The 105,954-nt window shown below is 40.3% G+C and overlaps 3 protein-coding genes across 4 annotated transcripts in view; 1 reads left to right on the forward strand and 2 right to left on the reverse strand.

Moving 5' to 3' along the window:
- The first annotated feature begins 647 nt into the window (after positions 1–647).
- On the forward strand, positions 648–54,507 carry slc1a1 (solute carrier family 1 member 1). The gene is made up of 12 exons (XM_062066171.1): positions 648–896; positions 12,838–12,978; positions 13,121–13,213; positions 13,346–13,460; positions 22,719–22,761; positions 22,847–22,942; positions 26,233–26,417; positions 30,910–31,017; positions 41,037–41,159; positions 41,226–41,420; positions 43,153–43,287; positions 53,166–54,507. Exons 1-12 carry the CDS (start codon positions 791–793, stop codon positions 53,404–53,406), a joined length of 1,581 nt encoding a protein of 526 aa, XP_061922155.1. The 5' UTR covers positions 648–790; the 3' UTR covers positions 53,407–54,507.
- Positions 54,508–61,949: 7,442 nt separating this feature from the next.
- LOC133661290 (uncharacterized) lies at positions 61,950–65,845 on the reverse strand. Its single transcript, XM_062064424.1, has 5 exons — positions 65,781–65,845; positions 65,614–65,722; positions 65,311–65,496; positions 62,098–62,515; positions 61,950–61,978 (listed from the first exon to the last, which is right to left on the reverse strand). Exons 1-5 carry the CDS (start codon positions 65,843–65,845, stop codon positions 61,950–61,952), a joined length of 807 nt encoding a protein of 268 aa, XP_061920408.1.
- Positions 65,846–87,217: 21,372 nt separating this feature from the next.
- Positions 87,218–105,954, reverse strand: part of trmt10a (tRNA methyltransferase 10A) — a 23,381-nt gene continuing 4,644 nt past the window's right edge. The window contains exons 2-7 of one of the 2 annotated variants that reach the window (XM_062067040.1): positions 105,240–105,414; positions 105,097–105,168; positions 99,157–99,231; positions 93,768–93,917; positions 93,585–93,690; positions 87,218–87,572 (exon numbers count right to left, since the gene is read on the reverse strand). In XM_062067040.1, the coding sequence (XP_061923024.1) occupies positions 87,403–87,572; positions 93,585–93,690; positions 93,768–93,917; positions 99,157–99,231; positions 105,097–105,168; positions 105,240–105,414 (748 nt within the window). In that variant the 3' untranslated portion in view covers positions 87,218–87,402. The remainder of the gene's footprint in view (positions 87,573–93,584; positions 93,691–93,767; positions 93,918–99,156; positions 99,232–105,096; positions 105,169–105,239; positions 105,415–105,954) is intronic. The other variant, XM_062067041.1, reaches the window with a different exon arrangement.

The following is a 105,954-nucleotide window of genomic DNA, read 5'->3' on the forward strand; positions in this document are numbered from 1 at the left end:
GTGGTTAGAGTGTCCGCCCTGAGATCGGTTGTGAGTTCAAACCCCGGCCGTGTTATACCAAAGACTATAAAAATGGGACCCATTACCTCCCTGCTTGGCACTCAGCAACAAGCGTTTGGAATTGGGGGTTAAATCACCAAAAATGATTCCCGGGTGCGGCCACCGCTGCTGCCTGCTCCCCTCACCTCCCAGGGGGTGAACAAGGGGATGGGTCAAATGCAGAGGACACATTTCACCACACCTAGTGTGTGTGTGACAATCATTGGTACTTTAACTTTAAATTAACTTAACTATGGTTAAGGGACACTGAGCGAGATGGTGGTGCTGTTGTTATGTCTATGAATGTATCCCTGGCATTGTAGTATCAGGGCAAACTGTTCATGTGCTTTTGCTTTGAAAGTTTGATGAAGTTGCAAACAATTTGACATGCGATTGGTTCACAATTCTTGTCCCCCCCCCCCCCCCAAAGACGTCATAGTGAATTTGATATTGATGTCCAATATTCATTTCCTTGCTCTACAAGGACACCTTGTGAGGGGAGGTGTGACATGGCGCTCTCCATCATTCCCTCCCTCCCTTCCTTTCACACACACACTCGCAGGCGCGCGCTCACACGCACGTGCATGCGCACACCCTCCTCCTTCACAGCATCCTCAGTTGCGTCTCAAGGGTCGCTGCGACGCATCTGTTGGTGACATTCCCACTGCAGCCTTCATTTGACTGTATTTTTGTACTCATACTACTGCGGGGCAGAAGGGAGGTGTCCTTCTGTGTTCTCTGGCCAACCATCATGGACGTGATGGCCAACAATGAGCGGCGGCGAAGACGCTTTCATTTCAAGGGCTTACTGAAGAAGAACTGGCTCCTCATTGCCACCATCGTGTCCGTGATGCTAGGTATGCCACTTTTCTACATGCTTCTTGGGGTCTTTCTGTCAATGCATGACTGAAGGAACACGCTCCTTTGTTGTTGTGTGTGTGCTGTGTCAGCTAAAGGAGCGCATAGAACGCTCAAGGAGTCGATGAAGATGAAGATGCAGATGGAGCTAGAGATGCAGACGCAGACCACGTGACCGGACTGAAGTGACAATGTGTGCAGCATATACGTGCTACTCGAGCGTTTAAAACAAATAAAAACAAATATATAGGCCTATACGTAATCTAATCAACATAATCAAAACAAACAGAAAAGTTCCACTCGTTTGTGCATATATACTGTATGTATATATATATATATATATATATATATATATATATATATATATATATATATATATATATATATATATATATATATATATATATATATATATATATATATATATATATATATATATATATATATATATATATATATATATATATATATATTATGGAGTGTTAGACTGTACGTAAAATATTGGAAAGAAAAGTTTTCAAAAATCTTAAATATACAAGAAAAAAGAGCTGCGATGGTATAGAATAATAAATAAGATTACCGACAGCAAAGATAAATGTCTACGTCACCAAGATAAAAATATAAATAATGCAGGAGAAAAAGCCACATTTTTATATTTTACAGATTTACAAAAATGCTAATGATACAGTGGATCAATAAAGTTTGTCTAAGTCTGAGTCTAAAAATTCTAAATTTTATGATCATAATGAATTATCATTACAAAATTTATTTATGACATTTTGACAACAAAAAAACATTATAATATTTTGTGAATAAAGTCATAACATTGCCAGAAACCAGCAGGCACAAGACATTGGAACAATGTTGAGTGAGAACTTGTTGAATTAGGTCCTGATGTTGAGCAACTCAGACTTAACGTTGGAAGTGAAGTGAAGTGAATTTTATTTATATAGCGCTTTTCTCTAGTGACTCAAAGCGCTTTACATAGTGAAACCCCAATATCTAAGTTACATTTAAACCAGTGTGGGTGGCACTGAGAGCAGGTGGGTAAAGTGTCTTGCCCAAGGACACAACGGCAGTGACTAGGATGGCGGAAGCGGGGATCGAACCTGTAACCCTCAGGTTGATGGCACGGCCACTCTACCAACCGAGCTATACCGCCCCAACATGCTTTTTGACGACGTTGATTCAATGTCAGGTTGTAAAGTTGATTTGGCCATTGAATTTTGGTAATTTCCCAAACAATATTCTACACCACACATACAACATTGGAACAACATACTTTTTGACGACGTTGATTCAATGTCAGAATGTGAAGTTAATTTGACCATTGAATTTTGGTCATTTCCCAACCAATATTCTACAACACAAATACAACGCTGAAACAACATGCTTTTTGACAACGTTGATTCAATGTCAGGTTGTGATGTTGATTTGACCATTGAAAATTGGTCATTTCCTAACCAATATTCTACATCACAATTACAACGTTGAAACAACATGCATTTTGACAACGTTGATTCAATGTAAGGTTGTGACGTTGATTTTACCATTGAATCATGGTCATTTCCCAACCAATATTCTACAACACAAATACAATGTTGAAAAAATTTGTTTTTTGACTACGTTGATTCAATGTCAGGTTGTGACGTTGATTTGACCATTGAAATTTGGTAATTTCCCAACCGATATTCTACAACACAAATACAACGTTGAAACAACACACTTTTTGACAACGTTGACTCAATGACAGGATGTAAAGTTGATTTGACCATTGAATTTTGGTCATTTCCCAACCAATATTCTACAACACAAATACCACGTTGAATCAACATGCTTTTTGACGACGTTGATTCAATGTCAGGTTGTGAAGTTGATTTGGCTATTGAATTTTGGTCATTTTCCCAACCAATATTCTATTTTTTTGCAAATAATAATTAACTTAGAATTTCATGGCTGCAACACTTGCCAAAGTAGTTGGGAAAGGGCATGTTCACCACTGTGTTACATGGCCTTTCCTTTTAACAACACTCAGTAAACGTTTGGGAACTGAGGAGACACATTTTTTAAGCTTCTCAGGTGGAATTATTTCCCATTCTTGCTTGATGTACAGCTTAAGTTGTTCAACAGTCCGGGGTCTTTGTTGTGCTATTTTAGGCTTCATAATGCGCCACACATTTTCAATGAGAGACAGGTCTGGACTACAGGCAGGCCAGTCTAGTACCCGCACTCTTTTACTATGAAGCCATGTTGATGTAACACGTGGCTTGGCATTGTCTTGCTGAAATAACCATGGTAACGTTGCTTGGATGTCAACATATGTTGCTCCAAAAGCTGTATGTACCTTTCAGCATTAATGGCGCCTTCACAGATGTGTAAGTTACCCATGTCTTGGGCACTAATACCACCCCATACCATCACAGATGCTGGCTTTTCAACTTTGCGCCTATAACAATCCAGATGGTTATTTTCCTCTTTGGTCCGGAGGACACGACATCCACAGTTTCCAAAAACAATTCGAAATGTGGACTCGTCAGACCACAGAACACTTTTCCACTTTGTATCAGTCCATCTTAGATGAGCTCAGACCCAGCGAAGTAGACGGCGTTTCTGGGTGTTGTTGATAAACGGTTTTCGCCTTGCATAGGAGAGTTTTAACTTGCACTTACAGATGTAGCGACCAACTGTAGTTACTGACAGTGGGTTTCTGAAGTGTTCCTGAGCCCATGTGGTGATATCCTTTACACACTGATGTCGCTTGTTGATGCAGTACAGCCTGAGGGATCGAAGGTCACAGGCTTAGCTGCTTACGTGCAGTGATTTCTGCAGATTCTCTGAACCCTTTGATGATATTACGGACCGTAGATGGTGAAATCCCTAAATTACTTGCAATAGCTGGTTGAGAAAGGTTTTTCTTAAACTGTTCAACAATTTGCTCACGCATTTGTTGACAAAGTGGTGACCCTCGCCCCATCCTTGTTTGTGAATGACTGAGCATTTCATGGAATCTGTTCCCAATTTGCCTGTTCACCTGTGGGATGTTCCAAATAAGTGTTTGATGAGCATTCCTCTACTTTATCAGTACTTATTGCCACCTTTCCCAACTTCTTTGTCACGTGTTGCTGGCATCAAATTCTAAAGTTAATGATTATTTGCAACAAAAAAATGTTTATCAGTTTGAACATCAAATATGTTGTCTTTGTAGCATATTCAACTGAATATGGGTTGAAAATGATTTGTAAATCATTGTATTCCGTTTATATTTACATCTAACACAATTTCCCAACTCATATGGAAATGGGGTTTGTACAACGTTGAAACAACATGCTTTTTGACGACATTTAATCAATGTTGGGTTCTGACGTTGATTTGACCATTGAATCATGGTCATTTCCCAACCAATATTCTACAACACAAATACAGCTTTTAAACGTGCTTTTTGACGACGTTGATTCAATGTCAGGTTGTGACGTTGATTTGACCAATAAAATTTGGTCATTGCCCAACCAATATTCTACAACACAAATACAACATTGAAACAACGTGCTTTTTGACGACGTGTATTCAATGTTGGGTTCTGACGTTGATTTGACCATTAAATTATGGTCATTTCCCAACCAATATTCTACAACACAAATACAACGTTGAAACAACATGCATTTTGACAATGTTGATTCAATGTCAGGTTGTGATGTTGATTTGACCATTGAAATTTGGTCATTTCCCAACCAATATTATACAACACAAATACAACACTGGAACAACATGCTTTTTGACGATGTTTATTCAATTTTGGGTTCTGATGTTGATTTAACTATTGAAATTTGGTCATTTCCCAACCAATATTCTACAACCCAAATACAACGTTGGAACAACATGCTTTTTGACGACGTTGATTCATTGTCAGGTTGTGATGTTGATTTGACCATTGAAATTTGGTCATTTCCCAACTAATGTTATACAACACAAATACAACGTTGAAACAACATGGTTTTTGACGACGTTGATTCAATGTCTGGTTGTGACGTTGATTTAGCCGTTGAAATTTGTTCACTTCCCAACCAATATTGAACAACACAAATACAACGTTGAAACAACATGCTTTCTGACGAGGTTGATTCAATGTCAGGTTGTGACGTTCAATTGACAATTGAAATTTGGCAATTTCCTAACCAACAACGTGGATCCAACTTTAGACATCATGTTGTCTCAATTTAAAAATACAACTATTTTGCAACATTGTTTCAAAGTCTTGTGCCTACTAGGAAGGGAAAAAAAGTATTTTAGTGTTTTTAAATGTTAGAAAAAGACTCAAAACTGTAATGATTCAATGATTAATTGAGATGTCATAATACTGCCAGAATGAAGTTGTAATATTGCAAGAAAAAAGTAACAGTTTTATATCGTAAAATCTTGATAATGCGAAAATCAAGTTTTAACTATGAGATAAATGTTATAATTCTAAATTGTCAATAGGTATGAATGTGAGTGGGAATGGTCATTTGTCTATATGTGCCCTGCGATTAGCTCGCGACCAGTTTAGGGTGTACCCTGCCTCTAGCCTGAAGTCAGCTGGGATAGGCTCCAGCTTGCCCGCAACCCAAATGAGGATAAGCAGTATAGAAAATTGATGGATCAATGGAATTGTACGATCATGAAATCTTAGTATAATGAGAATCAGTGAAGAACAGTTCAGTTCATGGCTGTGACAGTGGCGTGTCCAGACTTTTTCTTTGTGGTGGCACAGAGGGGCACCAAGTTCTGCAGGGCTGACACCCATAAAATGGTCAGTCGACCCCAGGGGCAGCTGTAATTACTATGGTAGCTTACCACCCCCAGAGTGGTGTATAAAGAGAGTATGGCCAATTCTGTTTCAGGCAATATCGTCAATGATTGGTCAAAAGGCGCCTTGACTGCTACAAACTTCGAGCTGATGCTATGTGTTGGTGGCGGTGCTTCCTCATAATTTTTTCGACATGTATAAATGCCCTGTTGTGCAGCATGGGGCGCTGCTCTATCTACGAGAGATTTTACATCACTTTGCCACAACCCGGAAAGAAGAGAAGTACGGGAAGTGAAGGTTCTCAAACACTGGAGAGCCACTGATTACAGCAGTGGTTCTCAAACTTTTTTTGTCATCCCCCACTTTGGACAAGGGGGAGTTTTCAAGCCCCACCTGCCCCCATCGCCCCAACAGAACGCTAATGCCAAGCTTAACATTTTCAAATTTATCGAACATCAAGTAACATCAAGTTTAATACATTCAAACTCAATAACATAAAATCAAATCAAGTTCAATAATAAATAAAATAACTGTGCAGCTGTGGTATAACTTGCATCAAGTTCAATATCAAATAAAATAACTTGCATCAATTCAATAATAAATAAAACAAAAGTGTTATAACTTGCATCAAGTTCAATAATAAATAAAAAAAAAGTGTTATAACTTGCATCAAGTTCAATAATAAATCAAAAAAAGTGTTATAACTTGCATCAAGTTCAATAATAAATCAAATAAAAGTGTTATAACTTGCATCAGGTTCAATAATAAATCAAATAACTTGCATCAAGTTCAATAATAAATAAAACAAAAGTGTTATAACTTGCATCAAGTTCAATAATAAATAAAAAAAGTTTTATAACTTGCATCAAGTTCAATAATAAATCAAATAAAAGTGTTATAACTTGCATCAAGTTCAATAATAAATAAAACAAAAGTGTTATAACTTGCATCAAGTTCAATAATAAATCAAAAAAAGTGTTATAACTTGCATCAAGTTCAATAATAAATCAAATAAAAGTGTTATAACTTGCATCAAGTTCAATAATAAATCAAATAACTTGCATCAAATTCAATAATAAATGAAAATAAAAGTGCCACTTTGCAATCTTTGCCAAAAAAAAGGAGGACAGGGCAAGTGAACATGAGTTTTACAGTACTCCAGCATTAGTGGCTGCAATGAGCCTGTTTTGCACTGCACAGCTTTTCAAATCGGGGTTGCAGGCTTGACACTGCCACTGTTAAAACCTCATTGAGTTCGGGACTGAGCTGCCTTGACGCGAGTGTTTCCCGGTGAATGACACATTGTGTCCAATGCGCACTTGGCGCAACCCTCTTTATTAGAGCCTGCAGCCCGTTTCTTGACTTTGCCATGCGCGCCATCAGAGCAAAAGCCCACACAGTTTTCCCATTTAAGGTCGTGTTCTTTGAGGAAACTGTCCATTATCTTGAACAGCTCATCAACAGTGGCTCTATTTTTTATGTATTTGCAAAACAGCAAATCCTCGCACAGTGACTCGCCATTCACAAAGCTTCCGCTTAGCCCCGCCCCCATTAGTTACTGTTGCTGTCTGTCAAACTTTCGCTCCTACTTAGAAATGTAAAGCATACAGGAAAAATAAGTAATTTACATTTATCTATATAGCGGATTTCACAGACAGGATCACAAAGTGATTTCCAGTGTGTATAGAAAATGAAAGCATAGTAAAAGAAAAAATCAAAGAATATAATAATAAAAAAATTAAAAAAATTAAAGTGAAATTTCCTCCCGTTCCTCGCGCCCCACCTGTCATGTCTCTATTCCCCACCAGTGGGGCGCGCCCCACACTTTGAGAAACGCTGGATTACAGTGTCTTGTGCAAGGTAAACCTCTTGTGTTTTGTTAACGAGAGAACACACAGAAGCTAATACAAATAACAGAATGAGTGAAGAAATTAAAAAGATGGTTTGACAAAAACAGACTATCTTTGAATCTCAGTAAAACTAAAATAATGATATTTGGTAACAGCAGAAGAGAAAGTCAAACATATACAAATAGACGGACATTGAATGAGCAAAAGAAATCCCATTTTCGGAGTAATAATAGATGAGAAGATGAACTGGAAATCTCATGTAAAAATGTACAACAAAGTGGCAAGAAATAAGTAAATAAATAATAAATAAAGCAAAATATGTTCTGGACCAAAAACCACTATATATTCTCTACTGCTCGCCAGTGTTACCATATCTGAGTTATTGTGCTTAAATTTGGGGTAATAACTACAAAAGTACACTTATTCACTTGGCATGTTAAGAAAAAGAAAGATCAGGTAGAAAAATACACAATGAGTGATACAGTGATTACAAATATATTGGAGGCGGCCACCACAGTTGCTATACTTCACACACAAGTCGTCATTCCTCAGTGATTGTTGATCCAAAGCTAATAAAGATTTTGGCAAACTGAGGGTAATACGTTATTTTTTTGGTATTTTTTTACGTTTATTCCGATGTCGGTGCGTGTTAGAGCCTGCTGGTCAACAACACTGCAGGAATGTAGCAGCACAGTGCAGCAAATACGGCGGCAAAATTATACTTTGACAAAATAAAAGCCTATTTTATTGTAAGTTTCTGAGTTTGAGTATGCTTAGAACTATATATAGACATATTATTTTGGTTTATTTCGTCAGAAAAACTAACGTCAAAACGACAGCTCAGACACACACGTCCTTGGTAGTAGTCATGGCGCCTGTTTTTTAGTTGGCCATACTCTTTATACACGACTCCGACCACCACCAAGTATGGAGTGAATCTCCTTGTAAGAAAATTGCTGACATTAAACAATACTGCCGCTGTTGAGAATCGGACCCACGTCATGTGGCATAAAAGGCAGGTGCATAGACCATTATGCTAGCAGAGAGTTTTCGCAACATCCAACAAATTTAGCATATTTTTATTGTAGTTGTGTGTTACGGCTTGGATTAAGTTTGCCGTCAAGTTTAATATCATACACAACTTTTATTTTATTCTATTGGCATTTAAAAAATATGTATATCTATTCTTTATCCAGATTCCAAACAGACCGCAACTCTCAAAAGCCCACATTTTCAACAGAGGGCGGACCGGGGGGCGGGGTTAAGGGGGGAGGAGTATATTTATAGCTAGAATGCACTATATATATATATATATATATATATATATATATATATATATATATATATATATATATATATATATATATATATATATATATATATATATATATATATATATATATATATATATATATATATATATATATATATATATATATATAAATAAAAGAAATACTTGAATTTCAGTGTTCATTTATTTACATATATACACACACATAATACTCCTCTCTACTACTTGCCGTAGTTTTGAAGCAATGCATGATGGGAATCCGGATGTTGTGTGTCAGTGTATTAACGTGTCGGCTGGAATAAACACACGCTGAGCAATAGCTCCGTGCCTACCTACTTTATGGGTTATAGATAAACGTATGGATAATGGAGACATATATAATAGTCTCCTTCTTGTTGTGTGTGCAGTTGCGCACTGAGCTCCAAAAGCCGTAGATGTTATAACGTGACTGGGCCGGCACGCTGTTTATATGGAGGAAAAGTGGACGTGACGACAGGCTGTCCTCACTCAGGTCCGGCTGGAAATAGGGAGAAATTCGGGAGAATGATTGTCCAGAGAGATTTTCGGGAGAGGCACTGAAATTCGGGAGTCTCCCGGAAAATTCGGGAGGGTTGGCAAGTATGCCACTCAGTGCAGGGCACTGAGAGGAGACGAGCCGCACAGCCCTTTATTTTAGCAGGAAAAAAACTTTACAGACTCCTTCTCAATTTTTCCATATGTGCAAGACCAGAGGAAGAATGGAGATACCTGTCATGCTCAACAAAGTTTGGATCCCAGACAGAGGAAGACGTAACGGTTCAAAAACGTCTTTAATTATCCAAGTAAGGGCAAAAACAAAAACATTGGTGAGGAACCAGTGCCATGAAAAAACAAAGGGAACAAAGTACAAAATAGACTGGTCGTAAGAAGGCAGGCAAAAAGGCTGAGCACAAAAACAAAGTAACACATAAAACAGCAAAGACAAAATAATTGCTCGAGACATGGCAGGAAGAAGGTTGGTGTGGTCTGGACTCATGGAGGAAATTAATGACAGAACCAGCAAAGGACAGATGTGTGCAATCGCTATAAGTGATTAGTGCCAGGTATGCTCAAGCCTTCCCGCCTTCCTGGGCTGCCATGACAACTGGGGAAAGAGAGAGAGTATATATACAAGAAAGTGTTAACGTTGCATTAGAAATATTATAAAAACAAACACAATTTACAATAAAATTGTAATCTTTTGACACTGAAAATAGGAACAATCTCAATGATACAAGAATAAAGATCTAGTATTGCCCTTTCCTCCTACATTTAATTTGATGCATATATTGTACTAAGACAAATTCATGAAAAATATAATATTCAAAAAAGAAATTTAACATCATTAAAACATAATATAATTACAGTCCTGAAATGACAACAGCGAGGAATCGAACCCATTACCTTTGCCTTACAAATCAAGGACCAAATTTGTGCACCATGTGAGCCTATAAATCTAAGTAGAGAAATTTACAATTATATTCCTGTAAGTGATGGAGCAGGAAGCGACTAGGACTACTATTGAAGTGCCCCGTCATTCATTAATTGACATTTTGTATGCGCTTCTTCACGGAAACCTTGGCCCCCATGAATTGCGGGGTCCTACGCACAGCGCGTGTTCTGCCTATAGGGTGAGGCGGACCTGGTTCCCAGTCAAATCTGGCCTTCCATGTATTCGCTCGTCGATTTTAGTCATTTTGCTCTTACACGATTCTGAGGCTGGAATAAATCCAGCGCCCCTGGGAGGTGAAGCATTATTATTGCACCTGAAGTTTATTGCAGTGTACACCACACATAATAGTATGAAAATGAGACTCTCAGAAAACTATCAAATCTACCCTGATTGCCTCAATTGAGACATCTAGAAACATCCATTGGAATGAGGATATGGACCATAATGTCACTCTGAATGAACTATCAAAAATTTAAATGCACACCATTGCCTTGTCTGCTGGAGTTGAAGAGAAGAAATGAGCGACCACAACGGGAGGCGACCATGCATATCGACCATGTTTGGACGTCTTTGGACTAAAGGTCTTAGAACAATTACAACGATTTCGGCTGGTGAAGCTATCATTGAACTATGAGAATATTCAAAAGAAGGTACTGTCAGCTGTCACGCTCCCCCTCCCACACACACAAAAACACAGACACAAACAGCTGTCTAAGTCCCTCTTGACGCATCATGGTTCCACAAACAGTCTTCAGGCTTTACAACTCTTATCACAAATAACATCAAATTGGTTATAATAACAAGTGAAACAAACTTTCATCTACAGATTATTATTCACATCCGGCCAGCAATTAGACGCTGTTGCAGCGTGCAAACACACCTTTGTAGAAAGTCTGTGAAAACTGCCAAATTCCATGCTAACAGTAAAAAAAGTTGCTTCTTTTGACATGACTTCAACTATGTTAACATTGCTAAAAAAAAATGTGCATCATCATGGCGACACACGTCTATGTTCCAAGCACTGCCTGGACTGATACAGCCTTTTCAATTTTAAAGTGTTTTTCATGTACTTCAATGACACTCTCAAGTGTTAGTACAAGTCCATCTTCCATGATTTACATGCAGCCAAAAAAGACCGCTTCATTTATGACTCAAGCACTTTTGCCTAACTTACACGGAGTGGGCATGTCAGGTAGGCTGGATTGGAGAATCAATCAATCAAAGTTGACTTATATAGCCCTTAATCACAAATGTCTCAAAGGGCTACACAAGCCACAACAACATTCTCAAGTCAGATCCCACAGGAACCCCCGTTGGGTGACCGGTGCAATGGATGCCGAGTGGATACAGTTAATAACGTGAGGCAGCAGTGGATCCTATTGTATGAAGACAAGTCAGCAGCGCAGATACTTCACCAACTGATGCATAGAGCAGTGGTCCATCCCGGGTCCCAATTTGGAACAGCTAGTGCATCCTCTGTGGAAGCTGATCTGTGGTAATAACCTCTCCACGCAGGAGAAGGGGGCAGAGCAGAAAAGAGAGACGACAGATCAACTGGTCTAAAAAGGGGCCTATTTAAAGGCTAGAGTGTATAAATGAGTTTTAAGATGGGAATGCCTGCGATGAGGTGGCGACTTGTCCAGGGTGTACCCTGCCTTCCACCCGATTGTAGCTGAGATAGGCTCCAGCGCCCCCCGCGACCCCGAAGGGAATAAGCGGTAGAAAATGGATGGATGGATGGAAGATGGGAATGCGAACAAGAGAAACGGGCTTACTACTTCAAGCGCATAAAAACACTTCAGTGCAAACGGAAAAAGAGGGCCTATGGTGTGTTGTGGCCTGTGGAATAACTTCCACTTAAGATAGTTTATAAAAAACAAAGGTTAAATCAGGGGTCGGAAACCTTTTTGGCTGAGAGAGCCATGAAAGCCAAATATTTTCAAATGTATTTCTGTGAGAGCCATATAATATTTTTTTTAACACTGAATACAACTAAATGTGTGCATTTTTAAGTAAGACCAACATTTTTAGATTATAATAAGTCTCTCATTCTTTTTAATAACATTTTTATTCTGAAGCCAACCAATAATAAATAAAATACTTCCTACCATTAATGCGACTTCTTGAACAGGTGCGGTAGAAAACGGATGGATGGATTAAAATGCATGAGAATGTTTTATATTTTGAACGTTATTTTTAACACTGTGATTACCAGCGGAATTATTCAGGACTTATCCTGTTTAGTAATGTCAGCTAAGATTTATCTGAGAGCCAGATGCAGTCATCAAAAGAGCCACATCTGGCTCTAGAGCCATAGGTTCCCTACCCCTGGGTTAAATGGTAACAATAAAAGTTGTAATTTAAAATAAAATTGTAAAATGACAAACATTTGTACTTCAGTTGCTATGATACAGATGCATCCCAGTGTGTTTTTTGAAATCTTGTTGTATGACTAACATCATATTTTTGTCATTTGTGATGTACTGCGGTGGCAACAAACAGCATAGTGAATCTAAACATGGGGCCAATGCTAACTATGTTACAGGGATCAGTCTTGGCGTGGCGGTCAGAAAGTACGCCTCCCTGTCGCATCTCCACAAACATTATTTTGGCTTCCCAGGGGAGATTTTGATGCGGATGCTGAAGCTCGTCATTCTCCCGTTGATCATCTCTAGCATGATAACAGGTACTGTAAGCTGCTTTATCGATATGATAACACTACAATGCATACTGTTGGATTATGTTGTTGTTGTTGTTGTTGTTGTTGTTGTTGTTGTTGTTGTTGTTGTTGTTGTTGTTGTTGTTGTTGTTGTTGTTGTTGTCTACAGGTGTAGCAGCCTTGGACTCTGAGGTATCGGGCAAAATAGGACTACGGGCTGTTGTTTATTACTTCTCAACAACCATCATTGCCGTCATTCTTGGTGAGCTATCACATTGAGAATAATGCATTCTCGTCTGTCCTGGGTTAAACTGTCACCGCCTTAACATTTCTATTTATTCATTCTATCAGTCACAAGAATTTTGGAAACAGTTGGATGCTTTCATACTTGCAGGTATTATTCTGGTGATGACTATCAAACCAGGAGTGTCTCAGACAGCCCAGCACATAGACCGAGCTGGAACCACGCCCAACGTCACAACCGTTGACACGCTTCTGGACCTCCTGAGGTAAATATATCCAATATGTTATTATTAATCATTCAAAATTAGGGATATCCGACAATATTGTTTGACATAGAAATGTGATCTTGTTTTAAATTGTTTTTTATGCTGATATATATCGGCATGCTGTATCAGACTGGGCAGTGCTCTACAGAAACAGCTTGCTGCCAGTAGCCTATGTCTGCGACTCTGCGGTGTGAAATTGTTTCCAAGCATATAAAATCATCTATCCATCCAACAAAGTGGCCAGTGAATTAGACAGTTTGCCTACAAGAAGGAGCGAGGCAATGATGATGCTCTGCTGATGTTGCTTAAACACATGCCAGGGTTGTGTTTGTAGATTTTAATGCAGCTTTTAACTCCATGAATTCATACATTCTTCTTAAAAGGTTATCAGATTTAAATATTGAAAAGGGCCTGATGCTCTGGATCAGAGACTTTCTTTCTTGACGCCCTCAGCATGCGCTCATCATTAGAAATGGCTGCCCACTGGGTAGTGTCCTCTCACCTTTGCTCTTTCCAATGTTCACAACCGAATTAGCAATTCATATTAACAATAATAAAGTGATTAAATACACGGAAAACATGGCCTTAGTTGACCTGTCAAAGAAATCAGACTCTCATGGTGAGGCCTCCTATCTTGCCCACACTAAGGCCCTTGAAGCATTGTGTCTGGAGAGCCAGCTAGAAAATAATGTGTCCAAAACAAAGGAACTTGTTCACAGAAAGCGAGACGTGACAATACAAGCAGTTTTACCTGATGGCCAGCTTGTTGAAACTCTGGAAACATTCAAATATCCTGATACAGTCCGTAGTCATCTTAGCTTTTGAGAAAACACTGATTTTATATTTGGGAAATGTTCACAGCGGCCGAGGGCCTGCTCTTCTAAAGCAGGGGTCGCCAACCCGTCGATCACTGGTTGATCGTGAAAATATCAGAATTTTTTAAATTAATATGACATTAATTACACCCTCACTCATGTGACCAACAGATCCGTCAACAGGCACACATTTTAACCCCTGAACTCGCCCGCACGCCTCGCCTCTGTCTCTTCAGCTTTACATCCAGCCGCTCTCAACACCCCCAAGTGCGGCCGCACATTTTACCCGCTTGTCTCGCAGAAGCGTATGGCATGACGTGCACAAAAATCATCGAGCTGCAACAACGCATTAAGGCTAACTGCTACAACAATACAGACATTTTCTAGCATCCAACATCAAACAATTCTTCCGTCGACCACGACCATCATCACTCGCCTGCGATGGGAAGTTAACAAGCCAAATACGCGAACATAGCTCCAAAGTAAGGATTTTGTGTTTATTTGTTGTGAACACAAAAGTAAACATTGTCATGTGCAAAGGCAGTAATATATGATAAAACAATGCGGCAGCTAAAGAAGGACTTCCTCGTTTATCCCCTCTTTTACCATACAGGAAAAACTTGGCAGGTGAACAGCTGATTTTACTACTTCCGGTGCTGATTAAGACAATCATGTGACTCGTGTCCAATATGTGACCAGAATAAAAATACTACGGTGCTAAGACTATAGTGGCCATAAACAGTTAGCTTCTACAGCTGGGGTTCCCAAAGTGCGGCACAGGGGCCATCTGTGGCCCGTGACTCCTTTGTCATTGGCCCGAAGCACGTTACAAAAAAAACAAACACGAGCAAAAATTGGGAAACAGCAAAAAGCACAATGAGAAAAAAGAAATGTTGACATGTTGACAGCTATTAATAACAACACCAATATTTGTCTTTGAAAAAACAACACAAAAATAGAATAAAATAAGTTACACACATTAATATACATATACCGGTATACATATTAGGGTTGTCCTGATGCCAATATTTTGGTACCGGTACCGGTACCTAAATGTGTTTTGATACTTTTCGAAATAACGGGACCACAAAAAATGGCATTATTGTCTTTATTTTAACAAAATATCTTAGTCATACTTGCCAACCCTCCCGTTTTTAGCGGGAGAATCCCGATATTCAGCGCCTCTCCCGACAGAGATTTTCTCCCGACAAACTCCCGGTATTCAGCCGGAGCTGGAGGCCACGCCCCCCAAAAAAAAAGTCTGCCGCAGCTGCGATTGGACCTGACCCGCCTCCGGGTACAAGTACTGGAGTACCAATTGCTTGCCAGGGAAGATCTTCCCCAGGAAGCAAGGATTGACCTGTTTTGGGCCATGCTAGGGAGAGATGGAAGATTCCACACTCTCGTGCTTTTGATGAAAGCACTTTTGTGCGTGCCACACAGCAATGCATCATCAGAGAGGGTGTTCAGCATGGTTAGAAAAATAGTGACAGAAAATAGAAAGAGGATGGACAATTCAACCCTTAACAAAGCATTGTACTTTCAAGTACAACAATGAGTAGATGAGTGTTGTGTGTGTAAATGTGTAAATAAATGAACACTAAAATTCAAGTATTTCTTTTATTTATATATATATAATAAAAAAAAAAAAAAAAAAAAAAAAAAATATATATATATATATATATATATATATATATATATATATATATATATATATATATATATATATATATATATATATATATATATATATATATATATATATATATATATATATATATATATATATATATATATATATATATATATATATATATATATATATATATATATATATATATATATATATATATATATATATATATATATAGCTAGAATTCACTGAAAGTCAAGTATTTATATATATATATGAAATACTTCAGTTGGTGAATTCTACCTGTAAATATACTCTCCTCTTAACCACGCCCCCCTCCCCAACCACGCCCCCCCACCCCCCGATATTGGAGGTCTCAAGGTTGGCAAGTATGATCTTAGTGTACATTTAAACATATTTTTCTTATTGAAATTTTGTCCTTAAATAAAATAGTGAACATACGAGACAACTTTTCTTTTATTAGTAAGGAAGCACACACAGTAGTAAATAGATAGATAGATAGATAGATAGATAGATAGATAGATAGATAGATAGATAGATAGATAGATAGATAGATAGATAGATAGATAGATAGATAGATAGATAGATAGATAGATAGATAGATAGATAGATAGATAGATAGATAGATAGATAGATAGATAGATAGATAGATAGATAGATAGATAGATAGATAGATAGATAGATAGATAGATAGATAGATAGTTGACGCAGGGGTAGATCTTGCTTTGGCTTTTCGCTGAGACCAGGGATCTTGGGCTCGAAAAGGTTGAATATAGAAGTATTATTATAGTTAAATTATTTGCAAACGTGTATCTCAATCTGTGCACATGAAATCCAATTTATGTGCATGTGCACTGATGTGTGTGTCTGTATATCAATCCGAGTGTGTGTAATCAGATCCGCGTACGTGTGTTTTAAGTTGTCTGCCTGTTTCTAATCAGAAAGAACCCTCTATCGGCTGTCTTTTTTACACGTGACTTTTGTGACACTTCTGTCGTGTAAGATTTGAGCGAGCGCACCCAGATTTGTGAGCGTGTAATACTTGTGCACACACATTCAGAAGTGCGTGCGTGTAATACAATCTGACAACTGACAACTTAAAACACACGTATGCAGATCTACAACACACGTATGTGGATCTAAAACACACGTATGCGGATCTGAATACACACACTCTGATTGATATACACGCACACAAATTAGTACACACGCACGCGAATTGGATTACTCGCGCACAGATTGAGATACACCTTTGCAAATAATTTTGCTACAATAATACTTCCATAATTGGTGACCACTGTACTAAAGGTTTGCGTTCGCTAAAATACGTGGAAACTTGATTGCACACGCAAAGCTGATCTAATGCATTTGTGTGCAGAGGATTGCGTCTCTGAAGTGAGCAGAATAAGGAGCGCAGTCCATTTAACGTGTCTGTTTTTGAGAATATGCAGATTTTTTGCTGATCATCAGAATGCTCACAACACTGGGAAGAAGAAATGCTAATTATTACTATTATTATTTAGCACAGGCAGTGTGATCTATCAAGGCTCAAAATTTTCTGCAGGGGCTTTTTTGAGTCTTTGGCACATCTAAGAGAAAGGAGAAAGGAGGTAATTGCGCTGCGAAACCAGACGATGTGTTTATGTGTCAACAGATTCGGACTGTCAGAAATAAAAATCATTAGACGTACATTAAACATATCGTCTATTTTTTATGGTTTTATAGCTTCTGGATGACTTAAAACAAATGAAAATGATGCGTTTTAGTGTTTGCTGGCGTTCAATTTTTTTTTTAATGCCGTTTTTTTATTGAGAAAATGTATTATTACAATATATCTCCTATATGAAAACATATCTTACAGTATGCATTTTCTTGCGTTTGGATCATTCCAGTCATTGGCTGCACTGCTGTGGTGATGGTCCACTGCCTCCCTGCAGAGCCCACGTCAGAAGGCTAAAAATAGTTTTTATTGTCTGGGTTGCCATTCTGTATTGCAGAAAAGTTGTTAGAGATTGTTCATGTGTGCTGCTCGTTCAGTAAAATCGCACAACGTTTGGAAAGCATAATAACAAGAATGTGGAGGGAAATTAGTATTTCCATTGCCACAGCGAAAAGGAGAAGTACAAAATAGTCAGTGGTGAAAATATGTTTTAGAAGTGATTAATTATAGGAGGATTTTATGGCCTCGTAGCCATTAAAAGACGGACGCTTGTGGACTTGTCTTTTTGAACAGTTTGTTTAACAAAGGTAACCCAAATTATATTAAGTCCGACCAATCCAGGCATGGCAGCAGATACGGGTGTGCTGTGATCCACTATGCTGGCGATCCATTGGAGTGAGAGAGCGAGAGAGAGGCTTTATCTCAATCAATCAAAGTTTATTTATTTAGCCCTTCCTCACAAGTGTCTCAAAGGGCTGCACAAGCCACAATGACATCCTCGGCTCAGATCTCACATCAGGGCGAGATAAAACTGAACCCATTGGGCGCAGTGAGAAACCTTGGAGGGGTCCGTAGATGTGGGGACCACCCCCCTGGGCGACTGGTGCAATGGATGTCGAGTGGATACGGATAATAATAATTTATCTCCGAGGCAGCAGCCGGCTGTCCAATCACAAGCTATAAATAAGGGCAAAATCAGTGAATAACACAAGTGATGGCGTAAGTACGATGCACCTAACGTACATCAAAGGCCCACCACGTCTCTGCCTCATCACCCACACGCTTATCATCACCCACACGCTTCTCATCAAGGCAAGGCAAGGCAAGGCAACTTTATTTGTATAGCGCTTTTCATACACAAGGCAGACTCAAAGTGCTTCACAGACAACAAAGTGAAATGAAAGAAAATAAAAGCAAAATTAAAATGCAGACAATGAAAATAAAAACAGTGCGGACATTAAAAGTTAAAAGATTAAAAGATTTAGCTGAAAGCTAAGGTGAACATAAAAGTCTTCAGTCTAGTTTTAAAAGTAGTCAGAGTTGGGGAGAGTCTGACATCTTCAGGAAGTTTATTCCAGCTATTTGTTGCATAGTGACTGAATGGAGCTCTCCCTTGATTTGAGTTTACTCTGGGAACACTAACAGATTGGTCTCAGAAGATCTTAGTGATCTAGAGGGCTTATATAGTGGGAGCATATCAGTGATATACTTCGGCCCTAGACCATGTAGGGATTTATATGTGAGCAGGAGGATTTTGAAATCAATTCTCTGATGTACAGGGAGCCAATGTAAGGATTTAAGAATTGGTGTAATGTGCTCACATTTTTTGTTCTTTGCTAGAACTCTAGCAGCAGCGTTCTGAACAAGCTGTAGCTGCCTGACAGTTTTTTTGGGAAGACCTGCAAGGAGACCATTACAATAGTCTAGCCTACTGGTAATAAAGGCATGTACAAGTTTTTCTAAGACTTGAGCTGACATGAGCCCTCTAAGTCTGTTACATTTTTGAGGTGATAGTAGGCCGATTTTGTTACTGATTTGATGTGACTGTTGAAATGTAAATCAGAATCTAAAATAACCCCAAGATTTCTGGCTTTATTTGAGGTTTTCAGGGACAGTGATTGAAGGTGTTGGACGACTTTAAACCTTTCTTTTTTAGCACCAAAAACAATTATCTCAGTTTTATCTTCATTTTAGTTGTAGGAAATTTTGGCACATCCAGTGTTTGACTTGCTCAATGCACTGGCACAGAAGATCTATGGGGCGATAGTCATTTGGTGATAGTGCTACATAGATTTGGGTGTCATCGGCATAGCAATGATGGTCAATGTTATTATTTTGCATGATTTGTCCTAGTGGGAGCATATAGATGTTAAATACAGTCGGCCCCAAGATTGAACCTTGGGGGGACTCCACACGTTGGTTGGTTCTGATACAAAGTCATCACCCAAACGCTTCTCATCACCCACACGCTTCTCAGTACAGATGTCGCAACAAGTGCCCCACAAATACCATCTTCCTTCATATCCTACGTAAAATAATAAATGTGGACTTTGGTCACACAAACTCCTAAAAATTGCCATGAACCTGCTAGGACTGACACCAACATAAATCAGGGCCATATTTTTTATCCTGTAAAGTGTCTTTGAGTACTCTGAAAAGCGCTATACCAAATAAAATGTATTATTATTATTATTATTATTATTATTATTATTATTATTATATGTTTACTTTCATAAAAACAAGGCTTGGCGTCTGACATGTTTTGTTCATTGACTCATTCCGACATACATAGATGTTGCATATTTGTTTGGCGCACAATTGCATAAAACGATGGAATTTAACAAAAAATATGAATTGGACATCATACCCTACAGCAGACTTGGGCAAACTAAGGCCTGTTAAACTTTTCAATCTGGCCTGCCTGATATTCCCAAATATTATTTTTAGATCTTTAAGATTGAAACTGTAGCTGCCATTATGATGTGCAGTGATGTTTTGAAATTACCGTGAGTTTTGAACTATAAAAAGTATTTCAATGGTTGGAATCTGTGCTTTTGCATGATATACTAGTTACTATGGTAATCCAAATCACAGCACCTCAGAAGATGCACCAAGCAGTGTGGGTGGGGAGCGTTTCCACAGAGTGTTTCCAGAACGGCCAGCCTAAAATGCAAGTGTCATATATGACTAAGCACAAAGTTTAGTGATATATCAGATGTATCAGATTGCAGGTGGGGTGTTTTTGCCTTTCGCGTTCATATTTTGCGGTGTTTGTTTTATTTTTGTTATGTTTCGCTTGATTGTAAAATATGTCGATCGAGAGGGGGTGTGACGTTCATATGTTATCAATATTCAGTGTTTTATCGTTCATAGATAATATTGTAAATTCAACATTCTTTATTTTCATGTACATTCCACCTACAATGTACATGAAAATAAAGAATGTTGAATTTACAAAAAATTAAAAATTCCTTTCCTAGTGTTCAAGCAGACATTATTGTGAGGTTTTGTATTAGTGTTCTTAAAAATAGATATACCGGCCCCCAGACACATTTTTTTCCTCTAAATTTGGCCCCTGAGTCAAAATAATTGCCCAGGCCTGCCCTACAGTGTGAACGTAGGCCGCGATGAGTGACGATCCTGGTAAACAAACAGCAAGACGTTACATCCATCCATCCGTTTTCTACCCGTCAGGGTCGCGGGTCGTGCTGTAGCCTATCCCAGCAAGTCACATTGATGTCAGCATCTCCTACACGCCGTTTTACAGATCCCCTGCTGCCTCTGTCCTACCGTGTCAGTCCCCGCTGTGTTGCGCTTTCAAAATTAAATCACATGAGTTAAAGATTTGGAAAACAAATATTTTCTCCTCAGTGGAATAATTTTTGGGTGCGACAAATGCATCTCCCTTCAATGTTGAGTGGACATGTCTGCTCTTCCCCCCACGTTAGCTACCTGCGCATATGGTGAAAAAACATTATCATTGAAGTATTTACAGTATTTTCAACCGCTTGTCCCTCTCGCGGTAAACCCCATTTAACAATTGCATAATACAATGTTTTGTTTTTGTTTCAGATATACTTAACAAGTTACATCAGTTACATTTTCAAAAATGAATATGTCCAAAAAGGAGTACGAAGAAGCCACGCTCATATTTAGTATTACATAACACACAATAATATTTTAATTTGAGATTTTACAGCATGTATTTATTTGCAATGGTCCTCCTGGAAGCAGTTTCTCTTCGTTATTATTGCAGAGGAACATCTTGCAGTTGATGCATTGTATATGTTTTGCCCTTTTAACCTTGGTTTCACCACCTTTGGGCATGGCTGCTGTCAACCATGACTGGCATGTACCTGCCCCCATATTTCCTTTTTAACAATGTTTCTGGTGTGGAATTATTTTTTCAATTGTCAACCAATCAATCAATCAAAGTTTATTTATATAGCCCTTAATCACAAGTGTCTGAAAGGGCTGCACAAGCCACAACGACATCCTCGGCTCAGATCCCACATCAGGGCAAGAAAAAATTCAACCCAATGGGCACAATGAGAAATCTTGGAAGGGACCGCAGATGTGTTTCATACTCTTGACATTACCCTTTGCTTTGGTCAGGTTCTCGGTCATCTGTGAGATCTGAAGGCCAGAAACTGCTCTGCGTTCTCTGATTGGTTAAACGCTATCCTGTCAGACCTGAACCGCATCCAAAAACCATCAAAGAAATGAGCAATCACACAAAGTCACATTCTTGGTTTTGCTTATCATGCAATAGAATCTCAGCATACACATCAAAGAGGTCCATACACAACTTTGGTTTTCATTATACTTTGTTATGACTGCCGGTCTTATCACTTGGACCTAGACTTTATCTTTGCAAAATGCACATAAACGACAAACGACATGAATAAATAAGTATTTCACATCGGTTTTACAGTTAATGAAGAGTCTTGATCTTCAAGGCCGTTTAAGAGCACCAGTGACTTCACATTTAAAGTGGCAGAGCGCAAGCCGGCCTTGTAGCGCTCTTATTGTAAGCAAATTCCATATCTGCCATCAAGATGTCCGTGCAAGACCAGGCTCCCTATAAAACTGCGGAAGACAGCCAGGAAGCGCCATAATAGCCTTGATTGACAGGTAACACGGACTCTCAGGCTATCTAAAAAAAATCACAGACTGAGTCACCAATGTGTGTTCAATCGTACTAAACTGAATGAAAATCTAATATTTACCTAAAACTGAATTGTGCTAAAACTGGGGCATATGAAAACTGCTTAAACGTTTTCAATTTCTACATTTTAACCATTGTACAAGCGTAAAAAGAAGCTAACATTTTTATTTCCCATAAACAGAAACATGTTCCCTGAAAATTTGGTGCAGGCTTGTTTTCAACAGGTAAGCATACATAAAAGTGTGAATGTGATTAATGTCACATAAAGCTAATGTTTATATCATTGCTAATGTTTGGGTTTCACTCTAGTACAAGACCAAGCGCAAAGAGTTGGAGCCATCCAAAGTTTCGTACACGCACACGCCGACTCCTCCCCTGGTGACAACTTTCATGGATGCCATGGAGGTTGGTATGTCCATCATGCCACAGACATCATTTGAGCAATGGGGGCGGTTTTGGTGCCCTGCAGTTTTTACTATCCCAAAACAATGTTACACTCTATTAAATGGAGACAAGTCAAGCACTAGGACCAGGTGGAAAACAGCCACTCAAGCTGCAGACTTGTTTTCCTTCAGACTGCCCTCAAGCTCATCGATTTGCTATGCCGTTTCGTGCTAACGTGTGATTCCTAATAATTTAGGAAGGGAGTTTTTTGCTGTCCGCTACACATGCACTAAATTAGTCAGATTTCTTAATAGTTCGGCTCTAAAGAACCCATGGAAACACCTCAATCTGATCATGTTTTTAGAAACCGGACTTACACACCTGGATTATGTTATTGGAAACCAGGTCTCTTGAGTGGGTCTTTTCCTTCGGAATTAAAACTGCCTCCAGCTATCCGCAGAGCCTTCTGATTATATTCCGAGACATTTTAAAAATTTTGTTAGCATGATTCTTCGTCCGAAAATTCCTTCGAAACAACTCTCTCCCTCCTGCTAGTCTTTCTTTCTGCATCCGCTCCGAGACATTATTTGCGCAATTTAAGATGTTTAAGATTTAAGCTCTTTTTTGTATGCTGTCTGCTATTTCACATCAGCATAGCCATTAGAGACGTAATGGTTGTAATCTGTTCCAATATTAGTCCGCGTTTATCTTCCAACGTAAATTGTTCACATGTTGACAGTTTGTTCTGTCTGGGTCATGTGACAGAGTATGAGAATAAAATGGTACTATATGAGTATGAAATTGTAACATTACAAGACCGAAGTCCTAATACAACACAAAAAAGTTTATATGAGAATAATGTTATATATTACAAGAAGGGTGTAATTCTGCAAGAATGAAACGGTAAGGATACTAGACTAGAGTAACATAGCATGATAAAAGTCAAACATTCATGAAAATACAACAAAGTCAGAATCTTGCTCATAAAAGTTTGTAATTTTACAAGATTGACAATAATAACATTACACAAATAGTGGAATGTTGCATGATGAAAAGTAGGGATTTTTTGAGAATGGAAATGTACCATTCCAAGAATAAGAAAGTGCAGCATACATGTATGAGAATAAAGTTGTAACATTACAAGAGCATTACAAGAGCATAAGAGAATAAAATAAAAGTTGTACAATTTCTTGTGATAATTTTTTACAGTAACAAAAGTCATAATATTATAATATAATTCAGTCGAAATAGTACAAACCCCAAAACCAGTGAAGTTGGCACATTGTGTAAATGGTAAATAAAGACAGAATACAATGATTTGCAAATCCCTTTCAACCTATATTCAATTAAATAGACTGCAAAGACAAGATATTTAATGTTTAAACTGAAAAACGTTATTTTTTGCAAATATTAGCTCATTTGGAATTTGATACCGGCAACGTTTTTCAAAAAAGCTGGCACAAGTGGCAAAAAGACTGAGAAAGTTGAGGAGTGCTTAGCAAACATTTATTTAGAAAATCCCACAGGTGAACAGGCTAATTGGGAACAGGTGGGTGCCATGATTGGGTAAAAAAGCAGCTTCCATAAAATGCTCAGTTATTCACAAACAAGGATGGGGCGAGGGTCACCACTTTGTGAACAAATGCGTGTCCAACAGTTTAAGAACAACATTTTTCAACGAGCTATTTCAAGGAATTTAGGGATTTCACCATCTAAGGTCTGTAATATAATCAAAAGATTCAAAGAATCTGGAGAAATCACTGCACGTAACATTGAATGCCTGGACCTTGGATCCCTCAGGCGGTACTACATCAAAAACCGACATCAGTGTGTAAAGGATATCACCACATGGGCTCGGGAACACTTCAGAAAACCACTGTCAGTAACTACAGTTCGTCGCTACATCTGTAAGTGCAAGTTAAAACTCTACTATGCAAAGCAAAAGCCATTTATCAACAACACCCATAAATGCCGCCGGCTTCGCTGCTCATCTAAGATGGACTGATGCAAAGTGTAAAATTGTTCTGCGGTCTGACGAGTCACAAGACGTCCACATTTTCTAAAAACAACTTGAAATGTGGACGTTGTGTCCTCAGGAACAAAGAGGAAAAGAACCTTTCGGATTGTTCTAGGCGCAAAGTTCAAAAGCCAGCATCTGTGATGGTATGGGGGTGTATTGCTAATACACCCCCATACCATCATAGATGCTGTATTAGTAATACAGTATTATTGCCCAAGGCATAGGTAACTTACACATCAGTGAAGGCACCATTAATGCTGAAAGGTACATACAGGTTTTAGAGCAACATATGTCGCCATCCAAGCAACGTTATCATGGACGCCCCTGTCTATTCAGCAAGACAATGCCAAGCCACGTGTTACAATAGCGTGACTTCATAGTAAAAGAGTGTGGGTACAAGCCTGTAGTCCAGACCTGTCTCCTATTGAAAATGTGTGGCGCATTATGAAGCGTAAAATACAACAACGGAGACCCCAGACTGTTGAACAAATTAAGCTGTACATCAAGCAAGAATGTGAAATAATTTCACCTGAAAAGTTTAAAAATTGTGTTTAAATTCTAAGTTAATGATTATTTGCAAAAAAAACACGTTTCTTAGTTCGAACATTAAATATCTTGTCTTTGCAGTATATTCAATTGAATATAAATTGAAAAGGATTAGCAAATCATTGTATTCTGTTTTTATTTACGAATTACACACTGGTTTTGGGTTTTGTACTAAAAAAAAGTCACAATAGTGCAAGAATTAATTATAACAATGCTGTACCAAAAAAAGTGTTAACGTGCGCAAAAAAATGTACAACAAAGTTTAATTTTTACATGAATAAAATGTATTTTTACGACAGCGACATCCTCGCGTTGCGATGATCAGCAGTCAACTAAACCAGTGGTCCCCAACCACCGGGCCGTGGCCCGGTACATTTTTTTATTTTTATTAAATCAACATAAAAACACAATATATACATTATATATCAATATAGATCAATACAGTCTGCAGGGATACAGTCCGTAAGCACATATGATTGTATTTCTTTATGAAAAAAACAAACAAACAAAAAAAACACCCCCCCCCCCCCGGTCCATGGGACAAATTTTCAAGCGTTGACCGGTCCGCGGCTACAAAAAGGTTGGGGACCACTGGACTAAACGACTGCAGTTTACTGTCTAACAATGTCAACTCCACAAATGTTAAGTCTTACATTAGAGTGTGGGGTCTATTGTGTCAATTTGAAGAAATACTGTAACTGCTAATTCCTAGCTTGTCGCTAAATTGCTTTTCCGTTGCCGCCAGAACATCACCAAGGAGTACAAAATCATCGGCACATACTCGGATGGAATCAACGTCTTGGGCCTCATCGTGTTTTGCGTCGCTTTTGGCCTGGTCATTGGGAAGATGGGCGAAAAAGGACGTATCCTTCTGGAGTTCTTCGACGCCCTCAACGACGCAACGATGAAACTGGTGCACATCATTATGTGGTAGGCTACCTTGTTAAGTTGTCTCTATATCAGTGGTTCTTAACCTTGTTGGAGGTACCGAACCCCACTAGTTTCATATGCGCATTCACCGAACCCTTCTTTAGTGAAAAATAAAATGTTTTTTTTTTTTCCAAATTCAAGACAAAGTTATGTTTTTGCTAACACTTTAGTATGGGAAACATATTCTAAGTAACAAAAACTTAATTTAGAGTTATTTGGTTAGGGCCAGGGTTAGAGGGTTAGGGTTATAATGAGGCCATGCCGAATAAGGCATAAATAAGTACTTAATGACTAGTTAAGAGCCAATATGTTACTAATTTGCATGTAAATAAGCAACTAATTAATTGTGAATATGTTCCCCATACTAAAGTGTTACCATGTTTTTATACTGGTGCACAAAATGAACCGTGCTGAACATCACCTTGTTCAAAGAACAAAACCAACACAGTGCATAAACTCACAACAAATTACACACCTGCAAATCAGTCTGCCTTCTGCTGTTGCCGTATCCTTAATACGCCGATAGGGAGAAGTTTTTATTTACACGATGAGTCGGGTGTGTCTTGACCACCACCGAACCCCTGAGCCCAACTCACCGAACCCCTAGGGTTCGATCCAACCCAGGTTAAGAACCACTGCTCTATATCATAATATCTTTCTTTTTTTGTTTTTTTATATGGTTGAAATATTGTAAAAATAAAGAAATAGAATTTTAACAATAAAAGCCTCAAATCTTAATATTGCACAATCTTATGAAAATGAAATCCTTTTTTAAAATCTACATATTTTGGGACTATAAATATGAAATTTGGTTACACAAAAAAAAAAAAAGGTTTTATGAGAATGAAAAAGTAACGATACTCTTACTATTGTGCGCAATTAAAGTGGCTGTTTGCAACTTGCTCAAAGTACAATTAGTGGTTTAAGTAGGCTGACCATATTCTGAAATCCCAAAAAGAGGACACGTATATGCGTGCCAAGGCGGGCAGCACGCCAAGGCCGGGACTAGGTGAAAATTTGCCAATGATACTTGAACTTGCTTCATAAGTAATATATTTATTTAAATAAAGCATTTTTTCTCCTATGTTGACAGTAGTGTTGGCGCTAGGAATTTTCAAAATGGGGTCCCCGGGACCCCATCAAATCATACAAATGGGGTCCCACAGTACATTTTTGGAGTACCACTTTTTTGTAATCGTTTTGAAAACAAATGACAAATGTATGCATTATCCTGTTGTATCTCACATTCTATGTTGTGTTTTGGAAAAAGGTTGTCATAAACGAGCTCTCGCCCTGCACAGCTGTTTTGTGCTTTGTAGTGTCGATATGGGCTTGTAGATCTTTATTTGCCACAGATATACACGTTCCTGCTTTGCACACAGTGCATTCTGTTTCCCATGTGTCACGGCCAGGACCAAAACACAAATACATTTTCCGCAAATCATCCGTGAAGTTGCATTTACTTTTCGGCATTTCTTGTTTTCATGTCTGTCTCCACTCACTAGCTCTCTCGCTCTGCGCTCTGTGTCTCTGCCCCTCCCTCACAAATATTTCTGCATGCGCACCTTCACAGCTTGTTTTGCTTAACCCCTTCTTAACTTAACCCTAGAGTCTAGGGTCGGCAACCTTTATCACTCAAAGAGCTATTTTGACGAGTTTCCCAAATGAAAGAAAACATGGGAGCCTCAAAACTCTTTTGAAATTTAAAATGAAATATCACTGTATACAAAGCTTTTTTTTGCTTTGTGCTATGTTTAAACCAAGGGTCTCAGACACACGCCCCGGCCCGCACTTTAATATGACAGTTTAAAGTCAGTGCGGCCCGCGAGATTTACATGAATGGCGTTCAACAGATTCATAGTAGCCAATCCTCCCACTTTTCCCGGGACACACCCGAAATTTGGGCGTAATGGCACTGCCTTTAGCGCCCTCTACAGCCTGTTTAAACAGCGTACCAGCCCGGCCACATGTTGAACGCATCTTCTGCTTGCAAACGAAAGTGACAGCAAAGCTTACTTGCTCAGCAGCCACACTGACGGTTGCCGTATAAAACAACTTTAACACTGTTACGTTACAAATATGCGCCACACTGTGACCCACACCAAAAAAGAATGACAAATACATTTCTGGAGAACCTCCGCACCGTAACACAACATAAACACAACACAACAAATACCCAGAATCCCATGCAGCCCTAACTCTCCCAGTCTACATTATACACCCCCGCTAGCACCAAACCCATACATTCAATGATATCTAACGATAGCTATCTAAATCGCTATCATTAGATAACAACAAAGCTAATGCGTGTGAACAGACATTCCAAGCCTCACGCTTTGAGCGTGAGAGTCACGCAATTCAACCCATTCTCACGCTACACTTGACCTTTCTCACACTTTCTCACCATTTACTACTGTATATTTATTTTTATAATAGTACACTTGTTTCCCCCCAGCTCGCCGTACTTCGAGCCACTCTGATTGACTGACCAAAATAACTAATACCAGACCAATCCATAAATCTAGCCAACCACGGAATGCACCACGCATTGTAAACCAATCAGAAGCAACGTAAGGCGGGTCTTGGTGTAGCGAAGTAGTTCTCCTTTGCGTTGTGTTTTTCCCCAAAAGACGACACCCAGTCTTTCTTCCGGCTCAAACATGGTTTATTCTGGTGAAAACAATCATAGTAAGTCTCCAATCAGCCTTCTATATATATTTTAAACCTGCACAGAAATAAAACAAAACAAAACTTAACATAAATGTGTCTCCTTTAGGCCTACAGCAACACAGCTAGCCTGCTAATAAGTTAGCTGAAAGCTATCAAGCTAATTCACGGGGCAACCTACCGTCACACGGAAGAGTGCAGACGGACTACATGTACAGGCCTTAGCCTGGAAGTCTGCTGGGACTTATGACGTTCAGTGACCATAAAAAAATATAGGAAATCACAGTACTAAATTTAGAATAATAAAATTTGCAAAATAAAGAGTCACATTACATAATGTGTAAATGTAATAAATTAGACAAGATGACATTAAAATTAAATGACATTAAAATAAGAAGAGTAAGACAGTAAGCAATTGAGATCATAAATTACCTGTTAGATTGGCGTCTTTATCTTTTACACACACCTCAAAGAAGTGTTGTCAACTTGGCGACTTTCCCACTAAATCGTGTGACTTACCAACTACTCTTAGTGACTTTCTCTCTGAAAAGTGACTTTTTGGGATGTTTTGGAGACATGAAAGCACGTAACACTCTAATGTCATAAACGTTCAAGCAGCGCTGGTGTGAGCCTTTCCTCACAGGCGGTCCCCTGTCTACCGTATGTCTGCTCTTAGACAGCTTGTACTTTTAAGTGCAATGACAATGAAGTTCCATTCCATTCAAGTCAGAACAGAGAGGAGACGCAGACCCACTCTGTGCAAACAAGCCACTGTTTCTGAGATGTAAATGTAAATGTTTCATTACTGCCACCCTTCAAACAAAAACAAACATATCGTTCATGTAAATGAGCCAGTCAGTAGATTTGGTTTGTTTGTGAATATAACATACCCTTCTTCTTTTGATCAAATTTGATACTCTTAACATTTAACAATGTAGAACAAAGAAAAATACAACTAACCTAAGGATAAACAGAATTTACAGCTATAATGAAAATTAGCTCTTTTTTTTTCACTTTTTGTCTCCCACTACGTTGTTCTTCTCTCCTACAGCGTTCATTGTAATCAATTATGCAAATGAGGCAATGATATCATCCAGCAACTTCTAGCCACTTTTATGACAGTCAATATCTACTTTCCTTACTGAGGAGTTGGCAACACTGGACAGTGAGGACGGAGATGTAGAAAAAAACTAAATTTAGAACACATGCAGAGGATGAGACAGAAGAGCCAGCAGAGAAAACAGATTTACATTTCTAATTTCTGAATAATGAAGACTAGCATTAGGAGGCCACAGTGCAGGGAGAGCTGCCAGAGGTCTTAAGTATAACTCAACGCTAAAACAGTCCAAATCAGTATTAAAAAAAACATCATGCCACTTACGTCTCACGCTTTTCTTTTTTCTGAAAGTGTGGCATGTGAAAGCATGTGTTACATATGGGCGTAGTTACATCATGACGTGCTGAAATCTTTAAGAGGGCAGGACATACAGTGATGTTTAAAACACATTGGAAAGTTAGGGCCTTCTGGGCAGCCGCGTGGCTGTTGGAAACAGCTCCTTACTAGTTTTATTGCACAAAAAAGTTGTTGTTTCAGAGATAATAATATTGTTATTAAATCAGTAAAATGATTATAACAATTTGACAATCAATTCGATTTGAGGAGAATCCAATGTTAAAGTTGTATTATTGCACATCAATTGTTGTCATTTTTCATCAATAATAGTGGAATACAAAGAATCTCATTTGTATGTTGTGTCATGTTGTGTCAAATATGTAGTCAACAGGCTTTGCAAATGAAGCGCTAACCCTAACATTTGTTCTTCAGCTATATGCCGATTGGGATCCTGTTCCTAATTGCCGCCAAGATCATTGAGGTGGAAGACTGGGAGATCTTCCGCAAGATGGGACTTTATATGGTGACGGTGCTGAGCGGGTAAGACGTCCCCAGGATTTATGCTGAACATTTATTTATGTGTCCAATTGTCCCCCCCAGGGTATTTGAAAACTGCTCAAGCTGCAAATGCACCAGCGGAAACTAACATCATAGCGGTAAATCTAAGAAAGTGTGCGATCAGGACGGGTCAAGGGTTGCTGTAAAGGAAGGTGACGATGCTAATCTCACACTAAATGGAGTTACACGCAAATAAACTTGTAGACGTTGGAGGTTAACTACAGAAAAAATGGGATTTTGCGAGAATGAAATCGTAAAGATTGGGTTATGTCGTCATAACAAGACTTTTTTTCTTCCTAAAGAATAAAGCTGTAATGGTATGTAACATTTTCTCATAACATGACTTCTTTTTTTATAATAATAAAAAAGTCACTGTGTAGGTGTTTTCAGCAACCTCGTAACATTGAGCAAAAAAAAGTTTTGCTTTTACGAAAAGTTTCCTTTGTAGTTTTTTCTGAATAAGGTCATACTTTTACAAACTTTTGTAAAGAAATAGTCATGGTGTTAAAACCATGGTTATTTTCTTGTCATGTTGAAAAATCTGATGGACATTTACAAGAACATGTCTCTCCTACTTTAAAACATTGTTTCTCAACCATTGTTGGGTCACAAGCGGCCCCTACACCACTGCGGTCCGTATGGGTTGTAGCAGTACTCAGTTGTAATATATCCTCTGGGCATTCAATCAATCGCAACTGGACTGTTCAATTTGTCTTAGAAGACTTTTCGCCTCTCATCCAAAAAGGCTTTATCAATTCATGTTCATAGACTTAAATTGGTCAAATCTAGTCTCAGATTTAGATTAGTCAGATATAGTGTCAGACTTAGATTGGTCGGATCTAGTCTCAGATTTAGGTTAGTCCGATCTAGTCTCAGACTTAGATTGGTCAGATCTAGTCTTAGACTGGTCAGATCTAGTCTCAGACTTAGATTAGTCAGATATAGTGTCAGACTTAGATTGGTCGGATCTAGTCTCAGATTTAGATTAGTCCGATCTAGTCTCAGACTTAGATTGGTCAAATATAGTCTTAGACTGGTCGGATCTAGTCTCAGACTTAGATTAGTCAGATCTAGTGAATGTGAGTGTGAATGTTGTCTGTCTATCTGTGTTGGCCCTGCGATGAGGTGGCGACTTGTCCAGGGTGTACCCCGCCTTCCGCCCGATTGTAGCTGAGATAGGCTCCAGCGCCCCCCGCGACCCCGAAGGGAATAAGCGGTAGAAAATGGATGGATGGAGATCTAGTCTCAGACTTAGATTGGTCAGATATAGTCTTAGACTTAGATTGGTCAGATCTAGTCCCATACTTAGATTGGTCAAATCTGGTCATAGACTTAGATTGGTCAGATCTAGTCTTAGTCTTAGATTTGTCAGGTCTAGTCATAGACTTAGATTGGCCAGATTTAGTCTTAGTGTTAGATTGGTCAAATCTAGTCTCAGACTTGGATTGGCCAGATGTAGTCTTAGTCTTAGATTGGTCAAATCTAGTCTCAGACTTAGATTGGTCAGATCTAGTCTTAGACTTAGATTGGTTGGATCTAGTCTCAGACTTAGATGAGTCAGATCTAGTCACAGACTTCGATTGATCAGATATAGTCCTAGACTTAGATTGGCCAGATCTAGTCTTAGACTTAGTAGAAATGGTTGGATTTAGTCTCAGACTTAGATTAGTCAGATCCAGTCTCAGACTGAGATTAGTCACTTCTAGTCTTAGACACTTAGAACGCGGAACTAATATATATTCATATGAATAATTCCAATAAAACAAAGAAATAAGTCATACAATATTCAAATAACCCCCTTGAACCCTTCTCTGAAAATTGTTTGGTCCACACCGCGGTTTGTTCCTCCCATGTTTCTTTTTCATCCACATTCGAGGAAGCAGCCAAATTTGACAGAACAGCGGCCCACACCGATATTCTTTTAGGGCGCCCAGAATTCCCTGCCTATTATTGTGAAAAAACAACTGTTGAGATGCAAAACAGAACACAATCGCGACAGAAATGTATTTTAAAAAAACTGAATAGTCCAGTTGCGATCGATTGAATGCCTTCAAAATACAATTGCTGTGTTACGTAGAACGTCACGTCCGCTTTGCTTTGTCGTGGTGTAATTCATATGGTGGTCAACAAGCTTGAGCGTAGCATTAAATCAAGTAAGAAATGCGTTTATAAATGAAAACTTTGAGCTGAAAATACAACATTGCTGTGCTGTTCCAAGCGCTCAAATCGTTTTGGGTGATATTAGTTAGCATCAAGAAATTATCCTTAATATTGTAATATCTGTGATATTTGTGTGTGTGCGCTGTGCCTTTAAGGGATGGTGACATTGTGTGTGACGTGTGTGAGTGGAGAATGTGAACGGGTTTGTGAAAGAGTTGAACAGAGTGTGTCAGCGTGAGTTGTGGCTAACAGCAGCAGTATGTGTATTGTTGGGACCACTAACAAGTTACCGCTTGTTGATAAAGCGACTGAGCATGCATACTCGTCTGTGTCACTCTTCTCTAATGCGGGGCATTACGTTGGTGTCAGAAGTGCTCCGGTTTCAACGTTCCGCCCCACCGCATTGCTGGAGTGAGCTGGAGAGTGTGCGAGTGACATGTCGGATGCTGCATGTGTCGCTTGTGTCGCTGCTGAACGTTAACAAACATGGCGGCACCCATGCGCTTGTGTGAGGCGGCACTGAGGACGCTAAAGTTTTGGGGAAAAGGAAGCTGGGAAGCTTTAGAAAAACAGTTGGAGCTTGTGGCTAATAAAGCAGGCTGGACTGAGGAGGTGAAGCCATAGAGTTGGCTTTGTCACTGACGGAAGAAGCTGTGACCTGTTTGCTCCTGCTGAAGCCGTATAAGAGACTTGATTACAGGTGGCTGCAATGCAGAAGCGTTTTGGGGAGTTTCACTTTAGAGACTCTCTGCACTGTGAGTTTAAGTATCGTGACAGACTGCCGAGTGAATCGCTTTGCTGCCTTGCACATGGGGTCGAGAGGCTGGGTCGGCATGCGTGTGTCAGAATGCTGAATTCGATCCATAATTAACACGTGATCAATTCACCCAAGCTCTTAAACCGGATGAATTGCACTTGTGAGTCCTGCTTGCCCACCCCACAGCCCTTGCAGACGCGCTCAAACTCGCCATGAGAGAGAAATCGCCACTGTGGCGGCACTAGAAACATCTTCCCGCCCAGTTTCAGTGGCCTCAGTAATGCAGGGGGCGGCCTGCTCGGCCTCCACTGCCAGTCCTACGTCCAGCAGCAACTCCAGTGGGTCTGTAGACGCCAGGAGCAACTTCAGTGGGTCTGCTAATGAGTCTGCAGACGCCACCATCCTCCTGTCCAGGGGTCTGCCGACGCCACCATCTTTGTCAACAGTGGCTGATGCTGTACTGGACTGCAATTATCCTCCACAGAAACCAGGGCAGGAATTTTGAATCCAAGGTTTTCACTGCCCTGTGTGAAAGATTGGACATGCAAAAGAGACGACCAACCCACTTCCATCCGCAAAGTGATGGACTAGTAGAGCAGTATAACCACACCATGCAGCAGCAGCTTGCCATCCTCCCCGCCAACCTGGGACCAACATATTCCGCTAGTGCTGACTGCCTCCTGTTCTCCAGTTCAAAGTTTTACAAGCTGCAACCCTGCTCTGTGGATGTTAGGTCAGGAGATCCACACACCGGGACAGTTGGCATTTGGGAGACCACCAGCAGCACAGCGGATCGACCAGGATTGGAGTACGCCCGGAAGCTGCAGGATCAGTTGGAGGCGGCACATGCCTTCGCCCGAGACCAGTTGGAGAAGGCTGGGTTGAGGCAAAAGTGGAACCATGACGTGTGGACCAAGTGGCGAGACTTCAAGCCGGACGAGCTGGTCTGGGTGTACACGCCCAAAAGAAAAAATAGGACATTGCCCCAAGTTGGACAGTCATTAGGACACTACGTGGAGGGTGCTTGAGAGGTTGTAAGAGGTAGTTCATAAAGTCATAGTGTCCCCTATGTGCCACTATGAATTTATAGTCATATACAGACCGTTTTGCACCCTACAAGGGCAGAGAAGTTCCCCTCGCCAAATTGCACGGGATGGTCAACGTTCCCCAGGTTCCACCATCCCCTGTTCAGCCGCTAGTGCCACCTGTTGACGGACCTGAGCCAGAACAGGGCAGACCACAGAGAGAGAAGCGTAGACCGCCAAGGTTCAGGGATTTTCTTGGTGACTCCTTTAGGCAAAGAGCTTAATAAAAGGTAAGGCATTGTAATATATGTGATATTTGTGTACAAAACCCAAAACCAGTGAAGTTGGCACGTTGTGTAAATCGTAAATAAAAACAGAATACAATTTGCCAATCCTTTTCAACTTACAGTATATTCAATTGAACACACCGCAAAGACAATATATTTAATGTTGGAACTGAGAAACGTGTTTTTTTGCGAATAATCTTTAACTTAGAATTTAATGGCAGCAAGACATTGCAAAACAGTTGGCACAGGGGCATTTTTACCGCTGTGTTACATGGCCTTTCCTTTTAACAACACTCAGTAAACGTTTGGGAACTGAGAAGACCAATTTTTGAAGCTTTTCAGGTGTAATTCTTTCCCATTCTGGTTTGATATACGGGGTCTCCGTTGTCGTATTTTACGCTTCATAATGCACCACACGGTCCCTAGTGTGTGAATGTGAGTGTGAATGTTGTCTGTCTATCTGTGTTGGCCCTGTGATAAGGTGGCGACTTGTCCAGGGTGTACGCCGCCTTCCGCCCAAATGCAGATGAGATAGGCTCCAGCACCCCCCGCGACCCCAAAAGGGACAAGCGGTAGAAAATGGATGGATGGAATGCACCACACATTTTCAATGGGGGACAGGTCTGGACTACAGGCAGGCCAGTCTAGTACCCGCACTCTTTTTCTTCCAGCGACGCTGTTCCAACACATGCAAAATGTGGCTTGGCATTGTTTTGCTGAAATAAGCAGGGGCATCCATGAAAAAGACGTTTGGATGGCAACATATGTTGCTCCAAAACCTGTATGTACCTTTCAACATTAATGGTGCCTTGACGAGTCCACAGAACACTTTTCCACTTTGCATCAGTCCATCTTAGATGAGTTCGGGCCCAGCGAAGCTTTCAGCGTTTCTAGGTGTTGTTGATAAATGGCTTTTGCTTTGCATTGTAGAGTTTTTTGATGCAGTACCGCCTCAGTGATCGAAGGTCACAGGCATTCAATGTTGCTTTCTCCAGATTCTCTGAACCTTTTGAAGATATTATGGACCGTAAATGGTGAAATCCCTAAACTCCTTGCAATAGCTCGTTGAGAAATGTTGTTTTTAAACTGTTGGACAATTTCCTCACGCATTTGTTCACAAAGTGATGACCCTCGCTCCATCCTTGTTTGTGAATGACTGAGCATTTCATGGAAGCTGCTTTTATACCCAATCATGGAACCCACCTGTTCCCAATTATCCTGTTTAGCTGTGGGATGTTCCAAATAAGTGTTTGATGAGCATTCCTCAACTTTCTCAGTCTTTTTAGCCACTTGTGCCAGCGTTTTTGAAACATGTTGCCGGCATCAAATTCCAAATGAGCTAATACAAACCCTGTTTCCATATGAGTCGGGAAATTGTGTTAGATGTTAATATAAACGGAATACAATGATTTGCAAATCATTTTCAACCCATATTCAGTTGAATATGCTACAAAGACAACATATTTGATGTTCAAACTGATAAACATTTTTTTTGTTGCAAATAATCATTAACTTTAGAATTTGATGCCAGCAACACATGACAAAGAAGTTGGGAAAGGTGGCAATAAATACTGATAAAGTTGAGGAATGCTCATCAAACACTTATTTGGAACATCCCACAGGTGAACAGGCAAATTGGGAACAGGTGGGTGCCATGATTTGGTATAAAAGTAGATTCCATGAAATGCTCAGTCATTCACAAACAAGCATGGGGCGAGGGTCACCACTTTGTCAACAAATGTGTGAGCAAATTGTTGAACAGTTTAAGAAAAATTCCAGCTATTGCAAGGAATTTAGGGGTTTCACCATCTACGGTCCGTAATATCATCAAAGGGTTCAGAGAATCTGGAGAAATCACTGCACGTAAGCAGCTAAGCCCGTGACCTTCGATCCCTCAGGCTGCACTGCATCAACAAGCGACATCAGTGTGTAAAGGATATCACCACATGGGCTCAGGAACACTTCAGAAACCCACTGTCAGTAACTACAGTTGGTCGCTACATCTGTAAGTGCAAGTTAAAACACTATTATACAAGGTGAAAACCGTTTATCAACAACACCCACAAACGCCGTCGGCTTCGCTGGGTCTGAGCTCATCTAAGATGGACTGATACAAAGTGGAAAAGTGTTCTGTGGTCTGACAAGACCACATTTCAAATTGTTTTTGGAAACTGTGGACGTCGTGTCCTCCGGACCAAAGAGGAAAAGAACCATCCGGATTGTTCTAGGGTCAAAGTGTAAAAGGCAACATGTGTGATGGTATGTGGGTGTATTAGTGCCCAAGACATGGGTAACTTACACATCTGTGAAGGCGCCATTAATGCTGAAAGGCTTTTGGAGCAACGTATGTTGCCATCCAAGCAACGTTACCATGGACGCCCCTGCTTATTTCAGCAAGACAATGCCAAGCCACGTGTTACATCAACGTGGCTTTATAGTAAAAGAGTGCGGGTACTAGACTGGCCTGCCTGTAGTCCAGACCTGTCTCCCATTGAAAATGTGTGGCGCATTATGAAGCCTAAAATACCGCAACGGAGAACTCCGGACTGTTGAACAACTTAAGCTGTACATCAAGCAAGAATGGGAAATAGTTCCTCCTGAGAAGCTTAAAGAATGTGTCTCCTCAGTTCCCAAACGTTTACCGAGTGTTGTTAAAAGGAAAGGCCATGTAACACAGTGGTGAACATGCCCTTACCCAACTACTTTGGCATGTGTTGCAGCCATGCAACAAAGTTAATTATTATTTGCAAAAAAAAAAGTAAATAAAGTTTATGAGTTTGAACATCAAATATCTTGTCTTTGTAGTGCATTCAGTTGAATATGGGTTGAAAATTATTTGCAAATCATTGTATTCCGTTTATATTTACATCTAACACAATTTCCCAACTCAAATGGAAACGGGGTTTGTATTTAAAAAAAAATAATGTTTACCAGTTCGAACGTTAAGTATCTTGTCTTTGCAGTGTATTCAATTGAATATAGGTTACATAGGATTTGCAAATCATTGTATTCTGTTTTTATTTATGATTTCCACAACGTGCCAACTTCACTGGTTTAGGGTTTTGTACATGTGCTGTTGCCTTTAGGGGATGGTGCTGTTGTGTGTAACGTGTGCAAGTGGAGAGTGTGACCAGGTTCGCGCAAGCGTGTGTGAGAGCGTGTCAGCGTGAGTTGTGGCTCACAGCAGCTCTTGTATGTACTTTATGTGTATTGTTGGGACTACTAACTAATAACGGTTCCTGCGGTTGTGGGGATAAGCTGGAGTAACTATCAAATGCTTCCAAATGGCATGTGTTTCAGCCTCTGACAACCAGAGTTCAACTCATGGCCTGCTCATGGCAAAACTGCTTTTACTGACAGGTTACGCGGAGACTCAAAACCAGTTGCTTCGGGTAGACGGGACTTGTTAGCCTGGTAGGGTAGCCCATCTAGGAGAAGGACAACTCTGATTTAAAACCGCCGCTGCCTTGCGGCATACCCACTAGTGGGAAAGGCTTCGGGCGACAACCCTGAAGAAAAATCCAGAGTCGGAGCCCCTAAGGCAGTTCATTGTTGTTTTCTACTTCGTTCTGGCAGCTCCTGCAACAGCACTGGCCCCAAACTGTAGCAACCCTGACATGGAGAGGGGGGACATGCTACAATGGGGAACTGCTTGTCTTCCATATCGTTTCACCCAGGCTAGTATCTGACCACAAACTGGAGCGGACACTACATGGACCAAACACTGAGATCAATAGTTACTGGTTATAAGCGCCAGGTGTCATCGGTGGAAGAGGAATTTTTTGAATCCCACTGGACAGCTACTGCCCACCTAAATCTGGGCAGACCCCGCCAATAAGGTGTTGTCCCGTCAAGGATTGCCTTCTCATTTTGGGTGCATGGAGATTAGGAGACATCTGACAAGCAGACCACAATCATTGCAACAGGCAGTAACAAAAAAAGGCAGCTCTAAAACTGCGCTGTTGGAATGTTTGCACAAACCGGCCTCTCCGGACACCTTCAGGACATCAGGGACTTCAGGAAATCTGCCATCATCAACAACATGTGGACATTGCGACTTTACAGGAAACACGTCTGGCAGACACACTCTTCTGGCAAGGAAATAACTCAGACGAACTACACCAACACCTAGTGGGCTTCGCAGTGAGGAACAGCCTGCTGAATATGGTAAAACCAGGCAGCAAAGCCCTTGAGCGACTTCTCACTCTCTGCCCCAACACCACAGCAGTGCCCTTTACTCTTGTCAGCGGACATTCCCTAACTCTCTCTGCCACATGGATGCCAAGGACAAGTTCCATGACAAGCTTGCAGCCACCATCAGCAGTATCCCCAACAAGGAACAACATATTTTCCTTGGCGACTTCAATGCCCAGAGTGGGAGCCGATCATGATTCGTTGCACTCTTGCCTTGGACAGTTTGGCGTTTGCAAGATGAATGGCAACGGACAAAGACTGCTCGAGCTATGCACTTACCACAACTTGTGCATTATAACTCCTTCTTTAAGACCAAACCCCAACACAAGGTCTCCTGTAGACACTCTGACTCAAAGTACTGGCACAAGCTGCACCTCATCCTTGTCAGACGAACAGTCATCAGAAACGTTCGCTACACACGCTCACACCACAGTGGGGACTGTGACACAGATCACTCGTTGGTGTGCTGCAAGATCAAGCTTCAGGCCAAGAGGTTCCATTGTGACGAAAAAACGGTATTCCTCCTATTGATGTCAGCAAGATGAGTCAACCAGACCTCACAGATCAGAGACTCTGCCACGGAGAAATGGGGGATCTTGCGGGACACCATGCACTGCAACTCCTTGGCCATCTTTGGCAGGAAAACCTCGAAGTCACCCGACTGGTTTTAAGCCAAGTCTACTGAGATGGCGGCCCCTGTCATCGAAGCCAAACTCCGCCCCAGCAGAATACAAGCAGTCACCTAGCGAGAGAAATCTGTAGATCCTCCAGACGCTGTGCCAACGAATATGCTCTGTGAAAGCATCCAGACAGCAGCTATTACAGGGAACATCAGAAGGATGTACGACGGCATCAAGATGGCAATGGCATCAGAGCAGAACAAGACAGTTCCCCTTAAATCCACCACTGGGGAAGTCATTACAGACAAGGGGAAACAGATGAAGACATGGGTGTAACACTATTCCGATCTCTACTCCAGGCAAAATGTTGTGTCGGCCGCAGCCATTGATGCCATCAAGTACCCGCCAATCGTGGAAGAGCTCGACACCAAACTGAGCACAGAGGAACTTAACAAGGCCATTAACAGCTTGGCCTCAGGGAAAGCCCCAGGTAGCGACCAGATTCCCCCTGACCTGATTAAGACTACCTTATTGCTCCCTTTGCAGGAAGTACTCTGACAGTGCTGGAAAGAAGGAGCGAGTACTTTTTGTTCCTATCCGCCCGAACTGTAACAAATGACAGGTCTTTGGACTTTTCATCGGCGTCGTAACATTGTGCAAACGGAAGTTGTACTTTTACAATAAATGCTTCCCTCGTACTTTTTTCAAGATCGAGTCACACTTTTTTTAATACCGATATATTTTTTTTCGTAATCATGTTTTTGTTTTTGCAATGTCACCGTTAAAACGTGATATGACGAAACTTGACAAGTGTGTTTTCTCTTCAGCCGCGTGGAAATATAACGAAGTGACCAACCTGTCGTTTACATCTTGTATAACATTATATTCTCTCATAGATTATTAACACCACACTTTATAGCATAATCGTGTGAAATGTGTTTTTTGTACTTTTCCATAGCCTCGCCATCCACGCTATGATCTGCCTGCCGCTAATCTTCTTTGTCATTGTGAGGAAGAACCCGTACACGTTCACCTTGGGCATGGCCCAGGCTCTGGTCACCGCACTGATGATCTCCTCCAGGTTAGCTTCTTAATCTTATGACAAGAACACTGAAAATAATCATAATTCCAATTATTGTTGTTCCAGCTCCGCCACCTTGCCTGTTACGTTCCGCTGTGCCGAGGAGAACAACCGAGTTGACAAGCGCATCACGCGATTTGTGCTGCCGGTGGGCGCCACCATCAACATGGATGGCACCGCGCTCTATGAGGCCGTCGCCGCAATCTTTATTGCACAGCTCAATGACTACGCGCTGGACGTGGGGCAGATTGTTACCATCAGGTAAAAAGAAGCTAACCAATGTTGAAAGTAACAAGAGGACTTGTCATTTTGATGTTTGGCAAAATCCAACTTTTTAAACATTGCCTAACAAAGAAGCTAATCATTGACGTTATTTCATGTCACACAAGTGTAAAAAAAAAAATCAACAGCTGCCGATAGTAACAATAAGACACTTTATCGTAAGTTTAACCATAAGCAACGTATATAAACTGGTCATTGACATTCTTTCCTGTCATGAGAATGTAAAAAGTTAAAGACTGTTACTTACGAAAATCTACTAAATGCATGGAATCTTAACAATAAACAACAATAAATGTGCTGATAATTAATAGGTAATTTATTCGTGAAGTAACCCAAAACATGCATTGTAGGCTTAACAATAATCAACCAAACTCATAATGGCAATATCTCACTATTTTAACGTGTCTAATTGTCATGCAGGTGTAAAAAAGAAGCAGACTCCTGTAAATAGAAACAGCAATAAAACGCGCCACCGTCCTTTGAACAAGAATTGTTGACGCGGATGATGACGATATCTCACACAATGTTTTTCAAGTGGAAAAAAGAAGTTGACCAATATCATTATTCCTTGCAGTGCAAGTGTAAAAAGAAGTTTACCAATAAAACACTTGTGTCATTTGAACAATAAGCGACAATATTTATTTTAATGTGTTTTCAATGTTAAGTTAATTGTGTTCAAACCAATAAAACGATAAGCATACTGACAATATCTCACTTTTTCTGCATTATTTAGTGCTGCCCCCCATGAAAAGTTTTTCATTATCATGCAAGAGTAAGAAGTTACCTGGGGATGTAACCGTACAATATTGCAAAGTCTTCCCAATAATACAGAGACATGTGATGGTATGGAACAAAACCTTTGTGAGTGTAGTTTTTAGCATTGTAAATTAACTACATCTCCCAGAATCCTCTGCGCAGCGTGGTACTAGCAAGGTGGGGGCGCGTGTAAGGCGGAAGTGAAGTGTGTTCGTACTAGTGGGAGATAAAAGGAATTGTTTTTGGACATAAGATCTGTCCACAACTTGTTGAGTTATGTTGCTGACAAACAGACAAACAAGCCTAAGCCAGAACATAACTTCTTTGGCGGAGGTAAGAAAGTCTGCCTATTGCCAAACACCACTTTTCTTTCGAGCGTTCCTACACTATTATTTGCACTTGAAAATACTTGTTTGTAGGAATAAATATGATTACAACACTTTAACAATGTGTTTGTGTTAAATTGCATTAAGTGTGTTTATCCTAAACATTCCTGACACTTCCTTTTATACACTGTGGCATTTTTACCATTTTTTTTTTATTTTGGACATATACCGCAATAACATCATACCGTGGCCTCAATTCTGTGATAATATCGTACCGTGAGATATGATACCGTTACATCCCTAAAGTTAGCCAATGTTCTTAGTGAAAAAACTATAAAATGGCACGCATGCTGACAATCTCTCCCTTTTTTAAACATGCAAGTCTAATAAGTCCAATTATCACTGCTAAAAGTTGAAGAACGGTTTTTAAAAAAAAACAATGCATATGCTCACAATAGTAGCTTTTTTAAACACTATCCATTGTCGCTATTTAAGTGTAGTAAGAAGCTAACCTTTTCCACTAACAACCCTCATTTTCTAATGAATGTCATAAGAAAAAAACTATTTGTGGGTTGATCGATTGGTGCGTATTTCCTCTTCAAAAGGAGCTTAACCACTTTGTTTTTTAGCATCACAGCCACAGTGGCCAGCATCGGCGCTGCCGGGGTTCCAAATGCTGGGCTGGTTACCATGGTGATCGTCTTGACTGCGGTGGGATTACCCGCCAGCGATGTCACACTCATCGTCGCTGTCGATTGGCTGCTGTAAGTGCTTGCCTTCACACTTTTATTCAATGTTTCCGAAGGAAACAGTAAGAACTAAAAATAGTCAAATCAAGTGAAAACATTTTCTGTTGCGCAAGCGTAAAAAGAAGCTAACCTTTGTATTATAACGTTAGATTATGTGAAATAAGCATACTTATCCTTTGAGGACTTTTACATAAGTGGAGATGTTGACCGACAAATATTAAAAAAGGTAAAAAAACAACAACAACATAAATAGACATGTTACATAGTCACTGTAGCCTGGGAGGTAACTCTCTTCACATTGGTCCGTTCTGTTCTTCTTCTTTTATTAACGATATCCACGTCAGCCGTATTGTATTGTTCAGCAAGGACAGAGAGTTGTGTATCGCTCTTAATGTGACGTTGCGGTATCTTCCTCTTCAACGGCGAGCACCACAACCATGCAGGTAATTCCCCCCATCATTAACGATGAAAACGTTGACCATACAGTGTTCGACTGCTAATAAAGAGGAGTGTGTACTTTTATCGACACTCATTAAAATTATATGCTGATTATCAAAACGGCCACAATACCGGGAGGAGATGATGCAAATGTGTTAAACAGCACGCGCATTGTGATTTATCAACACTCAACCACCGTTTGGGAGCTCTATTTTGCATTTTATTTTAAAGGAGGACATATGATGGTTACATGTGTGTGTCCCAACATATTTGGACCCACACAAATAAGAAATATTACACATAATGTATATTCAGCAATTTCCTTTTACAATTTCATTGCTGCTGGATGACTTAAAGGCCTACTTAAATGAAATTTTCTTATTTAAACGGGGATGGCAGATCCATTCTATGTGTCATACTTGATCATTTCGGGATATTGCCATATTTTTTCTGAAAGGATTTAGTAGAGAACATCGACGATAAAGTTCGCAACTTTTGGTCCCTGATAAAAAAAAAGCCTTGCCTGTACCGGAAGTAGCGTGACGTCGCAGGTTGAAGGCTCCTCACATTTCCCCATTGTTTACACCAGCAGCGAGAGCGATTCGGACCGAGAAAGTGACGATTACCCCATTAATTTGAGCGAGGATGAAAGATTCATGGATGAGGAACGTGAGAGTGAAGTACTACAGTGCAGTGCAGGACGTATCTTTTTTCGCTCTGACCGTAACTTAGATAAAAGGGCTCATTGGATTCCACACTCTCTTCTTTTTCGATTGTGGATCACGGATTTGTATTTTAAACCACCTCGGATACTATATCCTCTTGAAAATGAGAGTCGAGAACGCGAAATGGACATTCACAGTGACTTTTATCTCCACGACAATACATCGGCGAAGCACTTTAGCTACGGAGCTAACGTGATAGCATCGTGCTTAAATGCAGATAGAAACAAAATAAATAAGCCCCTGACTGGAAGGATAGACAGAAGAACGGCGACGGCGTGGCGAAGTTGGTAGAGTGGCTGTGTCAGCAATCGGAGGGTTGCTGGTTACTGGGGTTCAATCCCCACCTTCTACCATCCTAGTCACGTCCGTTGTGTCCTTGGGCAAGACACTTCACCCTTGCTCCTGATGGCTGCTGGTTAGCGCCTTGCATGGTAGCTCCCGCCATCAGTGTGTGAATGTGTGTGTGAATGGGTGAATGTGGAAATACTGTCAAAGCGCTTTGAGTACCTTGAAGGTAGAAAAGCGCTACACAAGTATAACCCATTTATCATTTATTTATAAGATCAACAATACTACCAAACTCTGGACCTGTAACCACATGGTTAATGCTGTACCGCCTGGCAAAGCCTAGCAATGCTGTTGCTAACGACGCCATTGAAGCTAACTTAGCTACGGGACCTCGACAGAGCTATGCTAAAAACATTAGCTATCCACCTACGCCAGCCCTCATCTGCTCATCAACACCCATGCTCACCTACGTTCCAGCGATCGACGGCGCGACGAAGGACTTCACCCGATCATCGATGCGGTCGGCGGCTAGCGTGTCTGCTATCCAACTCAAAGTCCTCCTGGTTGTGTTGCTGCAGCCGGCCGCTAATACACCGATCCCACCTACAGCTTTCTTCTTTGCAGTCTCCATTGTTCATTAAACAAATTGCAAAAGATTCACCAACACAGATGTCCAGAATACTGTGGAATTTTGCGATGAAAACAGAGCTGTTTGTATTGGGATACAATGTGTCCCAATACTTCCGCTTCAACCATTGACGTCACGCGCAAACGTCATCATACCTAGACGTTTTCAACCGGAAGTTTCCCGGGAAATTTAAAATTGCACTTTATAAGTTAACCCGACCGTATTGGCATGTGTTGCAATGTTAAGATTTCATCATTTATATATAAACTATCAGACTGCGTGGTCGGTAGTAGTGGGTTTCAGGAGGCCTTTAAGGGGCTGATTACAATGAACAATTGATGCGTTTTGGTGTCTGTTGACGTTTCTTTTAAACGTTTTTATTTTATTTAGGAAATATATTACTATGATACATCTCGGCAAAGGAGTTTGAAAAGATGTCTTTCGCTCTGCATTTTCTTGCGTTTGAATCATTACAGATGCACGAATGCGCTGGTGATGTGATCCACAGCCTCGTGCACAGATTTAAGTGTCAGTGTGCGTTTGTTTGTGTTGTCTAGATTGCAATTCAGAAAAGGTTTTACAGATTGTAGATGCGTGCACACAGGTGCCCGCATGACGACAGGAATGTACAGAAAACAAGAGTATCCCCCTGGTGATGCCCGGTGTAGTACACACACAATCCTCATTTAAATAAGCCGGTCTGCACCACTTTTCAATTGCACACGCAGTCTTAGTAGATCACATGCAACAGGCCCACTAATAGCACACACTATTTATATTGTTTGCACACGCAGTCTTAGTAGATCACATGCAACAGGCCCACTAATAGTACACCCTATTCTTATTGTTTGAACACACAGTCTTAGTAGATCACATGCAACAGGCCCACTAATAGCACACACTATTTTTATTGTTTGCACACGCAGTCTTAGTAGATCACATGAAACAGGTCCACTAATAGTACACGCTATTCTTATTGTTTGCACACGCAGCTTAGTATGTGTTATTTGTGGTCATGTTGCTATTTTTATTGTTTGCACACGCAGTCTTAGCAGACACTATTCTTATGGTTTGCCCCCCCAGTTTTAGTAGATCACATGAAACAGGCCTACTAATGGCACACGCTATTTTTATTGTTTGTACACGTAGTCTTAGTAGAACACATGCAACAGGCCCACTAATAGTACACACTATTTTAATTGTTTGCATGCAGTCTTAGTAGATCACATGCAACAGGCCCACTAATAGCACACACTATTTTTATTGACTATATTTATATATTTATATTTTAATACCACACGCTAATCTGGCCCTACAATCATTGTAACTTCCACGATTAGTGTATGTTATTAATTACCTCTATGGCAGCACGGTAGTAGAGGGGTTAGTGCGTCTGCCTCACAATACGAAGGTCCTGGGTTTGATCCTGCGCTCGGGATCTTTCTGTGTGGAGTTTGCATGTTCTCCCCGTGACTGCGTGGGTTCCCTCCGGGTACTCCAGCTTCCTCCCACCTCCAAAGACATGCACCTGGGGATAGGTTGATTGGCAACACTAAATTGGCCCTAGTGTGTGAATGTGAGTGTGAATGTTGTCTGTCTATCTGTGTTGGCCCTGTGATGAGGTGGCGACTTGTCCAGGGTGTACCCCGCCTTCCGCCCGAATGCAGCTGAGATAGGCTCCAGCACCCCCGCGACCCCGAACGGGACAAGCGGTAGAAAATGGATGGATGGATGGAGTTTACTTAATTCCTTTAAAAAAAAACCTTCCCAAGTAGTTTGAACTGTAGGAATTTGGTGGATATATTTTCTTAACAATAGAAACGTTTTAATGTTCATTATTGTCAGGTAAGTGCAAAAAGAAGTTGACCATTGTCAGTTATAACAATAAAACATTTTTGCATGATTTGACCAATAAGAGACGATTAATATACTGACAATATCTGACTTTTTAAAACATTATTCAATTGTAAAAAATAGCTAACAATAATGTTGGTCTTCAAGCTATCGTTACGTTAAAGGGTTCATATTATGAATATTTTTCTGGACCAAAAACACTTGTTTACATAACATGCAATGGTTGACCTTTGGTCAAAATGTTGCATAGATTTTTTTTTACAGTTTTTAGCGCTTCTACATGGAGTCTACTGACAGATATAATTTCTAATTATTGCTTGGATGTCACTGACGTCACGTTCGGCTCACGTCCCGCCCATTAAAGTTGGTAGTCAAGCTAGCTCTGTTGTCAATGGCTACTAGGCACCATTTAGCCTTTCACAAATAAATAATGTCCTATGCTCGTGTTGTTTTCGGCTGTATGATCGTTCTAATCACGAAAAGGATAAACCTTTCTTCAGAGTTCTTGGAGAGGTAATCAAAAAGGGTGGAAGAGTGCAAGATTTTACAAAACAACGAGAAAAGCAGCTCACACTCCAGTCCAAGGGAGCAGAGTCAAAGAATGCATGAATTTGCAGTGATCACTTCATTAAAGGTTTGATATACCTTTAACGTTTAATTACCGCAACTAGGGCTGTGAATCTTTGGGTGTCCCACGATTCGATTCAATATCGATTCTTGGGATCACGATTCGATTCAAAATCAATGTTTTTTTCAATTCAACACGATTCTCGATTCAAAACGATTCTCTATTCATTCAATACATAGGATTTCAGCAGGATCTACCCCAGTCTGCTGACATGCAAGCAGAGTAGTAGATTTTGGTAAAAATCTTTTATAATTGTAAAGGACAATGTTTTATCAACTGATTGCAATAATGTACATTTGTTTTAACTATTAAATGAACCAAAAATATGACTTATTTTATCTTTGTGAAAATATTGGACACAGTATGTTGTCAAGCTTATGAGATGCGATGCAAGTGTAAGCCACTGTGACACTATTGTTCTTTTTTTTTCTTTTTTTTTACAAATGTCTAATGATAATGTCAATGAGGGATTTTTAATCACTACTATGTTGAAATTGTAACTAATATTGATACTGTTGTTGATCATATTCATTTTTGTTTCACTACTTTTGGTTTGTTCTGTGTCGTGTTTGTGTCTCCTCTCATTTACTCTGTTTATTGCAGTTCTGGGTGTTGCTGGGTCGGGTTTGGTTTTGGAATTGGATTGCATTGTTATGGTATTGCTGTGTATTGTTTTGTTGGATTGATTAATTTAAAAAAATAAAATAAAATAAAAAATAAAATAAAAAAAGAAATACATTAAAAAAACCAACGATTTTTAACAAATGAGAATCGATTCTGAATCACACAACGTGAGAACCGCGATTTGAATTCGAATCGATTTTTTCCCACACCCCTAATATTTACCATTGAAGTTTTACCTTAATATTATTTGTGTTTCTTAAACACGTTTTCTTCGAGTGTTTCGAAAATAAACAACTTGACGAGTCTAAATCAAAGCACATACACAATGTTGACACCTATAGTTTATATTTTCATAAACAATCATAAATGAATCTTTCAGGCCATACACAATGTTGACATCTGTAGTTATATTTTGATAAGCAATCATAAATGAATCTTTCAGCACATACGCAATGTATGTGCTATATTTTGATAAAGAAGGGGAAAAATATGTTACAACAACAACAACAAACAACATGGCAGTAGACGTGAACCTAAATCATGAAATACTACGTTACCTGAGCAAAAACGATGCATATTTATCCGGGAGAGTCTTGATACCAATTTCCTGGACCCAGCCACACACAAAGAAGTTGTACAGCTCCATTCTTTTCCTGTTTTGTAGCGTAACATGGCGTCTGGGAAACAATAGTTCCTAATGTTTGAGAATGCAACGACGTATAATCATTGATATCACTATGCAAATCTTTTTTTGATAAAGTATAAAAATCTCTTTCATTGCATAGTTTGATTTTGCTTTTTGCAGGAAGACTTAAACCTATTTTGTACTCAGATAGTTTGCGGGCTGCTTGCTGTACAACGGCCATCTTGGCTTGGTCGACCACCAATGTTTTTCACTTCCGGGAAGAAGTCACGTGACGGAACACAAGCAATTGTACTAGAAGTGGCAAGCGCGGAGGATTCTAGCATTCATGTGCATGTACAAGCCAGTCTGCTCCACAAGAGGATAGAGAAAAAGATGGAACTTCTTGAGTTAAAATGGCTTACTCACGCAAAGGTTCTATCATATATGGAAATATCTTCTTAGGCAAAATACGCCGCTAAAGTCTCAAATTCCAAACAGCTCGTTTGAAGCGAGTTTGGAAGAAGGCAAGATTGTTTTATAAATATCTCTGTCATGCTGCTATGGTTTGATTTCAATTTTCAGGATTTACGTAGATCCCAAAGACACTAAAACAGGTACCAATTACGTAAGAAAAGTTTTGCATAATAGGTCCCCTTTAACAATTAAAGTGTCAATATGTTGACTTACTTTTTAAGTGTTATTCAACCAAAAACAGCCTTCATTGCCATGCAATTGTAAAAGGAAGCTAATATTGACGTCCTTCCTAAAAAATAATATTTACTTTTACGCTATTATAATAAACATACATGTCAAAGCAGTATGTACAACCATTGTTGTTCACACCATCATTATGTTACCAAGGCGACGACTTTATTTATAAAGTCCTTTAAAAACAACTACAAAGGGTTGTACACCACAAAAAAGAAACAAAGTGCTAAAGTGCTACATAAAGTACAGGCAAAGGACAGACTTAAACATATCATTTAAAACAGAGGTCAAATATATAAAAAAATATCAGATAAAAAACAATAAAAGTTAAAAACAGTTCCAAGTCTCATGCTGGGTTAAAAGCCAGTAAGTAAAAATGGGTTTTAAGAAGGGTAACCAAAGAAGGGGCCCGTCTCACATGGAGAGGGAGATCGTTCCAGAGTTTGGGAATTTGATTTCGGTACCTCCAGGAGCAGTTGATCAGCTGACCTGAGGGACCGAGATCGACAAACACCACTAGGTCCAAATACTATTTTTCCGTTTTCTCATTATTAAAATTAAAACAATCTAGGGCCATCCAAGTCTTGATATCACCGAGACTAAGAGAGAGGTGTGTTTTTCCTTTGACGGAAAATACATTTGTGTGTCATCGGCATAACAATGAAAAGAAATGTCATGCTTTCTTCGAAAGTAAATAAATGGAAAACAGCAGTGGTCCTAAAATGGAGCCCTGTGGGAACCCACGTGTCAAAGGAGCAACAGAAGATTTTCGTACCAGCAACATTTACAGAGAAGGTTCTATTTGTTAATCCGTTGCTCTGAAAATGTCATTAAAACCACACCTCCTATTTAAAATGATAAAGACAAGAAAATACTTATTTAAAAAATGTAGGAGAGACAGCATCATGGGGGGAACCTGAGGGCGGACTCACTTGCTCAGACCGATTCAAAACAGCAGAGTAGTGAAAAGGGACAAAGGGGTCAGAGGTTGGAACAGAAATGAGAGCAACCGTATCAATGAAATACTCTGAAAAGGCATTGCACAACTCCGAGGAGGGTTCCAAACATGGCGTAAAGAACAGAGTCAATGGTTTAGTATAAAAGACAAGGGTCAAGACTATTTGAGGCAATAATGCTTGCTAAATGTTCTATTTTTGCCTCTTTTACTGTGCTCTGATATCGATGCCAGCAGTCCTTTGAAATCTGGATTGACAGCTGAAGCTTGTCCTTCTTCCACCTGCGTTCGGCTTGGCGGCACTCGCGTCTGACCGCACGGGTTCTATCATTTAACCAGGGTTCTGATTTCATTTGAGCATTTTTGATTTTTAAAAGGAGCCACAGAGTCCAAGACTGTCTGACAGGAGGAGTGAAACAATGCGCCGAGTTTCTCAGTGTCAGTAAAAACAGGGACAGAAGGTATACAAAAAACTGGTTAAAAGCAATAAGAAAAACTAACCGGCAGTGGAAGGGTTAAAAACTGGATAGTGACGCGCTTTAGCTGTCAAGCAATAAAAACTGGCCTGAAATATCACAGGCATATCGTCTGAGAGCACATTGTCACTCAAGTCCACGTGAGACACAGGTAGACCATATGAGGACAAGATCACAAACTGTGTCAGATTAAAAAAGTCAATACGGTTTAAAAAACATCCTTCACCAGTGGCTTGTCGGGACAGCATACACGTATATTAAAATCTCCAACAACGAGGACACGATCCTCGCGAGGCATGATTCCTGCTAAAAAGTCTGAAAAGTCATTCATGAAGTCCTTATTATGTTGAGGCCGGCGGTAAAAGGTTTAGTTTTTCAAGTGCAAAAGAGAGTTATTCATTGACTTTAATGACAAAAACGTTCTTCTTTGTCACACACAAGAAGCTAACATGTTATTCTCCAAAAATATGTTTTTCACGCTTTTGTTGATAAATGATGGCAGCACGTATGTTGACGACATTGCCCTTTTAAGATCAATCAATCAATCAATGAAACTTTATTTATAAAGCGCTTTTCATACATAAAAGAAATGCAACGCAAAGTGCTGTGCAAAGTTAAACATTATACCCCGATGACCCAGATCCCCCATTATCACATACACACATACACACACACAAACATTATTGTATTTGTTACCTTCTTGAGACCTCTGAAAAATGCCTACCTCTTTAGGGCCACCCTTTCTAAATATATAAAGATTTGTATTTACAACATTAATAATATATACATAAAATGTAAATATAAAAAGGTATGCTTTTAGTTTATTTTTTGTTTGTAATTGGTTTTTAATCTTCATTATTTACTTCAAGGTATTACAGTATGTCTCTATATACATATTTAATTTTTTTAAATAAATTTTGGCCAAAGGGGGCGTATTTCAATTTCTTACACACACTTGTTATTACATATGTTGGCCAGAGGGGGGCACTTCAATTTTTTACACACACTTGTTATTTCATATGTTGACCAGAGGGGGAGATATTTTAAAACCGACACACAGTCAATTTGAAAAATCCCTCCTTTTTGGGACCACAATAATTTTGATAGATTTCCCCACCAGGGGTGCAAATGAGATCTCTATTTTTTATTTTTTGTAATGTGTCACGAGTCACGGACCACAGATGGCCCCTGTGCCGCACTTTGGGCAACCCAGCTGTAGCAGCTAACTGTTAATTGCCACTATAGTCTTAGTACTGTAGTGTATTTGTTTATCTTATGGTCACATATGGGACGCAGGTTGTGTTATGTCAGCACCGGAAGTCGTAAAATCAGCTGTTCACCTGGCGGGTTTTTTCGAGGATGAATAGGGAAGTCCTTCTTTAGCTGCCCTCTTGTTTTATCATATATTGCTGCCTTTGCACCTGTCAATGTTTACTTTTGTATGCACATTAAATCAACAAAAAATCTTGACTTTGGAGCAATGTTCACGGACTCTAGTATTTGTCTCTCTATTAGATGCAATGGTTTTCCGTTTGGGACCATGATTTTGGTCCTAACTTGTTTAACGGTCCTCATCTGAGAGGTACTTTTCCTTGTTGATGTCTCAAGAAGGGTAAAAATACAAGAACACACACACACACACACACACACACACACACATAAAACTTTATGAACAAATGAATGCATGGCTGAGTACAGCGGAGACATGGGAGTAAACACTATCACAGGAGCCATCTGCACCACGAAGTAATCAGACCATGGCCACCAGGATGCTGACACAAAGATGGCTCCCTCTGAGGAACGTTAAAAAGATAACCTAAAAACCTTAGTCCCGCTAACATTATGTCAACAATAAATAACGTGTATACTGACTGAATCTGACTTTTTTGGTAAAAACAAGTTACCTATCGACGCTTACTGGCTGTTTTTGCCGTTTCGTCGCAGGGACCGTTTCCGCACCATGATCAACGTTCTTGGCGACGCATATGGCGCCGGCATCGTCCAGAAGCTGTCCAAGAGGGAACTCGAGAAGATGGACCTGACATCGGACGTCACCAACCCCTTTGCCTTGGAGGCCACGCTGGACGAGGACGAGGACGAGTGCGAGAAGAAGTCTTACGTCAACGGGGGCTTCACGGTGGACAAGACCGATGCCATATCGTTCACCGAGACGTCGCAGTTTTAAAAACAACCAGCATCTAAAAGTGCCAAAAGAAGCACCTAGTGTCAGCAATAGCAGCTTTCATTACAGTACTTTCTGACATTTGTAGCCATTTAAGTGCTTCCTTCCTCCTCTTTTGATACAACTTGATTTGACATGAACAATGTCCTACAGTATGTAGACAACATAATATACTATGTCATGCACTGCTTGTATTCTATCTGTGCCAAAGCCACAAAGAAACGGCTTTTCGCAGCGGGTTGCATGACGACAACAAAGAAGACTTGAGTCATTAAACACTGTGAACTTTCATGACAAGAAGAAATTGATGTGTTCTCATGAGAATTGAACTGAACTTCCAAAATCATCCTGGAACCCGCTCCAGCTGTCACCCAAATGAGGAAAAGTGGTATTGAACATGAATGGATGAATATTTATTGTTTTTAATGATTTAATTAATTCAGTTAAGTCTATTTGAAAAAATAACCCCCCCTAAATCTATCTTATTTTCCAGTTAACACTGTAGTTTACTTTTGGAAAAAAAATTCTCATGGGAACATGCCTAATTTTTTTTTAAACTAAGCGATAACTGAACCTTTTTTTAATTTTTATTGTTAAACAGCACAACTTGCACATTTACGGAGAACCATTTTTGGTTCTGGTTAAAAAGAAAGAAATCTCTACACAGACAACTGAATGCTCATGAATGCTATCTTGTACAACAAATACTACAGTAGTGACTTGTTCTAGGCCCACACTGTTACTCCAACTACACATGTGAAGAGCATCAAGTCAAAAGAATTCATGTATTCAGCCACAAATATATGAAGAATAAAAAAGTCACTTCTGAAGCAAAAAAAGTACAATACTTGGCAGCTATGGGAAGATGGGCTACAATCATGATGGTGTTGATAAACACTGGATACTGGTCAAACAGATAGACAAAATACCCCCCAACAAAAAGCTAGATTTTATCCGCTGAAAATGAAATGCAAAGAATTTTAACTGACTTTTCTTTAGAAAAGTAATGACACACATGTCCCAAACAAGGGATGCAACGTTTCCTTTTATCAAGTGTGGAGAAATTATTGTGGTATTATGTACTGACAACAACAAAAAATGGGTAGCTATTAAGCATGCACTAAACAAAAAAAAACTTTTTCTCAGCAAAAAATGTCTTTACAGATTGTGAGGTTTTTTTTGGAAAAGTAAGATCAAGTCCCGAAAAAGTGGCGCACTGTGTTCTGTGACTGAGCTGATAAACGTCAACGGGTTTCACCATTATAAATTAAACAATCAAAAAAGGATGCTAGTAGCAGCCAAGAAGAAAAAAGATACTGTGTTTCTTTATTTTCATCTGCTCAAAATCAATAATATTTATTATATACTAGGGTTGTCTCGATCCCAATATTTTGGTACCGGTGCCACCGGGTACCACTGCACGACTGCTTCTAAAATGCCAATAAAAAGTGGTAGATGTCTCCTGTATGTTTGAAAAATAGCTAAACACGCCACAATACCACCAGCGATCACCACCAGTAAATGACAGAGTCTTCATTGTGATGCCCCGTATAGTACACGCACTAATATCACACGCTATTTTCTAGACTGCACACGTTGTTTTTTGCGCGGTATTTGGATCTTAGTGAAGTCCATAGTCTCTCCAACGTGTCCCCAGTCTTCCCTGAGGCCTTCTGCCAGTTGAACATTACCCCAAGACTTCCGAGAGAAATACTGATCAGATGCCTGATCCACCTCATCTGGTTCACCTCAGTGATGAGGAGCAGCAGCTGTACCACCAGTTCCTCCCGCATGACACGACTTCTCACCCTCTCTAAAATGTGGCTAAAATGAGTATTTAACCACATTTACCAGCGATCTTGTCCTTCCAGTCAATACCCAAAGCTCATGTACATAGGTGAGGGTAGGAGCATAGATCGGCTTTGCCTTTTGGCTCAGTTCCCAACTCACCATGTTGCAGATTCTGCATCCATGTAGACCTTGCACCAATTCATCTGTTGATTTCAGGTTACATCCTTCCTCTAAGACCCAAAGATCCTCCTCAACTTGGTCCGGGATCACTGACCCAGAGAAAGCACTCCACCTTGAAGGACTTGAAGGTTCTTACTCCCATCCTGGCCGCTTCGCATTCAGCTGCAAAGCGGTGCAAAGAGAACTGAAGGTCACGACTCAATGGGGCAGCAGGACCACATCATTCGGTAAAAATAAAGACCCATTCCTGCAGCCACTAAATCAGATCCCCTGAAAACCCTCGGGCGGAGTCCAACATTAACTGGAAACGAGTCCAACATATTGTCAGCAATCCGGACTACCTTTGGCACTGGAACACGGTTGAATCCCCTTTCCAAGTCCACAAAACACACTTAGGCCCTAATCTATTAAAGGTTGACCTGCATTAAAACCTGATGGCACACACCAAGCTGATCAACTAGGCTTGTGCGATTGCGTGTGATAAATGAGCAAAATAGCGAGCGCAATGCATTTAGCGTGTGTGTCTTCATGTACATACAGAATATATGCTGATTATCAGAACACCTACAATACTGACAAATGTGATTTATCAAGGGTAAAACTGTTCTGCGTCTGCTGTTTTGCATCTTTAATGTGGGCTCTGTACCGAGGATGTTGTTGTGGCTTGTGCAGTCCTTTGAGACACTTGTGATTTAGGGTTATATAACTAAACATTGATTGATTGATTCATATTCTGCACGTTTAGACAGTACACGAGAACTGGCACAGTTTAGCACAAACGGCTGTGAGAAAGGAGGCGAAAGACAGATGATGGAGATAGGATCCGTCATCCGTGTGCGTGTCAACATATTTGGAATGTCAGAAATAATTGTATTATAGCTACTGGATGTTTTTATTCTACATTTAAATCACTTCCTTGTGGTCTACATAACATGTAATGGTCCTTTGATCAAAATGTTGCATAGAATTAGTTTTACAGACCATTTTTAAAGGCCTACTGAAACCCACTACTACCGACCACGCAGTCTGATAGTTTATATATCAATGATGAAATCTTAACATTGCAACACATGCCAATACGGCCGAGTTAACTTATAAAGTGCAATTTAAAATTTCCCGCGAAACTTCCGGTTGAAAACGTCTATGTGACGTCAATGGTTGAAACGGAAGTATTCGGACACTATTGTATCCAATACAAAAAGCTCTGTTTTCATCGCAAAATTCCACAGTATTCTGGACATCTGTGTTGGTGAATCTTTTGCAATTTGTTTAATGAACAATGAAGACTGCAAAGAAGAAAGCTGTAGGTGGGATCGGTGTATTAGCGGCTGGCTGCAGCAACACAACCAGGAGGACTTTGACTTGGATAGCAGACGCGCTATCCGACGCTAGCCGCCAACCGCATCGATGATCGGGTGAAGTCCTTCGTCGCGCCGTCGATCGCTGGAACGCAGGTGAGCACGGGTGTTGATGAGCAGATGAGGGCTGGCTGGCGTAGGTGGATAGCTAATGTTTTTAGCATAGCTCTGTGAGTTCCCGTAGCTAAGTTAGCTTCAATGGCGTCGTTAGCAACAGCATTTTTAAGCTTCGCCAGGCTGGAAAGCATTAACCGTGTAGTTACAGGTCCATGGTTTAATAGTATTGTTGATTTTCTGTCTATCCTTCCAGTCAGGGGTTTATTTCTTTTGTTTCTATCTGCAGTTAAGCCCGTTGCTATCACGTTAGCTCCATAGCTAAAGTGCTTCGCCGATGTATTGTCGTGGAGATAAAAGTCACTGTGAATGTCCATTTCGCGTTCTCGACTCTCATTTTCAAGAGGATATAGTATCCGAGGTGGTTTAAAATACAAATCCGTGATCCACAATAGAAAAAGGAGAAAGTGTGGAATCCAATGAGCCCTTGTACCTAAGTTACGGTCAGAGCGAAAAAAGATACGTCCTGCACTGCACTCTAGTCCTTCACTCTGACGTTCCTCATCCACGAATCTTTCATCCTCGCTCAAATTAATGGGGTAATCATCGCTTTCTCAGTCCGAATCGCTCTCGCTGCTGGTGTAAACAATGGGGAAATGTGAGGAGCCTTTCAACCTGCGACGTCACGCTACTTCCGGTACAGGCAAGGCTTTTTTTATCAGCGACCAAAAGTTGGGAAGTTTATCGTCGATGTTCTCTACTAAATCCTTTCAGCAAAAATATGGCAATATCGCGAAATGATCAAGTATGACACATAGAATGGATCTGCTATCCCCGTTTAAAAAAAAAAAATTCATTTCAGTAGGCCTTTAAGCAGTTGTCTCTTCAGGGATTCGCTGTTTTTTGGGCGGTTTTATTTATGTGCCTCCACTTCAACTGTGTCTTCTTCTTTCAGCCATGTTGTAGTTTTTCGCCTTTGTGTATAGAGTCAGATATAAGTTAGAACTATATGCTACTTTTTATTATAATTGGCAACAGTCTGCCCCACAACAAGAGGATAGAGAAAAAGAAGGAACTTATTGGCTACAATGGCGGACTCGTGCATAGCTGTTTGGGTAAACCTATATGGCGATATCCCGATTCACGATATCTTTCATTTCACAACTGGAAAAAAACGTCACAAATTGAACCAAGTCCAAACGGCTCGTATGGAGGAAGTATGGAAGAAGGCAAGATTGTTTTATAAATATCTCTGCCATGCCTCCAATGTTTGATTTCATATTTCCGGGACTTATGCAGATCCCAAATACACAAAAACGGGTACTAATAGGTAAGAAAAGTTTCTTTAAGAAGCTGAACACAACAAACTTAATTGATTTGTTTTGGGGGGGTTTTTAATAGTGTTGCATCCGACCAGTCTTCCTCTCAGGGAATAAAAGACACTGGTCAATCCCAAGTTCTTTCGAATGACACGCATGTTGAGCAAGAAGGACCAGCGAGAAAGAATAGCAATATTACCAATTTTACTAAAGCTTTAGGAGACCAGCCCTTACAATGCGATAATAGCAGCAGCAAGAAGCGGTCTAAAAATCTAACGGAAAGAGTCGACTTATTAAGTATGAAAACAGCCCCTCCCTACCCAGAAAGAAATACAGCCTGGTTGTTCTAAACCGATAAGGCCTCCTCCACAAAAAGGGAGTACATTATACTCCCAGTACACACTCCAGGCCTTCAATGTGAAACACAGAGCTCACTAACGAGCATAAGGAAAAAACACAAAGTGTACACATGGGAAAATATTAGCTGCTTTAAACATGACTATGGATAAAGACAGAACACTTAAAAATATATGCATTCTACACAATAGCGTAGTTTTTTTTTTACATACGGAATATATACTTTATACATACATTTATATATACATGCTAGGGGTGTGCAACACTATCTTAAACGGGACTCCGGTATGAATTTCAATACACGGGTTACGATACGATTCACTAACAAGACTCTTTAAAACATTACAAACCGATGCAATCTGATGCAGATGTAAGCTGCATGGTGAAAAGAAAATTAAATGTATCATGTCAAAACAATGTCATGTGTTTATTTTTTGGTGGTTCCTGTATTAAGCAAAGAGTACAACTATCAATTTCAAGGCATTGCCATCCATAAACTTAAAGAAGATGTGAGAGTTAAAAAATGCAAATTATGATAAGAACTGTGAATACATTTTCTTCTGTTGATTACAACTGTATTGTATTAGATCTACTTCGTGATATGTTAAGAGTATCAAATTTGATCAAAAGACTGAAAGGTTGAGGAACGAACCAAATCTGACTGGCTCATTAACATGAACGATTTGTTTGTTTGAAGTGTGACAGTGATGAAACATTTACATCTCAATCAAGGCAGAAACAACGACAGCTTTGCATAGACTGTGTGTGGTCTCCTCTCTGCTCTAACTGGAATGGAATGGACTTCATTGTGATTGCACTTAAAAGTACAAGGAAACATGTTTTCAGGGACCGCCTGTGAAGAAAGGCTCACAGCAGCACCGCTTGTACGTTGAGGACATTGGAGTGTTACGCGCTTTCATGTCTCCAAACATCCCCAAAAACTTGTCGCTAATCACTTTTGAGAAAGAAAGTCACTAAGAGAAGTTGAAAAGATTCGAGCTTTAGCGAGAAAGTCGCCAAGTTGACAAAACTGCGCTGAAGTGTGTGTGAAAAATAAAGACGCAAAGACCCTCTAAGTTGCTTCTGGTTGCTTTACATTGCGTGGTGCCTTCCGTGGTTGGCTAGATTTAGGCACAAGAATTTATGGATTGTCTGCGATTGTTTTTTTCAGTAATAAATGTGAATTACTCAAACTACAGCGGGCAACAGGTTTATTATTATGAAAAAAACAATATAGAGTAGTGATTGGGGAAATATAAGCATGAGAAATGTCAAGTGTGGCGTGTAGCAAGGATGAAATTACTTTGGCAGCTTTGCCACAAGATATTTAGCACAATGAGCAGTGTAATCGATGTTGTGATTACCTCACAGAGTTATGGCAAGGTTGGAGCCGGAAGTCTTTCAAATCTGTGCCCTTTTCTTGCCAGTTGGTAGCTCTGCTAGCATTAGCATCCTGCGCTCCCTCATCGCCAGCTTGAGTGTCCGATGCTGTCACAACAGGTGAGTGCTCAGATTAGTCTTGTTCCCACAAGTTAAATGTTTTGTCGTCCCCTTCCAGATTGCGAAATGTTTTTAAGTTAAACGTAGATATATTACTGTTTGTATTGTTGTCTGTTGTAAATACGTTAATGCCATGCAGGAACATCACGGGCTTGAGGCAGGGAGTCAAAGTCATGGAGATACAGGAGCAAATTGAAAGGTTAAAACAGTGGATATTTTACAAGAGTTGAACAAAAAGTGGAAAATGGTGTTGCTTGCTTGTAGTAAGTGCAGTTCAGTGGCATTGTGAGACATTTTGACACACCCACAATTCATGGACACTTAAGTTATGTAAAACAAAACAAAGTTTTCAAGAAAAATGTTACAAAGACTTCCCTTTGCTTCATTATGATGCAGTATGTTGTGTATTGAGCTGTATGTTTTGTCTGCATGGTTACACCCAGTGACCACCAGGGGGAGTGCCAGGTGGGTTCATATATGTTGGGTTGGACTTCCGTTCGGTGTGTGGAAATAAAGCTGTCTAACGTCTACACCAGCTCCCGACTCGGCTCTCGTGATTACATAGATAAGGTGAAATATAAGTATGACTGTTAGTGTTACATACTAACAGTCAGTATACAATACAGTAGTATTGAAGAGAGTTTTGTGTTTTTAATGCAAGGCAATTACTAGGACAAACACTTTTTTCTGTTAATTAACAATTATTTAATGTTAAATAATTTAATGTGAATTAATCTGTTAATGTTATTGTGGGGCGGCCTGGCTCGGTTGGTGGAGTGGCCGTGTCAGCAACTTGAGGGTTCGAGGTTCGATCCCCACATCCACATCCTAGTCACTGCCGTTGTGTCCTTGGACAAGACAATTCACCCACCTGCTCCCAGCATACTTGCCAACCTTCTCAATTTTCCTGGGAGACTCCCGAATTTCAGTGCCCCTCCCGAAAATCTCCCGGGGCAACTATTCTCCCGATTTCCACCCGGACAACAATATTGGGGGCTTGCCTTGAAAGCACTGCCTATAGCGTCCTCTACAACCTGTCGTCACGTCCGCTTTTCATCAATACAAACAGCCATAATGTGGCCCAGCCACATAATATATGAGGCTTTTACACACACTTAAGTGAATGTAAGGCATACTTGATCAATAGCCATACAGGTCACACTGAGGGTAGCCGTATAAACAACTTTAAGACTGTTACAAATTTGCGCTACACTGTGAACCCACACCAAACAAGAATGACAAACGCATTTCGGGAGAACATCCGCACTGTAACACAACATAAACACAACAGAACAAATACCCAGAATCCCTTGCAGCACTAACTCTTCCGGGACGCTACAATATACCCCCGCTACCGCCAACCCCCCCATCTCCCGAATTCGGAGGTCTCAAGGTTGGCAAGTACGGCTCCCAGTGCCACCCACACTGGTTTAAAAGTAACTTAGATCATGGCTTTCACTATGTAAAGCGCTTTGAGTTACTAGAGAAAAGCGCTATGTAAATATAATTCACTTCACTTCTGTTAAATCAGAGCCCACATTTATTCATTTTCCTTTATTTAACCAGGTAAAAAAAACTCATTGCAAGAGTGACCTGGCCAAAAACAGGTTTCATAAACAAATACAACAACAAAACAGGAGCAGTCACACACCATAGTTAAAAGTACACATTACTTACTACATTAACATAAAACACATGCAATAGGTAAAAAAAATCAAATGTTTTAATAAAAACATGTTAAAAATAAGTACAGTGACCAATTGAAAGAGCTTCTCGATCCTTTGAAATTACCTGAAATTACCCTGTGACAGCACTGTGTCGCAGGGTTCTTTCCAGGACCGACAAACTGTGCCCAGGCGTGTTCACAAGTTATCAAGTGTTTTTATTTTTATTTTATTTCCAGTTCAAAAGTCTTTTCGTCATCCAGTTCCAAAAAGTCTTTCTCCTTCCCTGCTCTCTCTGGCTTTTCAGCTTCTCTCTGGCTTTTTCAGCCCCCCTCTGCGGTCACCAACGCTGCTAATAAAAGAGACAGGTGATCAGATAACAGGTTCCAGCTGAGATATCCACTCACCTGTCATCCGCTTCACAGCCGGCTCCTGCACATGCCCCGCCCACAGGCGACGCGTGGACCACGCCCCCTCCACATGCCTCCACCGCCAGTCTCAGGCTGGCAGTAGTCCGGCCGCGCCAACTCCCCCCGTAGAGGGCCGCGAGAGGAAGTCGGCCACGGCCATCCGAGCCCCCGGCCTGTGGACCACCTGGAAGTTGTAGGGTTGCACCGCGAGGTACCAACCGGGTGATCCTCGCGTTAGCATCCTTCATGCGGTGGAGCCACTGGAGCGGTTTGTGGTCCGAGCAGAGGGCGAAGGCGCGCCCCAACAGGTAGTACCGAAGGGCCCCGACCGCCCACCGGATGGCGAGGCACTCCCTCTCTACCGTGCTGTACCTCGCCTCCCGGTCCGAGAGTTTTCGGCTGATGTACAGGACGGGGCGGTCGATGCCCCCCACTCGCTGGGACAGCACCGCCCCCAGCCCCCTGCCCGACGCGTCCGCCTGCAGACAGAAGGGGATGGCAAAGTTAGGCATGCACAGTACCGGCTCCTCGCAGAGGGCTTTCTTTACCTCCTCAAACACCCGCTGGCACTGCACCGACCACTGGACCAGTTCTGGAGCACCTTTTTGGGTGAGGTCAGTCAGTGGGCTGGTCAGGTCCGCAAACCCAGGAATGAACCGGCTGTAATAGCCCGCCAGCCCCAAAAACCGCCTCACCTCTTTTTTTGTCTTGGGAGGTGGACAGGCTGCGATAGCCGCTGTCTTGTCCATCTGCGGCCGCACCTGTCCCCCCCCCAAGTGGTACCCCAGATACTGTACCTCCCTCCGGCCAACTGCGCACTTCGCCGGGTTGGCGGTGAGCCCCGCCCGCCTCAAGGACTCGAGCACCGCTCCCACCCGCCGCATATGTTCTTCCCAACTGCCACTCTGGATGATGACGTCATCCAAATAGGCCGCTGCGTATGCCGCGTGCGGGCGCAGCACTCGGTCCATGAGACGCTGGAACGTGGCGGGCGCACCGAACAAGCCAACTGGAAGTGTCACGAATTGGTATAAACCTTCCGGAGTGGAGAAGGCCGTTTTTTCCCGGGCCTCTGGTGACAAGGGAATCTGCCAGTAGCCCTTGGTTAAATCCAGCGTCGTGAAAAAACGAGCCGTGCCTAGCCGATCCAGGAGCTCGTCGACCCGAGGCATTGGGTATGCGTCGAACCGTGACACCTCATTCACCTTGCGGTAATCGACACAGAAGCGCACAGACCCATCCTTCTTCCCTACCAGAACGATGGGGCTGCACCACGCACTGTGTGACTCTTCTATTACACCCAACTCCAGCATGGATTGTAATTCTTCCCGAACCACTTTGCGTTTGTGTTCGGGGAGCCTGTATGGCCGAGATCGCACCGTAACACCCGGGCTGGTCTCAATATGATGTTGAATGAGGCTCGTGCGGCTGGGCCGAGAGGAGAACACATCAGAAAAGCGTCGCTACAGCTTAGCAACATCCGCTTTCTGCGCTAACGTGAGCTGGTCGTCACAGGGCAGACGGGGGGGCGGGGCCGAGCGCGGGACCTCTGGCCCCAACTCCTCCTCCTCCCTCACTACCGTCACCATGGAAACGGGCTCCGCCTCCCTCCATGCCTTCAGCAGGTTCAGATGGTAAATTTGTGTGCCTCCGCCCCGGTCCGAGCGCCGAACCTCGTAGTCCACATCACCTACTTGCCGTGTGACCTCAAAAGGACCTTGCCAGCGCGCAAGTAATTTGGAGCTGGAAGTTGGGAGAAATACAAGCACTTTTTCTCCCGGTGAAAATTTTCTTAGCCGAGTCCCCCTGTTATACGTGCGCTGCTGACGTTCCTGGGCATGGAGCAAATTCTCGCGTGACAAGTGCCCCACCGTGTGGAGTTTTGCTCGCATGTCCATGACGTACTGGATTTCGTTTTTGCTGGAGCTTGGACCTTCCTCCCAGCTTTCCTTAATTATGTCCAGCACTCCGTGCGGCCTCCTGCCGTATAATAACTCAAAGGGTGTAAAGCCGAGGGAGGCCTGAGGTACCTCCCGCATCGCAAACATTAGGGGCTCCAGCCATTTATCCCAATTTGGTTTGTCCTTGTGCGTAAATTTACGGATCATGGTTTTCAGCGTCTTGTTTAACCGCTCCACCAACCCGTCTGTTTGTGGGTGGTATACACTTGTGCGGATCGCTTTAACTCCCAGTAATCCGTATAGTTCCTTTATTGTGCGCGACATAAAGGACGTGCCCTGGTCAGTCAGAATCTCTTTCGGGATTCCGACTCGGGAGATGACCTGAAACAGCGCTTGCGCCACGCTCTTGGCGGAGATCGAGCGCAGGGGCACTGCTTCGGGATAGCGCGTTGCGTAATCCACCAGGACTAACACAAAGCGGTATCCCCGTGTGCTCGGGTGAAATGGTCCGATGAGGTCCATTCCAATTCTCTCGAATGGGACCTCCATAAGCGGCAATGGGCGCAAGGTCGCCTTCGGGATGGCCGCTGGATTCACCAGCTGGCAGTCCGGGCAGGCAGCGCACCAGCGGCGCACGTCTGCCTGAATGCCCGGCCAATAGAATCGGACCATGACCCGATTGAGTGTTTTGTCGTACCCCATGTGGCCAGCCATGGGATTGAAATGCGCCGCCTGGAAAACCATTTCCCGGCGGCGTTTTGGCACCAACAACTGGGTGGATTCTTCTCCGGTTTGAGTGTCACGGGTCACTCGGTATAACCTTCCCCTAATAATCGAAAAGTGGGGGAATACCCGCGCTTTTCCCGGGCGCACCAGCTGACCGTCGATGTAATCCACCTGGTCCCAGGCCACGCGCAAGGTTTCATCACGGGACTGCTCGAGGGGAAATCCTCCGTAGGGTGCCAATGGGCCCCCGGGGGGACCTCCCGCGAAGTCCCCGCCGGTTCCCGCTCAGCAGTGTCGGATGAACCCGCGTCGCCACTGAGAACCGCGCGGATACTCCCCTTTCCTATGCCCCGTGAACGCATCCCCACACATTGTGTCACTAGAAGATGAAATCCCGGCCAATTTGTCCCTAATATTATGGGATGCGTAAGGTGCGTGCTTACCGCAACCTTGACACTATGCTTTTGTCCCTGATACCAAATTACAACTGGCACAATGGGATACGTGTGCACATCCCCATGAATACACCTTATTTTCCCCCGTGTCGCATGCCTCAGTGCCCCGGGTCGAACCAGGTTTTGGTGGATCATGGACTGTCTACAGCCCGAATCCACCATTGCCCGATATGTACTCCCTTGTACCCTTACCGGGACACAGTACGTCTCCCCTGGATCGGTGGCGTGTGCTGGGGGACCGACAACCCGCATCACCTGTCCCACTTCCATCAGGGAGCAATCTCGCCTCACGTGACCCGGCTGTCCGCACCCCCAGCACACCGGCCCTGGTGTTCGAGGTGCCGTCTGCGGGGGAAGCCTGTCAGCAGCGCCGGTACCCTGCAACGAAGGAGCATAGGGAATGTTATAACCCCTCAAACCCCCCCTTGATATTGCTGTTGGCTGGAATGGGTGTGGTGTGATGTGGTGCGAGGTGGCCATGTCCGGGCCAGGAACCTGCTCGTGGGTCCAGGTCGCTCCCTCCGGTTGCGCAAGTCGTCTCCACTGGGCTGGGACGGTGGTACCGCACCCATGCTGCCGTCCTGGAGGGGATTGCGTCGAGGAACTGCTCCAGGAGGATACGCTCAAACATCCGGCTCTCCTCCAGCTGTGGTTCGAGCCACCGTGTGGCCACGTCTCGAAGCTGCTGCGCCAGCGCAAACGGGCGGTCCTCGGGCCCCAGTCGCATTGCGCGGAACCGGCGTCGGTGGTCCTCCGGGTGATTCCCGACCCGGTCTAATATTGCGCGACGGAGGTTGGGGAGGGGACCCGGGCTTCCGCTGGGAGACTATGTGCCGCCCGCTGCGCCTCCCCCGCCAGGAGCGGCAGCAGCTTTACACCCCACTCGGTCTCTGGCCATTCGCACGCTGTTGCCGTGGCCTCGAAGAGGTCGAGGAACACCAGTGGGTCTTCGCCTTCCGTCATCCGTTGCATGGCAGCTGTTTTCCCCGCCTTTGCGGCTCCTCCCGCCTGGCTCACCAGCGCCTGCAGGATCTGGGTCTGCTGGCGGCCCGCCTCCATCTGCTGCTGGCTGGCCGCTGACACCTCCGCCAACACTCTTCCGAGCGCTTCCAGGGGGGTTGGGGCTGACATTTCTTGCTCGGTCCTTCCTATATTGGGCGCCAAATGTGGGGCACTGTGTCGCAGGGTTCTTTCCAGGACCGACAAACTGTGCCCAGGCGTGTTCACAAGTTATCAAGTGTTTTTATTTTTATTTTATTTCCAGTTCAAAAGTCTTTTCGTCATCCAGTTCCAAAAAGTCTTTCTCCTTCCCTGCTCTCTCTGGCTTTTCAGCTTCTCTCTGGCTTTTTCAGCCCCCCTCTGCGGTCACCAACGCTGCTAATAAAAGAGACAGGTGATCAGATAACTCGTTCCAGCTGAGATATCCACTCACCTGTCATCCACTTCACAGCCGGCTCCTGCACATGCGACGTGTGGACCACGCCCCCTCCACATACCCCAAAGTGATCAATTCAGATCATTTTGTAATTCATTCTATGACCATGAAGCAGCAAATCTGAAGGCTTTTTAACCGATACTTTTGTTGGCTCTAGGAACAAACATTATAATTATGTCCTGCGACCTTAAACTGTATCGACTGGATTCTCTACACATAAAAGAACATAAATAAGGGGGAACTAGACCAAAAAGGGATTTATATATAAAAACCATCCATCGAGAAAATCTGCGGACTGACAAAGATGGACAGTTTGCTTTTGCAAAGAAAGTGCAATGGTATACAAGGTTGCCACAAGCAGTAATAAAACATAAGGCACAGTGATATTATAGTGGATTGTCCGAAGCTTAAACAGGCAACAAAAGTAGTTTAGTACAACAAATTTATTTACCCATTATCAGAAGTGCAGGTTGAATTGAGTTGGCCGTGCAGACAGACCACATGTCACTCCGGAGCAAACAAGACACACACAAGCCAAAATCACTGTCGAGTTCCGGTCTTCTGCCATTTTTTATATGTCTTTTGTGCGTCATTGTTTGTTATCTAAATGCGTCAATGTCTTGTTGTTTTTCCTATCTGTCTCTTGTGCGTCATTGTTTGTTATCTAAATGCGTCAATGTCTTGTTGTTTTTCCTATCTGTTCCATAACAACTCGAATCCTTTAGACAGTCAACACATTCTGTAGACAGGTTGGCACGACTTAATATTCACTTTTGTCCCACCACTGGTCCATTCAATGGCACAAAATACAAGAGAATTGAAAATGAGCGGACATTCTTAAAAGACAAGAAATATAGGTCAAAAGGTCAGAAATTCTACTACATACCCGCCTTCCAGGGTCTTAAGACCCTGGACCAAAACAATTTCTGATATAGACCACTAACTTAAATCTCTACCGCAGATAGAGGCAAAAACCTCAATGTTTCTATACGAGGCAAAAATTCCGTCTATGACCCTCCTTCAGAGCGATCACTGTTACCAGCCTGCAGTAAAATCATCTCACAGAACACAATTAGTGGCCTACCCTTTGATTTAGTAAAGGAATAACAAATACTTTGATCATGAACATCATTGAACATAAATAGATGAATGTATATAGACTACTTTCCATCTGTAGTCCCTGGCTACCTAAATTAAGGGGATCCACAAATCACGCAATAAAATTATGACACTAATTAATCATAATAAATATATACATTCATAATAATCAATAATTAATCAAAAATAATCATACTGTAGCATGTAGTCAATTATAAGAAAAGTCACCAAATGCCCCTTCATGGACACATACTTACCATATAATACAACCACACCTTATTTACATAATCACACAAAGACCATACATGCTCTTGTTCACATCTGTCATCATTCGTAAAAACAACCAAGATTTTAACAGCCATACCTCACAATTTACAACAAAAATGCTCTCATGGATAAATATAATACTCATTAAATTGATGTGTCAACATAATGCCCCTCTTAGTGACCGTGTGAGCAGCCTTGATTGCTCCAAAGCCACCTTTTAACTTCAAATGTTCTATTCCTTTTGTTATAAAGTGGAGAAGGCTAATTGGTCTGTACATGTTCTGGTCTTCTTTATTTCCTGCTTTATGGATTTAATTATAGTAGCAGTTTCTCGACGTGGTAGGGAAAGTGTTTTCCGTTATTGATTTATTTATCAATCGTTGTTATACGAGCAATAATACAATCCTTATATGTTTTTAGGAAGATAGTGTCCAACCCATATATATATATCTCTAGATCGTGAGTCTGATAATGCAGTGAAGATTTTGTTTAACTTTGTTTCATTTGTTAATTCTAAAATTAGTCCATCCTGAATAAATGACAATTATTTGCACTGATTTTGAGGGATTTTTTATTCAGGGTTTGTACAGACTGGATGAAATGTTCATTAAAATTATTACTTATGTCCAGACTGTCTGCGATAGTAGCGCCATTGATATTTAATGTTATAGTGTTGTTTCTTGTTTGCTCTCTTTCCGTAAGTTTGTATCTGGTTTTCCATAACTTTCTAATGTTCCCTTTTGCAGCTTTGATTAATTCTAAGTGAAAGTCAGCCTTAGACTTCCGCCTAAACATTGTAACTTTGTTCCTCCAAACTTTTAAAATCATACGATCTGTATTTAGACCTGTTATAATTGCTCTTATGAGAGCTGAGTCCTCATGTCTTTATTAGAATCCAATGGTATTTTTATTTTAGCACTCTTCTTTCTGGTTTTGTATTCGTGTATTTACAGATGTTCTCTTTGCTTTTTGTCATCCAATCGTAATTCTAGTAGAGCTGCTTATCATTTGTATCATGTAGAAGCCGTTTATAATATCCTTAAGTTTCTTTCTACGTGTTTTATTTAACCAGTCCAGATTAACGTCCCCCATGACGTTACTTCTTTCACACTATGCTGTTTGAGGATGTCTGAAAATGAATCAAGAAAAATGTCTTTAGCTGTGGTCGGTCGGTATACTACAATTACCTTGAAATACATTTCTGAGGAAAATGTAATTTTAATTTCAACATACTCAAATTGATCTACTTTTAATGTTTTCCCTTTCATAAATCATAATTCCTCCCCCCTTTGTCACTCGATCTGTCTTTTCTGTAATCTTGTCCCCCGGGACATTAATTAGAACGAAAGTTGTTGTGGGTTTTAACCATGTCTCTGATAGACAAGGTAATCCGGATTAGAGTCTGACAGTAACTGCTGGATTTGTTCAGTATGTTTCCTGTGGTAGAAAGTTTAATAATGCAGACACGTTTGTTACTGAATACTTTCTACAGACTTCTGTCTCTCATGCGACTTTGTGTATGTAATAAGCAACTATAATTTTTTGATATGCTTAAATTTTATTTTAGCTCAGCTGTTGTGTAGCTGCTAGCTCTTTGTAGCCTACAGCAGGAATGTCCAAATTGCAACCAATAGCTATGTTTTTAACAGACAACCGAAATAATTGAAAATGTGGTATTTGCGTATCGGTTCAATCAGCGCCAGCTACGCCCTGTTTTATCATTTGACCTAAATTTTTGGTTTCGTAGGCAGGACAGAGAGCACAGGAACAATGTGGGTCATTAGTTGTCCATCTTATACCATTCTAATTGTTGTAAGGATAGTTCACATGAGCGGCCATACCTTGAGTCCCACCATATATAAGAATCAAAAGGCTCCTATTATGAGTCGTCTAATTGGTGATCATACACTTTGGCGGTTTGGGTGGCAGGACACACGGACGCACCTCAGTCAGCAAGTGCTAGGACAGTTGGAGCAGTCCCCGTCTTCCACTCGTTCCTGGGAGGCGTCCCCAGTAGTTGTCAGCTGATGTCGTGCTGTCAGGCAACATCAGGAAGTTCCTTCTGTGCGGTATTGAATTGTCAGGGCACAGTTCGTAAGCAGGTCATTACAAGGTGTGTGCAGGTTGACCACAAAGGAATGCTTCAAAGATTGTGTTGAACATTGTCCGTTGACACTTATGTCCAGCAGGGGTCTGTTTGTATCCTGCTGTTCGTCCTGCTGTCACACCTGTATTTTTTGTGAGCATGTTCTGGCTACAACTTTGGAGCTTGTCTTGTTCAGATTGGCAGTTCCCCGGCTGCACATCCTTTCCACCCTCGCTTGACCTAGCACAACCGTGGCTACCACCCAAGTCCGTCTGTATGGTTTTACGTTTTGTTGAGGTTTTTTTTTTTCCTCCAGAATTTGGAACTCAAAACATTTACACCCATCGTTTTCATATCCTCTCGGTTAGTTCAATTTTGCATATCACGTTTTAAAATTACAGTCTTAACTATCCCATTAATTGCTAATCAAAAACCTTAATTCAAAGATTATACGTACTACTTCATGTGTATTTAAGTACCCTTTTAATTCACTTAAAGATTATCTATAAATTAATTTAAACTATCATTTGTCTATCAGTAGGCGCGAGCAAGCTGTCATGCTTGCACTCTGACCTCCCGCTGTACGTGATATTCTCCAAAACAAAAGAATGTTTTTATTCACGTTTCTCCTTATCTTTCAGCTAAATCTTTTAATCTTTTAACTTTTAACGTCCGCACTGTGTTTATTCTTATTGTCTGCATTTTAATTTTGCTTTTATTTTCTTTCATTTCACTTTGTTGCATGAAAAACGCCACACAAACAAAGCTGCATATCCTTGCCTTGCCCGTCTCCGACTGGTTATCCAACCTAGTCATAACAAACACACAAGGCCATGATCTAGGCGCCAGCCCTAATCACACTTCTCCTCTTTTTTAACACCCTACATATCGGCCCTTATTCTAATTATTAATGTAGGCTGTTATTTGTAATTATTATTCAACACTATTCACAGCAAACAGTTGTAAAGTTATAGTTATTCGCATTATACTCTCAAAATCTGTAGCTAACTGAAAGCTGTTGAGATTAGGTTTGCCTCCTTTATCTCAGTGGCCTAGTGGTTAGAGTGTCCGCCCTGAAATCGGCAGGTCGCAAGCTCAAAACCCCGGTCGAGTCATGCCAAATCACCAAACATGATTCCCGGGCGTATGGTATGGTGTACTGCAATGTCTAAATAAAACTATAAATTACTCCAAACTAAAATGTCAGACTGCACTCTAAAGTTACCTGACTTAAACTTACTTTTATTAAATTGATTTCCAAACTAACCACCACCACAGCAGACATCTTCCTCAATCCTATCCCAATACTCCCATAAATTAGAAAGGTGTTTCACAACAGTGGTTAAGTAGTTATTTTAAGTAATAGATCTCAATATGTAGAAATTAATAAGACTAAATTTGCCCTAGTGTGTGAATGTTGTCTGTCTATCTATCTGTGTTGGTCCTGTGATGAGGTGGTGACCTGTCCAGGGTGCAAAGTCAAATTGTGAAACAAAAATTAAAGTTGAATCAAGTGGAAATTGACAGAGTATATGAACTACATTCTTGAGAATAGTAATTGATCATTAATATGTTGGAAGCCGCATATTGAACATATTAAAGAAAATATCCAAATCCATTGCTATTCGGTATAAAGTAAAACACATGCTGAATAAGAAATGTCTGCACATGTTATATTATTCATTTATTTTTCCATATGTAATATTGTTTTGAAGTTTGGGGAAATGTTTATAGAAGAATTATAGACCCAATACTTAAACTTAAAAGGCTCATTTCAATATTACATAAAGCATTATTGTTATGATCATATCAATCCATTTTTTAAGTCATAATGTGTTAAATGTTTAGATAATTTAATTTTAAAACAATTGCAATTATGTTTCCGAGTAAAGAACAACAGCCTTCCAGTTTGTATTCTTAGCTTATTTACATTATGAGGAGAAAACTATCATTTACGGGGGATATTGATTTTTAAAATAGGTCAAGTAAGATAAAAATAAAAACACAAATGTATTTCAGTTTTAGGAGTTAAATGATGTACCATCCTCAGTGATGAGCTGAACACATGTAGTTTTTTGTTATGGTTTTGGAGACCCTTGAAAAGTAAAGTTTTCTCAACATTATAAAATATAGTAACAATTACTTTCATCTTTTAACGTTGATGTTCCAGGTAATTTAATGTTCAGTAATTGTATATCATAGGCCAATACAAGCTTTGGCTTCCGCCTATTCTTTTTTCGGTCATTCTTTTTCTTTTTTGTTCTGTGTGTAAATGTGTATGATTGTTAATATGTCTAATTTACTGTTAAACTGCTCACACAAATTGGTTGATGGTTGATTATATGACCAAAATAAACGTATTTCATTTATTCATTCATTATCTATCGCACTCATAGTTTTATTCCATTTTGCATGTAATTATTCCTATTGATTTCTTCCCATTTCACTCAAACAACTAAACAAACAAAAAAATAAACAAACTTGCAGCTAACCACAATCAACAGCATACCATTTACGAATACCTTCATTTGTCACTTTCTCATCTTTTTTCACTTTCGTTTTCCTTTACAAACAACATCCTGTATCCATCTCTTCCTTACACTTCACACAATGTTTCTATTTTCTGTTCTCCTAGAAACCATTCACATAACGTAAGGTTATAAACATCCTTTTCCCATATTTTCTAAAACCATCCTCTTCACCCTCCTTCTGTTTTTTCACCTGCTCTCTCTTCCTCTCTCTCTCTCACTTTCTCTCCTTCTCTCACAATACAAACACAATAATCCAAAATAATCAGTCTTATAAAATAATTTTAGCTTTAGATATGATTTAGGGCAGTGGTTTTCAACCTTTTTTCCCAGTAAAATAAAGAAATAAAATACAGCATAATGTCATTATTTTCTGATTGATTAAATTGTATAACAGTGCACCATATTGCTCATTTGTTGTGGTCTTACTTGACTTATTTGGACAAACAAAAAAATAAGAATAACTAAAACGTTTTAAAAATTAAACAGGTGATTAAATTATAATCAAAATTTCTATACATATAATCAATTATCAACCATCTTTGGATATTGTAATAGAGATCCATCTGGGCTCGTGAACTTAATTCTAAATATTTATTTTGTTGAAGAATTATTCTTCTATAATTATATTTATAAAGGATTTTGAATTGTCGCTATTTTAAAATATTTAAAATCTCAGGTACCCCTTGGCATACCTTCAAGTACCCCCCTTTTTTGTCCGGGCGGAAACACCATATCCTCCTTTGAGAACTACTGGTTTAGCCTATAAAAAATCCTTTGTCTCATACATCATTACACTGTACAACTCCTCTTTGGGGGGGCTAGGATGACAGGGAATGCAAAACAATAACAGTGCAATACTTTTTTATATCATGGTCGTTAATGCCTAGTTTCTCTTATTTTACTGTTCTATTTATATTCTCCTTGTAATATTTTTCTATTTTGTTTCCATTTATACCCTTATTAGTTACTGTTTACTTTTTAGTTCTTCTTCCTGAGGGAACTCTCCTGAAGGAATCAATAACGTTTTATCTGTCTATCTATCTATCTATTACTAACCCGAGCACAATTCATAACGTCATGCTCATCTTGCAGACAGTTATTTCCATTTAGTTTTATTCTCTATTTGTAATTCTACATGCACCAATGTCACATGGAAATTTGCTTTCTTTGTTATTTATTTACATTATTATTTCTGGTTTACTTGCTGTCTGTTACTTAAGTTCTCATATTTTGGTCTGTCTTCCTTCTGATTAGAATTTGTTTAACGCTTCTCTACGTTTTGTTTTGACAATGGCGCTGAGTGGCTCTTATCTGTACTTCTTCAGACTCTATGTTTCACAGCCTGCACAGATACCCCTAGATGTTTTAGAATATAAATTTAACTTTTATTTTATTGTGTGTTTATTCCTAAAAAAAATTAAAATGTCAATGTATGATCAATTTATCTTTATCAAATTTAAATTCAATATTATTAATTTATTTGTTGTATAACTATTAATTCAAAGTTACAATGTGTCCTAATCTATGATGTTCGTGTGTGTGTGTTTGTCTCAACTTCCACACAGAAACTGGATGGATCAGATAAGCAACAAGGCCGTACCAAAAAAAGTATACTAGACATATAAATGAATGATGAATTAAACAATGTTTCAATGTCCCACAATCCGTATTTATTTATTGATATTTAAACATGTAATTTTCCATATATCTATTATTTTACTGGACTTAGCAAGCACCTACTACTAGCACACTCTACAGACCGAGAATAACTGTTCAACCACACTTAGTAATGCCAAGCTAGATGCTAACTTAGCCTTACTATGCCTCAGTAAGCAAACTTTTGCTAACCTAGCCCAATGCTATGCTAACACAATGCTAACCTAGCTCAATGCTACGCTAACACAATGCTAACCTAGCTCAATGCTATCCTAGCTCAATGCTATCCTAACATTGTCACACCTCTTCGGCCCACGCCTCGTACAGCTGACACTCACACAGCCTCGCCACACGCACACACTCTTATCTCAAAATGTCTTCCAGCTGAGACTCCTTTTTTTCTTTTTCTTTTTTTTCTTTATATGCGTCACACAGTCACTCACACAGAGAATTTACCAGCACAGTTAAAAGTAAATGCAATAGACAACTATTTTTCTCATCCAGAAGCACAGCTGTATTATATCAGAACCTTAATAATAAGAACAACATTTATCATTCACTCTTAGATGGACAAATAGTCAGGTTTAAGGAGGGTATTCTGGACTTCCCTGCTTAGGCTGCTGCCCCCGCGATCCAACCTCCGAGAGCGGAATAAGATAATTAAATGGATAGATCATACACTCATATGTTTTCTGTACATAAACTGTGTCTACTTTCTCACACGCACACACATTTTAGACAATTTCCAAACTTTTACAGATAGCGGGGCTGTGAGAAAAAGCGTGAAGGGAGGTTGCGAGAGGGGGGGAGGAAAAGGAAGGGGGGAATTAAACCAGATAAGAAACCAGGTGCTACACAAAAGTTATTAAATTATGCATATATATATATATAAATTTAAAAACACACATTTTTATTTCCCACAACCCACGCCCCCCTGGTCCGGACCAATATAAACAACTAATGCACGCATGCTTTTGTGGAATCGGCCGTCTCATATCACAAAAACCAGGTTCCATCATTGCTCATAAAACGGCGATTAACCCGTTTCATTGGAGCAGCACCTGCGTTATCAAACTGACCAACACGGATCACTGGCCACTAAGGCGCCATAGGACCACCAGGAATCACCCAGCAACCTACAGACATCGTGTCTGGTCAGTCCCATACAGTTTCACCAAGTTTCACCAAAGCTCTACCATATGGAGCCCGAGACACCACCTGTCTATTCTGCAGCCATTAAACTGATTCGTGACAACTTGGCTCAGTTGATCTCCTTTACCGGAGTCACTGAATGGTCACCTAATATGAGGCTTTTTTACACGCTGAGTCACAAGGACTAGGGACCGCTGCAGTTTCCACATAGACAGGTGTCTCGCACTTTCACAGACGTATCAATTTTATATGGGCCAAATGTTACACCAGTTAGCAACCCTTGCCTTAAATGTATCTTTGTCCAACTCTGGCTAATTCTGATGCACTTGCAGAAAGAAGCATCCTCTGCCAGCAACGACAGAGGATGAAGAGGTTAAAAGAAATTTTTCGTCTCACATCGTCTATGCTTCTACACTCCAAACCACCAAAATTCTATCAACAATCCCCTTATGTTAAAAACAAGAAATCACAAGTTTTCAACAAACACACAGACAAATGATCACATGTAAAACAACTCAATCCAACCATAATTTACCCCATTCCAGGTTGTTTTTGGAGAACCTGACTAAACCTATCTTTTATCAAAAATAGATTCAGCAATTAGTCTTATCGATCCGGCTCTCTCCAGGCAGAAAATGTTTACACTTTAAGCAAAACGCTTACCTTGTTATGCGCGCGTGCAGCACACTGTCTGCCTGACAGAGAGAGCGGGAGCGGCTGTCGACCTGTAGCTTCTAAACCATCCTGTTCGTGACGCCAATTTGTGTAGTGGATTGTCCGAAGCTTAAACAGGCAACAAAAGTAGTTTAGTACAACAAATTTATTTACCCATTATCAGAAGTGCAGGTTGAATTGAGTTGGCCGTGCAGACAGACCACATGTCACTCCGGAGCAAACAAGACACACACAAGCCAAAATCACTGTCGAGTTCCGGTCTTCTGCCATTTTTTATATGTCTTTTGTGCGTCATTGTTTGTTATCTAAATGCGTCAATGTCTTGTTGTTTTTCCTATCTGTCTCTTGTGCGTCATTGTTTGTTATCTAAATGCGTCAATGTCTTGTTGTTTTTCCTATCTGTTCCATAACAACTCGAATCCTTTAGACAGTCAACACATTCTGTAGACAGGTTGGCACGACTTAATATTCACTTTTGTTCCACCACTGGTCCATTCAATGGCACAAAATACAAGAGAATTGAAAATGAGCGGACATTCTTAAAAGACAAGAAATATAGGTCAAAAGGTCAGAAATTCTACTACAATATACAGTATCCAGTTTTTTCAAATAAGTGTTGGGTAAATTCATATAAAGCAAGTCTCCATAATCTAGCAAAGGGATAAAAGGGGTCAGAATTAGGCGTTTGCTAACTTTAAGGGAAAAACAGGACTTGTTCCTAAAGAAGAAAAAGAAAACAATTAAGATTTAAGTTTAGCCACAAGTTTTTGTATGTGAGATTTAAAAGACAAGTTCTCCTTAGTAACAATCCCCATATGTCGTGACCATTTAAAGTTCAGCCTTAGGAGCAGTTGATATATTTAGAATGTTCAATGGCAGTCGTTTGCCGTTTGAAAATAACACCACCTTAGGTATATCTGCATTTAGCATTAGTCCAAGCTGAGTCAGCTGGCACTGAACAACATCAAAAGCAGACTGCAGGATCTGAAAGGTTTGTGCTACAGCAGGGGATGAACAACATATGCCGCGTCATCTGCATGAAAATAGAACGTAACATTACCACATAGAGTATTTACATATAAGGAAAACAACAACAGAACTCATTTGGAACCCTGACGTACACCCTTTAATACAGGGAGGAAAGACGAGGAGGAACCAGCAAATTGGATGCATTGGGTATTTAGAAATCTACTTTAAAGCATGTTGGAATAGACCAATCCTGTGCAGTCTGTCCACCAGTTTGATACGTTTGACCGTATCAAATGCTTTTGACAGGCCGATAAATAGAGCTGCACAATATTTTTTACAATCAATGCCTCAATGATGTCATTGACAACTTTGATAGCAGTGGTTATGGTGCTGTCTCTTTCTGAAAACTTATTTAAGTTGAGAAAGCAGACTATTGGTGTCTAAAAATTATTTAAGTTGTTCACAAACAAACTTTTCAAGAACTTTAGGACGCATAACTTGGAGATGGGTCTATAGTTATCAACAGCTGTGGGGTCTCCTCCTTTCGACAAAGGTCAAACATAAGCTGATTTCCAAATGTTAGGAATCTCATCATTGGACAAAGAAAGATTAAAAATATGCAAAAGAGGTTCTGCAATAAAATCAACGGCTGCCTTTAAAAAAGGGCTCAAGTGTGTCAGGACTTGCAGATTTGGCAGGATCCACTTCAAACACATCCAGAGGAGTAAAACTAAATGTATGAGCTATGGAAGTGTGAAGGGATGGTGACATGCAAAACTTCCGAACATTCAGCTGATTTGGATGTGGACATAAGGAGTCAAATAAAGAACCAAAGGAAATAAAATGTTCATCAAAACAATTAAGTATGGCTGATGGGTTAGTTAGACTACACAAGTCTTTCACAATACAAGTTGTTGGCAGGGATCGAAGGTCCGTAATATCATCACTTACATGCAGTGGTTTCTCCAGATTCTCTGAACCTTTTGATAAAATTACGGACCATAGATGGTGAAATCCCTAAATTCCTTGCAATAGCTTGTTGAGAAATGTTGTTCTTAAACTGTTGGACAATTTGCTCATGCATTTGTTCACAAAGTGGTGACCCTCGCCCCATCCTTGTTTGTGAATGACTGAGCATTTCATGGAAGCTGCTTTTATACCCAATCATGGCACCCACCTGTTCCCAATTAGCCTGTTCATCTGTGTGTGATGTGTTCCAAATAAGTGTTTGATGAGCATTCCTCAACTTTCTCAGGCTTTTTTGCCACTTGTGCCAGCTTTTTTGAAACATGTTGCAGGCATCAAATTCCAAATGAGCTAATATTTGCAAAAAATAAAGTTTTCCGGTTGGAACGTTAAGTCACTGTATTCAATTGAATATAGGTTGAAAAGGATTTGCAAATCATTGTATTTTGTTTTTATTTACGATTTACACAACGTGCCAACTTCACTGGTTTTGGGGTTTGTAGTTGCGGTTGAGGACTCCTTTGGTCCTTATTTTCCGCACAGTATGTTAGTAGTTAGTGTGAGAGTTTACTTACCTTTTGTGGGTTGTGTGGACATTTCGTTGGACCATAAGTTGAGTTCATGTCCTATGCCGTGATTTTGATCGTTTTCCTTTGTGTTTTAGGTTCATGGGCATTTAGGCTGATGCAGAGAAGAACATTTTCCTACTGACAAGGCAGCACTTTGCAAAGGAGCATTATTAAATCAAGAATATGATACACTCTGTTATGTCGCGGCATGGTTGCGGTAGTTGTGACCACAAGTTGCGCAGAGAGGAGCCAGTGTAATATATAAAAATACAAAACTAGAGTGCAGCAGGGAGTGCACACAAATCAAAACAAAAAATGAAACTAGGAAGTGCACAGAAACTAGGGAAAGTTAATCTCAAACAAACAATCGCAGACAAACATGAAACAATGTCGCAGCCCTAACAGGTTGGCATAGCCCTCTGACTAGTGATCAGCGACAGCTGAGTGTCCTGATCACCAATCAGAGGCAGGTGTGCTCATTCAACGAGTGAACCAAAGGAGGAAAGGAGCACTGAAAACAGAAATAACCACCAAACAAAAAAAACATAAACAAGTCCAATCTGTCAGGAGCAATCATAACACGCTAATCTAATGAAGCATCTCTCATCTACACACAAATATTTAAAGGTTTTCCCACACAAAAATGACTTTTTACACAACTAAACCTTTGGTAGGAAGTCATTCCCCTCATAATTTAATTACTTTTAGAGAAAATAACTAGTAGCTATATTATCGTAAAGTAACAAGATTGGAACTCACCTTCCAGTCCCACTTCTTAAGAAGGGGGAACCACCACTCCTGACTGCCAATCCGGAGACACCATGACCAGGACAACCCCACAGAATCCATATGCTCGGACAGGGTGTTTGTTACAGAGAACCTGTGACGAGCTCATATGGTTTATGGTTGAAGTATGTTTCAAACATGCATACAGTTACAACATGGTACGTCACAATTTCCAGTTTCTCTTTTTAACATGTTCCAAAAGGAGTAAGAGAAGCCAAACTTATTTAATCCTACCCCTTTTCCTTTTCATAGCAGTTGCTAACACTTTTATTCACTTCCTGTTTTCAATTCCAATTCTAAATAAACAGTTAAGATTATTTAATTTTCAGTAAATTCAAAACGTCGTAAGTTCCATAAAGCACTTCTTGGGGTTCAAACCAGGGGGTATATTCCCCAAGTCGTGCCTCTCCAGGTTTTACTGTTGTCGCCAATGAGAGCGTTGTAGTCCCCCAGTAGAACAAAGATTGGTTCAATTAGAAGGGACAATACATATAAATGAACATTTGACATGTAAATAATCTAATTTCCATCACCGGTCCCATGGCAAGTTGATGCTAAAATGAAGACAAACACATTTCAAACATAGTACCGTATTTTCCAGACTATAAGGCCCACTTAAAATGAGGTGCGCCTCATGTACGAATTAATTCTGGTTTTGCTTACCGACCTCGAAACTATTTTATTTGATACATGCTGTAATGATAAGCGTGACCAGTGGATGGCAGTCAAACATAAGAGATACGTGTAGACTGCAATATGATGGCAATATGACTCAAGTAAACAACACTAACATTTTATATGTTCCATTGAAAATATAGAACATTACACACGGCGCTCAAAAATCTATCAAAATGTTTTAGTACGACTTTGGTAAGCTATGAAGCCGCACCGCTTGATGGATTGTCCTGTGCTTCAACATCGAGTATTATTATGGTGTGTGTATAAGGTAAGACATTATCTGGTGTTTTGTTTCGCAATATTTTGCACAAGCAACTTTTCTTACCTTCTGGTACCTGCTGATCTGTATTTGGGATCTGCATATATTCTGAAAAATTGCGCGCTTTCGCCTTTGTAGTCCGTGACAACACCGTAGTCGATAAGCTTCTTCTTTTTCTCTGTTATGACATTCATCCTGCGCTGCTGCCATTTCTAATATAAAGTAGTGTGAAGTTTTTACTTAAATCTGTCAGGAAGCACTAAAACATACCGGTGGAGTGTGTTTATATTATTCACCCAAGGAACTTTCGTTATTAGAGTTCCCTTTGGACGTTTTTTCACGGGACACATTTCCGGGCTTGTTGGTGCACTACTGCTCAGTAGGATGAGGAGATGCTGCTCCGTTATTGATTTAAGTAAAGTCTGAATGTCAATAAAATAGTTAGCTCCATCTTTTGACACTTCCTCCACTCCCATCCTTGCTACAACAAAGATGACGGGAAGAAGACGCTGCCGAAGGTGAGCCACGTAAATAAGACCGCCCACAAAACGGTGCATCCGGAAGCAACTGTCAGAAAGCGGCTTGAAGATGATCTGTAAAACATCATCTATGCAACAATTTGACCAAAGAACCACCATTACATGTTAGACCACAAAGAAGTGTTTTCAATTTAGAAAAAAAATTAGAATAATATGACTCCTTTAATGCGCCCTATAATTCGGTGCGCCTTATATATGAAATAAGATCGAAAATAGACCTTTCATCGGCAGTGCGCCTTATAATCCAGTGCGCCCTATGGTTCGGAAAATACGTTACACAGATTAACAATATTAAAAATGTCAAATTCCAAGATTTAGGGGCAAAAAGGGCTGGTGTAGACGCTCACTGTCACAAATTTAACGGAGGTAGAGAATACCCCTAAAAAGCCTGAGTGAAACTTCTGTATGGCGCATCGGCAAAAACAACAATCAAGACCTGTCCCCCAACCCTAAGGCGCAGGGTGAATACCTTCTTGTCCACTGCGGTAAACTCCAAGGCACAGAACTAAACGAGTAGTGCCACCTGTGTCTGTCGCCGCCCACTGCTGGCAACACCAGAGTGGAAGAGTCCCATCTGGAAAGGACTGGTTTCAAAGTCGGGGTGATTCTGACTAAGTCAACCTCACACACCATAGAGGGCACGTTTCACTTCCCCAGAGCTGCTTACGGCTGCCAACCTGACCCCTTTGGCCCCCCCTATAAGTGGTGTGCCCAGTAGAGGAAGGACCGACATTGCGCATTTGTGTGTGTCAACTATATATTATTCTTAACAATATTTGAACTGTTATGTTTACCAACAAAACAATTGATTGCGATACATGTCTTTGCTATTGTAGCTGCCCTTACTGCTCCCAATCTAACTGCTATTTACGACATTACTTGAATACAACGCACACTCAGGTAGGCTAAAAATAGAAGCGTGTTTCAGCACATTCTGAACGATATATCCCAATGTCCCTACTTCATGCCTCATAATCTTTATTTTCTGCGATTTACTGCCCTATTTTGTTAGTTCCCGTTATGTTGCATGGTCCGACGGATACAATTTCCTTTAATGGTCTTTGTATGATTTCACCTGGGATGCCTGCGGCCATTTAACAACATTAAATAAGGGGTCTTGAAGGTTTATTCAATAACATGATGTCCGTGTTATAAGACTACAATGATAAGATGATGATGTGGTTGTTTTCTAGAGGAACGAAAAGACAAAACACACAAATTAGAAGATACAAATTAAGTTTCTTGTTTTTTTTCAGGGCATATGAGATGGATTTTTGCCTCTCACCTATTTTAAGCGCGAGCCTAAAGACCAACATAGTATTCACCTACATGTGTGAGGCACATTCTTAATGACCTTAGTACACTTTTAAATGAAGTTGAATGAATATTTAAAAATATATTTCTATATAAATCAAATTCCAAAAAATTATGTTGTGGACACTTTCTTTTGTAAAGGCACAGACTTATTAATACAAACAAATATCTGTCTATGTATTGAGCAAATTTTGGCTGAACTGTACTTAAGTGGAAAAAACCATTGTTAGAAAATACAGTGGATTAATTCAATCAATTGATAGCCTCCAGATTCGTAAATCTTTAGGCATTGGCAGTTCTAATATTTAGTCACATGGTAAAAACACTGAAAACATGCTTTTCCTGATGAAACGTTGACAGACTGTATTTTAGTATTTCATCCTTATGAGCTTGTTTCCTCCAAGATTGCTGGAAAGAGAAGCAAGAGAGAAAACACAAGGTCTCATGCACAACAGGAACCGCACGCAGAATGTCACAAAAATCACGTACATGATGTGCACAAACACAAAGATATATACTTTACATTGGTCCATATATGTAAGTAAAATCAAGTGGTACAGTATGTCTTAAAAACTGCAACAATAGTGTAGGAAATGAGTGACAGAGAAAGATTTAAGCTTGACTGGACTTCCAAAGGCTAGAAATATACCCGTCAGATCAATACTTACAAAGAAACCAAGACTTAAGCTGTTTTCTTTTCAGGGCTGGACAGACATCTGCGTGTCCTTATATGCACACCATATGAGGACACCAAATTTTACCAAAAGGAATCACTAGCCCCTTCCTGTTGAATCACTGATAAAAAAATATGGTGGCAAATTTTCCCCAGAAATTCGTATTGTCCCCCGTGGCGTGCGTCATGCTCAGTGTTGGGACTAACGCGTTACAAAGTAACGCCGTTAGTTTCGGCGGTAACTAGTAATCTAACGCGTTATTTTTTATATTCAGTAACTCAGTTACCGTTACTACATACTGCGTTATTTTACGTAATTTTTATGTAGTATCGGCTAGAAACAGAAGATCTGAGTGTGTTTTATTGCAGCGCTGCGGTGTCGTTCTTCTGAATCTCTTGTGTCACACGGAGGATGCACGCTGTGTGTGTGTCTGGGTGTGGGCAGGGAGGGAGGGGAGGGGTGCGCGCAGCAGCATTCGTGAGGGAGGGGCGGAGACAGAGAGAGCGAGAGAGTTGTTAACACGCATGCGTCGCCAGGCTCAGCTTTTTATCGATAGATTTATCAGATTTAATTTTTTATTATCTATAGCAGGGGTGTCAAAAGTGTGCCCCGGAGGCCATTTGCGGCCCACAGCTAATGTTTTAAAGGCCCACAGCACATTCTAAAAATACTATTAAAATAAACAAAAACATAACAAAAGTGAAATAAAAAAGCTTAAAGTGAAATGTAATTTAGAAAAAGATGCAATGTTGACTAATAAAACAAAGGTTGTTTTTCTTTCAAACTGTCATTGCTCAAAACATAATAATGAATCAAAATCAATGTTATTATGAATTATAGTACACACACTCTGTCAATTCTCTTATATACTCTTTCATTCTAGACTTCTAGAGTGTTTGATTATCACATCACTCTAAATGTATAGACTATAAAGTTCACAAACATAAAGGGGGATCCTAGTGGGCCAAGCCAATCTTTCCTTATCTCTAAACTCAAACTGGGGAAATGCGTAGAGTGTTCTGGGCTTCAGACATGATTTTATTTCAGAATTCCTTGAGAAAAAAAACGCCTGGTATGTAAAGTTAAAGTACTTCTTTGGTTTACAGCTATGTTGTTATTATGCTGTTTGTTACTTATGTATGTTATGTTGCAGCCATTTAAAATAGTTTTGTCAATTTGTTCTGGCCTGAAATAAATTGGCCCTTTGCAACATATCTTTGTCTTTGTGTGTTATATGTAGACCTTATTGCTTAGCAGAGTTCAGTGATACAAATGCATGTCAAGTTGATCAACAGATTGTATTATTCTCCAGTGCAATAACAGTACTGAAATGAAGGCTAAAAGGGCATTAATGGGAGCTTTTAAAAAAAAGAAGAAAAAAAGAAGTAACTAGTTACTTTTCACAGTAACGCATTACTTTTTGGTGTAAGTAACTGAGTTAGTAACTGAGTTACTTTTGAAATAAAGTAACTAGTAAATGTAACTAGTTACTGGTTTTCAGTAACTAACCCAACACTGGTCGTGCTGGTTTGGTATCCCAGTCGGAGATGTATCAGAAAGGTATGCAAATTAATATTTGAATTATGTCAAACCTGTTATTTAGTTTGTTAAATTCTGGTGCGGCGTTGTTGACCCCAAGATGCAGAGGTCGGCGCTGGCGTGAAGGTGATATCATTTATTAGCACAAAACAAAAATGTGTCCAGCTCAGGAGAGCACACAAAATAAAAGAAAGTGCAGCTAGAGAGTGCAGAGCAAGCTAACACCTTTAGGTAGCATAGCCACAAAACAATGATATCTATCTTTATGTGGTTCGCGCCGAGTGGAGTGTAGGCCATCAACGACTCTGTTCTGGGCTATTCCAGCCATTTCAGTCCAGTTGGTCACAAGTTTCTTTTACTCTGCCTCAAGTGTCTCGCCTCCAGCTGTGCGACGCCTGCCCTCTATTTCTTTTCCCCAGCGGGTTTCAAATTAGGGCTTGGCGTGCGATGTTTGGTATTGGCTTTCTGAGGCCCAATTCCTTCACCGTATCTGCTTGGTCATTGGTTTCTATCCCGCTAGCTCCTACAGAGCTTCATTCCTGAACTTGTTAAATTTTGTGGACGTGTCTTAGACACACGCAACAAAAATTCAGTCGTTTTTCCAACACTTGCCTTGATTTTTACGTCACAAATACTGCAGCAAGCGTAATCTACATCAGCATCGCATTTGGAAAAGACGAGCCACGTATAAGCCATAAGTACAAACCCGTTTCCATATGAGTTGGGAAATTGTGTTAGATGTAAATATAAACGGAATACAATGATTTGCAAATCATTTTCAACCCATATTCAGCTGGACATGCTACAAAGACAATATATTTAATGTTCAAACTGATAAACATTTTTTTTTTTGCAAACAAACATTAACTTTAGAATTTGATGCCAGCAACACGTGACAAAGAAGTTGGGAAAGGTGGCAATAAATACTGATAAAGTTGAGGAATGCTCATCAAACACTTATTTGGAACATCCCACAGGTGAACAGGCAAATTGGGAACAGGTGGGTGCCATGATTGGGTATAAAAGTAGATTCCATTAAATGCTCAGTCATTCACAAACAAGGATGGGGCGAGGGTCACCACTTTGTCAACAAATGCGTGAGCAAATTGTTGAACAGTTGGAAGAAAAACCTTTCTCAACCAGCTATTGCAAGGAATTTAGGGATTTCACCATCTACGGTCCGTAATATCATCAAAGGGTTCAGAGAATCTGGAGAAATCACTGCACGTAAGCAGCTAAGCCCGTGACCTTCGATCCCTCGCTGCATCAACAAGCGACATCAGTGTGTAAAGGATATCATCACATGGGCTCAGGAACACTGCAGAAACCCACTGTCAGTAACTACAGTTGGTCGCTACATCTGTAAGTGCAAGTTAAAACTCTCCTATGCAAGGCGAAAACCGTTTATCAACAGCACCCAGAAACGCCGTTGGCTTCGCTGGGCCTGAGCTCATCTAAGATGGATTGATACAAAGTGGAAAAGTGTTCTGTGGTCTGACGAGTCCACATTTCAAATTGTTTTTGGAAACTGTGGACGTCGTGTCCTCCGGACCAAAGAGGAAAAGAACCATCCGGATTGTTATAGGCGCAAAGTTGAAAAGCCAGCATCTGTGATGGTATGGGGGTGTATTAGTGCCCAAGACATGGGTAACTTAAACATCTGTGAAGGCGCCATTAATGCTGAGAGGTACATACAGCTTTTGGAGCAACATATGTTGCCATCCAAGCAACGTTACCATGGACGCCCCTGCTTATTTCAGCAAGACAATGCCAAGCCACGTGTTACATCAACGTGGCTTCATAGTAAAAGAGTGCGGGTACTAGACTGGCCTGCCTGTAGTCCAGACCTGTCTCCCAATGAAAATGTGTGGCGCATTATGAAGCCTAAAATACCACAACGGAGACCCCCGGACTGTTGAACAACTTAAGCTGTACTTCAAGCAAGAATGGGAAAGAATTCCACCTGAGAAGCTTAAAAAATGTGTCTCCTCAGTTCCCAAACGTTTACTGAGTGTTGTTAAAAGGAAAGGCCATGTAACACAGTGGTGAACATGCCCTTTCCCAACTACTTTGGCACGTGTTGCAGCCATGAAATATATATATATCACTCAAGTATATAAACTCAAGTTTATGAGTTTGAACATCAAATATCTTGTCTTTGTAGTGCATTCAATTGAATATGGGTTGAAAAGGATTTGCAAATCATTGTATTCCGTTTATATTTACATCTAACACAATTTCCCAACTCATATGGAAACGGGATTTGTAGAAGGAGCAGAGGGCCCGGACACCCAGAGCTCCCAGTCTACGCAGGAGGCCGCCCCCCCACACACACACAGCCGAGAGTCCGCCCCTGTCAAACAATGCCAGTGCCTGCCCGCCCCAACCCAACTCTGCGGAGTCCACACAAGCAACCCCATGCAAAAAACTGCACAGCCCCCATGCCCAGCGCAAACTCTGCATCTCAGCTATCCACACAAACAAGTCCCGGACAGAGAACAAAGCCTCTCAACGGGGGAAGTCAACACATCCCGCCCACATGTCAGCACCCAAGCCAGCCAGTACCGACCAATCCCAGCCCCCCGACCACTCCAACCCAACACAGCAACGCCAAAAACACAAAAAAAGTTACTAATTAAAAAGTAATGTTAGAAAAAAAGTCATATATTTCCAACTTAATTCCAATATTGTAGTGTTTTTTCTGTGAATTTTTGGGGAAAAAAATAAAAAAATTCTGACTTTGAATTTACTCTAACATATTTGATATTTGTAATTTTTTAAAAGGTAAGATTTTAGTTTTTTTCCATCACAAAAGAAAAATACAAATAAATACCTTGCTTACTTGTCTCAAAACATGATTTCACATTTTTATTAAAATAATACCTTTTCTCAGTACCAGAAACAACTTCATTCCATTCAATTTTATTTTAAATGAATCAGATTCGGCTCCAAACCAAAGTATAAAAGAAAGCACAAGAGTTAGTTTTGCCCAAGAAAGTAATCAAAAATGAAATTAGAAATGAAATGTAATTACATTAAAATAAAAGAGTCAAACTAAAGTAGAAAGACTAATTAAATAGCAACTCATATTTTATATTTCATTGTCAGATTCGCCATCTTGTTCTTCTTCCTGATTGGCTCTTTCTCCTTCTTCTTCTCCTTTCTGCTCGAAGGCGGTTGCTCCTTTTCTAGGAGGTAACACAGAGAAGAAGGCCTCCGCCCAGCTGCCTTTCTCCAAAAATGCCAGGATAATCTCAAAAACTGACAAAAAGTGCGACAAAACAAAGTTGCGTAAAGTTAGCCCTACAAGATAATATGAAATTTTAGGACGATCTACCTTGAAAATGTAGAAAAAGCACATATAAACAAATCCAGACCACGTGTACAGTAAGTAAAAATAAGGCTTGATGCAATGTTTTTGTCCAAAACGTGTACAAATTCTGGTTTTACTAGTTTACATAAATCTGTTAATTATGTCACCGTTCATTAATATGCTAACTTATTTGGCTAAGTCTTTACATGGAACTTTAAAGAAAAAAAAAATGGTGTCTTTTTTTTTTTTTTTTTTTTTTTTTTACAAGGTTATAGCAAAATATCGGATTTAGTATTTTGACACCGTTTACAATGAAAAAGGTAAAAAATACACACTAAATGTTGTGGCAAGGCCAATTCGCTGAAGGACCGCAATGAAGTAACGCAAATGTTAATTATTATACAAATCCTCTGTATGCAAATCTTGTCATGTTAAAAGTATTGCAACAAACTATTAGATATATTCATGAATAATTTATGAATAAAAACAAAGGCAGACTGAACTAAACTCATCTCTCAAGTTACTATGCTAACAATCGCTATCAAATAACACAAACGTCCGTCACAATCCAATTACAATAGTTACATGTACAGTAGATCAGTATGCTAACATACGACAACAAAATATCAAGTCACATATTTGTTGATTCTGAAAAAGCAAAAACTTAAATTGTAACACAACTATCTTGCCTGACAAAAGCAAGCTCAACAGATTTGTCATCGGAAATGGTATAAAATTATTTCAAGTTTGAAATAATGTTTTGTTGTTTTAGCCGTTTTAGTGGCAACTTTTCTAAACAACATGGTTACAGTTCTTGTGTTAATGCTAAAAATGTTGAAACTTTAAACTAAGACCATGTCTTCTTAAAGCTATGCGGTGTTCCAGACCTGCCACACACCTGAGGTTTATTGAAGATGCAAGATAGACCGTTTTTTTGTGTGAAAGAAAACACAAAAGGACGTAAAATCATGTGAAACTACCCTCAACTCCAAAGAATTCAAGTGCAACCTTGAGGGCTTTGACTGAAAGCACCAGGGCCTAAGCTTGCGTACGCACAAAAACCTGACGTAGGCCCTTTTTCCCGGCAAAGTTGAGATGTATCAAGAGTGAACTGGACGTGGAAATGTGTGCTGCGTCACGCCAATGTCATAATACACGTGAACACATTTCTACAGGCTGTGGATACTTTGGCAACACACAGTGGTTGTTCGGAGGTGGTTGCAGCACACTGGCACATGAGATGGTGGACGAATGGCCTCTCTTTGTGTCACATACGGCTACTACCGCAAGAAGCCCTCCTGTGTTGTAATAATAAATTGAGTAATCAAACAAGAGTCAAAATTTCCCGTATCCTTTTTGATGTGCTGGCTTGTTTAAATGGAAAAGATTGCAAACCAAATAGGACATAATTTTCAAATGAAACTAATCTGCCTGTGAGCAGGCTACTGAACACATTTTGTGGCAAGTTACACCAATTATATTTATATTGGGGAAATTAGGGTCGCCCACTTCTTCTAAAGTTTTACGTGTCATTGCAATGACCATCTTTTCAAGCGCTACTTTTATCGCCGGTACGTTCGCCTGTTCTAGTTTGTTCGCTTGAAACACAACAAAGAAGAAGTACCTCCTCTTGATTGGTAAGCGTGCACAGATCTGAGGCACTTGACCTCATTTCAATGTGATTTGCCTATTTATAAGGGGGTGTGGCTTGGGTCTGGTCTGAAGGGGCCTACCCAAGCAAACATCTGCGGTCAATTCCACACTGATTGGGATTGTAAAAAAGAAATGTATTTGGATTAGTGCATGTGCACACTTTAATTCATCTGAATTTGTTCATGCGTACGCTGTTTTCTGGATTTGAACGTATGACCATTTTTTGTAGGAAATCCAAGCAACTCTTAAAACATGAGGCCCCTGGGCTTGGTCTTTAGGCCCTTGCCTTCTTACCAGTGTTTATCTAAAATCGAAGGTGGGCTGCTTTCTGAACCAGTCCTGTATACACACAGGAAATAATGTTTTACAAGCCGACCAATCACAGCCTTTACAGTCTGCAAGGTTCAATATTTCGTAGGTGCACGTCAAGCAATGAATGAGGGTTTGCTGTCAAAATGCAGGGGGCCGCACATTTCTACGTCAAGTTCACTCTTGATACATTGAGCGATTGACCTTTTGGTGGTTTGGCTGTGCTCGACATTGTCATCAAAGCTAAGTGCTATCTTTCTTGTTGTGTGCTTCTAAATGCTTTTTTGCCTTCTTTAGCCTTTCTGCAACACATCTTTTAGTCTTATCAAGCACCTTCTCTTTTTGTTTCACCGTTTCACTTTCAGCTAGCTAGCTGTTAAACGTGCGGAGCTAAGCTAGCCCCAGTCCAAAGCCCCCGCTCCGAAGACAGCAAGAACTTGACTAGGAAAAAACGTGAGTATGGCTTTGTGTACTTAATGCATGGTTCTGAAGGATAGGTTGTGCCTGCTATAGGTACGCGTCCGCCAGTTAGAGCAGAATAACAAAGTAACTTTCGATGCCGTGGACACGCTTACTAGCATTAACCGTAGTCAGCTAACTTGCCCAGTTTGTGGCAGCCCTAAGCGGCCTACAGCCGGTTATGACGCATAACATACAGTGTAGGACCCGTTAGCTAGTCCTACACTCCAGTTAACTCCCTACCACGCCTTAGTCATAGGGGACTCCATCACCTGGAACATACAGCTTAGTAAACCAGCAATGGTAATGTGTATCCTGTGGGCTAGAGCTCCTGACAATGAAGTTAATATTAGGGAGCAGACTCGAAAGAGGCCTGAACACTTACGACAGCCTAACCACACCACTAGCTACGCGAACATAGTTGTACATGCCGGCTCCAATGACACTAGGATGAGACAGAGATTACAAAGAGCAACATAGCTAGGACTTGTAAATTCGCTATGAAAATGGCTCGGAATCGAGTAATTGTCTCCGGACCCTGCCTGCGAGAGGCAATGATGAGCGATACAGCAGATTAGTCTCGCTTAAAGGCCTACTGAAATGACATTTTTTTATTTAAACAGGGATAGCAGATCCATTCTATGTGTCATACTTGATCATTTTGCGATATTGCCATATTTTTGCTGAAAGGATTTAGTATAGAACAACGACGATAAAGTTTGCAACTTTTGGTCTCTGATAAAAAAAACCTTGCCCCTACCGGAAGTAGCGTAACGACACCGGGGGAAGGACTGCTCATATTTTCCTATCGTTTACACCAGTAGCGAGAGAGATTCGGACCGAGAAAGCGACGATTACCCCATTAATTTGAGCGAGGATGAAAGATTCGTGGATGAGGAACGTGAAAGTGAAGTAGTAGCGTGCAGTGCAGAACGTATCTTTTTTCGCTCTGACCGTAACTTAGGTACAAGGGTTCATTGGATTCCACACTCTCTCCTTTTTCTATTGTGGATCACGAATTTGTATTTTAAACCACCTCGGATACTATATCCTCTTGAAAATGAGAGTCGAGAACGCGAAATGTACATTCACAGTGACTTTTATCTCCACGACAATACATCGATGGAGCTCTTTAGCTACTGAGCTAACGTGATAGTATCTGGCTTTACTACATATAGAAACAAAACAAATAAGTCCCTGACTCGAAGGATAGACAGAAGATCAACAATACTACCAAACTCTGGACATGTAAATAAACGGTTAATGCTTTCCAGCTTGGCGAAGCTTAATAATGCTGTTGCTAACGACGCCATTTAAGCTAACTTAGCTACGGAACCTCGACAGAGCTATGCTAAAAACATTAGCCAGCTCTCATCTACTCATCACGACCCGTGCTCACCTGCGTACCAGCGATCGACGGTACGACGAAGGACTTCACCCGATCACCGATGCGGTTGGCGGCCCGGAGACGGAGGAAGTCAAGGTGACGTCGTTCGGCTAGCGCGTCTGCTATCCTCAAAGTGCTCCTGGTTGTGTTGCTGTAGTCCGCCGCTAATACACTGATCGCACCTACAGCTTTCTTCTTTGCAGTCTCCATTGTTCATTAAACAAATTGCAAAAGATTAACCAACACAGATGTCCAGAATACTTCACTCTCACGTACCTCATCCACAAATCTTTCATCCTCGCTCAAATTATTGGGGTAATCGTCGCTTTCTCGGTCCGAATCGCTCTCGCTGCTGGTGTAAACAATGGGGAAATGTGAGGAGCCCTTCAACCTGCGACGTCATGCTACTTCCGGTACAGGCAAGGCTTTTTTTTTTATCAGCGACCAAAAGTTGCGAACTTTATCGTCGATGTTCTCTACTAAATCCTTTTAGCAAAAATATGGCAATATCGCGAAATGATCAAGTATGACATCGTGATCATGATCGTTTTGTAGATAATTGGCCCTCTTTGGAGGGCAAACCGGGCCTGCTGAGAATGGACAGCCTTCACCCTAACCAGGAAGGTGCCATCAAGATTCCAAAGAGCATAGATTACTGTTTGAGTCTCACTTAACTAACTACACTAGAGCAGGCTGGGACACATATATACGCTGCCGCTAGGTGACATCATACGTCATACGTTAATTTTCAATGTTATGCTGATGACACCCAACTCTACATGCCCCTAAAGCTGACCATCACGCCAGATTGTAGTCATCTGGAGACGTGTCTTAAAGAAATTAAACAATGGATTTCCAGCAACTTTTTGCAACTTAACGCTAAGAAAACGAAAATGTTGATTATAGTTTCCCTACTGGCAAAAATTATAGAGATACTACCTCAGTAGAAGATTGGAAATCCCACCTCAAAACTAATTTACATACTTTAGCCTTTAAATAGACCCCTGTTTAGACCCGTTTACCTGGCGCTTTACTTTTCTGCTCTGCCCGCCTCTCCTGCATGGAGAGGTTACCAGGGGGCCACGGATCATCTCTATGCATCAGTTGCTGACGTCTTAGCGTTGTTGACTTTTCTACACGAAAGAAGACCTCCTACGACCCAATGGACTGCATGAATGTAATAATTCAATAACTTTACCAACTTGGAATCTATTGCAGCCCAGGAGAGAGGTCCCCACATTTGTAGCCCCTTCACAAGGTTTCTACTTTAGTTTCTCCCATGTTGGGATTTTAGAGTTTTTTCCTTGCCAGGATGTGGGTTCAGAGCAGGGGATGTTGTTGTGGCTTGTAAAGCCCTTTGAGACACCTCTGATTAAGGGCTATACAAATAAACGTTGATTGATTGATTGATACATCTCAACGTTGCCATGAAAAAGGGCGTACGCCACGTTTTTGTGTGTAAGCAAACTTAATACATGAGGCCACTGGTATTTCTTTTTCTCTTAATATTACAACATCATCTTACACTTTTCTTGTATACTACAGCTTTACAAGCATTTATAATACCTATAATTACCCTATTGTTATGTCACGTAAAATAAAATTAAAATTCTCGTAAAATTCAAACTTAAAGCTTAAATCAAATGTCACTTAATTTCTCAAGAGTTTTATTTCCTTAATGTCACAAAATAAAAACATTTTCTCATAGTTTTAGTATTTATTCTTGTATATTGCAATATAATTCTGATTTTAAAGATTATCTAATATTTCATTCAAAAATGTATTGCAATATTAGGACTTTTTTCTAACCTATTACAACCTTATTCTGGAGTACATTTAGATCATAAGTGTTTAAAAAATACAGGATTTCATTATATTATGACTTACTGTAATGGAACCAAATTCTCGTAAAATTACAAGGTTAAGATTTAATTCCCTGACAATTTTTTTTCTCTTATATATTGAGACATTACTTATTACTACTGAAACTTATGAGAGAGAATTATCACTTTGTCGTTACAATGGAATGAAAGCAAATATAAATAATGTCAAGGTATTCAGCCTAGCTTTTAATTATCTATGTTTAACCATCTTAGAAAACTAATCGATAAATCTTATCTTGTTTTTCATAGCTATCCTCTGCGAGCCTTACCGTGGTTTACTGCTAGAACTTTCCGACTCTTCATCTGGACGAAGTTGCTCAAAGGGAGCTGGGCGTGATTGATACCTTGTACCTTGGCCCTCTCAAAAGTGATGCCCTAAAAACAAAAGACAAAAAAAACAACTAAATCCTCATGTTTTTTTAAATTGTATGTGTGTATTTTAAACTATAGACCTTATGATGGTTGTGGTCCACTAGTCCACCAATAACATAGGCCTTTGTGGGGTCCAGCTCGGTTAGGACGTTGGGGGAGTCCGACGTCAGGTAGACCAGTTCTTCCTTTGCTACAACGTCGCTATAGTGTTCAGATTTAATGGTAATGTCCTGCAGAGGGAAACCTTATAAGTGAGGACGGGTTATCGAAAGTCCTATAGTTCCATAATGGCACCGGTGTGCTGTGTAAACGGTAGTAACCAGACTTTAAAAAAAGTGGTTATCATTGCCCCCTTTTTTGTGCTAAATGAATACAGCCTCAACAAACTGCAACACGTATTTGAAGGTAATACTGTACAAGTAATGTCTTGTAAATAATGTAGCATACCAACTAAAACATAGAGTCTGTTGCTCTTGTCAAACTTTATTGCTGACCTTAAAAACATATTATTTAACATTGTATTCATGTTATTTAAATACAAACCCCGTTTCCATATGAGTTTGGTAATTGTGTTAGATGTAAATATAAACGGAATACAATGATTTACAAATCATTTTCAACCCATATTCAGTTGAATATGCAACAAAAACAACATATTTGATGTTCAAACTGATGAACAATTTTTTTTGTGCAAATAATCATTAACTTTAGAATTTGATGCCAGCAACACGTGACAAAGAAGTTGGGAAAGGTGGCAATAAATACTGATAAAGTTGAGGAATGCTCATCAAACACGTATTTGGAACATCCCACAGGTGAACAGGCAAATTGGGAACAGGTGGGTGCCATGATTGGGTATAAAAGTAGATTCCATTAAATGCTCAGTCATTCACAAACAAGGATGGGGCGAGGGTCAACACTTTGTCAACAAATGCGTGAGCAAATTGTTGAACAGTTTAAGAAAAACCTTTCTCAACCAGCTATTGCAAGGAATTTAGGGATTTCACCATCTACGGTTCGTAATATCATCAAAGGGTTCAGAAAATCTGGAGAAATCACTGCACGTAAGCAGCTAAGCCTGTGACCTTCGATCCCTCAGGCTGTACTGCATCAACAAGCGACATCAGTGTGTAAAGGCATACTTGCCAACCTTGAGACCTCCGATTCCGGGAGGTGGGGGGCGGGGGTGGGGTGGGGCGTGGTTGGGGGTGTGGTTAAGAGGGTAGGAGTATATTTACAGCTAGAATTCACCAACTCGAGTATTTCATATATATATATATATATATATATATATATATATATATATATATATTTATTTTATTATACATATAAATAAAATAAATACTTGAATTTCAGTGTTCCGGAGGCTATCCAGTAGATGGCAGTATTGTCCTGTTTAAGAGTGTCACAACATTGCTGTTTACGGCAGACAAACTGCTTTACGGTAGACGAAAACGTGACTGCTGTTGTTGTGTGTTGTTACCGCGCTGGGAGGACGTTAATGAAACTGCCTAACAATAAACCCACATAAGAAACCAAGAACTCGCCCTCGATCATTCTACAGTTATAACGTGGGCAGGCACGCTGTGGGAAAGCGGACGTGAAAACAGACTGTCGCCGCTGTCCCCACTCAAGTGCGCATTCATGGCTGAATTCCGGGAGATTTCCGGGAGAAAATTTCTTCCGGGAGGTTTTCGGGAGAGGCGCTGAATTCCAGGAGTCTCCCTTGATAATCCGGGAGGGTTGGAAAGTATGAAGGATATCACCACATGGGCTCAGGAACACTTCAGAAACCCACTGTCAGTAACTACAGTTGGTCGTTACATCCATACGTGCAAGTTAAAACTCTCCTATGCAAGGCGAAAACCGTTTATCAACAACACCCAGAAACACAGTCAGCTTCGCTGGGCCTGAGCTCATCTAAGATGGACTGATACAAAGTGGAAAAGTGTTCTGTGGTGTGACGAGTCCACATTTCAAATTGTAATTGGAAACTGTGGACGTCGTGTCCTCCGGACCAAAGAGGAAAAGAACCATCCGGATTGTTATAGGCGCAAAGTTGAAAAGCCAGCATCTGTGATGGTATGGCGGTGTATTAGTGCCCAAGACATGGGTAACTTACACATCTGTGAAGGCGCCATTAATGCTGAAAGTTACATACAGCTTTTGGAGCAACATATGTTGCCATCCAAGCAACGTTACCATGGACACCCCTGCTTATTTCAGCAAGACAATGCCAAGCCACGTGTTACATCAACGTGGCTTCATAGTAAAAGAGTGCGAGTACTAGACTGGCCTGCCTGTAGTACAGACCTGTCTCCCATTGAAAATGTGTGGCGCATTATGAAGCCTAAAATACCACAACGGAGACCCCCGGACTGTTGAACAACTTAAGCTGTACATCAAGCAAGAATGGGAAAGAATTCCACCTGATAAAAACTTAAAAAATGTGTCTCCTCAGTTCCCAAACGTTTACTGAGTGTTGTTAAAAGTAAAGGCCATGTAACACAGTTGTGAACATGCCCTTTCCCAACTACTTTGGCACGTGTTGCAGCCATGAAATTCTATGTTAATTATTATTTGCAAAAAATAAATAAAGTTTATGAGTTTGAACATCAAATATCTTGTCTTTGTAGTGCATTCAATTGAATATGGGTTGAAAAGGATTTGCAAATCATTGTATTCCGTTTATATTTACATCTTACACAATTTCCCAACTCATATGGAAACGGGGTTTGTATATGACATGCAGTGGTGTGCCGTCAGGTCCAGGAAGGCCTTCTCTGCTGGCCTAACATAACCAGAAATCATAAAGATAAAAGTAATTTTTCATTTACTTTCCCTAAATATCTAAAAGTATTCATATTCCCTTCATGTCATATTATGCTCCTTCCAGCGCTGTTGTTTTTAGTTTAGAGTTTTTATCCAATCAGAATTGAGCTAGATTATGTTGCCATGCTGTACCAAATCTGCCACAGGCCTTCAGATTCAGCAATGCTGGCGAACGGGGACATACAGTGACAGACAGTTGCGATAGCCAATCAGATCACGCGTTGTTGTCAGTAAGGCCTTCTAGATGGCCTAAGGCAGATATATAGTAATGTTATGAGCCAGGTAGGGCTGGGCGATATATCGAATATACTCGTCATATCGCGGGTTTGTCTCTGTGTGATATGCAAAATGACTATATCGTGATATTCAAGTTTACGTTCTCACGCAGTTGCTTTTAGCTGCGGGCACTACACTACAGGCGTTTCTCACTCTATCTTGTCTCTCCTTCTCACAGAGACGGGAAACTAGCGCACCTTCTTACATACATCACATACTGTCGCGTCATACGCCCTCGCTGAGCAGAGAGGTAGCAGCATGGGTAACGTTAGCTGTGATGCTAGCGGTGCGGTGCGAGTGGTAATACAAGAGAAAGAAGGTGCAAATCTGGTAACAAATGAAGGAAGAATAATTCATTCCCAAGAAAAACAGCATGGGGTCCATCGTCTGGCGGTGGTTTGGCTTCAAGCGGGAATATGTTGAACAGACAACCGTAATATGTCAAGTATGCGGCAAAAGCGTTGCTACAAAAAGTAGCACCACTGCTAATGTGTAGCATCATTTGAAAAGTCACCCGCTAGAGAATGAAGAGTGCTTAAAACTCCGCATGTCAATATCTCCGGCCGGTGCCACACCAACAAAATGCCCAAGCAACAATTTCCAGATCAACACCGTATGAAACAAATAGTCAACAACAGAAGGAGATAACGTCTGCAGTAACCTACCACATAGCGATGGACATACACTATTTGATTTCCTATTATGCAGCTCATTTATATTTGACAGTTATTGAAATATCTTGTGTGACATCATGCACAAAAGTGCACTTTATTTGTTTTAAACTATTGTAGTGGCGTTCTGTACAAAAAGTGCACTTTAATTTTGTGTTGTTTTGATATGTCATCTTAGTGACATCATGCACAAAAGTGCACTAATAGGTTGTTTTAAAGTGTCTCTGACAATCTTGCACTTTCTATTTTGGAAATGACAATGTTTGTGCCACTGCTTAATAAGTGTTTAATAAATACAGTTTTGGTAAATTGACTTAGTTGTGATTTCCCTCTCTGCATGAAAGTTTAAAATTAGCATATATTAATGCAGTATGAACAAGAATGTTTTAATGTAGACATATAGAATCATCATACTGGTGTGATTATATGCATCAAGTGTTAATTAAGGCTAAGGCAAAATATCGAGATGTATATTGTGTATCGTGACATGGCCTAAAAATAGAGATATTAATAAAAGGCCATATCACCCAGCCCTAGAGCCAGGTAACATAAGAACTGCCTTACCCAGCATGCCACAGTAGTAAAGAGCATGCGGCAGTGGGATGTTTTGGATAAACACGCTATGGAGTAAACTTTAAGAAGTCAGCCAACACTCCTCGTCTGCATCTTTTGTAATTAGACAAGACAACACAAATATTTGCAAGGCCATTTTCAAGAAGGATATTTAAAGAGAAACGACATCTTGTGAGACCATCTCGGCCAACCCCGGAAGCGAGCTCAGCTGTCGATGAAATGTGAGTTCAGATATTTTATTTCTTTATTTTTTCACGTTTAAAATGTTTTTTGCAATTTAAATTTTGACAGTACCACATAAGATATGTTTTAATTGCTGATGCGGGTTTAATGATTTTTAAATGCGCCAAAAAATAACCAGTTTTGTACAATGACCAGTAGGGCGTAAATGTTTTCCTGTATAGTATTTCTCCAGCAATGGTCATGTGGTGACATAAATTATGGTATTTTGAGAGGTAATCATTGAAGTCGGACATCACTGAAGGCCTAGATGGGAAACGCACAGCCCCCCACTGATGACTTTAACAGGGAGTGAACTCGCATGATGTCACATCTTGCAGATGTGAAACTCTTGTTTTGCCTTCATCATTAAAAACACAAACATTTATAAATTAAAACGGAAGAAGATAAACATATTCAAACACTCAATAATGTGTCGCTTAAAAAGCTAAATCAATATTTAAAATTTCTTCTGGCAAGAAAAGTATGGAAGAGTGTGTATTTTATCTTTTGAATAAATATTTGAGTGTGTGTATAAGTACCTTTTAAGCACATTCAACGGTAACGTGATAATAATGATAGTGGTGCGTTGAAAGGTTTGTTGTAATGTGTGCCACTTCCACAATACTACAGGTCAGTCACAATAACACTGCTGTAGTTTGCTCTTTTAAGCTCCAAAGTCAGGGACAGCTGCTTATAAAAACTCAGCTATGTTTCCTCTGTGTGAGACTCGAAAAGGGGGACAAGTTTCTTCCCTGTGCCGGCGAGACAGCTTTTCTCTTAAAAGAGAAATATTGTCACATTTGAAATCTCATTAGATCTTGAGTCATACTCCTAGTTAATAGTAATGAAATTTATAAGGACATAATTGGACCAAAAGGCAGGAAAAGCTGTTCACCTTCCAGTTGATCCAGCCTTTGTCCTTTTCGTCCATGCTCTGCTTGAGCTGTCCTCCGAGGCTCGTTAGATAAAACTGGACAAAAAAGAAACACATGCTAACGTTAGCTTGTCGCTCTACCGACTCCTCTCTGACAAAATAAAATATATAATATATGCTTATCTTTTTTTAAATTAAGGTCAACAAATTCTATTTTTGTAAAATCATGTTTTATCATGTCATTTATTTCTTATGATTTTTTTTAATTTATGATTTTTTTATCTTAATTACAACTTTTTGGGGGTACAGTAGTACGAATTTCTGAGTAAAATTAGAACAGAAACACATGTTTTATTATCTTGTGAATCGACGCAAGCCTTGTATTATTGCTACAGTATTTTTGTGAAATTACATGTTTTTTGTCTTTGTGTAAAATTACAACCTTACCTTACATAATAATAGAGGTGGACATTTTTGGCCACCTGACGATTCGATTACGATTCAGGAGATACAATTCGATTAAAAATCAATTATTGATGCATCTTTAGATCTACGTATATTGATGCAATTTTACATTTCTTATCGTTTCACTAAATAAGAATTTCCCATCACATTTGTTAAATTCATGGAAATGTGTGCGAAACTGGAACATAAGTGCCATATAATAAAGGAACTGTTCGGATCTCTCGGTGAGGTGGCTCACTGCAGTCAGACAAATTTTAGAACTGTCTGCATTACTTATTAACAATACAGAATATTAATAGACAAATAGTTGTTAAAACGAAACTACATAGGTAGTGGTAAAGGGGAACTGCACTTTTGTTGGAATTTTGCCTATAATTCACAATCCTTATGTACCGGTATTTATTTTTTTATGCATTGTAAATCTTAAATAAAAGGTAGCAATTGGTGGTTAACAATGCAGGTAATGGGGATCCCATCCAAACACTTTCGTCAACGTTTCATTTACATGATGTAAGTACAAACGTTTGTATATAAATACTATAGTAACAGGCACATTCATAATACCGTGTAGTATTTACATATTTCAGTCATTTTAAACATTACGGCGGCGAAGTGATTTCCCAGAGCACATCACAACGTTCGCTATTTCCTTTAACAAAAACAACTACTACTAATCATGACAGACTTCATGAGGGCCAACAACGATTACTTTGGGACAAACGCTGATGCAGTACGTTACATTTTTGAGCATGAATATACAGAGAATGAGCTACAAGTTTTAGAAGCTGGGTGATATGCAAATCCAGCTATTGTGAAACACTAAGCATCTTCTAGCTGTATTGCTAAGTGCTGAACAAGAAATACTAACTACGAACATAATAAAACAATTCCTTACTGTGCAATGCCTGCTCTCACTGGGATGCCGACTGATAGGATGTTTAAATCTTTCCCCATTAGATGATCAACATTAATGCTAGGTAAAGAATGCAAACGAGCATATTGTCTCATCTTCGTCGCAATGTCTCCCAGCTATAAATTTAATTTCAAAGTTGACCTTTTTCTCGGTTTATGGTCATTATGGCTGTTATTAAAAGTAGTTCCTTTGCGTTGGCTCTTATATAGACAAAGTTGCTAATACTTGGTTAATATGCAGGTTGGAGTATTATAGGCACTAGTTTATGGATGTTTTTTTAGAGGGCTTTAGAAGCGCAATGGATGACTGTGCCCGCCCACAGAGTTTTTTTTACATCAGGGTAGGAAAAAAATAGGACGATATTTACCGGTAATAAAAACAAAGGCAAGTTGACTAAGACGATAACCAAATTAACTAACAATTTAGTTAAGTATAAAAAAGAGCCTTAAAAGGTTGACAGAAATTAAATCCAATCATATTTAATTTTGTCTTGTCGATGGGTGGGACAAGTTGGGAGTACATCCAATCACAGCTCTACAACGGGTACATTGAAAGAGGGGTGGGGGTTGGTTACAAATGACAGCCAATCAAATGCTTTTCCTCTTCAGATGAGGAAGTCAGTGGTCCCCGCCAAAAACTAAACCAAAATGTGTGGCTTTAAAATGTTCCACATGGTAATATGTGTACAACTGGGATAAAGTGAGGAGGACACATTTCATTTTTATTGCTATGATGCTGTCAGCAGGCCAGTCATCGATGGTGTCATCACAACTGTAAGTTAAATTTATTATTTCTGCCGCATGAGCGTGCATCCCTCGCTAATCCTTCACTGCTGAGGCTTCGTCTGTCCACAACTGATTACTACGTCTAGACAAACACTTATTTTTATGGTTAAAGGCCTACTGAAACCAACTACTACCGACCACGCAGTCTGATAGTTTATATATCAATGATGAAATCTTAACATTGCAACACATGCCAATACGGCCGGATTAACTTATAAAGTGCAATTTTAAATTTCCCGCTAAACTTCCGGTTGAAAAACGTCTATGTATGATGACGTATACGCGTGACGTCACAAGTTAAACGGAAGTATTGGTACACCATTGAATCCAATACAAAAAAGCTCTGTTTTCATCTCAAAATTCCACAGTATTCTGGACATCTGTGTTGGTGAATCTTTTGCAATTTTTTTAATGAACAATGAAGACTGCAAAGAAGAATGTTGTAGGTGGGATCGGTGTATTAGCGGCTGGCTGTAGCAACACAACCAGGAGGACTTTGACTTGGATAGCAGACGCGCTAGCCGACGCTAGCCGCCGACCGCACGGATGATCGGGTGAAGTCCTTCGTCCTTCTGTCGATCGCTAAAACGCAGGTGAGCACTGGTGTTGATGAGCAGATAGAGGGCTGGCTGGCGTAGGTGGAGCGCTAATGTTTTTATCATAGCTCTGTGAGGTCCCGTTGCTAAGTTAGCTTCAATGGCGTCGTTAGCAACAGCATTTTTAAGCTTCGCCAAGCTGGAAATTATTAACCGTGTATTTACATGTCCACGGTTTAATAGTATTGTTGATCTTCTGTCTATCCTTCCAGTCAGTGGTTTATTTATTTTGTTTCTATCTGCATTTGAGCCCGATGCTATCACGTTAGCTCAGTAGCTAAAGAGCTTCGCCGATGTATTGTCGTGGAGATAAAAGTCACTGTGAATGTCCATTTCGCGTTCTCGACTCTCATTTTCAAGAGGATATAGTATCCGAGGTGGTTTAAAATACAAATCCGTGATCCACAATAGAAAAAGGAGAAAGTGTGGAATCCAATGAACCCTTGTACCTAAGTTACGGTCAGAGCGAAAAAAGATACGTCCTGCACTGCATTCTAGTCCTTCACTCTCACGTTCCTCATCCACAAATCTTTCATCCTCGCTCAAATTAATGGGATAATCGTCGCTTTCTCGGTCCGAATGTCTCTCGCTGCATTGTAAACAATGGGGAAATGTGAGCAGCTCTCCAGCCTGTGACGTCACACTACTTCCGGTAGGGGCAAGGCTTTTTTTTATCAGCGACCAAAAGTTACGAACTTTATCGTCGTTGTTCTCTACTAAATCCTTTCAGCAAAAATATGGCAATATCGCGAAATGATCAAGTATGACACATAGAATGGATCTGCTATCCCCGTTTAAATAAAAAAAATTCATTTCAGTAGGCCTTTAAACTGATTACGGTATTACATCTAAGACAAACACTTATAGGTGTGGTTAAACTGATTATTACATCCAAGACAAACACTTATACGTGTGGTTTTAAACTGAGTATTACATCAAAGACAAACACTTATACTTGCGGTTAAACTGATAATTACATCTAAGACAAACACATTTGTGGGTATTGTAACGATATGTGTTTGCAATTATTTAAGCCTTTATCGTGTCCCAAAAATGACAGAGTCAGCCATTACAGTGGTATTAATGAGATTGTAAAGGACTGTTGTTGATACAATGTTGATGTGCTAAAACCTCTTTGTTGTTTAAAAGCTACATACAATATTACTGTTATTTGTTCAAGCACATATTAAATGTTATTAGTGTTTGGATGTATTGTATTCATTCAATTAATGTATTCTTGATTGCCAAAAAAAGTGATTCAATCTAATACTTTGATATTGACACATTTCATTTGTGCACAAATTATTAGATTACTCGAAAGAGCGATACATATATTATGATAAAGTACATACTATACTGTTAACGTGTTAAAGTACCCTTTAAAAAGCTGTAATCTTCCCTGATTGTTGGCAAAGAGTGATTCAAAGTAATATTTTGATATTGACTCATCTCATCTGTGCATCTCCCTTAGGGTAGTCCAGTAATGTATGCACAGAAGAGATGTCTCAATATCAAAATATTAGTTTCAACCCTTTTGGCAACCAAGAATACATTGATTGAATGAATACATCTTTATTAATATGTATTATGTGCATGAATAAATAACAGAAATATTGTATGTAGCTTGTAAACCAATAGTTTTAGCACACCAACTAGGGATCAATAACAGTCCTTTACAATCGCAATAATACCATAAAAATGGTCAACTCTGTCATTTTTTGGACAAGATAAAGGCTTAAATCATTTGAAAACATATCGTTGCACAAACCACGAATAGAAGTGATTGTCCTACACGTAGTAATCAGTTGTGTACAGACGAAGTGCCAGCAGTGCAGCTTTAGCAAGCGTGCGCGCTCACGCAACAGGAATCTATTTTTGGCAGGGGCCACACCTGAAGAAATGTAATTCCGCCCCCCCCCCCCCCCCCCCCCCTAAATGTTTTACTACAGCCAGGTCTGTGTTCAATGAATGAAATGTAGCATATTGTTCAATAGTGTTGAATTTGGCATCTTCCGTTATATAGAATATAGCTATATAGAATATATATATATATATATATAGAATATATATAGAATATATATATATATATATATATATATATATATATATATATATATATATATATATATATATATATATATATATATATATATATATATATATATATATATAATATAGTTATAAAGAATATAGCTGGAAAAGTCTTTGAGAGTCCCGCCTTATTAAACATTTCAAAGTCTGCATGATTTTGAGGAAAAACCTAACTGTGATTTTTTTGCTACAAAATTGCGATTCGATTTGCGATTTTATATTTTATACACAAAATTTCATAAAACTGCAAAAATAATGACTGAAGGAATACTTTTAGACGGTCAATCAAAATATTCTGGTCTCAAGGTTCCACACATTCGAAAATGCAATCATTTTAAAAATATTTGTTTTTATGCAGACAGAACTTTGTCAACATCACGCTCTTAAACTGAAGAAATATTAGATTAAAACTTAACGGTGATTATATTGTAATCATAATAATTAATAATGCAAGTAACCATTTAAAAGGATCTACACTTTTATTTATCATTACTGTAGGATTGTTTACCATTGAACTGTCATCAGAAGGTAAATAACTTTGTTATCCTAAATGAATAAACAAAAAGATGGACTCATTTCCGTAAACGGAAATTTTACCTAAATACATATTCAACATATTAAAGTGCATTTTTTTCCCAGATGGAGAAATTAGTTCGGACGTTGTCTTTTTGTTTATTGCTATCACATGATCGTGACGGCATTTTTGCTCGTTCGTCCGTGTGGACGGGCTCATATCGCCCATCCCATTTGAAACTGAACTATTCCCACAACAGGACATTTGGCCTTATAATCTTTTTTCTCCGCCGAGGCAAAGATTGTTAATGACTGAAAAGAGGGGTCACTCTGTTCAATAAACGCGCTCAGATGCTGAGAGCGATGCGGAAAGTAAGACGTCTTAGTTCCGCTTTGGCTCAACAATTCTGATTGGCCAATATGTCTGTCACTCAGATGCAGTATCCATCTATCCACGTATTTTCTACCGCTTGTCCCTCCTGGGTTTACATAGGGGCTTGGAGCCTATCGCAGCTGCCCTAATGGACCATTGGCTCCCTCAATGCAGGGCCCACACAGATAGAATACGTTCAGTTCAGTTCAATAGGTACACACCCACCTGGACTGGACATAAGGCTCGTCGGTTCTCCGCATAGCACCTCTGAATCTGTTTGTGAAGCTTGTGGACATCCTGACAAGTACAAGATGGGCACATTTGTGAAGCAAATGTTCAGGAATCCTGCGAGATAACTACTCAGTTACCTTAATTAGCATAAGGTCATCAAAACTGCAGTCCACGACCAGCCTCAGCGAGCTCGGAGTGACATCTCTGCGAGGTCGTTTCCTGGCCCTGTGGTCTTCACTGTTGTTGTCCTCCTGATGAAGTTGTGTTTGTCTCTGTTGGCGACGCTGATCCTTCCTTTTTTTACGCTTCTCTCTGCAATATTCCAAATTAAAACATTACACCTTAAAGGGGCCATTTGCAACATTTACACAGATGCTTAGAGGGCGCCAACTTCCCAATGTATTTTACACAATATATCCTTCCCTCTTACGGCGTACGTACGTAACACATGCATGTGCAAGTTGTACCACCTGACCACTTATGTATGCGGTTCAGGCTCGCTGCCCGCCTGCACCACGTGACAGTTTCAGGACTCGGTTCAGATTTTGCCGGGAGATTTGACAACTCATAAAAATGCCACTGGAATCAAAGAATGCCGACAAACTGAACCCAAACTGGTTACCACTATGTCATGAATAGCTAACCTGTATTGGTGACGTCAGCAGACATTTGGCAGCATATTGGTTCGGGCATGCACATATTATTCCAAAAGACGTGGGTTCGATTCTTGGCAACGTCACTTCTCGAATGTATTTATCTCTATAAACATTAGAATTAATACAGTAACGCATCCTGTATTAATTATTTTCAACCAGCTACCAGAAATCAATAGCTGGAGGATGGAGAGTTTTT

This window comes from Entelurus aequoreus, linkage group LG12 (genome assembly GCF_033978785.1).
Source record: "Entelurus aequoreus isolate RoL-2023_Sb linkage group LG12, RoL_Eaeq_v1.1, whole genome shotgun sequence".
In the NCBI taxonomy this organism is placed as follows: Eukaryota; Metazoa; Chordata; class Actinopteri; order Syngnathiformes; family Syngnathidae; genus Entelurus; species Entelurus aequoreus.

Bases quoted from the DNA above. Each gene is read 5' to 3' on its own strand.
- LOC133661290 (XM_062064424.1), bottom strand. From the start codon at position 65,845: ATGCGACTGGGGCCCGAGGACCGCCCGTTTGCGCTGGCGCAGCAGCTT. The intron at 62,516-65,310 runs GTAAGGGTACAA...TTCTGTCTGCAG, and splicing joins GGGAGACGTACTGTGTCCCG to GCGGACGCGTCGGGCAGGGG. The intron at 61,979-62,097 runs GCGTGGTCCACG...CTCTTTTATTAG, and splicing joins GGTGGAGGCATGTGGAGGGG to CAGCGTTGGTGACCGCAGAG.
- slc1a1 (XM_062066171.1), top strand. From the start codon at position 791: ATGGACGTGATGGCCAACAATGAGCGGCGGCGAAGACGCTTTCATTTC. The intron at 12,979-13,120 runs GTACTGTAAGCT...TGTTGTCTACAG, and splicing joins CATCTCTAGCATGATAACAG to GTGTAGCAGCCTTGGACTCT. The intron at 22,943-26,232 runs GTTGGTATGTCC...CGTTGCCGCCAG, and splicing joins CTTTCATGGATGCCATGGAG to AACATCACCAAGGAGTACAA.